The sequence below is a fragment of the Thermobia domestica genome, chromosome 1, assembly GCF_964235325.1.
Source record: "Thermobia domestica chromosome 1, izTheDome1.hap1.1, whole genome shotgun sequence".
NCBI lineage: Eukaryota > Metazoa > Arthropoda > Insecta > Zygentoma > Lepismatidae > Thermobia > Thermobia domestica.
In genome coordinates, this window is record NC_137454.1 from 125,393,875 (window position 1) to 125,527,929 (window position 134,055).

General features: G+C 36.6%; 1 protein-coding gene across 1 annotated transcript; it reads left to right on the plus strand.

Moving 5' to 3' along the window:
• Window positions 1–23,413: 23,413 nt before the first annotated feature.
• Window positions 23,414–105,950, plus strand: Tnks (tankyrase). Its single transcript, XM_081763138.1, has 19 exons — window positions 23,414–23,675; window positions 25,745–25,969; window positions 32,589–32,892; window positions 34,837–35,090; window positions 36,457–36,578; window positions 37,216–37,417; window positions 51,011–51,151; window positions 54,984–55,113; window positions 57,051–57,149; window positions 64,817–64,982; window positions 66,557–66,776; window positions 73,492–73,724; window positions 76,597–76,931; window positions 80,091–80,251; window positions 83,217–83,380; window positions 91,461–91,644; window positions 97,527–97,635; window positions 97,859–98,015; window positions 101,254–105,950. The coding sequence occupies exons 1-19, from the start codon at window positions 23,483–23,485 to the stop codon at window positions 101,329–101,331; spliced, it is 3,477 nt and encodes a 1,158-aa protein (XP_081619264.1). The 5' UTR covers window positions 23,414–23,482; the 3' UTR covers window positions 101,332–105,950.
• Window positions 105,951–134,055: the final 28,105 nt, after the last annotated feature.

Sequence of the window (134,055 nt, forward strand, 5' to 3'; positions counted from 1 at the left end):
CTCCTGTTGTCATCTCGATGACATGAAATGGCTTCTTTTTAAGCGCTGTCTTTATCAGAGTGACTTGTGCGAGGGTGTACACAAATTGTTTTCCTCTTCACTCTCTCAGTGATACCAAAATCGGCATCGCAGGGGAGGAATATATGACCAAGATTCAAAGCTATGTTCTATTGTCTGGAGGTCGGTGACACTTAACAAATACAGTCAGAGTCCCATAATGAACGAATATTTATTTTGTCCAACGCACGAATCACTGTACACTAGTACGTCTGTTGCGAATATCTCTGGTAGGTGCATCATTACTCGAAGAATACAGTTTGCAATTTCATCACTATCACGAGAAGCAACAGGTTCTAACCAGACACACATAACAGCAGAATCATCATGACAGAAATGGAACCCGAAACAATATGTCCACAGCTGCCGCAAATAGAAAACAGTTCGCGTACTTATCATCGGTGTTGGAAGTGCTTGATTCAGATCCATAGCAGCAACTATGGATCTGAATCCTACTTGCATTCCTACTTTGCATTTCTCAAAGATTGATAGGATGCTTCGGCTTTATGAATATGTATATGATATTCAGGTCGTCTAGGTTCTATGTCGAATCACAAGTTCTACAAGTGTCGGTGCTTAACATTTTAAATGTGATGTTAAATTCATTATTGAACACATATCGATATGTACGTAATTTCACTGGACCGACTTTCCTTTGTTCTCCATATAAATCGTACATTTGTTGTAAAGAATGCACCGAAACTACAGCATGTATATATGAGCGTTCAGGGTTTGCAGCTCTGCTGTCTTGGAAACGACCTAAAGTGATTCCTGACAATATCTAGTTTTTCTTCCGAAATAGCATGGCGGCGGTGTTGATATTTACCTGTACGGTCCTCTTTGGGAGAAAGCAACGGTTTCGCAGGTATAACTTTCGTATGTGTTCTCTAATCACCACGGGCGGTACGCAATCTACGTTCAGTGATACCATGGGTATTGCAGAATGCTTGTTTGGCATACATTAACTTCCATTCCAGATGACAAACGAAGAACAAATTAAAAAGTATTGGCGCACCCGAAGACATTAACATTTTTCCTGTCTTTAATGTACACACGTTCACATTCTGACCTCCTCGTTAGCCCAAATAGATTTTGTGTGTTGAAATCTTGCATGTTGTAAAACAAAATTAAAATATTATCTTTGGTTTCAGAATCGATATCCTTCAAATAGCCTATGTACACCGCTCAGTTTTACAATACCTAACATCACTTCGTATTTTATCCGGTACTTCCTTACCTATGGGACCAATGTAAATCTTCCCTGTGTTGCTATTAAGCTTACATTCATTGTCCTTCCATTTGTCTTCGTTTCTTGGTTTAACAGGCGAATTTCCCAGATTGGAATTACTTTCAACGTCCTGCTTAGCGGTCATTATTACTTTCAACAGCAATGTGTATCAGCGGTCACGCTTGGCCGATTTCTAGACTGATAGTTAATGCCAGATACTGTCACATCACCACAAACTCACAATATTATAGATGGAAGCGGGATACGTCATTTTTCCACTCAAGAGTTGCAGCTGAAAGGGGATACGTCATTTTTCCACTAACATTTTTGATACAAAATTTTCTTAATTTTCGTCCTACGCTTATGGGATCCATACTATACGGAGTTGAATCCTAACATTTCTGCTCAATATACAGGATAGTTCCCTGTATCCAAATTTGTAGATATCTCGATTTTCCAAATTTTGTGGGATACGCCCCTTTTCCACTAAGCCCCTCAATTAATAATTTATGGTAAAATAGTATGGAGAAATATTGCTTTTCCATACCGATCGAAAAATAGTATAGTGTCTCTTCCTTATACTGATCGAGAAATAGGATATTTTTGTGACAGGAGATTACACAATTTACTGCGATTTATATTTGACCGTTTGAAGACAAACGTTGTAACAAGGTACTAGAAATACAGCTATAAAACAAAGGTACTAAACTAATTTGTAAGTACAGTATATTTTTAAATGCCTTAATAAGTGTTTTAAAAGATATAGAGGATGAAAAATTTGGTGAGAAACAATGCTTTTATTCAATTTGGATTTCATTCGCTCTCTCTTTTATTTCTACTCAGTGTAATAAAATAATTATGTTTTTTAGTCACGAATAATAAATAAATATTTTTACAGGAAGCCGTAAAGAAATTAAGTGAAATTTCAAAAAAAATCAATCTTGTGTAGATAGGTTCTGTATACAAGGTCTTAAATTTAAATATAAAGGTAACCAAGAAAAGTTGTGTTGCTTTTTCACCCACCACCTTCTAACATCGATATGTCATCTAACCTGGAAGATCAAAAATAGTCCCCATCAGCATCGACGACCTTCTGAAAACGTTCTGGAAGGCCATGGAATCCATCGCGGTAGAACTTGGTGGGCCGTGAAACGAAGAAAGTATCAGGTGCATTTTGGACTTTTACTAGGGATTTGAACTGGCGTCCTCTAAGGTGAAGAGAAGAATGGAACAGGTGATAATCGGACGGTGAAATACCTGGGGAATATAGTGGTTGCAATATTGTTTCCCATCTAAGGCGAAAACTGGTGTCCTGAGTCATCCTAGCCACGTGGGACTTAGCGTTGTCCCGTAAACGAGGATCCATTTGCAATTCAGAAGTGATGGCTCTAGAGTTTTGAGTTTTTGTTGAGCACAGCTCAACTGCTGACACTACACAGTTGCATTGATACTCTGACCAGCTGGTAGCAGTTCCCGATGCACGATGCACGATGCACCAAACACACTGAAGGACCTTCTTCTGGTACAGTGCCGGTTTCGTCTGTTTTGAAATCGGTTCATGGGATGCTAACCAATGATGACGGCACCGTGGAGCTTCGTATAGGACACACTTTTTATCACATGTCAACGCCCTCTCCAGAAATGGCTCCAAAACAGTAAATAAACACAGGCGACTGCCGCGTTGCCTTCTGGCCCGGAGTCAAAAAATGAGAGACCCATCGACCCAGGGGTGCCCATCCCCCCAAAGCTGATGGCGCACTTCCCCCCAATAACTAATAATCTCTTCCCTCCTCAAAACTCAAGTCCTCTAAAAACAATTGCCCAGTGTAGCAGTAGTCTTTATAGTACTAGTAATTGTTATTTTTGTTGTTGTTTTTATTTCCTGTAGTAGTATTATGGAATGCTTGTAGCAGTAGTAGGGGCAGTAGTAATTATAAAAATGGCATTACTTTTATTAGTAGTCTTGGTAGTGTACAATACTAAATATGTTCTATAAGGATATTGAAGGGTATAAAAACTTCTACACACTGTGTATGGCACAGGTATTCTTTTTTTTTTTTTTTACAATTAGTAGTATTATTTTTTCTTTACAAAATATTGATATAATTCCCTTGTACATGAAAAGTAAGACGCAAGTTACAAGTTATCGAGTTTGATACCAAAAGAAAATGTTATCCTCGAAATTAGCCTACAAAAAGAAGTGATATCCAACAAAAAACATTCCTGTAAAAGAGACAAGTACGAGTGGCCTTAAAAAGAATTGAAATCACAAAAATAGGCGCCAAGTTCTGGTGGACAACAGTTACAAAGTCACTGGCTCACTTCAAATTTAGATTTGAAACTTAGCTGTTGTCTGTATGGTTACCACTAGCTCACAATTATGTCAAACTACTTTATAATTTTCAACAGACAACATAGGCAAGTTTCAAATCTAAATTTGAAAGTGATTCCTTGAGTGTTTGTGACTGTTGTTCACCAGAACTTGGCGCCATCCTTTCATATAGCAACTTGCGCGGTACTTCATTCATAGAGTTTCTAAGCAGGGGGTAGGGGGATTCATTCTCGAGATTTAAAAAAAATCGCATCGTGTGTTCCAATGCTATTCTGACGACAGGGACATTAAAGTAAAATTCTTTCCCAATTTTTTTATTCCCCCCCCCCAATTTTTTTCTCGATGGCATAACTTGCGCCATTCATCCCTCCTGTGGGCGGCCCTTCTCTCATAAAACGAACCAACCTTTCGTTTCATACGGCTACTTGCGCGGTACTTCATTCATCGAGTATCGAAACAGAGGGTACGGGGGTTCACCCCGGAAAATTTTTGAAAATTAGTTTCTCAAAATCGTGTTTTAATGCTATTCCGACAGTAAAATTGCTAGTTCGAAAGTAGAGTAAAATCCCCCCCAAAATTTTTCTCAATGGCGCAGCTTGCGCCATACATCCCCCCTGTGGGCGGCCCTGCATCGACCCAACTTGTCGTGCTTCACAAGTTGATAGATGTGCTGCCGAATGGTTTCTCCACACACTGAATTGTAGTCCCAGTTCCTCTTTGTACATGTGTTGGTCTTCTGGCACGTGAGGTTTTCGGGTGTTTCGTCATCGTCCTTAAACTTGTTAAACCATCGCTGCAATGTCCGCGTCGTCACGACACCCTCACCAAAAGCTTGGCATATCTTCTGTCCCGCTACATCGGCGTTTGACCTCCATTTGAACTCGTTCAGCATACATGCTCTTATGACGCTCTGTAGATGTCCCATGTTCCCTCTGTCTTTACGCAAGTTCATGGTGTCTGAATTGCCACAACCACGTAGTATGTTGGATATACCCACACCAACAACTGACGTTCGCCTTATCTCCATTCGCATTCAACTCTCGGTGTGAGGTCCAATTGAACACAGACCTCCACGAAAAGGGACAGAACTTTCTTGGTTACCTTTAGTGATGCACAAAAGTATAGCGTTTGGTCCTGGGTAGTAGTTCTTGATTAAGTATAATAAAAACTATCTTGAATATAATTTATGGATAATAATAATAATAATAATAATAATAATAATAATAATAATAATAATAATAATAATAATAATAAGAAGAAGAAGAAGAAGAAGAAGAAGAAGAAGCTAAAATAGCGTTTTTAGTTTTCCAGAAGGAAACCAAAATTTTCCTTTCTTTCAGGTCTCAAAAACACTAGCAGCAACACATTTTTTTTTTGGCTTTGTACATTGTAACTGGCCCCCCTCAAAAACGACGGGCCCCCCTACACAGACCTGCTGGCTACACCCCTGATTTTATTTCTAATTTCTGTTTCTATGCTAGTCTGAAGGAAACCTTCTTTGCACACAGATTTTAAATCTACCACTGTGGCAACGTTGGACAAAAATCTGTATTCAAGGCCAACAGAGATTTGTGCGCAATTCGGGATCTATAGTGTGCGCAATCCAGTTGCTCCCTGTCATTTTGTTTTCGCGAGTTGTCTGCTTTCTCCTCGGGGCTACAGAATTATATTGCAAAAGCCTTACTTTTTTCTAATGCATTCCTTTATTACCCTTTGTTCCCACATATCACTTCTCCATTCTACATTTTCAGCACATGTAGCTCCAATAGTGTACAACACTGTACCACTACACTTCACTGTTGTGTTTAGTGATAATAGTGCATTTTAAATCTGTGCACACTTGTATATGGTGCTATTTCTAACAAAATATTTTTATGCTGTATTGGCAACACTGCTTCACCTATGGCAGCACTGTGGTTTTCAGTAGGGCATTTTATTCCCATTATATTGTATAACATTTGATTAGATTGCTTTAACGGTTTTCAAGATATTTACTTTAAACGTACATTATTCCATGATATAATTCTTTGGATATTTAAATTTTGAAGTCCCGTAGCTCCTATCCTTCTGGTCCATAGCACCTTAAATTTTTCTTATTTTCATTTCTCATGATGCTCTATTAGATGTGTTATGTGGCAATCAGATTTTAGCGACAACTTCTGAGAACCTCCCGTGTAAGGTGTCCCCCTCTACAGATTTTGGTGGGAGGGAATGCAAGCATAAAATCTTTGGTGGGATAAATTCCCCCCTGGGAATTCGCACCCTGTTTTTACCTAATCTCCGAATCAGTTTGAATACCAAATTGCTGTAAACGGTATTGTGATCTTGATCTATTGAAAACCATCTATGCAACTGTAGGACGTACTTAATCTGAGAAGTGTCTCGAAATAAATGCTTTTGAAAACGGTTATTTTTTTAATTCCTTCTAACGTTGTTCGTATTAATTCGAAACCTGTCATAACTAACATATTATTAGATACGAAAGTACTTTGGATATATATATATATATACAATAAGTTGATACTGCATATGACAAAACAAAGACTGCTGTAAAAATAAAACGCGAGTGAACAAGCAGAGTATTAAGAAGCAAAGGCTGAAATATGAAGTGCGAGGTCGTAGACCAAGTAAAAGGGGGAGGGGGATGGTCTGGGAAATGTGTTCATTTTACCACCACTGTCAGGAAATTAAGAGTTTTGGACTGTAAATAAATGAAATGAAATTTTTAAGTTTTACGTCCCACGGTTATGCCGGCTAGGCTAAAGGAGACGGGGTTTTGGAATGTGTTCTTTTTTCAATTCACTCATCCAATTGTGCCAAATTATCGGTAAAAAGTATCAAAAATAGACTAGTTCCATTGTGGAACTTTTTCCAGTAAAATTAGTATGGTTTCCTAGATAACAAAAATACATCAGATTCTACATAAATTAAGAGAATTTATTTGTAAAATCATGGACAATAACAAATAGATAATAATAATATATTTAGGACTAGTCAAAGCACTTGACATTATATCATACAATACTTCGTTTTGGGTCCCGCTGGGAGGAAGTTCGAATCTCATGTTAAGCTGTGAGTCTACATAAAGGTGGTATTATGAGTCTCAATATCTTCTCACACAGACCGCTCAACCTTTAAACTGCTAGTTTAGTAACACCTTTTTGGCTCCAAAGAGTTTTTATTCAATTGTAGCTAATAGTTTGTGAGTGAATGTGTTGTTTTGGTTTTCTTGAACCGAAAAGGTTGAAAGTTAAGTGCTTTGCATTTAATTACAGTGCTGATTCATTTAAATTCATCTTGGTATATAATTGGAGCAGTTTAACATGTTTAAAAGACCACTTTTATGCAGACGTTACATCACTTTGTAAGTTCAAAATATACAATTATGAGTACTACAATTCAAATCTGGCGAGGGCTATAAAATGAGCCCCTAAACTGATTTGCATATGAGTCCCAATATTTTGTATGCTGAAGGAAAACAGAAAGAAGTCAAGATCAACTATAGGGGAATGAAAACCGAAGGATATAACAAAGATTATTAACAGCCCACTAAGAAAACACAAGCAAAAAAAAAAAAAAAAGTATATAGTGAAAAGGAAGCTTCTGGGAGATTCAGATGAAAAATAAGTGAATCAAATATCGATTCTCGGAGATTTGTCTTAGAAACACTAATTGGAGTGGAAAATCCTGATAATAAGGCAGCTTTTTTTGAGAGAGAATCTACTTTTGTAAGATAGCACAAGAGCACCGAAGGTCCAATGTGTTATCAGCAAAATGTAGGCACATAACAATTGCGTTGAATGAGGAAGAAATGTGGAAGCTATGCCTTTAGCTAATAGATATTACACACACACACACACAAAAAAAAAACTCATAAAATTTTAAAAATCGTTTTTAGCGATCATTTCAATTAATTTTTAATGGCTATTTCAAGTGAATTAAATTCTTTTAATGGTCTTGCAATGAATGAATGTTTTTTTCATTTCATAACCATCTTCTTAGGTTTTGTAATAAATAAAATGTTCCTATGAATAAAGTTGTCTATACTTTTATACACCAGTTATTTTATTTATTTTCCCTAGTGTCTCATTTTATCAACACAAAACATTTTTTTCCAGAAAATGAGCTGCTTTGATTTTCTTCTTGTCCTTAAAGTTGCGCAAAATATATGCCAACAGCAGTTTTATCAAATATTGAGTTTTCGCAGAAGGGTGAACCAAAAATAATAATTTAGAAAACTACTTAAAACTTAATTTTAAAATATAAAAACAAAATGGGACTCATAATACTATTGCCTCTATAATATCTGTACTGAAAGAAAGCTAAACCCCACCTCAAACCTCTGCTTTGCAAAATTGATAACTTCAGTATATGAGGTGAAACGTTGTCTTGGTATAGTTGCTATTCAAACAACAGAAAACTGACTATCCAAATGTTGAACTTATGAAGTAATTTTAGAACTATAAAGTATGGAATTGTCTTAAGGCTAGTAAAATTCTTAATATGTTCTAACAATCTATTGAACCTAAAAAATTAATAAGCATATACTCTATAACCTTTTGTTGATAATGCTTGGTTGCACTTAAGTTTAGCACTCCTTTGAGCAGTGATGTTATATTAGACGTGCACCTACACTTTAACGTGAGATCTAAACCTCATGAGCTTCCACCGGAAATCAGACCCTAGTCTTCCGTGCCGAATGCTGATGATCTCTCACTGTTGCAAGACAGGGGATAAGCATTCTTATAAGTTCAATTAGGAATTAGAGAAAAAAGATTAGGGCTCAATAATATCAGTGGTAAAAGCTGATAAAATTATAGTCCCTATGTATACAGTAGTAGTAAATTTCCAATATGTGTACTCTCGCTTCGTGATTTACGGATACATTTCGCCTCTTTTGTATACGATTCCTGATTGGTTGTTGACCACGTGTAGATGGTGAAGACGTGGGAATACTATGTCGAGGTAATGGAAGGGGTTAAGAATGACATGTAACATATCGGAGAACACTATGATTGTCACTTTAGTATTTATGAGGATATATATAAAAAAGGATTTTTTCACTTATTGGGTAAAATGTGGTCCAGTCCCGTGGGAAAAGTGAACGAAACAGTGGGAATCCCAATATTTGAAATATTTTGGAAGATAATTCATGCAACTGAGTTCATTGTTGTGTATGGATTTCACCCTGATTTTTTGTGTATGTGTCTGGCCTCTTGAGGGTGAGAAAAAAGGATTTTTTTCCCACTAATTGGGTAAAATGTTTGGCTAAGTTTCGTGGGAAAGTGAACGAACAGTGGAAATCCAATAATTTGGATCACCCATTATTTTTTTGTGTATGCGTGTGGCCTCTTCCGTAATAGTGTATAGACTGTATCTTAATGTTTAATCTCATATAACTAGGCTTCGGATTTTTAGGTCCCAAAAAATTCAAATGAGGATTTTAAAAAGTGCATTTTAGGATTTTATAGGTTTTAAAAAACACCGTTTAGGATTTTTAGCGTTATATTACTGGAAACGGAATATTACTACACTTTAAACACTTTGTTAGCTATTTCATACTTAAATGGTAACCTTAGTTTAGTAAGTTTTATGCTAACCAGTCTTCTGCGTAATAAAAATAATAAAACTCTTCTTACCTTGGACATTTTTTGATAGCTGAAATATAGTTTAACATATGTATGGCCTGTCGTACTATAGTAGCAGTAGTAGTAGTTTTCTGTCAGTTTTCTTATATTTGAAATTTTATACACCACAAATATCACTTCACTTTTCTAACGATACACTGAGGAAATACGAATGTTCAAATATTGTTTTTCCGGCACTTTTCATGTTTTCTATAGCGCAAAAAGTGGTCACTTCACTCTCTGTAATGGCACTGAACAACAAAATATTTGGTAAGATTTTCTGTTGTGAACTTTTTCCTGTCGTCTGACAAAATTCTCTTGAATGCAGAAAAACTGCGTTTCACATCACACGATGTAAGAGGCGCATATTTCATACTGGCTAATTCCTCGGGATTCCATAGCAAATTTTCTTGGACATTGTCTCCACGAAGAATTTGGCCCACTAGTTGTATCTGTGTGAAATCAGGACTGCGTTTCAAAACCGCCTCCAACTTGTCCGCAATTTTTGTTCCAACTTCCCCAGGTACTTTTTTCTCTTTCACTTCTTGAAGAATTTGAAAGCTTCTGTTAGTGGAAGAGACTTCTTCTCCAATTCAGTGATGGCTTGAGGCAGATGAGAAAAGTTGGCTTTAATGTAACTTAGTTGTTGTACAGCAAACTGTATTTCAGTGCTTTTTGGCAGACGTGATTGAAGCGGCTTCAATCTCGTCGAGCGAATCGATGACCTGAACAATGCTTTCAAAATTATCTGCATAGTACAGTGCTGCTGAGAGCCACGTTCCCCAACGGGACACAATTAGTGATGGGTAAATTCCCGGGAAGATATTTTTCGGGAATATTCCCAGGGAATATTCCCGGGAAGATTCCCAAAATGGGAATTTATCCGGGAATTTATGTTCAATCAGAAAGAAAATTGCATTCTATTACTATATTGTAAAACTTTGTGTAATTTCGTCTCATATAAGGAAGAGGTAGAGCAATTAATAAAAAGAGTGTCCGGAATCGACTCCCACTACCAGTTTTATTATAAAAATCCACTATAAGAGTATTTGTACAAAAATACTATACAATTTGTTCTCTACTTTAAAGGGTAAGTAAAAGGTAGTCTTTGACCGTAAGGTCGCAGACAGGATCTCCAACAGAGCCCCGAAGCAGGCAAAGTGGAGTGGAATTAGGTTCCCAAAGCTCCGAAGCAAGCAGTGGGTAGGTTAGATGGCCAACAGAGCCCCGAAGCAGGCAAAGTGGCTGAGGTTTGGATTCCCAGACAGAGCCCCGAAGCAGGCAAAGCCAGGAGAAAGGATAGGCGTAGTCCCGTAGCAGACTAGAGGCCCTGGGATAGGTTACTCCTAAAGTCCCGAAGCAGACAGTAGGAGGGTCACCAGAAAACTGGTACTGAGCTGGATTTTTCTGCCCAATTTATAGCGTCCCTTGGGTGGCGGTGGCGCTTCTGCTTCGATTTCGTCTTCTGCTCCGTAGGAGGGGCTAAACGTCATCTGCAGGTGATAGCAGGTCCCTCTGGTGGAAGATCCCCTTGCCGAACCATGCGGTGTTGTTTGTAAACATTGAAGCGTGGAACTGCTTGTTTACGACATCACATAGGATATTACAATATTATGATTTCAAAGGTGAATTAATTTTTATATCACAGCATATTATTACTGTTGTCCACAGAGTATTCTTTAAAATGTACACAGACACATATTTTGAACGGTGCTATGTTACTTTATTAACATTTTATTATATTTAGAGAGTACGCATAAATGTATATTTATTTACAATATATTCTATCAATCAATTATGTGTGAAAAAATTAATACTTTTAAACCACTAAACTATTTAAATTTATATGTAAGCGGATTTGCTCAACTTGACTTTATTACTGATATTATAAACACATTAAATTTATAAATGTTATAAACCAATTAGATTGGGTAAATGCTAGAAGATACATGTCTCATAAATTTATCAACATTTGCGCATACAGATTTATGTTCACAAAATTTTCAAGATACTTAGGCCTACTTATCTTTATATTTTAGCACATAACGTTGCCATACACGACCTTTCATTCTACCTATTTCTCGAAATTCTACACGTTAATTCACATGTAAAAGAAGTCCGAGTACCTCTTCAGAAATTCGAGTCAGAGAGAGGAGACAGACCGACGTCTATTACTAATGGTGGTTCAGGGTTTATTAATAGTACTTCATCTCTATTTCTACATAATTCTAAATTACTTTTCAAAATGGTTCATTTTCGTCATTTGTAAATAAGTACTTTGCTAATTTTGGCTGTTCTTTAGCATTGGGGCCCAGCTTTTGTACCTACTTTTATGCGATATTCTATTCCGATGCGGTTGTTTTATGGTTTCATACGTTAAATTACGTTATTACGTGACCAGCGAACGAGTGCGGGCGGCCGGTTTTGGAACTAAAATGCAAGCAGCAGTGTTTCTAACTGGATTACTAGTAATCAATCTATCACAGTTCTTTTTGTCTTGTTTGTGATAAACCACTTCACACATATGCTCAAGTCAGGGGAAAATCCAGGGGGGGCGATCGGGGCGATTGCCCCCCCCCCAGAATAGGATATTTTTTTATTTTAAAAATAATACCTAAGAATTTTCACCTTTGTATTATAAATGTAAAATAAAACCTAAAATAGGTAGGCCTACTTTTTTTGTTTTACGTTGCAGAAGTCAAATAATAGATTGCAAGAAATTACTTACATTGGCGTTCTTGCTCAAAAAAATGTCTACCTTCGAAATCGCAGGTGGCCATTTCTGTTCTTGAAATTGCAGACAATAGCTACTTCTCCTTTTCTAAATTTGTTTTATTTATTTATTTATTACTTTTTTTTTGCAATACACTCTTACCTTGATTTGACTTCGAACGACCATCCCCCAAACATTCAGCCTGGATCCGCCCTTGGCTCAAGTTAAACAGTTTCAAAAGTTATTGAAGTTATTTGCAGAACATCTTAAGTAACAAGGAAAAAACATCATCAATAAAAAATATAACTCCATATTAACTTGCGAACAAACTAACGAGAGCAGCGTTTTACAGGTTGCTCCTGTTTTATAATGACATCGAATAAAACTTAATCCATATTTATACAATCTGCTTAATACACGGTAGAAGTTCTCTGAATTGTCAATTGTGCTATGTTGTTCTTAAATTGGTAATTTCCATTCATATATCACTATTCACAATACATCTGCATTACTGCAGGAATGGTTCACTACAATCACATAACTTACGGCGTTCTTTATTAAGCGGAAAGAGATTAGGCTATGTATAATATCTAAACTGCAACTTTTAAAAACCGTTAGATACACTGCAGAGTGAAACTCTCCGCTCCCCTGTCTCACCGCGCTTGCCAAGAAACTGATGTAAACACAACAGCAGCGCCATCCTCCCAAAACCGCACTGCTATCCTGGTCAGGATATAGCTGTTAAAAACGAGCACGTTAACTACTACTTCTTTAAATATAAGAAACACAGTAGACAGTTACTTTCATCTGCGATTCATATAAAAGAATGCAAGTGTGGATTAAGTATAATAAAGAAAACTCAGACAGCTACTTCGCCGATTACAAAAAATAAATCTGACAAGGTGGTGGAGTAAAGATCGAGCTCTAAAGAGTATCTATGATGATTTTTCGACACCTTTGCAAGATCGGAAGAGGTTCATGACGCTGCTTCAATGTCTACTCACTATTGCAAGTATGAGTGATTTTCAAGCAGAAGTCACATTTAAAGCCAAGTGTTTGGTTCAGAACTGGTGTAAATTTGAAAACATTCTTCTGGCTTTTGTTTTCAGCCAACTTTTTCACCTATGTACACCTACTTCGCAGTATTTGCAAAAATCTGGTTTGGATTATCTAACGGCTACAAAAATGATTTAGACGTTACAACCAGACATAAAGCAAAAAACGAAACGTGTTTTGTTCTACTGAAACTAAAGCTATGGAGTTTGTAAAGGACTTGAAAAGACAATTGAAGGATGCAAGATACGATGTTGCAGTTGAAACTTCTCTCCTTGCAAAGAGAATACCAGTAGCAACTCTTCAAGCAGACGAGCTTTCCCATGATGAGGCAAGAATTTTAGATTCTCCATCAAAAGTGTTTCAGATAAACGTTTTCAATGTTATTTTCGATATTGCAATTGAGCAATTACATTCTCGGTTTATCTGCAATGACAGTCTCATGAAGAATATTGCATGGCTGGATCCTACCCGTTTCCATGAGATAAGTACTTTAGAAGAACTACCAGATTCAGCTCTCAATACTCTACCACATTATTGCAAAGTGGAAAGAGAACAAATTCAAGAGGAACTGCTCCAATTTGCTCGTCATTATAGGGACTATAATCCACCAAAGCAGGATATTTTAAGAAATGAGCATGGCAGCGAGCAATATGCTCATAGTAGTGAAAAAGAGAAAAATGAAGAAGAGGAAGATAATGAAACTGAGAGTGAGGAGGAAGATAAATGGAAATGCAAACCTGCAAGACAGTGTAAAGTGTGTCTAGTTTGTGCACTGCACCTGCTTCACGAATTAAATCTTTATGGTCCATTATATCCACCGTTGTATAAAGCGTATAAGTATGTTCTAACTCTATCGTGTACCCAAGTATCATGTGAAAGAATTTTCTCGATTATGAAAGTCATCAAAAATCGGTTGCGTTCATCGCTTGGACAAGATTTGTTGGAAGACTTTATTCTTTTATACATAGAAAGACCATATACGTTTGATTACGACAAAGTGATTGACGATCTTGTAGCTAGCTCCAAAGAATTAAGTAGATATTTGAAATTGTGAGTGTAACTGGGGCATAATGAAGATATTAATATTAGGATACATTTCTGGCATTCATATTAATATTATATTATATTAGGTTACAGTATGTAATTCAGTAGAAAATTTCAACCAATTTGATATTAGAACTGATTTATGAGGAAAGAAACTTACATTATTTCTGTCAGTGCTTTAATTATTTAGTGTTTCAAAGTTGACTTGAGATTAGTTTTTACTTATTGCACATGTATATATTTTGGGTTTTCTAAAACATGACACTCATTTGTTTAAATAAATGGTTATACAATAGCGCTATATAAATAACTGAAAGCATCAATTCCGGTATTGTGTGTGTTTACAATAAAAAATGTTAATGCCAATTACACACTGTATGAGTTACTATTAAAATGTTCCTACTTCAGATTTTTTGTAATTAATGTTTTGTTTTTGTAGGAATATATGGGATACTATTTATGGGTTCGAAGATAACTTTTATATGTAATACATATGAAGAATGCCCAGTACATTTTTTCATTTTTATACAGTGGGCCTTTATTTCAGTTTAGCAGGGTGGGCCCTATGGTTGCCAGTCCGCCCCTGCGCTCTAGCATAGAGAAACTCGGGTTTTGACGGACAGAGAAATTGGTGTCTCTGTTATACTAAGAGACAGTGTTAGCTACAAACATTTAAGCTCATGATATGAGCTATGTACTCAAACATTTTGTAAATATTTATACTATTAATCATACATATAGTCAATATTTATCTTAGTTCAGATATTCATCGTCAAATGTGTATATATAGTATTTCTTGTTCATAATCCTGCACGACGAACTTTGCAACTGTGTGCGCTTAGTACAGTACAGTGGTGTACGAACATTTTTTTAATGAGCAGGATATTATAATCTGCTAAGCGAACCCGATAGTGTCATCTTCCCTTTTTCTATAAGGGTGATGAAGTTAGCTAGTCGAGAAATAGCCACCTAACAGGCTGGATCGCGTTAGGTTAGGCAAAACAACCTGTGCCAAGATCCACTGCAGACACAAGATCCAGAGATTGTTAATTATTCTCTGAATATTCGACTGGAGACAAACCAGGAGGGAAGCAGAGTATCGTCATGGTTTAATGTGGAAGAGAAACATGACCTCCGTGGGACCTACGTTCTGCTAAATACGGAAGAGAGCAGAGCCATCGGGAGCAGCAAGAAGATGACCAGGAGGACATCCAGGAGAAGAGGAGAACCATTGAAGATGCGATAGAACGTGCACGAACATTTAATACAAGCAAATAAGATCTTAGTTTAAAAATCAAACATTTCGGCGAAACAATTTTGAAAATTTCAAAATTTTATTATATATTTTTTTTGTTTGTTTTTATCTCAGTGTATAGTGTTGATGCGTGTGTTATTACACCTAATTAAAAGCTTATCCAATGAATTTCGTGTGCACATCATTCTCCACAGGAAGTCTTACAAGGTATGTGATCAGTGTGATATTATCGTGTCTTTCCTTTCAGCTGCCCTGGAGTTGTCAATGTCCGGTAAAATGCGGTCTCCCAACAACCAAGTGTTGTTGTGAGAGTGAGAATTAGTATTGTCTCTAACCACCTGGGGAAACACGTAGACCAGTAATTTAGAGTCTCTCTTTTGGATTTGAAATGCTATACTAAATTACTTTCATTTTGTTCATTAAATTACTTTATCTTTTTCTCTAAAGACATTTTAAACTTAAAAGCTCTACCGACTTAGCTAGTTAATTACATATTTTTCAGAACACTAGCATTTCAAGATTAGCATATTCAAATTTATTTAAATTTTGATTTAATTTGCATAATAATTAATTTATTTTTCACGCTACGGCCCTTCCACTTTACAGTTGCTGGCAGTTTTATTGTTTATTCGTTTAACTACGGTTTTGTGCGTTAAGCAGCCACTTAAAGGGAATTTATTCCCTTAATTTTAAACTTAAAACGGCAATTAACGGAAATATTTTACTAAAAAAAAAAAAAAAAAAAAAAGAGCAGGAAGTGAAAATAGCGTAAAATAATTTTAATGTATTTTCATTGGTTGCTCAGAAAAAATAAAGGAGACGTTCAAAATGTGTTCAACGAATCATTTGTATCCTTTCCCCACCCCCTCACTAAAAAGTTTAAAAGCTCGTCTTTTTTTCCATCATAATTTTATGTATCGCTGTAGATTATTTATGTTTTTGTAGTTTTCCTCGTATTCTTGTCCTCTCATGGGATTGTTTCAACAGACAGAAAAAAAATAAGGTCTGTATGAAAATGAAGATGAAAATTAAGTATTTTTTCAAACTAAAGTCTTTAAAAGAAATGAGAACCCATAATACAAGATATGTAAAATGTCCATCGAAACATATTTGTCCCTTTTTCTTAATCTTTTCACCTGTAATATGTTTTTCTGATAGCAATATTTAAGATGTTTCCTCACTTTTTATTTTTATACAACAGCAGAGTACCTGTTTAATGTCTTTCAGGTGCCTGCGGACAAGCGATCTTACGTGCAACAACATCAGAAATCAGCCACCCATAAAGCAAATGTAGAAAGGAGAGAGAAGAGAGAACAGAGAAACAAGCAACCATTCCTCGGTTTCAAGTCCGGAGAAGACGAACCTAATTTTAAATTAGAACTTTGTAAAGCCCTCACTTCAGTCAAATTCCGTTTTCATCGCTTCAAAATCCAATTTTTAAAAAGTTTCTAGAAGATTTTTGCATGCAGAAAGTTCCCGATGAATCAACTCTTCGAAAAAATTATTTGCCCTTGCTGTATGAAAAGACAATTGAAGAAATTCGAGAGGACATTGGTGACAACCTCATATGGCTAAGTGTGGATGAAACAACGGATAGCTGCGGCAGATACATTGCAAGTGTAATCGTGGGAAAACTTGACTGTGAAGAGCCGGGACTCCCTCATGTTATTCTATGTAAGGAACTGCCCAAAACAAACCATTCGACGTTGTCCATCGCTGTTAAGGAAGCATTACAATTGCTTTGCCCAAATGAAGAAAAAGATAGACTGAGATTGTTGGTTACAGACAGTGCAGCGTATATGTTGAAAATGGGTGAATGCTTGAAGGCTTTCCATCCTCGCATGTTGCACGTCACCTGTTTAGTACACGGACTCCATCGTGTAGCAGAAATCATTCGAGAATTACACCCAATCGTCAACGACATAATTTCATCTGTAAAGAAGGTTTTCTTGAAAGCTCCTAACAGTGGCTACCTTCAAGGATATGCTTCCAAACACACCACAGCCCATTGTGTCTAGTGATGGGCAGTGGGAATATTCCCGGTGGGAAGGAATTTAAAAATGGGAATATTCCCGGGTTTTTTCCCTGCCCTATAAATTCCCGGGAAGGAATTTATTTCCATTTCTTTACTTTATCTTCCAAAATATAAGAACCATATGACTAATTACTTTATTTTAATATATTATTATTTACTTCAAGGTTTTAAAGAATTTGGAGGTTAAAAAATTTAAAATTATTTGACGGTACTTTATATAAATAATAATATGAGTTTTTAAGTTCCATTTAAATTTTCGCTAAAAGTAAGGTAATTGTTTAGTATTGGGAGGCCAAAACTAGCAAAAAGTAGGATGATTTACGGAAGAAATGAGTTGATAGTGATGTTTAGTCAAGGAAGTATCGAACACAACTTTTTTTTAGGGCAGTAGTTGATTTATACAAAACAGTAAGGTAAGTAGAAGTGATTTATGTGAGAAAAGAAAGTGAATTGATAATAACGAAGATAGAAAACAACGTACCATGCGGGGCTCTATCCCGCCTTCATTCACTAACGCTCGCTCTGCAATGCCGTCTGAATTTAATGTTGGTAAGCAGGGTGGGCCAGTCCGCCCCTGCTAGAGCGCGAAGAGTGGTCCCTCTCTTCCGATCACCAGACACGAATTGCCCCTTCTTCCCCCTGCCTCCTCGGTTTTGTCAAAACCACCTTCCACACAAAAGGCTGGGCTCGCCTCATAGCTTTTGCGAGTCTTATGACGGGGTGAAGTGGGGAAGAAAAGGGGTTGCCTACAGAGGTCATTGTCCCCTCTGACCTGAATTTACACTTTCACTTTTTCTAATGTACATCATTTAAAATTGTTAATAGATACTCGCAAACTGATATATCCACAGTATAGCTGAAATGTCTAGCTTTAAAATGATGCATAGTACTTCACTAATCATGTTCTTATTAACCATGTATTTTATGTTTTTCTCACAAAAATTGCTTAATTTTCGGCTGAGAGGACACGCTGCTCTCATCAGACCTGACAGTCCTGACACCTAGCGAGATTTCTCCGCAACCACTCACCTGTGTGAGGGGTTGCTATGTGAAGTTGTCATATCTTCATTGTTTTTGTTGAATTAAAGTGTTTGTCAACATAGCACACACGAGAATTAACACCTATATACAATAAGACAGCTTATTTGTAAGTATGACATGCTGTCATATCTTAAAAACATAGAAATTTTACATTTTCTCCCTTGTTGGTGCAGTTTTTCCCCTCAGGACGTCGCCTGCCAAGATACCGGAAGTTTATGCTCTTACATCTATCATGCATTCCTTCCATGAAGTACTGCCGGACTTGCCGTCCTGTACTGAAATAAGCCTTTTTTGATACGACACAAAAATAACACAATACAGCGACTAACCTAAGCTATATTCTACACTAACGAAATATCAAGAAAATCTTTACAATATTAAAAGAATTACTTGTGGAAGTAAAATTATCTACAGGGGTGAAGGATTCTACATGGAATGCTCCGTTCCTCGGTTTTTCTCCGGTGAGGTGAGGGGAGCTGCGAAATTCGAGGTTGGATTCTAGCTGGCCGAATTTCCGTTGGAAGGGACGCTTGCTGCTCAAAAAGTGTTACTTCTGGCCAACTTCTAAAATTATCACACCTCTTTGTAGTCGAAGTTTCGCATGTACTTACGAACTCCAGCAAGCAAACTTAAACAATGGCTGCTCCCGACTTGGAGTCTACAGGTACACATCGTCTCTGACCATGGTAATTTTCACATATGTATCTATCGCAGGTTTATGCACACTGAAGATTCATCCATATTCTCTTCTTTCTGAAAATTATAGATAGCAACCCTGGACCAGCTGCACTTAAGTCTTGGGTGTTCTTTTCCTTGAGACAAAGAATCTCCCAACTTTGTTTTTTTTTTTTTTTTCTCTGTGTGCTGGGTTCATGCGATATACTTCCTAAGATTTCCAAAGCATTGCTTTCTGTACATATTATTCTCAATTGAGGTGTTTAATTCAACTTCTATCTTGATTTAATCCTTACCCTTACATTTATATAACACACATAATAATAATAATAATAATAATAATAATAATAATAATAATAATAATAATAATAATAATAATAATAATAATAATAATAATAATAATAAACACAAAAATGAAATAAACTATACACAATTACTTCCACAACTAATCCTTTACTTATTCTATCTTAAATGCAAATTAATATACGGAAAGTGTATGTGAATATGTAAATTTTATGCAAAATTAATTATATGCATATCACGATTTTAATACATTTACATAAGCTAATGTATGTACGTTACACAACCCAGAATTTAATGTTAGAAGATTAAGAGGCTCTGTAGTCTATTGGTTAGAGCGTTGGACTCTTATTCGCGTGGTTCCGGGTTCGATTTCCATCCAGAGCATCCAGTTTCGGAGTCCACCCAGCGTCGTGGAGCAAAGAAATATAGACGATACGCTTGTTGGCGGGCAGTGCTTTGTAACAACTGCTCCGTTACAGAGGCGGATACGTAGTTCCAGCATTTGCTAACCGATGACACTGAGGTAGCAAGGTCTGTGACTTCATGGTTAAACAATTTTAAAAATGCTAGATTACTAAAGGGGTTGCATATCTCGAGCTGAATCGTGATTGAATAAATTTCACTTGCAGTAAATATAAACACAAAGAAAAGTAAAAAAAAGAAAAATAGATGGAGTTAAATTTTACATTTGGCAGTACCAATCCTACACATTTACGCAAAGAAAACTTTAAACCAGGACTTGAAGCACACAAACGACTATTTACTTTTTAAACTGAGGACAACATCTGCTATCCCTCAAGAGTCAATTACAACCTATTGTGAATTTTTATTGTAGTAAGGTGACACCAAAATAAGTTTACAACCAGCCCATAATTTGAGTTGAATCGTGGTCAGCACATCGTTAGTCTATGGGTCGTTAATGTTGCTAGTTTTCTTGACCAGAGTTTGCTATTTTTAATTCAAGTATCTGCACAATCGCAATCGCTTCATGATGATTGGTCCAAACCAAAAAATGAATGCCTAGACTGGGAATCGAATTAAATGTATTCTAAATTTAAACCGAAAATTCAGTACACATTTCAATAATTACAAGGCTTTGAGACAACACAGGCTAATGCTCTTTAATGTTCATGCTTTTAGTGGGCATGGTCCCGATTTCGACCCTCAATAAATGCACAATTTGAGGTAGCTATCGTGAAACAACTAAAGACAATAAACTTGCTTGAAAATTGAAATAAGAATAAAAACAACAACGAAATTTGGACTAAAGAGCCAGCAACAATAACAATAATTAATGGCGATGTGCCGTTTACCCACCATTTCCACAAAATTCCGTGCGCATAATTTTGTAGGAAGAAAGAATATGCTTAGATCAACTAAAATTAGGTGGTTAGTCGAATAACATCACATGAAGGAGGGAGCCATAACTCACTTGGTAGAGTGCTGCATTCACATTCATATGTACTCCGTTTGATCTCGTCCACAGTCACCAGACAAATACTGGAATGGTACCTTTAAGTAGGCCTCTTTAAACTCAAGAGAAGGTACCATTCCTTCATTTGCCTGGTATGACGGGGGGGAAAGGAAAACATAGATAGGATGGTCGGTGACGGAAACGCACGACTTCCCGAATGCCAAACCAACACTCTATCAACAAAAATAACTAGCCAAGGCCCATTTTTCTTAAATCTCTTTCCTTTGTTGTTTAAAATTCTCATTGTAAAATGGGCTTCCTAGCTATATATGAATAATCCTAATTGTTTAAAAACATAAAAAAATAAAATTCTTAAAAATAATTATTTATTAAACTCACCTGCTTGTCACATGCTTGGCAAAAGATGACTTTGCCATCAGTTGTGAAGTTGTTGTCCGATATTATCCATTCTCGAATTACAGCACTTTTGGATGGATGATTTTTATTTCGGCATGATCTTTCCTTTTCAATTCCAATCTTCAATGTTAAGAGGACTCGTACAAATTTGATGTGATCCAAATGCAATCCCAATAAACACACTTCCTTCTCCTTTCTTACAAGGTTAGAACACTGACACAATGTCCATTGCTGACAGGGAGAAGAGGTCAACGCCATCAGTTTGAACTTTCTATCGAATGACCGCGCACCTGTTGTTGCTAAAAATAAACTTGCTGCCCCGCTTATTCACAATCGCAGCCGCAAATTAGAAAGAAATATGCTGTGCGAAGGAAACCTTGTTATTGCATTGTTGAAAACTTTTTGACTACGTGTTTGAAAGTATTTTTCAAGTTAAAAATAACTATAAAGAATCATTTAGAACGTTATAGGCTCTAAAAGCTAATTTAGGATTTTTTAGGTCCTAACCCCCCAATTAGGACATTTTAGGTCCTATAAAACTAATATAGTTCTACTTACAGCAACTTGAAATGTAAAAACATGAATTTTTTGCATTCACTGTACAGGAATAAAATAGGTTCGAACCTAAGAATCCGGAGCCTACTTATTAGGCACTAGAAATAATTGCGCCCGGAAACATTGTCGAAAAAGTGCAACAGGTTTATCAGTCCAGCTATCCTGAGTGAGTTTTTCGTAAAATTTTCTCATTTACACAAGGCAAATGCCGGCAAGGTACCTACCATACAGATCCTAGGTCGCTTCCTTCCTTTCGTTTCTCAGATAGTGTACTAGTAAGGCCATAGTTGCAAATAATGCATAAAAATATGTATAAATAAATGAAATCGAGAGTTACATAATAGTAATAGTATTATTCATATCAATTGTTAATCCTATCTTATTGCTGCAGGAGTTTTTATAAACAAATTATTTAGGCAAATACTATTTCAGTGCAGGTTTATAGTAGACTTACAAAAATAGTAATTTTACGGTTGAAATGAATGAGTGCATGTGAAAAAGAACTGCTTACAGTTAGGATATTAATTTCCACTAGAGGATCATTTGTGCACAATGTAGGATACCAATATTTTATGTTTACAAGTGTCAAACCATTACAAATTTTACACTATGGTTAAAATGAATGAGTGTATGTGAAAGACAACCAAGTAACATTAATTTCTAGCGGCATAGTATTTATGCACAATGTAGAGATTCTAGGGAACGTGCATTTTGTTTACAATTATAGAATTACTAGTGTGACACCAATTGTATTGTAACCTATACAAGTGCGCTGTTTTATGCGATATAAAGTGTTTTTCTTAAAACCATTATCCTCGTTTATGCCACAAACCCTCTGTCACTGAATCGCCTGCTTCCTACGAACGCATTCCGCACGGCGCCTAGGACTCCTACCTGACTCAATTAGATGGCATTCTCAGTTTTAGTGTTCATCTAGCACAAGTTGGTTAGTTTGTTTTGCACTATGCTCGTGTATGTTAATAAATTCTGTTGCGGACGCGCCTGGTCAATACAGATGCATCCCTCTCGCGGGCACCCCTGCTGCGCATTTGCTCTGACTCTGTTGAATAGCATTTTTGCTTTTAATTGCAACATAGCCAAGTTGTTTAGTGTTTCTTGTACAGTCGTTTTTATGCCATACGTCTGGACGCATAATTATATCCGTAAGGGGACAGATCAGTGTTTCTTTCAGAAACAATGTTCCGGGGGGGGCACACTTAGTATTCCGGGGTGGCACTCTATTTATTATTATATTATACACGTACTGTTTTGATCTGCTTCGGGGGGGGCACTCTCAGAGCTCCGGGGGGCTGTGCCCCCCTCCAAAAAAACAGGTCTGGAAGAAACACTGGGACAGATCCGTTTGCATGCGTATTATCAATCTATCCAATTACTTGAACATGCGCTAAAAAAAATAGGGGCGTACAGTTCCTAGAGCTAAAAATGTGAAGTTGTTTTTGACGTTCTATTGTAAACTTACAAGACTCCTTCTATGCTAACTAGTAGATTTTATCAGGTTATTTTTTTGAATATTGATACGTAGATTTTTATTCTGCACATGTAATTTTCGCTCCGAAATTTCTTACCCCGAAATGACTCATTTACCCTGATAGTCTGACGTCACGCACCACAGGTTAAAGTCATTATAGACTATTTTGCAAGTCCATGTTCAAGGAATCGCGTTATCTCAAGGTTTCTCGTTGAGTGCGAGAGAACATGGTAGTCGTAAGATGGCGAATAGGAGATCCCTATTGTCTTCATCTTTAGAACCACTTCCTTCTTCAACAGTTGATCCATTGCGAGAGCTTTTTGAGGCTTGCAAGACGGGAGATATTGCCAGAGTAAAGAAACTAGTCACTCCTCAAACTGTTAATGCAAGGGATACAGCTGGAAGGAAGTCAACACCACTCCATTTTGCTGCTGGTAAGTTTTGGGGGAGGAATGTTTTGGTTAATGTTTTGTATCAACAATCAGCACCAACAATAGACACGTACACAAATATTATCAATATGTGCCGATAATTTGGAGGACCCGACGAGTCTGGGTGTGTTAAGCATTTTAGTAAGAAAATTTAGAATAATTTGTAATTATAGTGTTTATTTTTATGGGCTATCTGGTGGAAGCAATGGAGAAATCACGAGATATTGTTTGAATGAACCTGAAACTTTCTAGGAAGTTAATGAAACTCAGTTTCAAGTAGTGAACAACAGAAGCCTCATTACATTTGGATGATTATTTTGAAAATATACCTAAAAGAGAAACTTATTACGAAGCTTATTGAGGAATTTGAAATTTACATTTTTCTATATGGAGTGAAATATACGTAAAGCAGAACCATTTATTTATACATTTAATTCCATATATAGAACATTTTGTAGGTAATGTTCGTTCTCAGAGGCGAAAATATTAATAAATCTACCACAGAAATAGCTACATCTATGTTTACGCTTACGAATAGAATTTAATGCGAGAGTTTTCTGAGTTTTAATGGTTTATGTTTATTCTTCGAACATAATAATAACCTGTGTACTATATTCTCAATAATCATATTTTGATATTCTGTTTGTAAATTCCTAAACCATATATATCAAAACAAATCACCCATGGTTTAATTCACCTAGGTAATTTCCAATACGTCTAAATAAAAATTTAGGCACAAGTACATTATCGAACTAAAACGCTGTACAGTGATATATCCCTGATCTGTTATTCACGAAGTGTTCAATTTCAGATCGAGAGACCATGTAGAAACGAAAGTTAAATGAGAATGTTTACCTCTGGTGAAGCTATCTTAAGAGAAGTAATTACCATCAACCAAGACCCAAGTCTTGATATTTCATTGTTATTAAATAATATATAATAAGTAGAAAATGAAATAGGGCCTGTAAGTTTCGGAACTTAGCCAACAACTTACTCAGTGGCGTGGGTGAACAATTAAAAATTCTTGGAATTGGAAAGTAAGTTCGGATCTCGACTGGCTTCCCATATCAAGGTTATCAAGTGTTCTATATATTATATATAACAAGAAACGGATGACATTTAGTATCTCCCCCAACTCGTTTCATGTTTCCAGAACCGAGTACCTTGTTTTTGTCTAAATTGTGATAAAGGTAGAAGTACAAGGGCCCTGGGGACTTACTAACTCCCTTCGCTAGCTGTCCCTAGCTCAGCTATATTTTGTAAAGTAATACACTGTAAATCTTATATGGGCAAGATTGGGGAGATACTAAATATCAGCCCAATTAACTTCGGTCTATGTTTAGTTAAAGGGGTCCAGCCTAATTTTTTTTTTAAAAAAAATGAAATTTCGCTTATTTCTGTAATATTAGGTTAGGTTATATTTGGTTCGGTTAGGTTACGTTAGGGCTATTTGCATATTTATATTCATGTTCCCTTATGTGCGCTTCTGGTAAGTACATATCATTTCTACAACATTTTGCATTTCTGATTTCTATATGTAGTAGGATTCCATTCTTAAATGATAACATAAATCAATTACAATTCCGTTACGTCAGCCCTTTTTTACAAGTACTTCTGTACCCCTTTAACTAAACATAGTCCTCAGTTTCAGCAGGCGAATGGGAAGTATGAACGATTTCCGTCCAAAGTTACATCTCATGTTTTATATGTTGAGTAGAGGAAATAATCGATGTTTTCATATTACACCAGTTCCTCTATAAAAATGGAAATTGCAGAACTTGACTGGGAGGCCCGGGTTCGGTTCTTCGTCCAGTTGTGCATTTTTTTTTCTTTCTTTCTTCTTGTGTCTTCGTTTAGAGTGTAAACGGGTGTTAGCTATCTGGGAATTTTTTATTGAATAAAGAAATAGTAATAGTGATAAAATTGAAACCTTCAGTGTAGAAAAGAGTTAAATATATGTCTGTGTATTTAATGTGTTGTGACATAATAAAAACATTATCTTACACTATGTAAAAGAAAGTAAACTTATATAATATGGTAATGACATTGTATCATATGCAAATGTTTTTCAGGATACGGTCGGAAGGAAGTTGTGGAGTTTTTACTGTCAGCTGGTGCCTCGATCCAAGCACGAGATGACGGTGGACTGCATCCTCTCCACAATGCTTGTTCCTTTGGACATGCGGATGTAGTTCGCTTATTGTTACAAGCTGGAGCCAATCCAAATACGCGTGATAATTGGAACTATACACCATTGCATGAAGCTGCAGTAAAAGGGAAAGTGGACGTTTGCATAAGTAAGTAATTGATGTAGAAATTCGCATTTTGTTTTTTGTAAGGGAAATGGCGAATCATTTGGAAAAGTAAGGGATTCAATGAAATCAAACTGAAAAAGACTACTACTAAACTTTAGCTAATTTAATTTGAAGCTCGAATATAGCTTATTAAGAGGCACGAATATTATTTGCGCATTATTATCGTAGTTTTTCAATGGATCTGTGTAAGAATTACAACCTTTCGACACATGGATGATCATCTTCAACACTAGTGCTATAAGTTATTTCTAAGTCTTACTTTAATTTATTCCATAAGAAGTATTTTGCTACGTATAGTCTGATGATAAAAGGCTGTGAAATATATATATATTAAATGTATACAGTCAGTCCATTACAAGAGGACGGGATTCCAAGTCGTAAAATTGGTATAGCTTGTAAGCATATAAAAAGTTAGTAATACGTAGTGTTAAAGACTAAAAGTATTTCTGTTTATGGCTTTAATTTATCTTTCACTTGCCAATTTCTAAATAGAGTTAAAGAAAAGAGGAGGGTAATGTAAATTTAGGTTGAGTTAGGTTTCTCATCAAGTCGGCGCAGCGAAATGGTTTTTGTGTTGAAGTAAGAGATTTCCAAACGACCGCAACTCTCCTAACAACCCATAAACGATACGTGCGCGGTGTTTTGGTGACGCGTTGTAGCCACGACTTACGACTTTTAAAAATCTGGATATTTTACTGTTTATTTTTAAATGTGTGTATGTGAGTGAATGGATATTCTAGCTCCTTTGTCTAGCAGAAATTGATGGGAGGACCACTAGACCCGTTAAGCAGGGGTAGTGTCACCAGGTCTTTCTTCGAAATTTATGTATTAAAAGCAGTTAATCAGAAACAGGAACAAATTGATAAAGTGAATACGATTGAGGATTTGTATTAGGGAACATATACATATACGAGAACCCAGTGGATTCATTACCCACATGTTTACTTACACACACCAATTACTGTTCATCCGATATAACACACTCAAATATAGCCAAGAAGCCAGATCATAAAAAGGTGCTTCTGTTTGTGCCGCAACACAAATTAAAATTATAATTCTTCAGAAATGTAATTTTCTCTTTATTATTGTTATTAATATCATTTTTCGGTTTAATTCCAAAGTTAATTAAATTTTGTTTTTCCTATTCATCCGTTATATTCGTGAACACTCTATACAGCTTTTTTTTTTTTTTTTTTTTTTAAATCTTTGTTTTGTTTTTAGAATTTTGATTATTTTTCTCCGAGGCTCTGCCATGTTGAAAGAAAACAGAAATCATGCAGTGACAGGAGTCCGAACGTGATGGGGTTCAACACTTTTAAGTGTTAGTTCGTGGCTGAAAGTCATTTTTCAGATTTGAAAGTTCATGTGCAACATAATTACTAGTAGGGTCTGCGCCTTCCAGTTTCTGGGATAATATCTCAAGGCTGCTAATATATATATATATATATATATATACACTGTTTCAAAAAGAATATACGTATTTCGAATGCATGTATTTATTAAACTTTAAGACATACGAATATGAAATTTTACACACATATTTACGAACCTCTCAAGTTCAAATTACAGATGTTCAATATGTCCTCCATCAGCGACACGAACAATATCACATCGATACTCAAATTCCTCCCATACTCGGGCAAGCATGTTCTGCATCACAGATGTTATGGCAGTACGGATCCGGTTCTTCAACTCTTCCAGGTTCTGTGGGAGTGGTGTACATAAACGTTGTCTTTAACGAAACCCCACAGGAAGAAGTCATAGGGTGCCGGGAACCGTGGAGGCCAGCTGAGACATGCTAAGTTGCCAGCTCCTTGACGACCAATCCAGTGGTTCGGTAGAGTTTCATTCAGATATTCACGCACTTGGCGACTCCAGTGAGGGGTGCCCCGTCTTGTTGAAAAGTGAAGTTGTCTTCGTGCAACCTCGGAAACAACCAGTTTTATAACATAGCGAGATACTACTGACTGTTAACCGTGTTTCCATTAAAGAAGAATGGGCCGTAAACAGATGATCGGGATATCGCACGAAACACATTGACTTTGGGCGAATCTCGTACATGTTCAATAACCGCATGTGGGTTCTGTAGGCTCCAAATTCGAATATTTTGTTTGTTTACCTGACCACTAACACGGAAAATCGCTTCATCACTGAACACGATGCGTTGTGCAAAAGTGTTATCATTATCAATAGCATCCAAAATCTCGTTACAAAATACCACACGTTTGCGTTTGTCATCAGGACGCAGAGCTTGTAACAGCTGTGACTTGTACGGCTTCATAATCAACCAACGTCTCAAAACACGCCAAATTGTTGTTGTCGGCACTTGTAACTCCTGACTGGCACGACGAGTTGATTTTGAAGGACTGCGTTGGAAAGCAGTTTGAATTCGTGCAACATTTTCTTCAGGAACACGAGGGCGGCCAGGAGTCTTTCCTTTACATACATATCCTGTATCTACAAACTGTCGATACCATCTGCGAATGTCCACCCTTCGGAGGATCAAAATTTTGTACCTCAACCTGAAACGTCTTTACACTGTAATCACGGAATTACACTTCGCAAACTCGAGAACAGAAAATGATTTCTGCTGCGGAGTAGTCATTTTAAACATATGACGGTTACCAAGCAAAACAGAAGACAACTGACATCTAACGGCTATTAATATAAACTAGACTATGTATTCGTTTCTCCAATAGGCGAGCCGAGGCGCAGCGATCGATAGTTTGGACAAAATAATTCTTCGTAATACGTATATTCTTTCTGAAACAGGGTATATATATAATTCTTACCAACTATATGAGATAGGTCTAGACATAAACTAGATAAACTTAAATGATGAAAGTGAAAATGCCAAAGCAAGGGACTTGATTATAAAATGTGAAGAAGCAAGTGCTGTGTAGAATACACAGAGAAGAATATCGTCGCCTGAGATTCAACACCGCGTATCTCCAATTTTGGCGAATTTGTGTTTTTGATACCATTAGATTCATCATATGATGGCGCACAGTCTGGTTAAGTAGTACTGAAAGGACTTAGTTTACGACATCCCTCTCGTGTCTCATCGGAACAGTGGTCTTATCAATGCTATGTCGCTTCCTTTGACGCCGCCGGGGAATGTTTTGATCATACCAAGTATAATGGATGCTACATATAGAAATAAACCCATTATCTGTGTTCTAACGCACTCGGACGTTATAATATATTCTTACACATCTCTTAAAACTCAAAAATTTAAATTTTTCTTACACATTTCTTGAATTTGATGCTTTCGCGTAGTTCACTAGGTGATCATTTTAGAAACTTCTGTCAAGACATAATTCAAAGTTGTGTCGGCTGCTTCGTTTTAGCAGAAGAGAGGCGGATGATGAAATCAAGTGAATATCAATGAAACTCGTCAAAGAGCGCAAGAATAATATTTTCGATCATATGAAACTTTCCTAGTATTCCTTCTATGTGAGTTTGAGTTCCGTGGCTTCACAGACCTTGTTTAGTTTTGAGTGCACAGTTGAAATTGATTGTGATTTAAAGGGGACATCAGCAATCAAAATATTTATCCCTGTCACTATAAGGGCAATGGTTGACACATTACACTTTAAAAGTTCAAAACAAAATATATAGTGTAACTTATATTCTTACTTTTTTTTTTTTTTTTTTTAACTTACAGTGTAAATGGTGACCAAGGTGATTTTGTAAGGTGCATTGTATAATGAAGAAGCTGTTTATAAAAAAGAAATAATAAAATTGTACCTGGATGTTTAATTTCCTTTTTCCTGGCTGCATAGCAGCTGTGGAAATAAAATATTTAATATCCTGAAAAGTGAAACATTACTCATCTGAGTAATTTTATTATTATTTTTACATTGAAGGGGGCGCGGTGGTTTAGTGGTAGAGCGTTTTACCTCCAGTGCTTGGGGTCCCTGGTTCGATTCCAGCTCGCGCCGTGTGGACTTTGTAATGGACAAACACCGTGCTCGTGGGTTTTCTCGGGGTTCTCCCGTTTCCTCCCACTTTCTTCATTTCACTCATCGCTCATCACCACCTTCTCCTTTAGCCTAACCTGCATACACGTGGGACGTAAAACTTGAAGATTTTCTTTTTACATTGAAGTTTCGTAAAAATGGATTCATTAATTTATCATAGTTTGTTGAATCGGCATCATGCTTTCCATTGAACACATTTTTGTCTTTTTCGAGTTCACAAGGGGACTACAGTTCTGAATCATCAGCTATATGAGGGAGAAGAAAGTGTGTAATTAGCTTAACATCAAGGCTTAAGCAAGAAGAGTGATGATATATCTTGGGAATATATCATGGAGGATTTGCTATTGTTTTGATATATTTTAATCTATGAAATATTTAATGGAATAATGATGTAAAGGTATATAGTATCGTGGGAATAGTCACGTATAAAGTCTGCAGCCAAGTCCACATTGCTTCATCAAAGCCTGATTTTTAAAATAATAAGCGTAATATATCTCAACGGGAGGGCAGTTACGTCATTTACTAACAAGAGAACTGTTGGTTGAGAAGGGTTTTGCGTCCCGTGCCAGCACCGTAATGCGTTCAGAGTTCATGGTTCGAAACCCGGACTCATGTACCATGGCTTCAGGTGCTAGCCACTAAACCAGGGGAGAGGACTTGAGGTATTGGCGATACACTTTCCAACTAAATGGATGTCTCAACATAAACTGTAATTCTTTCCTTTTTAAGTGCTCAAAAATTGATGGAAGCACGGACATATTTCGTCGCGCCAATTCGGATGGAGGTACTTGATGAGTCATTCTTCTACATTTTCGAATTGGCTTCGAAGAAGTATGTCAGTGTCCTAATTATAAGAAGGAAACGTCTTCGTGTGTGCGTCCGCTAATTCCTAATAATAAATAGTCACGCTCCCGACCCAATAAAGGTTACTAGCATGCAAACAGTTCGCTGATTTAAAATACTATGACGATTTATTTACAACATAAACTATATTGTTCAATTCAATATTTCAAAACGGATAATAATAATACTGAACATGAGCGTACTTTAGTCAGGGTTGGCTGGTTTAAACCAGCTGGGTTTTTTCAAAAAAAACAACTGGTTTAAACCAAAAAACGAAAAATGTTCGTAAAAGTGTAAGTGTTTGTAAAATCTTGATGAACTCACATTTGTGGGTTATCACGTTTCACTTCCGTATATTATTCGTATTATATTCAGACCTAAATTCCCCCATTCATTACTCAAAAAGATTATACTACAAAAGCAACTTCTTTTTACGTTTATTTTGTGATTTTTTTGTAGTTGTTATTATTGTTATGTAATTGCAATCGAAGAAAAATTCTAAATATTGTTTCGTTTCAATGTTTACTATTGATAAAATACATCGAAAATGCCGTACTTTGTGTGTGTGGGGGGGGGGAAGGTCATACAGACCCCACGAGAGGCATTTAGTGAAATAAGTATCTTTGGTATCTATTTATGTATAAATGAGTTTGAGCCAAAGTGGACTCAAATAATTCGTATCTTTATTCACTTTTCTTATTGATATGCAGATTAAGTCGGTGTATTTCTTTAATTTGGACCAATAAAAGTCGTTGTTAACTAACTTGAACTAAATTAGTTCTTCTGTACTCCGTAGTACTTTGAAATTGTTCATATGTAATTCTGTGTAATGGTTTCACTTGTGCAACTGTTTATCTTTTTGTCCTTCTAAAATGACTCTTGACACTTATATTAAGAAGCATGTAAAGATCAGTACAACGTATATTTTTTTTTTATCAGGATTCCTTCGTGAGCGAGTTGGCAGACGTGTCGCATTTGTGGCCAATTAGCCCTGGTTCTGAGTTCAAATGGAGGACAGTTTTCTCGGATGTAGCTCGAGAAGCAGTTTTTATTCTGCTTTTAGCTTATGTGACCCCTTCCAGCATAACCCGGTTGTTGCATAATAACATCAAGGCGAAACAAACTTATTTCTGTCCATATATGATATGAATATATAGAGCAAATCATTTAAACCATAAAAACCTGGTTTAAACCAAAAAAATCGGTTTTTTTGGTTTTTTTAATAAAAACCATGGTTTTTACCAACCCTGACTTTAGTTATTATCAGGACAAGAGCCTTAACCACATTTAGCTTTGAGCATTAATATTCGTGTAACCGAATTTTGATTGATGGAGAGATAATAATAATAATAAAGGTTGATAATTAGATGCTTAAGTCAAGCACAATTTTAACCTTTAGAGTACAACGAGCGGTTCGAAAGCTCGACCGTAACAACTAGTTTCATCAATCAACTGTACAATTTGAATGTGTGTTTCCTGTGATCTGTGTCTAATTGTAATTGCAAGATTCAGAAGTTCACAAGAGTCGAAATAGTATTCGTTATGTTTTTAATTTGGTAGACGTAGTCGAATAGTCCGAGAAGATAATAGTGAGTTCGAGTCCCATCTGAATTATGAGTGTTTCTTTTCCATTATTTTATTTAGTAATTTATTGCATGATGTACACTCCAGGTAAACAAATTGCTTCATTTCAAATTATTCGCTTATCATTATGTTCTGCACTGACAGATTATTTTCTTAACCGTTTTCTGTTTCTGTTATTGTTGCATTTGTAGCTCTTCTGCAGCACGGAGCTGATGCGAACATTCATAATACGGAAGGCAAGACTGCATTAGACCTGGCGGATCCAGCTACTCGTCCCGTACTTACTGGGGACTATAGAAAGGAAGATTTGTTGGAAGCTGCAAGGTCAGGCAATGAAGAGAGATTACTAGCACTGCTCAATCCTTTAAATGTAAATTGTCATGCGAGTGATGGTCGCAGAAGCACCCCATTGCATCTGGCAGCCGGTTACAATCGTGGTCGAGTTGTACAGCTGCTCTTACAGCATGGAGCCGATGTTCATGCGAAAGATAAAGGGTAAGTATGAATGATGTTTCTCATTTTTTGCACATTTATAGCTTTATTGAGAATAGCATAAAATCATTCCAACGTTTATAGCCCATTGGGAGTATTGACCCTTTTGCGTCATCCTTTCGGAGGGTGGAATTTCCAATTATACGATATAATTAAGAAGAGCATGCAATTGTGAAATTCTTTTAGAACAAATATGTATATGATCCTAGATGATAATCAGTTTTATCGACATGATGCTTGTGTAGAGATATACGGGGTGGTGTCCTTCAAATGCCAATATATAGTATTTTCTTTGGCTAGCCATTTGAAGATGACTTAAGTACGCCCTGGGGAGCACTGTGTCTCAGTAGTAGAGCGCTCACCTCTGGTGCTAATGATCCGTGCGTTTTCCCGAGGTTGTTTCCTTCCACATTCTCATTCCACCAACTCTTTCAAAAACCTCCACTTTCACTCATCATTCGTCTCCTTCATCATAAAGGGTATAAGCTGGAACGTAAAGTAACCAACGTCACTCCAAAAAATACCATTCATACAAAATTTAAAGGGCTCCACAGATATTGATAGATGAAGCATTTGAAGAATGTTTTGCATAGCATGTATTAAGCCTCGTTGTGGGTCGTAAAAGGATACTCGTGTATGTATTCGAAATATCAGATACAATTGCAATCCAATTGAGATATAGATTTTACCTATATTCCAGTTAGAACTTGTATGAATGATTTTTTTTTTTTTTTTCCATTTTGTTAAATTTAATTTTCTACGTTTTCATTACACACTGTGTTTTATTCAGAAATTAGTAGAATATTTGTGTGTGTGTTTGGATCAGCCTACATACTAACATTGTTGTATATTATAAAACAATAAGAGGATCATACAATATATTGACAAAGGCAAATGTCCAAAAGTCCCAGTCCCAGTATTTTTATAATATTTTTAAAAGTATTACTGTTGAGATTCTCCTCCCCCCTTAAAAAAAAGTTAAGACCTTGATGCGTGTGTGTCTCTGAAGATGAATGTCCGGTTATAACAATCGAAATATTGGAACAAAAGAAGTTGTCCGAGGAACATTAGTAGGTGGGAAACTCTAAATATTATAATATGTTCCAGTTGCATAAACGTAATAAGTAATATGAATTTATATAATTGGAGGATCAATTTTTGTTTATATTATGAAGATAAAATATTTTTAGCATTTATACTTATCTTTTTTTTAAAATAAATATATGTTTGACTTCCAACGATCATTTTGGCTGAGAGCCAAATGTATCGATTTGGTCAAAAGTCCGGGCCATAGGCCAATTCCTTTCTGAGTAAAGATGCGAAAAAAAAAAAAAAAAAAAAATGGAAAAACAAAGGTTATTGGAAATCTGCGGGTGGAAATTTTGCAATCGCACCAGCCATTTGAGCTCCACACAGGTAAAGGCGTCCTATGCTAAATGAACAAGTAACGTTTCCAGCTCAGCAGGCTATTTGAACGGAACGTAAAGAGCATGCAAAAATAACATGGGGAATGTCCACATAGTTCTGTGAGGGAACCCAGAAGACTTCAAATCCGTTTCCCAACGATGCTGTGTTGTTAGTATTGTGGGGGTCCGAGAAACAGCTATTAAACTGGCAACTTTGCATTTTTATTTGACGTAGGGCGACTTACTAGTGTGGAGCCCAAACGACCGATGCAATTAAAAAAAAAAAAAAATCTTAGTTTGAAAACAGATTTTTTCCAACAACTTTCCTCTTTTCATATCTTTACTCAGAACGGCGTTGCCATACAGCCCCAGTCTTGATACACCTGGCATATTTATATAAGAAATTATGTTATAGAATTTTGTGAAGCAATTCTAGTTACATTTTAAGCGAAAAATTCTTATGAACAAAAATTGACGATTATTTAAATATATGCATAGCAGAAAATTGATATTTATATAATTACTAATCTTTTATTTTTAGTGGGCTAGTTCCTCTCCACAACGCTTGTTCCTATGGACACTTTGAAGTGACTGAGATGCTTATAAAACATGGTGCCAATGTAAATGCAATGGATTTGTGGCAGTTCACTCCACTACACGAAGCAGCTTCCAAATCTCGAGTGGAAGTTTGTTCTCTTCTGCTTAGCGAAGGAGCTGATCCAACATTATTGAATTGTCATTCCAAATCAGCAATAGATGTTGCACCAACACGTGAATTGCAAGAAAGACTTGCCTGTAAGTGTATTTTACTGCCCTGATTATGTGTGTTTTGTACGAAAGCAATGTCATACTTCTGACTTGCCAGAAATCCTTGTTTCAAGTCCATAGTTATTTGTGACTCGATTTCTCTAAAGTACATATTCGATATATTCCGAACAATTCGAAGTATCTTTTTTCCTAAATGGTTAACAAAATTACATCACAAGAGGAGTAAAAGTCTCTAATTCACAGTGAGCAGCGTGTAATATTAAACAGATGTTTGTGATTGTGCAATAGCAAACCACTAAAAACCTAAATTAGCGTCGATTGGTATCGTGGACATGTCAATACTAGTACACCTAGCAATTGAGTGTACGATGTGATGGCTTTAACAAAATCATAAACCATACTTTGAAATCAAAGAAATCATTAAATTCGAGAAGTTTGTTTTACACCTTCCAATTTCAAAATAGGTGTCAATCAGGTTTGGTGATGGTAACTTTCCTTTCCCCACTTCTACCAAAGAGTGCTAAACCATAGCAACATTTTAAAGACAACAAAGTGAGGCACACTAGATGTTGCCGCTACGATGATAACACTGTTTGTCATAAGGAACTGTGTTTTCTTTCCAAACAGTTTCATTTGATCAATCCCAGATTACAATTTACAATTCAACACGAAGACGATGGTTCTAGTTTATCTTGAATTTATGCTCTTATGGGACAAGCAAAAAATTTGGTACAAGAATTGATAGAAAAGTCGTCGCAAGTGAGAAACACATTCATGCTCCGTTGTTGCGTTGACAATGAAGGCCAGTGTTTGAATTTTTTTATATACACACTGAAATTATAAATACTTCCGTTAAATATTTCATCAGATAAGAAGAGTGTAATTTATTTTCCATTACGGCTTTTGAACTCTTTTGTTCGAAAGGACTTGTCGCACGATTCTTTGCAATAAAAATATTAGTGAATTACTGATATGTTGACTTATACAGCTTCCTTTTTTTTTAGTTCACAACTGTTGTAGTGCTTTAAGTTTATTTATTCCTATGTACTTCAAATACTTATCTGTTTAAACATTATGTATGAATGTAATATCTTCTGCTGTATTGGTTCAAAACTACTGTGCTGTGTATTATTGATAAAGTAGATAGTCTATATAAATGTACGTGCAAAACCTTCTAAGGGCCCCATCTTCTTAATTTGGTATTTATATATGGATTTCTGTAGATATACGTAGATTTGGAACGAAAGATGGCCAATTTAAACAGATTTCGCTATAATTTTTATTTCCAATCATCCGTTCTGTTTCAGTGAGGTAGTACAAGTATAAATTGTAAATAGCTTTTTAATAATTGTTTGTGAAAATTTTCCTACATTCTTATTATTTCAAATTTTAGATGAGTTTAAAGGACACTGCTTGTTGGAAGCTGTTCGCCAAGCTGATCCAGCAAAAGTAAAGAAGTATTTATCGCAAGATGTAGTCAACTTTAAGCATCCATACACCGGTGATACACCACTAGTAAGTACAAATTGTGAGACTTGAAGTGCGATTTAAAAAAGAGTACTTGATTGTGGAGCTCTTCCGCGGCTATATGGTTAGCGTACGCGCCTTAAGCGCAGAAGACTGAGGTTCGTTTCTCAGTGGGAAATCGTGGTTCGGATTCCACGTTGGGCTGTAGGTACACGTTTCATATAACCTCGATGGTGAAAGAGACGTTAAACTTCAAGACAGCCAACCAAAACATTGCCTAAAGTTACATCTGAAGTCGACGTAGAAACTTCGTTGATTTTAAATTTGGTATTTTCTTATTTATCTGACCTTTCTTTCTGTTGCTTTAAGATACTTAATCTCAAATCGTAAACGTAAACGTTAGAGAAAATATCTTTAAATATAACGATAATTTTCTGAAGCAGTGTTTCTTTTACATAGAAACTGGTTGTAGAAGCCGTAATTCAAACACTAGGTTGATACAGTAAAAGAAAGAAATAATAATCAGAACACATAGAGACAAAGAATGTGAGATTTAAGGGATTTTTGTTCCTTTTGTTATTTTAATAGATTTCAATTGTGATAGTATTTCTTAAGCATGTAGCAAAATTATTGAATTGCGAAATATTTTCTGTAATACGGAGATATTTTTATGTTGTGTTTCCAGCATTGTGCAGTGGCGTCTCCTTTCCCCAAAAGAAAGCAAGTAACGGAAACGTTAATTCGGAAAGGTGCTCAGTTAAACGAAAAGAACAAGGAATTTCTGACACCGCTTCATATTGCAGCTGATAATTCCCACTATGATGTATTGGATGCGCTTCTTCGACACGGAGCCAAAGTCAATGCTTTAGATGGATTGGGCCAAACAGGTATGATAGTGTCTGCATTATCGTGGAAATTTATTTTAAGATGTTTGTAATTTATTTTTGTAGTCATTTTCTTTTAAATTTATCAGAGAAGAATCGCAAATTTCATATAAAAGTTTGATCTCCATAAGCAATCAATTTAACATAAGCAGCTAGCTATGGAATGTAAATACTATAAAACACGATTATTCTTTCTTCATGTAGCGGAGTTATCTTCTCTTCCATGTAGTCGTAATTGTCACAAAAAGAATATATAAATAGAAAAGAAACCATATAAAAGTATATAAAGAATATAATGCAGAATATGAGTTATACCTCTTGAGGAAGTAAGACGTGTTTGTAGGTGCTCCAGGAATCGGTGAAGCGTGAAATCATGGGGGTGTCGCTTGAATATTGGAGAGTTAGTGTTGGACTCTTCAACGCGAGGTTGCGTGTGAAGTGTTGCCATCCCCATAGCATACATTTCCGAAGTAACGTTAATTTATTTTTTGTAGGAGTAGTTGTCTCAATTCTGCTAGTCATAGCTGGTTTAGAGACCAACCCTGGGCCCCGAACCCTGGAAGATGTGTTCGCAAAATTGGAGACAATGGAAAGGAAGATGAATGGCCTGTGCGAGAGTAATGCTGAATTTTGTAAACGGTTAGAAGGTGTGCTCAGTGAGTTAAGAGAGGTGAAAGAGGAGAATAAAAGACTTAGGGCAGAAATTGTAATGAATCGAAATACAATAGATAGGCTTGAGAATTTTTCGCGACGGAACAATCTAATTTTTACAAACTTACAAGGGAAGAACAATGAGACTTGGGAGGATTGTGAGAATGCAGTGAGACAGTTTGTTCAAGAACGCCTCGGAATTGAACTCTCGGAACACGATATTGAGCGAGCGCATAGACTAGGCAGAGGCAGGAACAGACCCATTATTGTGAAATTTCTCTCATATAAACGGAAGTTAGAGATTTTAAGAAGTGCGTATAAGGCAAAAGGGACTCCCACTATAATATTTGAGGACTTTTCCGCGCGTGTTCGTGAAGTGAGAAAGAAACTGACGGTGCACATGAAAAAAGCCAGAGAAGAAGGTAAACGCGCTTTCTTAAGATTTGATAAAGTGTACATTGATAATAAACCATTTGTGTTAGAAGAGCTCGAAAGTGTTAGTGATGTGTGTGATCAGGGTGAACTTTCTTCACAAGGTGGTTCAAGTGAGTTGGAAACAATGCAAATGGATCGCTGTTCAAGGACAGGTGATGATGCGTCATTTCCTCAACTATGCAGGAGAAACACAAGATTGACAACTACAAGAGGCCGAGGGGGGAAGGTGATGCCCTGACATAGAGAGGACTTAAGCAAAGGTAAGGAAGTGAAGCATGAAAAATCTGGTCACTTGCAAGAAGTGAAAGTTGAAAATACCAAGGGACAAAGAAAAGACACCAACACACTCCTAAATATCTTTTATCAAAATGCAAGGGGGGTGAGGACCAAAACGCACAATTTCTATTGTAATATCTTGTCATCAAACTATGATATAATTGGAATAAGTGAAACGTGGCTGAAAAGCGACAACTATGACACAGAACTCTTTGATGACAGATATTCAGTGTTTAGATGTGATAGAAATCTAAAAGAAACAGGGAAACAAAGGGGAGGGGGAGTGTTACTAGCTGTGCTGAAAAAATATAAAATATTTGCTATAGACTGCTCTGAAATAAGTACGGATTGTATATTAACAAAGATTACAACTGATAAAATGACCATATATGTTTGTATTGTATATTTTGTACCTAATTCAAAGGTAGAGCAGTATGAAGAGGTTTTTCAAGGTATAGAGTCAAAATGTCAGCCAGGTTGCACTATCCTCTTATTTGGTGATTTTAACTTACCAGAAATCACAGGCACAGATTTTAATTTTTTGAATACCTCATCCAAATATCAATGCTTACATAATTTTATGTCGCTGTACAATATAGCATCTTTTAATAATATTAGGAATAATCTTGGGAAAACTTTAGATTTAGTACTTTCGAACTTAGACAGCGTAACAGTCACTAGGGACATATTTCCTTTAGTTAAGGAGGATGTGTACCACCCAGCATTATCCATAACAGTAAAATTAAGCAAATTATTAGGTATAAACAAAAAAAGTAATATCAGCACATATAATTTTAGAAAAGCTAATTTTAGGCAACTCTATTCTGAACTTCAAAATATTGACTGGACATTCCTTAGCTGTTATTCTGAGGTTGATACGGCTACAGAATCATTTTATAATACAATATGTAATATTTTTGATAAGTGCATTCCTCTCAAAAAAGAGGTAAATAGAAAGTACCCGTTTTGGTTTACTAAGAATATAATTAGGAAAATAAAAACAAAAGCCCATCACCACAGGGCAATTAAGCAGAATAGCAGAAATATAGCTTATCACTTCCTAGAATTTAAGAAGTTACGAAATGAACTTAAAAAAGAAATTAGAACAGAATACAGTAACTTCGTTGCGAATACAGAAAACACGTTACAAACTGATCCTTCCCAGCTCTGGACTTTTGTTAAAACTAAGACCCAACACCTTAATTGTAACACGCTGACATACAATAGCCAAGAATTAGTTAGTAATGACGAGATTGCAAATTCATTTGCTACATATTTTCAGTCAGTCTATAATAACGAAGATATCATGGATAGCAGTAATAATAGTAACAGCTCATATGAGACACTGGACAAATTAAGGATTCTAAAAATTGAGATGACTGAAATTAAAAAAGCAATAAGAAAACTGAAGGGGAAAGGAACGATAGGACCTGATGGTATTCCAGATTATATAATAAAGGGATGTGAAGAACACTTTCTACTTCCACTCTATATTTTATTCAACCTAATTATTTCTACTTGTAAATTCCCCAGTAAATGGAAAATAACAAAAGTCTGTCCCATTCCTAAGTCTAATAATGGTAAAGATATTCAAAATTATAGGCCTGTATCAATATTGAGTACTTTTGCTAAAGTTTTTGAATCTATTATTTATAAACGGATTGAAAATCACATAAAACTATCAATTTCAGAATACCAGCATGGTTTCGTCCAGGGTAGATCGACAGTCACAAATCTCAGTGTTCTTAACAATTTTGTAGCAAGAACCCTAGATCAAGGTGGTCAAGTAGATATTATCTACACCGATTTTGCGAAAGCATTTGATAGAGTAAATCACAAGGTACTAATAGAGAAACTTCGTCAATTTAACTTCTCCGCAGAGTTAATTGGGCTGTTCGAATCGTATTTGAGAGACCGAAGGCAGTTCGTTGTATATAAGGGATACAAGTCAACCGAATACTTACAACTATCTGGTGTTCCACAAGGGTCAAATTTGGGTCCACTACTATTTGTAATATTTATAAATGATCTTCCTAGATGTATAACGTATTCCCACAAATTGTTGTATGCCGATGATCTCAAACTTTTTAGATGTATAAATTCCATAAATGACTGTAATCAACTTCAACAAGACATAAATTCAGTGGTGCAATGGTGTCAAAGTAATTTTTTGAATGTAAATATTAGTAAATGTAAAATCATGAGTATTACAAAACGTAAAATACCAGTGCAATTTAAATATTCAATTAGTGAAACTCAACTACCCGTTGTAAGTACTGTCAATGATTTAGGAGTAATGTATGATACGAAATTTACATTTGAACCTCATATTGATAACATAATAAATGAAGCGAACAGAAATCTTGGGTTTATTCTAAGAATTAGTAGGGAGTTTCGTAAACCTGCTACACTTCATAAATTGTATCAAACTTACGTTCGATCCAAACTGGAATACGCGACGCTTGTATGGAACCCAGATACAAAAATTAACTCACTAAAAATAGAAAAAATCCAGTCCAAATTTCTTAGATATCTTGTATATAAGGAAACAAACATTTTCCCAAGAACTGAAAACACTAATTCATTAAATAGGAATTTTAAAACTCTAACCCTCAAACAAAGAAGAACGTTATCTGACATGATATTTTTGTACAAGGTACTTAATAATAAGTTAGACTGCAACGAATTGCTTTCGAGCTTTCAAATAAGCGTTCCAGGCAGGAAAACACGTCCAGAAAACTATAACTTATTTTATTGTGCAAAAGCAAGGACTAATATCCTAAATAAGTCGCCAACATGGAGGATTAGTGCAACCTACAACAGACTCTTAAAAATTACAAATAATATAGATATTTACGCTGATTGCCTCACAAGGTTTAAAAGGGAAATTGTAAATATATTATTTCATGAAAGATGAACACTGTAATTGGGTATAATACCTGTTGTGTTCTGTTTCAATAAATAAATAAATAAATAAATAAATAATAATAAAACTAAGCTAAGGTGAGCCGAACTCGGAAGCTCCTTGCCAAGGCCGGCATCCAAATATAGCGATCTTTATCCCTCAGATGTTGAGCTACTTGCTCACCAAATTTAATTCAGATCCGGCCATTAGTTCCCGAGAAATAAAGTGCCACATGACAGTCGAGTCGAGCCGAGTCTGTCCCTGGCGTGTCTCGGTCATTAAATATAGCAACCTTTATTCCTTAGAGGGTGGACTACTTGCCGACCAAATTTTGGTTCAGATCAGGCCAGTGGTTTGCGGTAAAAACCATATAGTAACTGGATGTGTTAAAATCTAAAATAAGTAAGTGATTCGTGCAGAAGTCACAAAATACAATTATTCCTCAATTCTGGCAATTGTTATTCGTCTAGTCTCATCCACCTTCTAAAATGTATAAACTTATCTGTGTTTCATATTACAGAAATATAAATCCTTTTTGTATATGCATCAACAATCATCGTTACTTCTGAAATATCTATCTCGCTTCTACCACATTCGACATTATTTTCACGTTACAGCTGTTATTTTTACAAGTTTTTCTGTAGACTATGCTCCCACCTTGCTAGCGATTTTTCCTTTCCCTCGATAACTCACTCAGATATGCCGAACTCACACGGTTCTTTTGTCGTAAAGGTCTTCGTTATGCTCATCCCCCACCTCTTTTTGAATAATGAAAAACATTCAAAATTTAGAGTGTGCGCCAAATGAACTGAACACTCCCCGTATCGTGCAGAAATTTGAGTGCCCCAGAATTCGATGTCATAAGGTGTGCACCAAACTTCTGGCCTATAAATGAATGTCTCCAAACATTAATTTAATAGCGTTTTGGTGGTACTATATGGCTAACTTCCTAAATTTTACTTTCGAGCAACATCATCCCGCAACCTTCTCTGCATACAATTCAGAAACTAATGACTCTTGCCTATCTAACATCATCTCACCTGAAGCCGAGAAGGATTTCTAGACCCTCCCTAAAGTAGTTTTCCGAAGGCGTCCAATCTCCACATTGTCATTGCATGAATTGGTCACTTAAGATACCCCGCTTCTCCACTTAATTAATGATAAAAATCTAAATGTAAGGTTTACCTGTAGTAGATACCTGTTTGATTCCCAACACTCCTTCACCAAGATCATACATACTTTTCACCATTCGGTACTTCTAACCTCATTTACAACCTTAAATAGTCCAACCTTGTATATTGGCGAAACTCTTTAACTTCACTTTCGATAATCTATATGAACAATCACCGATAGTCCCACAGTGGCCGTATCCTTCCCTCCCAACCTTTACAACACACAGCACTTTACAACAGTCCGCATGATTCCTCTAAATTTTTAGAACGAGATGATATTACCTATCTACGAATTGCATCCTTGGTCTTAAACATCAACGAAATTTTACCACAATATTCGCTCTGTTTCCCAATATACCTATTTTTATCATTACCATTTTTTCTATCTCACATACTTTTCATTATTTCTTGCCTCCTACAAAGTTAACGTATTATTGTCAAATTCTTATTTAATTTATGTTTTTCCTTCATATATTATTTCTTCGCTGCCCTGCATTCTTAACCACTCACGTTCCTCTTTAGTTTTACGTTATCATCTGCTACTAAACTCTCTATTTTAGTTTGTCTACACTAACACCTGACTTTGCATTCCACAATCACGTCACCACCTGAAAGTATCACAGCATTTTTTGCTAATTATTCTTCCTATCTAATAAAACATTTAGCGAAATGAATTGTAGTGATTTTATTATTTTAGATTTTATTTTATATATACATTTAAGTGTTTGTGACCATGTTTTCTCTATTTTTGGTAAGCATTAATCTTCTGTTTCCGATTTGAGAGTTTGTTTTATATAAAATATATAGATACTCATCAATTTAATGGAAACACGTCAGGTGTCTGAGGTTTTTTTATGGTCAGGCGGGCTGATAGTGGTGGTATGGTAAGTCAAACTCTGTACTACGTGAGGAGCAGTAGAACAGCAGTTTGCAGTTAACAGAGCAAACGGTAATGGTATAAAATGGATGACTTCTGAATTTCGAAATACGGAATATTATTGACACTTTGGCTATGTAGTACGGGGCTGATGAAACTGACATTGTCATGGGTGGGTCGCGGGGAAATGTCCAAGGTGATGATTGCACAAAACTCATGGCGTCACCACATCGAGGAATAGGGACAGTAGTCAGTTGAAAATCTCCAGTTACAGGTTCCACCAAGCTTTAAAGCGAATTGTCACTCAGAACCATTGTGCTACTGCAGTTCAAGTGACGGAGGAACTCAGGGAGCAACCCCCACAGTTACAGTTCGCCGCGAGTTATATAACAGAGACATACAGGGTAGGGTTGCATGGGTAAAGCCGCTTATAAGGGACCATAACGATTTAACAGTAGTACCTTGAATATAAATTGACCGTTAATGACTGAAAATGTTTGAAATTTTTGAATGAGTTATCAATCACCTTATTTCAAACCGCAGACCATGCTTTTGTGTTGAAGCTTACCGGTAGCATCACTCTCCATGATTATGAGACCATTTTAGGAGACTTGTTCATCCTACGGTCCAGACATTGGTTCCAGTCAATGATATATTGCAAGTTGATAATGCCTCCATGCACACAGCTGGAGCTATTTCGGCGTGATTTGAGGAACATCAGTGAACACCTCCCCTGGCCCGCCCAACCTCTAGACCTGAACATAGTTGAACGTCTGTGATACGTTTTGGAGACACGAATCCAACGCAGATTTTCGCCTACATCATCTATCACGGAACTGAATGATGCAATGCACGCGGTATTGTGTATATGTCGCTTGTTATCATTCATGATTTCTATATTACTCCATTCCACATCGCATCAGACCTGTTCTGATGACGAAAGGGGTGCAACTCATTATTAATCTGGTAGTGTACGAACCAAGCAAAGGTATTTTGCTATGCACATATATTAAAATTAGAGGGTTCTATAACTGAATATATATATTTCCTTAACAACTGGATCAAACAATTAATTAACATTAAATTACATTAAATTCAAACTATGGAAGCTGTATTGTCCACTAAAACACTGTAGGCACGACGACGACCACAAGTTCACATCATAGGGACGCGCACACACAAAAGCAACTGGTCTAACGGCTCTTTTTAAAAACACACTTGTCCGCCCAAAAGAAAGAAATTCCGAGGGTTGGCAAAAGTGAACCCCGGAGCCCTCTGCAGGAGGGAAAAATTACTATTTAAATACCAGATTTTCAAGGAAGGGCGATCGGCCCGAACATAGCCCCCACCTTGAAATGCTCGCGTTTCAAGAACATGAATATTATAATGAGAAATGTAATGCGACAAAATAGAAAACAACACCAATATGTATATACAAAATAAACAAGTAAAGAAAATCGAGACACTAAATATGAGAGAAATAATATAAGCACAACATGAAAAAGAAAAAAAAATGAAAATCAAAACACGAAATATGAATAAGAGTATCATAAACACAATATGAAAAGTTGATGTTTGAATGCACGAGTTTATCTATCTATTTGCATCAAACGGTAAACGAGAGAGCTTCACAATGGGGCGCCTTAAATCCCCAGCGGCTGTTCTTACGGTGACAGTTCGCACAAGACCATCGCTACCACTATGGATGTCCTTGACACGACCTAGCCTCCACTGTAGAGGGGGGAGGTGAGGTTCCTTTAATAGCACCAAGTCTCCTTCTTTGAGATTATCACGTCGGGTCCACCACTTTGGCTTCTGCTGTAGACGGGATAAATACTCTTGAGACCAGCGCTGCCAAAAGTGTTGTACCATTTGCTGCACTAATTGCCATCTCTTCAGGTGGGACATTTTTGACAAGGTGAAATCTTGTGTCGGAACAGCAAGCATCGGTTCTCCTATAAGGAAATGTGCCGGTGTTAGCGCAGATAGGTCATTAGGTTCTTCAGATAAGGGGATAAGCGGACGTGAATTCAAAATCGCTTCAATCTGGGTCAGGATGGTGTTCATCTCCTCATAACTCAGAGTTGCATTACCCACAATTCTTTTAAGATGGTGTTTCACACTACGCACACCAGCCTCCCACAAACCACCAAAATGAGGGGAAGAGGGGGGATTGAAATGCCATCTTATGCCCTTTTCGCTCAGGTAGGACGAAGTCAGCTGGTTTCCCTTCGTATGCACACTGTGTTGGATCAGGTCTCTGAGTTCTTTATTCGCTCCTACGAAATTCTTGCCGCAGTCACTATACATATCACTAGGGAGCCCTCTTCGAGATACAAAGCGTTTTAACGCCGCTAAAAATGACGCACCGCTTGCGTCAGACACTAGCTCAAGGTGTATTGCTTTAGTAGCAAAACATACAAAAAGAGCGATGTATGCTTTGTATTTCATTCGGCTTCGCCCATGACTGTTTTTCAATAGCAATGGTCCCGCATAGTCTACACCTGTGTGAGAAAAGCATCTACTCGGGTTTACACGAGCCGGGGGCAACGGTCCCATGATTTGAGTTTCTGTTCTGGTCTCGAACCGATGACACCTTTCACATTTTCGGATAATGTTTCTTACTAAATTTCTCGTACCAACAACCCAGAATCTTTCGCGAAGAAGTGACAAAACTAGTTGAGGACCCCCGTGGAGCGTATTGAGGTGCTCCCTCTGAATTAAAAGCTCTGTGAGTTTGTGCTGTTTTGGTAATAAAACCGGATGTCTTTTGTCTATAGTGATTTTTGCATTTTGCAGTCTTCCTCCAACACGCAAAAGCCCATCACTATCAATGAAAGGAGTTAGACACAAAACACGACTTTTAGGTGGGAGGGGTTGGCCATTTTTCAAACATTCCAGTTCCTCAGGAAATGCTTGCTTTTGAACTTCTTTCACTAAACACCTTAAAGAACCTTCCAGCTCTTCTGCTGTTAATGGGCCTTGAAGCTTCTGTAGGGGGTTTCTGCAGTTGTAGACAAAGCGACGACACCAGGCTACAACGCGTTTCACTTTGAGCAGAGATGAAAAACGGCTAGTGATATTATCCACTGTAGTTACACACATAGCACTGACACACTTTTTTCTTTCTTCCGTCACCTTGTCAGATATGAGGGGTGGTCCTGCAGCCGTTGGCAACACTTCATCATACAACCAGTTGGGACCGTTCCACCACAATGAATGACACAATAATTCACTAGGGTTCACACCCCTGGAGGCACAATCAGCAGGGTTTAGCAAGCCGTCTACAAAACACCATTCCGCTGCACGAGCTGTTTCTTGGATTTCCGCGACACGATTCGCCACAAATGTTTTCCATTTGTCCGGGGAAGAAGTAATCCATGCCAACACAACCTGTGAATCGGTAAATGCTTTTACCTCTTGCACCTCAAACACAAGGGAATTTGAGATTGCGTTGAGCAACTTCGCCAGCAATAATGCAGCGCACAACTCCAATCGAGGGAGAGAAACAGTTTTAATTGGAGCCACCTTTGTTTTTGCAGCAATTAGCTGCACACTGACCGTTCCGTTTGAAAGCTCTGCCCGCAAATACGCCACTGCAGCATAAGCCCGCTCGCTGGCATCTGAAAAGCCAATTACTTGACATTTTCGAGTGTTGGGAGGTATGATGCACCGCGCAACCTTTGCTTCCTCTAATAGCGACAGTTCCTTGCAATATTCTTCCCACTCTGCGCACATTGAACTAGGTAGGTGTTCATCCCATCCCAAGTTTTCCTTCCACAACGACTGCAGAAGCACCTTCGCCTTGATGGTTACCGGTGAAAGGAAACCAAGTGGATCGAAGATTTTGGCGATCTCAGATAGTATCATGCGCTTGGTCCACACGTCACGCTGCAAGGGGGGAGAAACACTGAACCCAAACTCGTCACTGACTGGCGACCACTGCACTCCGAGGGTCTTGATGGTGTTGTCATCGTTGAACTTGAACGGCACAGACACTTCGCGCATATGAGACGGTACGGCCTCTAGCACTTCCGGTTCACTGGATGCCCATTTTCGCAACTCGAAGCCTGCTTTTTCCAGCAACTGACATAGCTGTTGTTGGAGTTCGATCGCTTTGCGCACAGTTTCACAGCCACCCAGAAAATCGTCCATGAAGAAGTCCCTCACTAGTACACTTGCTGCCAAGGGATAGTTTTCACCTTCGTCTGCTACTATCTGTTGGAGGCACCTAGTAGCTAAAAAACTAGCAGAGGCAGTTCCGTATGTCACCGTTAATAATCGGTAGTCTTCTACAGGAGAGTTCACGGAATTGCGCCACACAATTCTTTGAAAGTCAGCATCTTTTCTATTTACTATCACTGCCCGATACATTTTGGCAATGTCCGCGCATAAGGCCACTTGATGTCCACGAAATCGCACCAAAAGTGGGAAAACGTCGTCTTGTAGCTTCGGACCCACCATTAGCCGTTCATTTAGAGAAACCCCGGATGTTGTCTTCGCACTGCCGTCAAAGACCACTCGTAATTTTGTTGTTGAACTCGTGGGTTTTAGAACTGCGTGGTGGGGGAGGTAACAGCTTTTCTCAGGTGCCACGTTCTTCTCTTCTGGGGAAACAAGCTCCATGTGCCCCAACCTCAGATATTCTTCCATGAACGCACGATATTGTTCCTGAAGTTGAGGTTGTTTTGCTAACTTGCGTTCACAATGTAACAATCTTCTGACTGCAATGTCACGTGATTTTCCCAAGGGCGATGCATTCTCCTTGAATGGTAATCTCACTACATAACGGCCATATTCGTCACGGTAGTGAGTATCTGCAAAATGCTTTTCACAGTTCTTCTCTTCTTCGGACAAGTATTTTTTGGGAGTAACTTCTTCTAGCTCCCAAAACTTACGAAGAGTTGTGTCCACTTCACATGATGCACGATATGCCGCCACTGTTACGACTCCACTTGTGGGACCTACGTTACCAGAAAGCACCCAACCAAGAACAGTCTCTAGAGCTACGGGTGTACCCGGTGGTCCAACACGCTTTCCACTGAGCATTAATAATGGAAACACATCCGCTCCAAGAAGCACGTCAATGGGGCCCACTATATTGTAAGTGGGGTCCGCTAGCTTTAACCCTTTCAAATGTGGCCAATGTGAAGCACTGGCACAGGGTTGCTTTGGGAGATCAGATGTTACCTTCGTCACTACAATCGCTCTTGTTTCGAACGTTTCGTTCATCTGACCTAACGGCTGAAACTGCAAGTTCACCATCGCTTTTGCAGATCCTACCCCTGCTCCCGTTATGCCTGAGATCACCACACTGGATTTTATTTTTTGTAGTCCGAGCTTTTGCACGCACTTTTCGGTTACAAAACTAGTCTCTGACGCACAGTCAAGCAGAGCTCTGAAGGGATATGACACACTGTTTGTTCCCTTTATTTTGACAATCGCTGTACACAACAGAACATGCGGCACACTTGCTTCGGAAGCAAAATGTGACGTGACACTAGAATCATGCTCTGGTAACGCATCATCTCGTTCGAAATGTAACATTGTATTGTGCTTTTTGTCACACTTGCGGCAATTTCCGGATGAACAACTGTCCTTCCGACAAGACTTGCGCATACAATTAAAACACAAGTTCTTTTCTTTCACGAGCGCGATACGCTCCGCCACTGAACGTTTGACGAACTCGGAACACCTGTATAGTGCATGGTTTGAATTACATAGTTCACACAAACTTTGAGTCCGTTGTGCAGTTGTCACATGAGAAGATGCAAGCCTCTTTTCTCGGTTTTTCACTGTATCACTGCTTGCGGAGTGTCGAGTCTTCCCATTGGTCGAAACAGCCAGAGCGCGGGCTCTGTTGTCCAGAAATGCCGCCAGCTTGTCGAAAGATGGCTGTTCACTGGAATTTAACGAAAGTTCCCACTGTCTTCGAGTCTCACTGTCTAGTTTATCCGCGGTGTGATAAACTAAAACCGCGTCCCAATGCTCCACTGGTTGCTCAAGCACTTTCAGCGATCGAGTACACTCCATCGTTGTGTCAATTAATTTACGCAACGCCGTTGCCGATTCTTGTTGGATGGGTGGTTGCGTAATTAAGCGTTTGAGAATTGAGTTCACAATTTCACGTTTATTGTGATACCGCGCGTTCAGAATGTCCCATGCTTCTTTGTAATTACTGTTCGTAATTTGCATCGCCTGAAGGAGTTGGGCTGGCTCCCCCTTCAGGGATGTTTTTAGATATTGCAGTTTTTGAGCACCAGATAATTTATCGTTGCTGTGTACTGAGGCTACGAACAAATCGTGGAAGGAAAGCCACTCGAACAAATTACCTGTAAATGTGGGTAACTGTATTTTTGGCAATTTCACCTCACTACTTTGCTTTGTTTCTGAAGAAGAAACCGAACTGTTTTCCACAACTTGTAAATCCCTTAGCACCACACACATCTTCAGTAATCGATTGTCCATTTCCGCTAGCTCTTCTTCTTCTTTTTGAAACTGCTCATCATTTGAAATGGTTGCAATCTCATCCAGAAGCTTCGAACAATCCTGTTGAAGGTCACTGACCCTTCCCTGGTGAACCGCTATGAAGCTGGTTTCTGTTGCCGATAAAGCAGCGATCGCTTTCTCCTCCCGCGTAATTTTCGCTTTCAGAGTCCGTTTTTTGATTGCTAGAGCTTCCATAGTTATTTGTTCGCACGACACAAAATGTTTTAATTGAAATCACTCACACTCTGTCTGTAATGACTGTGTCCTACACTGATCCACGACCGGAGGACCATTTAATATGTACGAACCAAGCAAAGGTATTTTGCTATGCACATATATTAAAATTAGAGGGTTCTATAACTGAATATATATATTTCCTTAACAACTGGATCAAACAATTAATTAACATTAAATTACATTAAATTCAAACTATGGAAGCTGTATTGTCCACTAAAACACTGTAGGCACGACGACGACCACAAGTTCACATCATAGGGACGCGCACACACAAAAGCAACTGGTCTAACGGCTCTTTTTAAAAACACACTTGTCCGCCCAAAAGAAAGAAATTCCGAGGGTTGGCAAAAGTGAACCCCGGAGCCCTCTGCAGGAGGGAAAAATTACTATTTAAATACCAGATTTTCAAGGAAGGGCGATCGGCCCGAACAGGTAGGTTGCACTTTTCTCAGATGTTTCCATTAAATTAATAAGTATGTTTGTTTTGTTGGCATTTGTAGTACATTTTCATGAAATTTTGTGCTGTTATTTCTATTTCTATTTCTTTTTTGTAGCTCTCCATCGGTGCGCAAGAGAGGATAACATACAAGCGTGCCGCATTTTACTATCCTACAACATTGATTCCACAATAGTTTCCCTTCAGGGATATACAGCAGCACAAGTTGCCACGGAAAATGTACTGAAGATATTGCAAGGTAATTCATAGTTTCTTTGAACTGTTTCAAATTGTTACAGTAATTATGTGCATAAGAGGATATACTATGCGATATTTCTAAAGCTGCATTTATTCAAGATAATTTGCTGCTTGCGAGATAAAAATGTGAACCTTTTCAACGCTTCTGTTGAGATATGTTTGGACTATTGTTGAATTCAATACCACGAATTAGTCTGTCCATAATATTCGTCTGGAATCCCGCAAGATTATTGGGTTCGTTTTCCACCTCATTCGGAGTTGCTTAAGCATAAATTCATTAAAGCAGTATTCTTTTGTTACAAATTATGAAATTGATAAATTCAACAAATGACATCCAAAGTAAATAGCCAAAATGCTAAATGAGTATATACAATCCCTATACTTGATATAAAAAACGAAATATTTTCTATTATACGTCAATAATATATCAACATTACACTCCAGAAAGGAAAGCACGGTGGCTCAGTGGTAGAGTGCTTACCTCTGGTGCATAGGGTCCCTGGTTCGATCCCTGGCCAAGTAAGTTTGTAGTGGACAACATCCTGTCCGTGGAAAACGATTTTCTCATTTTCTCCCACCAGTTCTTCATCATCATTCACTTGCCTTAATCATCCGTCCTCCTTAGCCTAAATGGCATAGTCACGGGACGTTGAACTGAAAGATTTCATTTCAGTTCATTTACACGCCCAGAGGCTAGAATTTCATCTACATGTGAGTATAACTTACAAAACCCATTAATAGAATCCTGTAGCGAGAGAAATTGTCCTTGTCTTTGACCAAGCCTCACCTCTCTCCTTAATACTAAATATTTAATTCTCTGTTAACGAAATTCCATTTAAACAAGATTTTTATTAAGTTCTCTTGGGGCTTTCTTCGTATTTCCTCGAAAACAGCTCTAATGATTTTGTGTTTATTTCGTAAGGGAGTGGTCCTTCGTGGCTAAGTGGTTAGCGTACGCGCCTTTGGAGTGGGAGACCCAAGTTCAATTCCTGGCGGGAGCTCATGTGGTTCGGATTCCACATTAATCAGTAGGTCCCGTCTCATATAGCCTCGCTGCTGAAAAGGACGTTAAACTCAAAATCAAACTCAATATAGGCCGCACTACTAAATTTACAAAGAAGTTCAATTAGACATTACTTCTAGTTGCATCTCTCTCCTTCCTATTCTTCAACTCTCGCATAACTAATGGTGACTCATCACCAACAGGACAGGTTTTGCGTATTTAAAGGTCTGGTAACATGACTCATTTAAGTGAGTGTGTAAGGAAGTTCAAAGCTGATTTACTTGAGAAAAGTTGATCATTTGGTTTCTGAGTGACGATGGGAAAGAAGCGTACTAGTTACACAGCGAAACTTAAAACTTCAAGTTATCAGCTATTCAAAGGAACAATGAAAGCAGGAAACTGGGCGCAGATTTGATGTTGATGAAATAAACTTCGTCGGTGGTGTGCAAGTGAAGAGAAGCTCTTAAATAGTTTGGAAAGTTGGTGTTCATTTCCAGGGCAAAAGTGCAGATATCCAGGTGTGGAAAAAGATTTTCTTGATTTTATAGTTTAAAACAGGAAATGTGGATATGCCGTTACAACTGAAATTGTTCAAATTGAAGGCTACAAAATAATTCATGTACATATCAGGGTATCTATCGGTCACGAAAAAGTCACGAAATCAGAGATTGGTCATGAAAGTCACGAAATTTAGCTTTTGGGTCACGATTTTTTTTAACTGTTCAAATGTAAGTACACATCGGAAAATTTTGTTCTATAAAACGTCAAAGTTCACCACCAAAAATGTCTATGATCAGCTTTAGACGCTACCAAATCGCAAGCAAAGTACGTTTCTATTGCATGGATGAAAATTCGGCCTAATTTGCATCCAAATTCACTCTTGAAAATTTTAGGAAATTTTATGATTTGATGAAGAAAAGGTCACGAAATTTCACTTTGGGATTTTAGTAGACACCCTGCATATCATTTTGAAACTGACGATATTTATGATCTGAGGAGGCATATCTCGATTATAGGCCGCTTCACGATTTTTCAAGCCAAAATTTAGAAAAAAGAATGCGGCCTATATTCGTACAAATAGGTAATATGTATGGATCACTTTTCAGAAAATAATACAAAAAAAGTAGTTTACTCTTAAGGGGTAAGATGTTTCGGACAAAATTTTCTTTGAAATGGCTCAGGTGATTTAATTTATTTTCGTAAATATTTATTTATTTCTGTCAGCATTAACAACTGTACACATAGCATTACATTTTCCATGGAAGAACGCAGAGAAGTTTATAAATGGAGTGTTCGGTGAGTTCATTTTTGAACAGAAATAATATGAAGGACCTTACGATCTTGAAAATAAAAACGCAAGACTTACACGTTTCGTGACCTGTACATACAGGGCTCATAGCGAGTCACTTTTATATATATATATATATATATAACTACTTTTTTGGGAGGTAAAGTAACTTTTTCATGTAATTTATGTTTTGCATTGGCAGTTTTCTAAAAAAAAGATAAAAATAAATGGAAAAAGGCAGAAACTTGTTACTCATTACTCTTCTGAAAGCTTCAGTACTTGCTGCCACATGTGAAACAGTTAGCTTTATTCTCATTTCAGCTTTTATTCTTTCTAAAGCACAGTGGATGGTTGGTGGATGCTTAAGCTCACAAGGTGGGGTTGAGAACCCTTCTGTGTCTATTCTTCTATCATAATAGTCTTTTAGTTTTCTCTCGTAATAGTTAACGCTGCGCTCAACGTTGTGTGTGTGTGTGTGTGGGTGGGTGTGGGTGTGTGTTTCTGTGTTTGTGTGGTTCATGTTCGTCTTTTGTTATGCTTCTTGTATGTTCTTAAGAGTAGGTGATGATTTAAATATTTCATGGCTTTGAGAACTCTCAATGCTAAGTTAAATATAATGTCTGGAATGAAGAAATTCGGAAATAGGCCAGAACTGGTTCCACTTACTCAGAAGCTCCTTACATCTGCTAAGTCTGCTTACCATAACTACAAAGCATACTTAGAAAACCTAAGAAAGGGGGAAGCTCAAAAAGAAGAAGTAAAGAAGAAAAGTTGGAACAAAACAACAAAGAGAGAGGTGATGGAGAAATTGACAAAGGAAAAAAAGGGGTATGATGAGATTTTGGTTACTTTTTTGTGTGCTTTTGGTCACTTTTCAAACTATTTATAAGAGACCAGACCACTATGAGCCATGTACATACCTAAATAGTGATATTCGGATTACGTGCGTCGCATTATTCCAATGTACATAGACCTAGTGATCACACTATTCAGTATATCGAGATGATATTTTAAAACACTGCTTTGATAAGATTTTCCAGTGGATGTTTCACTTATTCCTCCAACACGAAAATATAAGGGTGATTTACTGGAAAAATGAAATCTTTCAGTTTAACGTCCCACGACTATGGCCTTTAAGCTAAGGGAGACGAATGATCAAGGCAAATAAACAAAGATGGAAGGATTGGTGGAAGAGAGTGTAGGAGGAAATTGAAGGACTCCAAGAAAATCCACGGACACGACGATGTCCAGCACAAACATGGCAGGGGATCGAACCAAAGACCTCACACAGTAGAGGCAAGCGCTGAGCTACTATACTTCCCCCCCCCCCCCATGTGGTTTACTTGGAAATGAAAATAGAAAACACCAACAACTATAAAAACTGCAGAGTTTATATTTAATTAATAAATATTTCATTAACAATCGTAACATATTGCATATATATATATATATATATATATATATTGATTGATTATTCACTGTTCTCTTGATTAGTTTTAAAACCAATAATCCTAAAGAACTCACGTGTTTTTCTGTTTGCAGACCCACCTTCTGGCAGTATTGATATCGAGTGTCAACTGTTAGAAGCAGCAAAGGCTGGAGATTTAGATCAAGTGAAACGAATCCTGACATCACATCCGCAAATAGTCAATTGTCGAGATCTGGACGGGAGGTACGTAGAGATGAAATAGTTAGTTAACATCCAATAATTTACTCTTATAGGCTATTGGAAATTTGTTTCCTTGCTGTGAATCAAACTTTTGACTATGTTCATCAAAGACTGCATATGTTGACAGTACTAAGTTCTCCAATTTCATGTGCTGTTTCAATGAGATGAACGAATTTTTTAAAGGATGCAAGAACTCGTTTGTGGATCGTTAGTTTTTGGTCTTTAAAGCATAAAGTCGAATTTTATCAGCAGCTTCAAGTTAGAATTCAATAAGAGTAGAAACGAAGTGCCTTAGATTTTGAAGTTAGTTTTATCGATAGTCTCAAAAGCCAATTATCTTGATGAAAAAAATGTGTTTTTATTTATTTATGTAAAGTACTGACTTAGAACTGAGCATTTTTTTTGCCGCTGGAGGCGTTGACTAGTACAGTGTCTCAAAATTAATTTTTAAGTAATTATTAAATGCTTCATGATTTTTAAATTCTAAAATTTCATGACATACCCTATGGAGCAGCCCAACAAACCAGTTGGAAACCACTGCTGTAATTCATTAAATAAAATTAACATAGTATAAGTATTGTGGGAATAAAGCACAGGGAACAAGGTCAAACTAGAAAGAATAGAACATAACAATCTGCAATACATTGTTCATATTTCGGTCAAAAATTGATGTTGAGTTTTCAGGGTAGAAGGTAACACGGGAAAAAATGTATAAGAGAAAGAAAATAAAAATACACAATAGGTTACGGGACTGAAGGGAAATGAATAAAACTTATTAAAAACGAAAATGACTGACTTATTGTGTGCTATCCACTATAAGTTTGAACTATCTGCGCGAAAAGTTTAGTTGGATTAGTTTAGCGTCCATCTCAGCATCGAGGCTAAATGAGACATTGACCTACAGCGTGATGGAGGATTTAAACTACATGAGCTCCCGCGGGGAAGGTCTCCCACGCTGAAGGCGCGTACGCTAGTGATATAGCCATGGGAGAGCTCCACGAAAGGATATATATCGTCGGCTTCAATATGACGTTTACAATGGGGTACGCCTATGGAATTGCTAAAGGAATAGCATTAGTTTTTTTCAGTGAACACACCAATGAGGATGTTGCACATACGAGTTTTCCCTTTTACTGTTTCATATAAACTTACTTATGTGTTTATTATTATTATTATTATTATTATTATTATTATTTTGGTTCCAGACCAGCCTCGTATAAAGCTCAAGTTTGACGTGGGACCGATATCCAGTAATTAAAGAAAAAGATTCTGATGGTTCTAGTGCAAATGCGGAATCGAATCCCCGAGAGCTTTACTTTTCGAAAGGATTTAACAACTTGAAGGAAAAAAAAAATTGTAATTGATTAGGTTATAGCTGAGAATTATACGTAAACTGTGACAAATTCACTGCTTTAAGTAGTGCTTTAATAATAGTAATCAACTATACAACAGAATAACACAAAAAATTGAACCGGGGGAGATTCAAACTTTTGTATGTTCCATTTCTCAAGAGATGACTCTACTGATTTTGAAAAGTATGTAAGAATAATAACTGAATCTATTCTACAATTAAACACCGAAATCTAAAATGATGTAAAATAATGTGCATTGGTGTGTTATGGTATAAATAATCTGAATATTCTAGTCTTGAATACCGCTAGCAATAGAAGTAAGTCGACCATTCTGTATTACATCTAATTAATCGGAATAGAGATAGTGTGAATTTTTATCTAAGTTTGATAGAGTATAATCCTGCCCAATCTTTCGAACTGCTATGTACAGCCCTTATGGTTACGACTCAGTTGTGGTAAAATTAAGTGCATACTGAAACACTTATTCAATCTTTAATTGATAGTTCTTTACTTTTTCAGTTGTATATCGTGGGAGATTTAATCTTAGGCATGATGTAGTTCTTTAATAACATTGGTTTTATTTCTTAGGCATTCGACGCCCCTCCATTTTGCTGCCGGATACAATCGAGTTGCTGTCGTTGAATTTCTTCTAGCGCACGGAGCAGATGTTCATGCCAAAGATAAAGGGTAAGCATAACATATGGTAAAAATAGACTACTTATTGAATTAACGTGTAAAACACAATTATTTACTTCGTCTAAATTGTATTATATTGTTTCTGCAAACATCGTCGACTTCATCGGTAACTTAAATGTAACTCTTTGTCTCCTCACAAAATGTAAACTATGACCGATTGAACAATGATGAGCTTAAAACTCTTGCTAATGTAAATCCTTTGTACTGAAACAACTCTTCTTCTTCTTGCATCTGTAAATACCTTTCAGTATACCATTTAAAACGACAAATGTAACGTTGAACTATTGTTTAATAACAACGAAAATATTGAACGCTTATGAAATACTTGAACAACTTTACCTTAAGCTTTTTTAGAACCATCAATCCGATATGAACGAACTATGTTGATTAATTAGTAACATTGTGAACACCTTTCCTGTGATCTGCAGATCAGGGTACAACTAAGTAAAAGGGATGAAAATAGGTGATCCATGGAAACCGTCTGTAATGTTGTTTTAGGTAAAGGACGTTTATGATAAGGTTAATTAGTTTCCTAGAATTATGTAACCATTGAAAAACACTCATCAGCTTATAAGATTACATAGTTTTTAACTTAACTTCGTAATTACAAGGTAATCAAAAAAGTTGACGTTCTAGGGCAGTGATAAACAAAGAACAATACATTCGAAGTAATCTCTGTCAGCATCTAGCACCTTTTGTCAACGTTCCTTCAGCTGCACAATACTCTGGTGATAATACTTAGCAGTCGTGGATGCAAAGAAGTCCGTGAGTGCGTTCCGCAGGTCTCTCATTTGCGAAGGATCTCCCACGGAGTTGGTTGTCGAGGGAATGAAACAGATGGTTTATGCAAGGTCCGGTAAATATGATGCATGGCACTGGCTCCCAGCCAAGTTGCTGAAGGGTCTCCCATGTCATCTTTGCTATATGTAGCTTGGCATTTTCGTGCAGGAACAGCATACACTTCCTGTTCACCAGTGTCGGCTCCTTCTAGCGCAATACACGGTGCACCCTTTGCAACTGCTAAGAGTAGAGATCAGCAGTGTTGGTCTGACCGGGTGGAAGGAGCTTGTAACGCAACCCCTTGCCCATAATTCCACTATACAGAGAACATAACCTTTCGTGGGTGCAGAGGTGGTCTTAAGGTGTGAGGAACAGGGATACATGGCGACAACCAATGTCTGGTACACTTGGGAGTGTCATAGAGGACCCACTTTTCGTCACTAGTGAGCAAGCGAACAAACATGGGTGTGTTCAGGTGCCGAGGGAGCAAGGACAAACAGGCTGTCAGTCGTTGTTCTTTGCTGGCAGCCAACAATGTGTGGGGTATCCACTTGCTCAACTTGTTTGACTTCTCTATCCCATGCAGGTGCAGTCTGACTGTTTCTGCGGAAATATGGAACTTTTCTGCAAGACACAAGTTAGATTATTATCCTCCTCGATGGCTGCTTTCAGGGCCTCGTCATCCAATACATGTGGTTGGCCACTGCGAGATTCACTCGAAAGACAGACATCTCCCAAACGGAATATCTGGAACCAATGCCTGGTGGTGCATTCGTTCACAACATTCTTCCTAAATGCCTGACATATTCGGCGACTTGATGTGACAGTTGACAGGCCCACTGTAAAGTCGTACAACAAACACACGCAAACAAGCTCCTTTGATTCCTCCATTTCTCTTCGACACTGGACGAGCTATAACTGTTGTGTGTGCTCAACATGCCTGTACTACTGAAGGTCGATGTCAGACTAACTCCCGATCGCTTAGCAGGTACGTGCATCCTCTCTTGGAGTTCATGATTGACGAGACGTCAAAAAGGGAAAAATTACATTTTGGTTACCTTGTACGTGAAATACTTGTTAAGGAACTTGCATACTATTATACAGTTTTGTATGTAATATAGAACCCAATTTTAAAATTGTACAGTTCGCCGCAAAAAGCCTGCAACATGAGCATGTAAGTTTATTGTGAAACTACGCCTAACAGCGCAGGGAAACAACGTAACTTCTAAGTGGCACGAATCACGCCAGGATAAACCTCGGCGTCTTCCCCAGCACACTTATTTTGAAACAGAGGACTTCGTCGTTTCACAATAAACTTACATGCTCATGTTGCAGGTTTTTTGCTGCGGACTGTACTAAACTTAAATTGTATTGTATCTGAAAAACATTAAAAAGATACTTCTGAGAACTTTAATTCAGTTTGGTATTTTTTTTACCAAACTGTAAATCATTTAATAACTTAACTACCTGATAAGCAATTGCATCAATTTCTGAAAATGAAGAAAAGAAAACAGGAAGCACAATTTAGATGCAATTATTATTATAATTATTATTCAAATTATACAAATAATCGTAAAGTATATCTTTAAATAAATAAATGAATTTTGTTGAAAGGGCATCAGCAACAGAATAAAACCTTTGGAAAATCACAATAAAACTTCCCTTTAACAACAACCATATTTTGGTTGCTAATACAACCATAAAAAAATGCTTGCCCCTACTAATACAACCATTCTTATAACACCAAATAGTGTAATTCGTAGTTTCAGTAGCTTTACGAAATTAGTTTTGAAAATGTTAAAAGAATGTATGTGCCTTAAAATTGGACTCGATTTAGGTAATTATTGTGGTATTATATCCTAATTGTTACTATATCTTTCTGTTGAACATATTATTGATAAACTTAGGACTTCGATGTGAACTTTGTGGTAAAACCATGGGAGCTAATTGTGAGATGAAATGAACCGTGTAGTAAATTCCAAGAAACGAATTCTGAAACCGTATATTGAGGCTGATTCATTTCCATCCAATTAACTTTCATACTGCAGCACCTGTTAACTTACGTGTCACTGAGCAACAAAACTGTTCGTACACACGTATTAATTTCCCTGCTGTTGTGTAGCAGATGAAGGTGTTTTTTCCAGTAGGCAAAATGACGCCAAAAGAAAGAAAGAAAAACAAAGAGACGTTTTTACTGATCTTTAAAATCAGGAAAGTTCAAGGAAATTAAAAATGTAGGCTTGTATATCCATTATTACTACTATCATCTTTTGTAGTCATAATCTCATGTTATTTTAAGTTGTAGTATAAATAAGTGATTCCATTCACTTCTAGCTAATTATCATCAGGATTTTTGGTTAGACTGGAGATAGGGTTTCCAATTGCTCATCGGCTAAAATCTGCCCCAAAAGGCGACATTTTATAAACTATATAAATGTATATAGTTAAACTACAAAGTGATCACAAAGTCCTGTTACCCTGTATCGCGTGTCCACATATTCATAGATGATTGGTATTAATGTAGGATCACGACAGAGCACAACTTTAAGGTATGTGACTATTTTTTACTACATATTCCAGTGTGTTCCTGTGAACATCATCGTTTTCATAACAGAGTATGATTCTCCTCTATATACGATGTGAAATTCTCCTCAACATTGCTGGCATGATGACAGTAAATACACGTCGAGTAGCATCCGTAACTTCGTCAACTGTCTCGTAACGTGCGGCAGCAACCTTTTGTTTTATGAGCCTCTATAAAGCATTGTCGCAAGATGATAGACCAGGACTTTGGGATGGCCACTCCGAAGGTGCAGGCAATTGGACAGAAACACGTCCAATCCATTTATCAGGAAATACCTCATTGAGATATTCTTTAACGGCATTAGCATAATGGACTGCTGCTCCATCCTGTTGGAACTATACAGGACCCGTGAGTCCCCGATCTTGCAGATATGGAATAAACCATCTTGTAAACATTGTGAGATACGCAATGTGATCCACAGCACCATCGAGGAAATATCGTGGTACGCCTGTGTTACTGAGGCTTACCTGGGCTCAAAGGCACAACATACACTAAACGCTCTTTTCCAATTGAGGTTTCAGTACCTACAAATCTAGAACGTATTTCCATACTTATGCTATTAAGAAGCTTATTCAGGTAAATAAAAGGTACATAAATTTCGTGGAGGAAATGTAAGTAAAAGGAAACATCTATTAATAGCAAAGGTAGTGTGTGAGGCTCAATGCGAGTACCTTTGTTTTTAAAATGAGTCTAATTTGAAATTTAGTATTTGGGAAAATTTTGATAAGTGTCGGACTGAAAACAACACTTAGCCTAAAAGCATTCAGGCGGGAGAGTAGAATTGGTAGGCATTTGTAAAAGAAACTGCAATAGACTCAGATTACTACTTACGGATATAAGTTTCTCCATTTCAGTTTGTAGTAATTTGCACAAACACTCCACTAATAACACAATTGGAAGAAGTTGTTTGGCGGGCACTTGGTTAGTCCACAAAGTAGCACGGAAACTCTTCTAATTTATTGGGCATCGCAATTGATTGAAGAACAGTTCTGGGCGATGACCAATGAGAGACCGGAACTCCGGCATCGTAGTCGGCTAACGAGTGCAGCTTCTCCTCTCCTGCGAGGGCGACGTGTTTTGGCGAAACTTCCCTTTTTTTGGAAGGCCACGAGGGCATCTTCTGAATTTTTTGAAGGAACCAACGATGTCTAAAATAGTCCTAGTTAGTCCTTTTACATGTTAGATGTCTTCTTCTGAATCTTAGTCTCATTTTCGATTATATAAAAAAACAAACAGAATGAGCGCTAACACGGAGCTGTTGCGGTGATGGGTTTTGGAGGCAAAAGCTTAATGTTACACGTTGTCAGTCCTATTTGTAACTTCGTATGGCGTTCTTCAAGAGGTGAAGCGTCCATATCTCAGCATAATGACAAATCGATTTCATAGCTATGGGAAAGCTCTTCTCGGTGCGTTTCTACCTTAGGTTTGCAGTTTCGTTAAATCTTTATATTTTCTGCTTTGCTTGCATGGCTGTTTCCTGACTAATGTTGAAGGCCGATTATATGAAGCAAGAAAAGTAATATTTTCTAAGCAATGAATTGTAATGACAATTAATTTGGAATAATCGCGTCCCCCCCCCCCCCCCGAATATTTCCTTTTTACTTGATCTTGTTTATTTTTGCTTTCTTTCTATATTTCTGCAAATTACAAATTAGATTAGTTTTACGATATTGACCTACTAAGCGGATTGCAGACATTGCAGCCTCAGATTATGATGATGTGGGTTGTATTAAAGCTCTTCATAAAAATTGGTTTCCTTTACTCCAGAAATAAATGTTTCTGGCTTTTGCATTGCGATATATTTCACACGTCTGAGGAAAACAGTTTCTCCCTTTAAAGAAGAGTTGTAAAGAGATGGAGCATTCGCCTACAAGTCTGCTCACGTTTTTGCATGGCACTATCACTCAATTCGTTTACAAACGAAGCTTTAAATGCCTTTAACTGCAAATCCTTCTTCATACGTTTTTGTAATTTCGAGTATGGAATACCCAGTTCCTGTGATCGCTTACAAATGGAGTCTTTGGCGAACGTTCGACAGACGCTGCAACCTCCACACACATTTCCAGTTGTGTTGGTGGTCGTCCTGATAGGGGCTTATCTTTTATGCAACCAGTTGCAAAGAGCTTTTTCTCCCACCGTAGAGTTTTGGTTTTGGAGGGGAAGGTTTCTGAAACCTTATAGTGAAATCATGGTGAACATCTTATTGATTTTCTTGTATGTATGAGCCTACATGCTCATTACAGCACATTTCTCCATGGTGTAAGTGGAATCATCAGCCATGTTCTAGATATTAATCAGCACCTGCAACAATAAGAAACAACAATTCATTAATATCTATGTAATACATAGGGAGTAATGGGTTTAGATGTATATCAGCACCTGCAACAATAGAAACAACGATTCATTAACATCTATGTAATAGGTAGGTGGTAACGGGATTTTGTGATCATTCTGTATATAAATAAAAAAAATGATTGTAGAAAATTTATGTGAACATAGTCTAGTTTCTCAAAGAACAGTGGAAAATGCAATGAGATTTCACGAAAGTGTTCAGAAAATTCTTATTACTCAATGTTAACAAGTCTAGGAACTACCCACACAAGATATGAAGAACACCTCAAAGAATCAAAACAAATTCAAAACGAAGATACAAATGGCTGAAGAAAGAAAATTATTTTCAGAAATATTGAAGCTTGAGGAGCGCCAATGTTAAAACTTCAAGCTTTGAAATTGATAATTAAAAAGATAGGTCAAATTGTGCTATGTTTACTTGTTTATTTTTATGAGTATTCCGAATGTCAAGATATTAAAAAGATTTTAGTGCATGATTATTGTTTAGTACTAGTGTTCCATTCCATTTCAAATGGAGGAAGTTCAATTCAGAAGTATTTACAGTAAGAAAGCAATCTTTAGCATATTTAAAAAGTAAAAAAAGAGAGTGTTACAGACGGTTATGGGGATGGTGAAGACCTGTTAAATTTTCTTCAAATTGCCCAGATCAATGTGCATGCGCTAACATTATGACATATCGCGAAGCGATTGAGCAAGTTCAGAAGGTTGTACGAGTGTACCTAGCTTATGACCTCTAGAAATTGTGACAATGGACGAAGCATAGATCTTCCTAAGTGTTAGTGGGAAAGGTCGGGCCATCACCGACAGAAATGTTCATGAGGAAGACCGATGTAACCTTGCGTCAATGCAAAGAAAGTTTCTCAAAAAATTTTATGGCTTCTGTTAAGAGGAAAGTCAAAGTTGGTTAGGTCGAAACAAATATGAAAACTAGTGCTGCTTGTACCAAGGACATTTCCTTTACCCAGTTTTTACAGACGAAGTACCAGGATTATATGGTGACGACTTCCATCGTGTGGAGTTGCACCAGGAGAAAACTTCAAAGCACACGGCCAAAACATCGCTGGCCTACCGACGCATTACAGCTGCAAGTGGTATTCTTATTAGTCATATGAATTATTGTGCTTTTGGTTTTAAATGGCGCCTTTCATCACGTCAAATTCATATGGTAAATGGCCTCTGGAAAGCCTTGAAACAAGAGTGAAACAATATATGCCCCTAGTACAATTAAAAAAAAAAAAAAAAAAGTCTGCTGCAGTAGAAACTGCGATATTGTGCAGTAATTCACTCCATGATCATCGTATCGAGCATAAATATTGGAGGTGGAGTGGAATATCTTGGTAAGCAACACCTTCAATTTGTTCGGATGGATACGAATTATCTTCTGTACTTCACCACTTTCCTTCAGATTAGATAGATATTTGGATAGCATGTAGCTATCAATGATGATGACAGCGACATTTTAACTGCTTTACAGTTAAGTATTTAGCATTTAAGTCTCTAAGATCAAAAATATTATTTCAGTTATGTTAATTGGTAGGTTGGTTGATGTAGAGTTCAGCTTTGTCACCAACGACGCTATAAAATACGTGAACTTATTACTTAACGTGAGACCCGAACCACTTGAGCTTCCATCGAGGGTTGAATCGGGGTTTTGCTAACTATCCAGGTACGAGGTGTTATGGTATAAATATTAATTCTGAGACATCTGATTGGTAATAATACGTGCAAATTACGAAACGATGTTGCCCAGACGATCGTAAATTGAGATGTTTTAAATATAGTAAATTGAGATGTTTTAAATATAGTAAATTGAGATGTTTAAAATATAGTTCGTAGTAGTCTCAGTGTATTTGAAGGAAACATACGTTACTTATTCATCTTTATTGTGTGTTCATATTTACCAAAGAGCAATATTTATTTTGTCATTGTTTATTTATTTTAGTGGTTTGGTTCCTTTGCATAATGCGTGTTCGTACGGTCACTATGAAGTGACAGAACTTCTTGTGAAACATGGTGCTAGTGTAAACGTTGCCGATCTATGGAAATTCACACCACTTCATGAAGCTGCAGCTAAAGGAAAATACGAAATTGTTAGACTTTTATTGAAGGTTCGTATAAAACAATATTTCGCCTCTAAGGAATTAAAAAAAAAAAAAAAAAAAAAAAAAAAAAAAAAAAAAAACACTTTATTTTATTTTACGTAGCGTAAGAATTTGTTTTGAGTGTGTAATGTAAAATGACCGTGGTGCTTGTTTTCATCAGTTTTCTTTTTTGTTTGTTTGTTTGTATAAAAAATGCATTCTCTCCGTTAATTATATTGACTATGTTGCAAATTTATTGAAAATCATCAAATCTCGACTCTTCGCTGCTGTCACTAGTATCTTTGTCAAGACAGGTACATACACACTCATACACAGCCCATTATAAGACGTTTAATTATACCTTCAGCTTAATGTTCTTAAAATTCCTTCCTTCGAGACTGTTCCATATTCGTCAGAAGGAGATGGGAGGACACATTATTATCCTATCCGCAAACTGCTGCTTTAGTTTATGTAAAGTACCCTATCCCAGTGCATTAAGTCCGTATATTCATATGTATCTTTTGCCAATCTGTTTTTTCGGGTTCGTTCTGTATTCTTTCCCAACAGGGTCAATACTGTTCTGATTATTCCTTTTTCTATCCGTTTTGTACGTTCAGTTAACACCTCTTTTCATTTGTTATTTCTTTTGTTTTTAATAATCTTACCAATAATTTCGCCCTATCAATGTTTTCCTTCACCACTATACACTATTTACAAAGTTTTAAAAGGCTACCGAATACTCCATAGAGACGCTGTATTGAATTAAACATGAAAAAAGAAGTAGATTATCGCAAATCCATATTGTATAGTCTTACACATGAGTTGCATTGAGATTATCTGCAGATTTAATGCGGTACATGTAAAACTAAATTCAGGAATTAAACAGGAAAAACATGTGTGTTCAAGTGCTACTTTCTCCGTTCATTCTGAAAAGTTTAGCCGGAAAGGCATGTGTGTTCAAGTACTTCTCATTCTGATCATTCTGGTAAGTTTCCAATTTTTATACCAGTACCGATTTTCAACAAAATTATCTAGCTTTCTGAATAGCATACATCAATAACTGAAATCTTAACATTCTGGAAACATGTGTTCATTTTAAAAATATCATTGTCATGTTCACTGTGTTCGTGATTTGGAGCGTTCCTAACAACCTTATTTCGGGCGGCACTATAGCCTTAATTTGTATACATTTACTGCGTGTAGTATTAAGTGTACCATTAGTTATACTGTTTCTATGTTTCCTAACATCTTCCAGCAGCTCGGACAATTCACCGGCAACCTATGTCACTTTTTAAGAATTTCCTATTGCACTGTTTTGTAAACAAGATAATGTAAATTCTTTGCACTAGAATTCTTTTCCTCTTAAATTGTTTATTGCTTTGAAAAACATAATACAGAAAATTTTTAACATAATGCAAAAAAAAATTGTAAGAAGTGAAATGGGTTGCCAGGAAGTTGTCCAATCTGCTGAGGAAGGTGTCAGGGAATAAAAGAGTACGTTTACAAATTATTATAAATTGCATCAATTCATATCCTTCAGTGATAGTTACTATAGCCCGTAACAATGTGTTTCAGTTTTGTTCTAATATTCTGTTTTTCAGCATGGTGCTGACCCTTGTAAGAAGAATCGAGATGGTGCAACTCCACTGGATCTTGTAAGGGATGGCGATCAGGATGTAGCTGACCTCCTTCGAGGAAACTCTGCTCTTTTAGATGCAGCCAAAAAGGGCAATCTAGCACGTGTACAAAGACTAGTGAACTCTGAAAATATTAACTGCCGAGACGCACAAGGAAGAAATTCTACACCATTGCATCTTGCCGGTAAGTGGCTTGCGCTCTCGACTTCTTTAAATATATTTAGTGGGCTACGGTGGCTCAGTAGTAGAGCCCTCCGCTCTGATTTGTGGGACCCTTGATCCCAGCTCACGCCAAGTGATCTTTGCAGTGAGTAAATACCGTGTATGTTTGTTTTCTCGGTTTTCCTATTTCCTCCCACATTCTTCACTCCCACCATTTCATTCATTTTCATCCATCACCGTCTCCATTACGACTGCCACACACTGGAAACATATTGTCGCGCAATTGTTTTGTCGCCATGGATACATGCATTGAGTATGGGAGCGCGCCCACTGCGGCGACCGAGATGGAAAAGTCGTTGAGGTGTCTCTAAGCAGGGAAACAACTCGGAAACGAAACAGTTCAAAATACATGCAGGCAAATGGCAGCCCGCACCCGGCAACGAAACATTTGCTCAGAAAGAAAGAAGTGTGTCGTGGAACCTACTTTGTCTTTAATTAGTGATGAAGACAGTGTAAAGCTAATTCAAGAAATAGAAAAACGTTTGATTTCAGAGATAAGATTCTGATGCCTTATCAATATCTGCTTTAAAGTGGAAAGATCTACAGGAAATCTCTACACTTCTACCCATACAACACTCCATGGTTCATCCTGCATCGGGAATGAATTAGGGATGATCAGAATCGGATCCTGAAATACCCGGGTCCTGAATAATAATGAATCCGATTACCGAATTATCAGTTCTGGAACCGAATAACTATTGTTCTGGAACGAATTACTCGATTGGTGTGGAAAGTCTAAGCTAAAAATCTGAGAGGAAAACGAAATACATGATTTTTGGAAGTAAATTATTAAGAGGCCCAATAATTAAAATAGACAACAGTAAGATCGAGAGGATATCAGTATTTAAATATTTAGGGATTATGATAGACGATAAACTGAATTTTGGAGAGCATATTAATTGCGTTACTTAAAAGGGTCATAAAGTAACTAATAAACTCATTTCATTGGCTCAAACAAATTATAGGCTACCGAGAAAATTAATTAGGGCTTATCAGGAGGTAATCCTAAGCGCCTCGATGAACTATGCTTCCAGCGTATGGGCACATTAATTATTAGAGAATAACTCGTTAAAAGCAAAAATAAGTAGCTCACAAAGAAACCTGTTAATTCAGCTCGGTGACGCTTTCATCACAACACCGAACAGCGCATTATGTATTTTGATGGGTTTCAAACCAATGTATTTAACAGTAATCCAGAGAGCGGCAACATATTGGTATAAAAAAGGAAATTAAAATAAGACAAAATAATTTTTAGGAACAAAAGCAGAAAAACTAGATGATATAGAACAAATTCAACAAAAATGGATATAGGACTGGCAAGTAGATAAAACATCAAGAAGATTATTCACATTTATTCCAGACGTTGAGACGCGACTCAAATAGAACTACTTCAATCCCAACAAAAGACTAACTCACTTTCTTACAGGACATGGTCCCTACCCAACCCATCTTTACAGAGTCAATAAGAATGAACATGATTGCTGTGAATGTGGAGAACAAGAGACACCTGAGCACAGTGTTCTGTAGTGCCCGTTGCTGGAAGAGTACTTGCGAATTCGTGACCAAATTAGACAGAAAGATATTAAAGCTATCTTGGAAGATGAAGAAGAATATAGAATCCTGGCAGATGAAGCAGAGGAATACTCAGAACTATGCAGAAAACCATTTCACAGAGAAAACACAAACTAAATGAACATAAAATATGGAAAATAGAATGAATGAGGAATCCTCCCTCCTGGACCGAAGTAAACTTCTGAAAGCGCTGAATTTCCGTGCCCCCAGAAAGGAGGTTGAGTGACGGTGTGTGAGTACCGAGAGCATTCTCGGTCTTCTGACTGGTAAGGAACTCCGGATGCTCTGGGAGTGTGTGTGTGATGCGATGATGATGGAATGAGTGTCAAATCTGGAGCCGTGGGAAAAAATATACATTAAAATGTAATAGAAACAATCACATAAAATAATACCCCAAATTGTGACACGAAGACTCGGAAATAGAGCATCATCTCGAAGCCGCTTCGCGATCCGGTTACGATAGCATGCGGCTTTCGGTCCGTGTGTACGCGGCGGCGGCGGGACAACTGATCACGGCCCGCACTAAGTGCTCCGAGTGGGTCGAGTGGGCCTCATGTCGATACTCATGGTCCGTTTCTGATGTGTAAGATGAACCGTGATCAATGAATAATACAGCTACATTAACTAATATAACCATAATCATAATTTTAAAAAATCAGTGAACCAGCTTTAACGATATGACACTTAAGTGCATTATAGAAAAGTGTAGTGTTTAGTGAAATTGATGTGTATATAGTGATTATTAATTACACAGGGGAAACCGTGACACAGGAGAGGAACACACACACAGGTGAAAATTATTTAGGTGAGAAACCAAGATTAGGTAAGAGAATCAGCAGTAAGGAGACACCAAAATTATTAGAGCATAACAGGAAAATTTTTCATGTTATTTTAATGAACCCATTAAAATCAATAAGACGAAAATAGAAAATGTAGGTTTTGGAGAAATATTAAACAATTGTTAATATACATGATAATTTGGGTAGTGGCTAGATAGTAATCAAAGTTTGTTAAATAATAAGATAATAAAATTAGGTAGGAATTAGATAGTAATTAAATTTTGTTAGTTAATATGTATGATTGATTAGGAGAGATTAGATAGCTCAAGTTCTTTTGTTTTCGTTTTTCTTTTTGTTTTTGAAATTTTTGTTTGTCATTGTTGTTGGATGTTGAGTGTCGTGGTCTCGTCCTTTTCACCCTTTTCCTTGTTCTCTTTCTTCCTTCCAACTATCGCAAATTAAGATGGTGAAAAAGGCTGAAGAAAAATAAAATGCGATGATAGCTCGTTTCGGTTAAAGTCTTAAGATGCCGAAACTGAAGAGACGGATTTGAGCATTAAAAAAAAAAAAAAAAAAAAAAAAAAAAAAAAAAAAAAAAATACACATTCTACCCTCATCTGAATGGGAGGTGAGCGGTGAGGGAAGGCTTGACCAAAAAATGAAAATTTAGAAAGTTTTCATAAACTTGTTTTCCCCGTCGAAGAAGTTGTATTTTAGCTAGCTACACAAAAATGAGAGTTGCGTTAATAAATCGGGAAATTCGCGAATTCTTGCGTATCTGGTGAAGTATGTGAGTAGAATATAATTATTGCATGTTAAAAAAGTCCTTTAATCGTAAAATCTTTTGTGAGAGAGCAAATTGGCAAACTGGAAGTGAGATTTAGGCCGTGTCCAAAAGCGCATAGTGCACACTTCGAAAATGCACACTCGAAGTCTACAAATGGAGTGCACACTAAATAGTGTACACTTCGTCAAATTAGCTTTTGATCCACACTTGTTTACAGCGCCTCATCGTGGTGGAATGTTGAACATTGATAACAAAAGAAGGGAGAATTCCGAGTACTAGAAAAAATTACCATGCTTTTTTTTTTTTTTTTTTTTTTTAGATGAATGACTTTCCAGTTATATTAGAGATAAATATATCACAGATTGACAATATGGGGTAAACATAAAATGACTTGAGAGTTTCTTTCATGTATGCCAAGAGCTTGTTTTGCAGTATCTGCAAATATTTATCAGCATAAAAACCACTAAACTATTGGCGATGTTCTATTTTATTAGGCATGCTTGCGCGAGGGAATATTTATTAATCCCCCGGAAGAAAAGCAGCACTGGTGGTTAGGGCGCTGATGACACTGTTGCGAAGTAGCTTAGGAATTTTATTGCAGGTGAAAGTAGGAATTTGCAAAAGCGTTAGGACACCGAAGGTACCGAGGAGAGCGTTATTTACAATAATGTGGCTCAAAACTACTTTGGGAGAGAGTTCATATTGAGTATAATTCCTTTGTGTACGGTAGATACAAAACAATGACACTATAATTGTCACCGTTCTACTGTATTGCTCAGTTACAGGCATACTGATTAGACTATCTCTACCATATTGTGCTAATGTTGAAGTTCCTTATATGTTACTCTTTCTTTGTGAATATATAGATTTTACCCGTATATCTTCAAAATAGTGCCTCCATGTTCTTAATCTACAACAAAAGTTAACTCTTACAAAGATGACAAGGAAAGAAGTGGTGAAGTTGAACAACATGAGGACCAAAATTAACAGGAAAAGGCTATTGTGTCACTATGAAATACCAATTTATAAGGATCAAGTGTACTCAAGGTGGATAACCCTAATTAAAATAATATGTTAAAAAATATAAGATTACTATCTTATAAGCCCGCTTAAATGAGTTCTGTACATTGTATACACTTCAACATCTGAGTGCACTTCACTATGCTTTCGGCGCCCTACATCTTTCTTGAAATATACCAGCTGTCTCTCCTACATGCTTCCCACTACGAAAATGGTTACTCAGTAACGAAACAAATCCCCTTGTCCAAATATAATCATAAAAAGCTACTATCAATCTAATAAGAATTTTATAAAAATTAAGAGACGGTTTTATGAAAAAATACAGTATGCAATGTAGTGGCTCTCATTGTTCAACTATACGGAAGGAATTATTTGTTCATAATCAATTCATAATGGGATTATATAAATTAAAAGGAAGGCAAGTCTTTATTTTGGCCATTTCATTCAATGAATCGTTCAATGAACCCATTCGTAACCAAGACTGAAAAGAACATCTCCTGCGAGCATCTAACCTGCCTTCACTCGCTGACGCTCGCTCGGCAATAATATGTGAATTAAATATTAAACTTTGGTATAGAAATGAACCTAGTTACTAACTACATATATGAGCTAACAGGCGAGTTCTCAAAAACGGAACCGAAAGATCAAATCGCTGAATCGAAGAATCAAGAAAAAAGAAAGAAAGAAAGAAAAGAAAAGAAAAAAATGGCCAAAGTAAAGACTTACCAAGAGGAATTTGTGAAATCTTTGATAAATGTGGAGAAAGAAACTTTTGATCTGTATTTCACTCTTTGGCAGCTGTCAAAAATGGCTAATGTGTGGTAATTGGTATATTACAGTCTCTTAAGTGCAAGGAAATATGGTAGATTTGAAAGTAATTTGTTTAGAATCAAAACTAGGCCTATCTACCTACGAATTAATATTTGCAGCTGCAACTGTAGCTGTAGGTATAGAGAAATGAATAATCTAGGTATTCATTATTCTATGATAGAACATTTTAATTCATACGCCATAAAAATTTTCATTTACGTGCAAATAGCTCCATTACCGATAGTATAATTATTTCAATTAAGCTACATAAACAACGTAATATTTAAACACAAATGCCTTTATAGCATTATTAAAGAAACTATTTGGTTGCTTTCCCTATACAATTTTAAATTCCATTGCATACTCAAAGAACACAACATAAATACGTTTGTTATTTGCGTTACATTTTTATATCCCACTTGTAAAATCACTAACTTGTATATTTATCAAGTAAACTATTATTAGATCAGCCCACAAATTTATTCACCCCAACAAAAATATTAAACATATGTCCTTTAAAATTTTATTAAGTCACTTTGACATTATTGTTGTTCCTACGACGAAGAACTCCCATCTTAAGTACGCAAGTGTGCTAACGTAGTGTACATCCTCGCACACTACGTACTATGCACTCGCAGACTTGTGAACTTGGACCTTTTGACGCACACTAGGTGACGTCATTTCCGGAAATAAGCGTACTTCGTATGCACACTTGTATCTTTTGGACACGGCCTTAATAAAGAAAAAAGTTTCCAACATTTCAGTTCTTCCCAAAACGCCCATTTAATAAAGTTATTCTTATCTCTGGCTCCTGACATTGATAATCCCAGTAGGACTATTTGCCTGGTGTATTTTGAGGGAAACTAAACGAATCTTCAGTCAAGTCGGCTGGCCCAGGGATTTGAATTCTGGGTGTAATAGAGGATGGGATTTCATTGCTGTTCTATATTATATAGAATTACCCACCTCTTTGTTACTCTACAAAATTGTCTACTTCCTTCTAGAAATCGAAATACAAGCGAGTGCCAGTGAGGCAAATCATGTCTTACGAAATGCGAATGGAAATTCACGGATTCCTTTTGTGCGACAACGGAATACCATAGTTCCATGTACACAATAGAACATGAATGCTTAAATTGTATTTTAAGTAGAAATGTAGCTTTAAATGTACGTACAAAATTTAATAAAACATAAGTTTGCCCAATAAAAGCCACTGGATGTTTTTATAACATGGGTTTTTCACATCCCTGATCTTAATACACACAATAGAAGAGTAAATTTGTTGATATTTAAGCATAATACAGCCCTTCCCAAGTGGTTTACATTAATAATATTGTTTGTTTTTAATTTTACTATTATTGTTGTGGAATTCTAAGGGTGCCCACCTAAATCACGAAGCCGTACATAAGCCGTGGATTTCGTATAACCTGAAAAAAAAAACGGGAATAAGCTGTGAATTTCGTTATCAGGTTTCGCATTTTTTTTTAAAAAAAAAAGAATTAAAAAAAGCCAAAAGAAAATAGAAGTCTTAAATCGCAGAACTCTGCTTTGGAACTGTAAAATTAAAAAAAAAATTCGACCGTAATTCGATTCGTAAATTTGGACCGTGGAAAAGCCGTAATTCGATTATTTGGTTTAAGTGGGAACCCTTTCTAGTTTTAAGCTAATACAGTAGACGTCTTCAATAATATACGTTCTTATATTTGTAGCTGGTTACAACAATCTCGAAGTGGCAGAATACTTGTTAGAGCATGGAGCGGATGTTAATGCCCAAGACAAAGGTGGACTGATTCCATTACACAATGCCTCGTCATATGGGCACTTGGACATTGCTGCATTGCTTATTAAGTTTAACACTGTAGTGAATGCAACGGATAAATGGGGTTTCACACCATTACATGAAGCGGCACAAAAAGGACGTACTCAGCTTTGTGCCTTACTTGTAAGTTAAATATACTGTTATATGTTAATTCCTATCTATGATACATTTAAAATATCTATATTTTTAAGACTGAAAGTGCGATATGTGATAGTTCCTAATGTTAAGAAAGATTATCTGTGAAAGTTTTCAATTTGGGCTGACAATTTTTCTTCCTTTAATTATGTAAGGCAAAATCTAGTATATTATACATTGCGACCAGTTGAATTATGCATTAATTCTCCCTGCTGGGTGTCCCTCCAAGGTACTTCACTAAAAGAAAATAGCTTTTAGTCGGTAATAAACTAGCTTAGAATTAAAAGTAAATTGACGGTAGCCAAAATTAACACATAGAAACAGGAAATAGAATATATTTTAAACTTTTAATATCCGATTCTGTGAATTGTTATAAATCAATTTAACACACTCAAATGTCGTTTTTAGTAATCCATAACCTAGTTATTAAAAGGATCATGTGTATGTTGGAAATATTTAACTAGGTTATTACTGAAAAAGACATCAAAGTACTGTGAAATAGTGTAATAGAAATTTGTTGAACCGGTACTACAGATAAGAAATTCTGTTTATTTATTCAGTATGTACCCAGTAGCATCTGCATCTATAAGTAAATTCACGAAAGAAAAGGCGAAACTTTCTGTCGTGACCCTACTTTGAAATTAGAAATTCTGACCTCATAATAAGAGCAAAATATGTGTACTGTTGTTTGTGAAAATTACAACTGAAACTCATACCACAGATCGATTAATGACTCTATAGAAATGATTATAATTTTAGAACTATTCCACCTCAAACGTTGATAAACCAGTGTCAAGAAGCTTCCACGTGATTGAGAAAGAATCCGAATCTCTGTACGTCATGGCATCGGATCAGACAGCCGTCAGTTGTTTCTGAGGAATCCCCTGCTACTCTGCCTGTATGCAGTTCCACAGGATTGTGACAATTGGTCATATCCGACACATGTACAATGGGCGTCTGTTCAAACGATCATCCATGCCCGAGAAGAAGCGGTACCCATCATTTCTCGAGGAAGGCATGCACATTTGTAGTTGTGGCCTTGCATTGTCCCACTGAAATATGGCATGCGCAATTGCCTGAAGGAAGGATCTTGCCCTCTAGAACTTCCTTGATATAGCGATAACTGGTAAGATTGCTTTGAATGCGTAGCAGCCGAGGTTACGTGTTTATCCAATATAGCATTTAACACTTACCATTGTGTTACTACGATGCTAGACAATGCACACTTGCAGATTGTACTTAGCACGATAAACGCCAGTAACTGTAGGACTGATTAAAATCGTGCTTGTCCAAAAGCACGACCGCCTGCCGAATAGCGCGCCAGCAATAGTGAATCAATAGAAAGAGGCAAGATGATATACATATTGCCAGCCAGCGTTGAGCAGACGTGTCAAACCGTCCACACAAGACGACTCAACACCCGTTGACATGTTTTACCATCAAGCTTACTCTGAACGACGGTGTACAGTTTGCTACGACTACAAGAGCAAGATTGTTATCTCGTTGTGTGGTCACATCGTGCGGTTCATTGCCCGATCGTCGCTCCCGACGATTCTCTTCTGTCTATTGCTTCTACACATGCATCACTGTTGTTACGAAAAACCTTTTTACTTTGACCGATTTTCCGGCACAAAAAAATATTCCCGTAGAAACCTTGGGGCCCATTTTGTACTAAGTCGTGTGTTTATATAGCACCATTGAATGTCGATAGATCATACTGCCCACACGTTTCCTATTCATTTGTCCACACTCAGTTACTTGGGTGCTACTTAAAACACCCTCCGGTGGTACCATTACATGCACCAAGCCGAGTGTTCTACTAAGCTCACGGTTGCGCCTTTCCGCTGAAATTATAGTCGTTCGTAGGTAGTCCTACATATTGTATGAGTTTGGATGTATTCTCGTCATTCGTCCTTGGTTTTGTACTTTTCACAAATAGCAGTGTACTCACATGATAGTTATAAACACAAGCAGTAAATAGTTATTAGCTCTCAAAACTGTAGTATTGTCATCAGAGGTGAGAAAAGAGACAAAATAAGAAGGTCATGTATCACAATCAACTATTAGAAAGCCAAAGTATAAGTAGATATCAAGAAAAAATACTGGAAGGAAAGAGAAAGAAAGGAAAAAGGGAGATGGAACACTACGTATATGAAAGGATAGTAAAGAAATGTGTAGTTTACAACACCTGTAATTTAATACAGACAGTTCTTGACTTAGGTAAATAGATCGTTTTAGGGCTCTTTGCGTAAGGCAAAATTATTGTAAGTCAGGTGAAAAAACTCAATTACAATATACTTTTTAAATAGGATACAGAACTTTATATTCCTACAACGCCAATGATTGAAAGAAAAATAATTAAAAACAGTTCAACGATTGTTAATAAATTAATTTGTTCATGCCTCACTTACTAAGGGGCTCTCAAAATAAAATTTGGAAATATCTTACGTAAGTGTAAATTTACTAATTTAAGAAATGTGAAGCGACTGAGATTCGAACAAGAATGTGAATGAAGAAGTGGTAAAGAAGGTGGAGACAGTGTAAGTGAAGATAGTTAGGAATAAAAGTGAGAGAAAAGATACAATAGTAATAAGTAACATGGAAAGAAAAAGTATGGTAATGACCTTTCCGACTTCCGCCGCTATTACAGGATGGAAAAGAGAAAAGACGTGGAGAAAAAACAATGAGAAAGATGGTTATAGACGGTTTAGTCGAAGCTCAGTTTGACAGAATGGAAACATATATGTTTTTATCTGTTTGTGAGGGAAGAAGAGTTTGCATGGGTAATTTTTGGAGCAATTTACTGATTAGGTAGGTAGTATTTCTTGTACACTTTAAGTACATACATTGTTCTTTCTAGCTTGCTCACGGGGCTGACCCGTTTTTAAAGAACCAAGAAGGTCAAGCGCCGGTAGATCTTGCGTCGGCAGAAGACGTTCGTTGTCTGTTGCAGGATGCAATGGCGTCACAGCAAGGTGTGCCTACAGCTCCTCGTCCACCGTCGGTTGTTTCGCCTATGTCCCCACCACCAGCGCTCACGGAAACTGTGATCATGCCGTCCGGTGCTCCAATGAACTTAGGAGTACCTGGACGATTATCTCCCTTACCTGTGGATGGCTGTGTGGATCCAGGGAAACCAGAGAATGGAGCTAATGATATAGCCAGTGTAACAAATATTGCTGGATTCTTAAGTAGGTAAGTTGTGGTCTAATGCAAACCCGTTTTCTTGTATATTTATGTTGTGTATCCCAGAAAGAAAAGGAAAAATGTACATCTGCTCCCGATATATTGGTGAGCTTATTTGAGATTGGTGTTCACATTCCATACCATTTTAGTTAATTTTGTTGATATAGTTGGTGGATCACTGTGATTTAGTATGACAAGCCTGACGGAAAATAACTCTTTAGTTTTCGTGTCCCCTAAAATACAAAAATTAGCTCCTAAGGGTTTTCTTTGCGTGTTACATGCCATTATTTCTCCTAGAGTTACATTTCGATGTTATCCTCATTATTTTCAACACATTTCCCCAGATCGACGGGAAAATTTTGTATGGCCTTAGGAAATGACAGCCACACTACATTTGGCAAACCTGATTATGCTTTCAAAAAAAGTTCATTAAGAGAGTGAGGTTTATTCAGATACATGTGTTTGTTTACCCACCCCATGAAATGTAATCACAACGGGTGAAGACTTAAGTTTCATGCATGCCATTCTGTGGGCCCTCAACGGTCTATATTGTAATGATTTGTAGGTAGAGACTAAATAACGGTCCGGGCGAGATTTATCCCTTCACCAATTTTATTACAAAATTGTCTTCTGTGTCTACAAAAGTTTTAATAACAAAGTTTCTCTATAATGACCAAGGTTTGCAGGTTATATTGTTCTGTACGGGTAAATCTTAGCTTCATAGCAGCCTCCAGGGTTCTTAAGGATTCGGTTCTAGGAAACCTCAGCTCATAGCAGCCTTCACGAGGTATGGTGCTGTTTAAGGTGAACCCCTTAGCTTCATAGCAGCCTCCAGGGTTTAGGATAGATTGCGATCAGTTGGTCGACTGATGCCAGGTCCCTCCGTGCTTGCGCTTTTATTTGTCCTTTTCGGGTCCTTTCGTGAGGTCCGTCTCCTTTCGACTTCCCTCGGTGTCTTCCGTGTTAAGTTCTCGTCTGCTTCATTGTTTGTAATCGATAACACGTGTTACATTATCATGTGCTTCTGTTATGATGTGGGAATCCTTACAATATTCATCGTTTTAGAAAAAAAGCGCATTGAACAAGTTCCTAACATACAATGCAAAATAGAGTTTAAACTGTTTTACAAAATATCACTTGCGCACCTATATTCATCAGAAATTTTTGGCCCTACAAATATAGTATTTTTAAACTTCAAACTAGCGTTCACCTTTGTAATATTTCCCAGCAGGACCCACAAATACAAGAAGTTCACGCGCATCAAACTGTCACTTTCGGCTTCTGTTTTATACTGTCTTATACTAAACAATTCTTGGAAGCTTCTGTTTTATACTTTCCATTTAGAACAACATGCACAGCATTACAAGTTAACCACTCTCTGTTCTTAATTTTGACAAGGCTTCGATCTAACACCCCTTGAGTATCGTATTTTTTCCTGAGATCATGCCTGCTACACTATTGATAGTTATTAATTTTCTATTGAAGTTTCGCTTGTTTTTACAATTACAAAGAAGATTCTGTCCACCATGTTGACTCCACCACAGTTGCACCTCGAGAACAGATTACCATACCTCTTATCCGCAGCAATCTTATCTTCAGTGATCAGTTTACTACCCATCTCTCATCTTTTGTCTTTTATTTGATATAAGAAGTTCAAAGCTAGAATGAGTGGCATTTACAAATTTGGTGTTGGAGGACTTGCTGTGGATCTAGAGCTATAACCTGAACATATTCTGGATTAACACTGACTACTGCTTTTTGCTTTTTTAATGAGTTTGTAACACTCAACTGTGAGGAGATGTAACTTACGAATGTCTTCTAACTTCTGTTTTGCTTCTAAATTTTCTTCGGCGGCGATTTTGATAATTATTTCGATACAGAAATTGCACATATGAATAGCGGATTCTTTAAATCCAATGTTATAGCTACCACAAAACACTTTGGTACTTGTCAGCGCTTACTGAATTTCTAGAGTTTTCTGCACTTATTGTAACATACGAGTTTTATATTTTATTGCACATTGAAGTTAGATCCTAAGTACTTTCTTTGTCTCACCACTGCCCCTTGAACAATGAGAGTGATACGAAGGGTGGAATTTCATATGCTGCTTTACAAAAGCGATATCATTGTCAGATACCGTGTTTATTCTTTTTCTTTTGGGGGGGAAAGGGGTTCAGTGTTGTTTCTTTACTGAGTTTCAACTTCTGTAAATTTTCCACTCTTGCGATGCTTTTGTAATCCTACGATATTTAAAAATGCATGCTTACACACGATCTCCATCAGAATCTTTCAGAGTGTAAATTACAGATGTTTTCCTTTTGGATTTCTTCTTTTTACGTACACTCTGTTAATAGAAATAAGCTAATAAGCTACATACAGCTTCTTTCTGCGCTCGGCATTCAACTTGTTGAAAAACTTTTTGAAAAACTTTTTGGTACATTTAGAGTCTTCATCAGGAACAAGGGATCGATCTTCTCTTGTAGTTGATGTGTATTCCAAACTCAAGTTACGTAGACGTTTCCGTTTGTTCCTGACTCACTTGCCACTCTTACACTTCATATGAGAGTTGCTATTTTCACACTGGCTCATTTGTTGTTGTGATTTTCTGTTTGTGTAGTCTTGAAGACATACCATAGACCACCATATGAGGACATGGAAACAATCTGACCAATGGCTCCGATCGTGGTACACACTTTCCTCTAATGTCAACCATCCTGCCTTATGAATTGCCACAGTCTTGCTCCCAAAGTGTGTAGATGGTTTTCTGTAAGCCCTTGAAAAATCACAGATGGCACTGTTATCAGCCAAATCTGACAATATTGGATGAAAATGTCTACCATGTAGGTTTATTAAACACGCATAACTCAGTTTTCATTAAAATGTGGATTTCCATTACCTTGCAGCAAGAGAAACACAATACAGGAAAATTAAGTTGTTCAGCATTTCTTCTTCCCATGTAACTTCTTAATAGGAAGGAATGATTCCACGTAAATTTAAATGTTCAATGTGCAATTTAATATTAAACAGCATGTGTACTTTCAATAACATCTAACAAGTATATTTTATGCTGACCTTTAATGTGAAAACGTCACTTTTAAGTAAATAATTCATTGTAAATTATTCTTCACTTTCGGAACTATTTTTATTTTATTTATTTGTTTTTATTAGTTTGGGCCTGGATCATCTTCTAGAACTATTTGAAAGAGAACAGATAACCCTCGATATTCTAGCAGAAATGGGCCATGAAGATCTCAAGCAGGTCGGAGTTCATGCATATGGTTACAGGCACAAGCTTATTAAGGGCGTTGAAAAGCTATATAGTAGTGCAGGTAAGTTGCATTATAACCAATGTGAATGATTTTTTGCATTATGTATGATGAATCAATTTTGTATGTTTTCAGTTATCTGTAAAATCTGTACTGAAATATTAAAATAGGATGTTGGAAAATTCTTGGTCCGATCCAGATAAAATACAATGAAGAGTGTGTACTCACTTGTGTGGTCCTCAAATTTCTGCGCGGACACTTAACAAAAAGAAAGAAAAAATTAAATTGTTCTCAGATAGCATTATGTGGCACTAATCAACTTTTGAGCTGATGCATAAAGGCATACTTGAAGTGTTTTTTGAGGAGGGGAAACATAGTAATCTGACGAGGCTAGAGAGCTTCGTGGCTAAGCGGTTAGTGTATGCGCCTTTGGCGTGGGAGACCCGGGTTCGATTCCCGGCGGGAGCTCATGTGGTTCGGATTTTACGTTAATCAGTAGGTCCCGTATCATGTAGTCCCGCTGCTGAAAGGGACGTTAAACTCACAATCAATTGAACTGATGGGGCTAGATTGGAGGAATAGAGAGGGATATGATCAGACATTGAAAGCGTAAATTATGCAATTTTAGTTGCGTTTGCATTCTCGATGAGAAATCTTTTCCTTAGCGTTACTACTTCCAGTTCTTCTTCAGACGGGTGAGTAATGATGGGGTATGCTCTACATTCTTGTAAGGCCCGTGGGTAAAATTGCAGTCCCTGTATTTGTAAGTAATACATTCCTCTTACCCCAGGAAAATAGTCACAGACCTTTTTAGTAGATATTTGGGAGTCTTTGTGTATAGTGATAACTGTCCTTTGTATTATAATGTGTCTGATGTAGCTAAAGATTAATTTAGTTGGCGAAACTGTTACACATCGATATTTTAATAAAAGCATTATGCTTTGTTTAAATGCTGTTTGCCATTATTACTATTATTGTGAACCTAGCTCCAACTTATTCTGCAGTGATGGTCACATACGCGTTAGACGTTAACGTGGTGAGTATAATCTGTCCGCCTACATTATTTAACGTTGTAGCGGTCGCAACATACTTATGATGTGGGGTACTGTTGAATACACCACACGATCTCGGCTGCTACGCATTGAAAGCAACCTCATTAGTGACAGCTCTACCAGGAAAGTTCTAAAGTCTATTCGCTTTTTTCAAATAACTCCAGATACTATATTTCAGCTGAACAGTGGTCGATCACGTGTGCTCTGAAATATCTACGTATTCGAGGAATGTCGAGTATCGCCGCTTCCCTGTCCCACACGTGACTGAACGTGTATGGAATGTAATTGGTCTCGGTTCTTCACTAGACAATATGTATGCCTTCTGGACTTACATATAAGCAGCGTGACAGGTGATTTCTTAGGAATACATCAAGTGCCTGTTTAATTCCGTGCCACAACATGTAATGGTTCTGATTGCACCACATGGATGCTCCCACTATATTGATTTTTCAAGGTTAGAAGTGTTGTACAGTTTCGGAATCTTAACCAGTTCTCTATAGTCATATTTTAACTTCCCAATTTTGATTCGTGACCGACTGTCCTGATTGAGGTTTCCTCAGTTCAACCAGTCGAATATTAGGATGGTACCTTTAAATATAGACCATGACTCTTTTCTTCCACTTCCACTCATATGGCTACAGTTTGTCAATGCTCCTAGCGTAAAATACGCGGACAAACTGTATTTGGAAGTTACTTAAATAAATGGAATGAGGTATTGAGATACCAAAATGTATGTCCTGTCATGATTTCGATGGCTTTCTATCATACTCCGAAGGGTGAGGAGAATAGTATTATCATCAGTTATTCCTTCTAAGCAGCTGAATGGAAGGGCATTAATAGAATCTAGTGGAGAAAGTATGTTTCTGCTGTGATAAACCTTCGAGTTCCTTAAGCCGTAGAGTTTATTCGTTTTATCTTATCCAGTTCTTGAAAATTCAACCCAAAGTTTCTCTGAAATTTTTACTAGTATTACATGTTCCTTTTGACCCTCTGAACATTTGACCCACATATCGTTATATATATATGGCGGAGAGTCTTCAAAATTTATGAATATATTATTTACTTGCACATATTTGGTATTGGTGACACTCACTGAGAAAGTAAGCTCCTCTCAGGGAAAAAATAGAATAGGTAGCAGCATAGTTATATATAATTAGTGGATGTTTATATTTGCAAACACTTGAATAAAATAACATTCTTGATGAAATAAAGTGTATTATGGAAACAACTTACCTCTATTAAATCGAGTAAGTATTACCCGATTCCCCATAATTCTTACCTTGCCGCAGCAGCGCAGCAAGTGGTAGCACATTCCCACATTTTACACATCTGTTTATTAACTATTTGCGAAGCAGCAGTAAGGTCGTTCGGACCGGAATTTCACTCATTGTGTCGCTACTGTCGATAGATAGCAAGAAAAAGATTATTTACGATTTTTTTTAAAACCATTGTTAGTTTCATATTTATATTTAAGTAAGTGAATGATTTGAAAGAAAAATATTAACAATATTAAATTAAACACACTTCATGAAGAAGCTTTCTATTATAATTAAGTTAGAAATGAGTGGATATTTGAACTGCGGGATTTGTAGCTTTGCATTCGGTGAAGGATTAGATTGTAGAGTCGGTAGTTATTAATGTGAATCGCTAGAAGGCGACAATAACTTCGAAATTGAGCGCTAGAGCTTTGTACTTATTTTTTTTTTATTATTATTATTTATTTTTTAAAGAAGTTATGTTATCTAATAGAAGTTATGCCACTGTATGAATTTGTGCAGTCTGCCTGTACATTCACATTAACGTACATTTTTAGATATTGTAATGAAATGCTAAAGTAGCGCAATCTGTTTTTACTGGCAGTGTTGTATCGAAGTATAACTTTAAAACTAGCAGGTAGAATATCATCATTGTAAGAATTTACATTCTATACTGATAGGTTTTATTTCGTATGAAAATAATCATTGGTATTATTGCAGCGTCGTTATGGTCACCACCACCAACACCTGGAACCCTTCTTGTTGATCTTCTAAGTGAAGATAAGGAGTATGTGACGGTGGAGGAAGAGATGCAATCAACTATACGAGAACATCGAGACAATGGACATTCAGGAGGAGTATTCTCTCGCTACAACATCATAAGGGTATATTTTCTCTTTATTTGTGCGTTCAAAAATTGATTCTAATAAAATTCCTTTCTGCAATAACTTCCAAAAGGATAAGCCAATTTTGGTGCAGTTTTATAAGTAAATATGAAGGTAGTGTGAATAATGTTATACAATACGATAATGTAAACAGTTAATTCATTCGCAAGTTTCATATGAAAAGAATTTCATTAAAAGGACTTTACTTCCGAACTTGACTCTAAGAAGAAGCATAACTCACTTTTGGCACTTTTTCATATTATTATTATTACCGAAGATCTATGTCTTTTCAAGATGGTTTGGGATGAAGAAAACTGCTGACTAGTTGGCCCAATAATCTGCAAATTGTATATTCGAGTTACAGTTAATTTTAATTTGTGCGAGATGTCGTCACTGATCCTTTCAGTTGGGTTATTGAAATGATAAAAGCTAGTTTGCGTAATGTGTTTTGTGTTGTAATGAATATTATGCTTCAACGTTCAGTAATTCTAAAATTAGAATAAAGTGTTGGTAGTGACTACGCAGGGTGGAGGTTTATAAAAATAAGTGATTAAAAGAAACGCTGAAATTTGTGTGGTGCAAATTATCGACAGGGGGATATTGTTTGACATACTTTACAGTGCCACTAGATTAACAGTGTTGCTAACCCAACATAGTTACATATTTAAAAAAATAGCACTGCGTCAGTTTACTACATATTTCAAATCTACATATTAAACGAAGACGTATCGTATCAAATCTGCATATTAAACAGTATCAGATTTATTATTCATTGTTACAAATTAACAACGTACAGTATCAGAAACATCCACAGAGATCAAAATTTGGAGGCCTCTACAATAGTAATAATCCAAGTGACACGGGCGGGGCAATGCATACCCAAAGATCTTAGTGTCTACTATGATCATGGTATGACATATTTCGAATAAGTAGATACAGTTACTTAAAAGATTGAAAATTGAACTTTTTACGAAAAATTTTTGTCGAAAATGTGCTGATATAAGTATCATATCCAGTTACATAGTAGGTTTCCAATAATCGTAAATATCATAATGCCGTCTACAGCAATTTGACATTTCAATCGTTTCTATGATATAAACGTTGGCGGTTTGATATATTGCTTAAAACCATGTAATTACCGGTACCTACGTCTTTGTATCTCCGGAAGGGTTTGATATATCAAATTGCTATAAACGACACTATGATCTTCATATTTATTGAAACTATTTGCGTAATTAAATGTGATACATATCTAGGCACGTGTCTTTCGAAGAAAATCAAATTTTGAATTCCTTGTAACTTTGTTCGTATTCTTAGCATAGTCGTAGTATTTGATACTAAAGTGTTCTGAATGGACATTATCCTGTCCGCTTTCTTCTGTTATTACTGTTGTAGATGTCTTTAAAATATTGTGTTTGTGGCATTGTAGCGTCCTTAGTTTGCAATACTGAATAATAGATGTGATTCTGTAAGTTTTCATTTAATATGTAGATTTGAAATATGTAATACTGTTGTAGTGCCATTTAAAAATTATAACTACATTGCTTTGGCAACTCTGTTGATCTGATGGTATTGCGGAATATATCAAAACATGTCCCCGTATCGATGGTTGCATCGTACATTTTTTTTTTCAATTAGTTTGAAGTTACAAGGCCATACGAAGATAAATGGCCCATTTTATATATATATATATATATATATACAGGTGCGGATCCAAGGGAGCTATAGCCTTCCCCCTTGACGCTCAGGTATATACTGGATAAAATGGGCTTCAATCCTGCTTTATTGGATAAAGCAGCAAACTATGGTTTAGCCCCTTCCTTGATCATATCCTGGATTCGTCACTAGATATATATTAGGGTGGTCCAGCATAGAATGGTAAAGAAAAAAAGATCTCTGATCTAAACGCATAGTTGCCAATTTTGATCCATGTAGTCTAAATATACTGAACAAAAAATTTCATCGCAGTAAAAAAAAAAAAAAAAGAGGTCCCATACCTGTTATTTGAAATATTGAACGTATTCACATTTAAGCGGTGATGAACCTTTTCGTTGTTTTGTGCAATGCTTGTGAATTTCATCCAAAAACAACATTTAAAATAGCCAGAATTTCGTAATAGGGTTAGAAGGGGTCCGTGACATGAAATAACCCCGTTACAATATCCATTTTTAACTTACCCCCCCCCCTCCCCGTTTCCTCCACACAAAGCTGCTCATAAGAAAGAGTAACCAAACGCTTGCTGTGGCTTTCTATTTTTAACGCTGATTCTTCTTTTACTCGTTTCTTTTTGTTTAATCCTTCCTTAATTTTTCCATTTTTTGGTTTCGAAGGGGGTCCATACCCCTTCCCCCTTGGCTACGTGCCTGAAATGACGTTTTAGTGTAGACATAAATATAAGACATAAGTCCACGACTGGAAGAGAAACGGAGTTATATTTGTGATTGGTATACGGATAAATGTCATCTAATTAATTATGCATCTCCCACAATTTTGGAGAACATACTAGAGGTCCTAATATTCCACTGTTTCAACGTTTCTAAGAGTTTTGACCAAACCCTAAATTTTAAGGCGCTGGAAGACGAACGCCTTTCCATGCCATATGTACGAACACTGAAAAATGAAGTTATGTTTCTACAAAATTGTCTTGTACATAAGGAAGATAATAACTATGTTTCCCGTGATGACTATAAAGAAATGATAGAGCTTTGCCTGTTGAGACTTGGTGAATTTCCAAAGGAGTACCGTTTCAAGTCACCAGGTTGCTTACCATATGGCTCGTTGGATGGGAAAGGTAATATGCTGCTTCAAGATATAAATTTTCCACGAAATGTTTAAGCTTACATTCAAAGAGGAAAAAAATCTGCGGGAAGTGTGTTTATTTGCAAGTCTCATATACGTGAAAGCGTGGATTTCGTGTCCCAAGGCATGTGATGCCCCCGTCAACAACTTACTTCTGTTCAAGCAGATCAAACAATACGCCATAGTGAATAAATCTCGTGTCTGAATTTGCAATGAACAAGTTTCAAACTCACTTGTGGTATCTTGAAGCAGAGTTAGTTCCACTCTTACTGTTCTCTGAGAAGTTATCTTTCAAGGGCAAGCGGAATACTATAAATCGTCTTAAGGCTTGTAAAGAAAATTGGAGTTCAAGAGGCATAAAACACACAGACTGCCACGGCTTAGAAACAAAGAATCTTCATGATTTGATTAATTCAGCCTCTCTTTGCGCCTTACGTTCTCTTCGAGTTGACATTAATTTCATGTTCCAATGTGATCCCGAGCACTGGAGTAACTTGGATTAATTCCAAAAGGAGAAACGAATCGTCGAGTCACTAAAGGTTGTTAACGATGCTGCTGAACGTTCAGTGGCCCTTATTTCAATGAGTCAATCACAAAAAAAGAAAGTGAAATGCAGGGCCTCATTCAGGTTGTTGAGGGCCCCAGAAAGCGTGTTTCAGACGCTCGAAAGAGCACTTTGAAAAATTGCCAACTGCGTTAATAACCTTATTTTTGCTGTTTAAAATGAACAGCAACTGCATATTTAGAGGTATCTCACTTATTTTGGAATCAATAAATGGTAATTTTGATAATAGCTATTTGCAAGTTTAGTAATAATAATAAATAATTCATTTTGTGGGGCAAAAAGTACAATTTACTGTACAAGGATTGAATTTTTAAACCTCCAATATGTCTCGTATACGACATAATTGTATGCATCCTATGGCACAACTTTGTGTTGCTTGAGTGACCCCTAAATATTATCCAATTGAGTTGATTATTTTTGCAGTGAAATGTACTTGTAGGAAAGGAACAATATTAGCAACTATGCGCAATTAAATTCGCAAAAAAAAATTTTTGCACCACTCTTATATATAAAATATATGATAATCAACATTTTTAACGGGATATTGCATCGCAAAATGCGGTACATTTAGCGATTCATAATATATTACTGAAGTGAAGTACTGCAACAAGAAACAGTATTCGGTGTTAAGGTAAAAGGTCGTAACCCTCAAAAAATTGAAAATGTGGAATTTTATCTTATTCAGCTCAGTATAGGTCAGGCCATAAGTGAGAAAAATATTGTAAGCTTGTGTGTATTATTAAGGCAAATAAATCACTTTTTATACTTGTGTCTTGCAAGGATGTAAATGGAAGTTACGGGTTGTTTTTCTGCTGTTCTGACAAAAGTTGGAAATGAGGCTTACGACGTTTTACCTTAACACCATCGATATCATTATCTTTAATTAAGACAGATCTTTTGTTTTCCGGTATCACTTATACTAGTTTTATACTAGTAAACGATCAATGATAAATATTCCCACGTTCGAAAACCTAATTTTCACTCTTTAAGGTTCTCAGTAATACACCTGTACAAACTAATCCAATCCACACAACGTAAAGTATTACTGAAGGCTGATCATAGAATTGACAACAACGATACCTTCTGTGCGTCGACACTATATTGTATCTGGAAAAAGAGGGACTTAATGAGATTTCGAGGTACAAGACCCCATCTTAGGTTTCAGAGCAAGAACACGCGACATAAGCAGTATCCTCTTTTCTGTCCTGTCTTTTCATGGTTATTTCAAGCTCTGGTAAGGAGCTCCTAAATGACGCTTATGAGTATTAAATAGCATTAACCTTTTCATAACGAACGGCTCAAGGGTTGAGCCAGCAGTTTAAATCACCATAGCTCGGCTCCTAATTAACCTAGAGAGATTATTTAGGTGTCTATCTTTTCATGAAGGATGGAACTTTCCAACGGTGTGCATTTCATTTACATTGGGGGTCCTGCAGCGGAAGGGTACGGGGGAATTTTGATGTTTTTAGTTCTCCCTCCCCTCAGAATTTGGGGGGGGGGATTTGTCGCTAATGGTCACAGAGACATGTCATACCTCGCTAGAAAGTTTATGGAACACAGATTCCAATGAGGTAACTTTTGGGGCTTTCGTGCCCAGCCCCTAAAAGAAGAAATTCAAAAAAAGTCAGGAAAAATACTTTTTCGAAGTTTTTGGGTCTATGGCAACACCGTTATTTGTCATACGCAAGGAAGGCACAAAAGTTCCCTTGTTGGAATCTAGGTTCCTTGAGCTTTGCAGTGAGGTATGGCTCATATCTCTGTGAGAATTAGGGGCGTCGCAAGAGTTGCCATCGTCAAGGTAAACGACAGTACAACAAAAATCATAGAGGATGGTTCACGTAGGTACGATGTTCCGAATCTTTTGCTTCGTTGTTATACGCCCTTCATTTTTTTGTACAATGGTCACCAATGTCTGGCGTATATGTGAGAACTTTTGTTCTTGGGTACGACAAATAATAGTGTTGCTCGTCCCACAAACTTCGAAAAAATGTATTTTTAATTAATTTTTTTTTAGTATTATTATTATTTTCTTCTACTTTCACGAGTTCGGCACGACTTCGCCACGGGGCCACAAAAGTTACATCGTTGGAATCTGTGTCCCATAAGCTTTCCGACGAGGTGTGGCTCATATCTCTGAAAACTAGGGGCGTCGTTAGGACTGCCAACGTCATCATCATCATCATAGGTATTCTGCCTTTATTGGCAGGTCATTTGCCGCAGCTGAGAAGCTTCCATGCTCCACGATCCTCCGCTAACCTTTTCGTCTTCGCGTATGATCTTTCTGTTTTAATATCATCCATTAATTGTAGTCTCTTTCGCCCCCTCCCTCTCTTTCCCGCCACCATACCCTCTAAGACGTCCCTCATGATACAATCTCTTCTTAGGTAATGTCCCAACCAGTTTCTCTTCCTCTTCCTAATAATATCTAAAAGTGTTCTTTTCTCACCCACCATTTCTAACACTCTCTCATTCGTTTTCCGCTCGACCCAACTAACTCTTTCCATTCTTCTGCACACCCACATTTCGAAGGCTTCCAGTCGATTTTCGTCACCCTTACGCAATGTCCACGTTTCCGCCCCATACAGCACAACACTCTACACGAAGCATTTTATGAGTCTTTTTCTCAACTCTTTGTTCAAGGTCCCACAAAACAGACTTTTCTTTCTTTTAAAGGCTTCTTTCACCATTCCTATCCTTGCTTTTATTTCACGTTCGCATTTCATGTCATTACTAAGAACACTACCCAGGATATCGGAAGCTATTCACTTGTTCTATTTTCTCCCCTCCTACTTTTATATTTGACACAGACCCCTTCGTTCCAATCACCATGGCTTTTGTCTTTCTAACATTTATTTTCATCCCATATTCTTCAAAGCCCCTTCTCATTTTTTCTAACATTTTATTGATTTTCTTTTCAGATTCTGCAACAAGGGCCATATCGTCTGCAAATCTTATGCATCTAATCATTCTACCTCCTACCGAAATGCCATCATCATCATGTAGGCTCTTTTTCACTATCTCTTCTAGATAGACATTAAATAGTGTTGGCGAGAGGCAGCATCCTTGTCGAACTCCCCTTCCAATTGCACTCTCTTCCGTCAGTTCTTCCCCTATTCTAACACTTACTTGTTGGTTCATGTATAAGTTTTTTATGAGTCTTCTATCTTTCCATTCCAACCCTATCTTTGTTAGAACTCCCAACAACAATTCCCAATTCACGCGGTCAAAAGCCTTTTCTAGATCAATAAATACAACATACACCTCTTTCCCTTTTTCTATAAATCTTTCACCGATCACCCGTAATAATCCAATAGCATCTCTTGTGCCCTTGCCTCTTCTGAACCCGAACTGCTCTTCCTCAACATCTTTATTTGTTCTTCCATATAACCTTCTGTTCAGTATTCGGAGCAGAATTTTAGCTGCATGAGATATGAGACTAATAGTTCTATAATCCTCACATCTCTTTGGGTTCGATTTCTTAGCCATCGGTATCATGATCGTTTTCAGAAAGTCTCCTGGCCATTCTCCTGTTTCATATATTTCATTGCATAGTTGCCACAATTCTTTCTTTCCCTTGTCTCCTATATTTTTAATGAATTCAATTGGTATGTTATCTATTCCTGTTGCCTTTCCATTCCTAATCTCAGATATAGCCTTTTCAAACTCATCCCGAAGAATACTAAATCCTTTATCATCCCAACGTCAGGGTAGGCCAAAATATATTTCGAATAATTTGTACAGAGTAATTCCCGTAAGAAACACGTTCGGAACTTGGTATTGAACTTTCGCCATTCATTTTTTACATGATTGTGCCCAATCTCTGGCGTACTCGTGAAAATATTTTTTCTGCGTACGACAAGTAACAGTGTTGCCAGCCTCACAAATTTCCAAAAACAAAAAAAAAAATCTCATTTTTTAAAAATCTTTTTTTCTTCTTCTATGGGTGCAACAAAAGTTAGCTCATTAGAATCGGTGTTCCATTGACTTTACAACAAGGTATAGTTCTTGTCCCTGTGACAATTAGAAAGGGTACTATGGCCGCCAACGTAAATTTCTACAATTTTCTTGAAATCCCTATCCGTCCTGAAAAGGTCAATCCAGAAATATTCTTTTTGCTAAGCCCTCTTGCTTGCCGTTGAAAGTGGAGGAAAAAAAGTAGTGTTTGGTTTGGAACTTCTAAAAGTGGAAAAATGAACCAGATTCGAGTAGTGTGTGGCTACAGTGTCAGTTAGGAAATTAACGTATTGTGTCTTTCGTAAAAATGAATTCGATATGGATTCAGTACCCAACAGAAAATCCGATATGAACGCATTCAAAACAATCTCTCTTTATTTTCTTAAAATATAACTGACATTTTTTTCTTTATTGTTATTGTTTGTGATATAAAGAAGCATTGTTTTTTATTTCTTATTTACATAAAACAGTTAAATAATAATATTTTCTTACACTGCGGAAATTGCTATATAAAACTTACAAATTACTATGCAAATTTAGTTTTTTTTATTTAAATAGCAATTTGCGACGTAAAAATAACATCCACTCTTAATATAATATATAAAGGCAAAAAGAGAATGAGAGTAGAAGATAAAATGGACGACTTGCCTGGTCTTAGTAGTGAAATGTCCAAAACTATGTATGAATCGTAAGCTAGTCTATGATGAATGAAGAAAGAACTTTAGTCTCTTATCTCGTCTAAAACATATGTCTATTTTTCAGATACAAAAAGTTCAAAATCGGAAACTCTGGGAACGCTATTCTCATCGTCGACAGGAGGTGGCAGAAGAGAATAATAATCAACCTAACGAACGTATGCTCTTCCATGGATCACCTTTTATCAATGCTATTGTACAAAAGGGTTTTGATGAGCGACATGCTTACATCGGTGGAATGTTTGGTGCAGGTAAGGGCTCGTTAAGTCAGTCATTGATATATTCTATTCATGTAACTTCTTACATTTTTCGTTAAATTGAGATAGCATATAATAAGTTCGCAGTTCATAACATACAGTCTATCATAACTAGAGTCCGGATTTTTATGTAATATCAACCCCCTAAATATGTACATAAATATGTAACAAAAATCGCTTAAAAATGTAAGAAATATGTAATATTATATAAGAATATGCAATATTTAAACGAATTATGAAAATAAAAAGGAAAATCTACTACGCTTTATTCTGCTTAATGCAAGTCCCCCAATGAAGTGAAATGCTTGAACAGCTGAGACATCCATACGTCACTGACGTGACTAATTGCAGGATAATAAAAATCAGACGCGAATGAAGGAAGATGTGAATCGGCTAGAGAGAAACAGGAAAGCCCCGAGGAAAGCAATGCATACGGCATTTGTACGTGAGAAATCTCATGTGGTGTGTGGTCCCGTTTCAACTCTAGAACCTTTTACATTAAATGCACATCCGTCACCACGGCCCATCTTGAAATGAATTATACGCAAGATACAGATTTAAATACTAAAAGCAACTTAAGACGAAATGTATTGTTTTATACATATTTATTTCATGCAGGGAAAAGCAGTCCTATATTTTTTAAACAATACCAGCTGAACTAAGATTGAAGAATATTTCTGTTAATGAACATTTTTAATTTGAAATAAAGTACTCACAAAAGGTGTGCCTGCACTTCAACTGTGTGTTGTTGCACAATGGGTTACAGGGTACATTTCCAAATGATCAGAAGTAAAATTTTGTCGGCGATTGGATAAAATATTCTTGTATGCAGAGAATGATGTCTCCACATCACATGAGGTAACAGGAGCTTATTTCAACAGGGGGATATATTTGGTCTAGGAATTAATTCGTGCGGGTGGACAAGAGATGGCGCAACGAACGGAGCGTCCCACAGTTCCGTGTATCCACACATGTGTTGCAAACCCCTGTCATCGCGTATCGTTCGTAGTATAGGGCAGTGGATTAAAGCGTCAACAACACCAGTTTGTAGTTAAGTGAACATGGCGCAATTTGTGCCTGATAAAGTGTTTTTGCGGGGTGTCCTGCTGCATTACTTTAACATGCAGAAAAGTGCGACTGAAAGTCATCGTGTTTTGGTGGAAGTGTATGGTGACCATGCTCTAGCTGAGCGAACGTGTCAGAAGTGGTTTGCACGGTTTAGAAGTGGTGATTTCGGCTTGGCAGACCAAGAGCGAGCTGGACAGCCAAAAAAAAATTCAAGACGAAGAATTGACAGCATTGCTCGAGCAGGATTCGTGTCAAACGCAGGAACAACTTGCAGCAGCATTAGGCGTTGATCAAACAACAGTCTCCAAACGCTTGAAAGCCATGGGAATGATTCAAAAGATGTCACATTGGGTTCCACATGAATTGAAAGACAGAGACGTTGAAAGACGAAAAACCATTTGCGAATTGCTGCTTCAACAACAGAGCAGAAAGGGGTTTCTGCATCGAATTATTACGGGTGATGAGAAGTGGATCCATTACGAGAACCCTAAACGAAAAAAGACCTGGGTGAAACCAGGTGAACCAGGTCCATCACAACCAAAACGAGATATTCACTGTGCAAAGGTTATGCTGTGCATATGGTGGGATATGAAAGGTGTGGTGTACTATGAGCTGCTGCAACCGGGTGAAACTATGAATGGAGAACGTTATCGACGACAATTAATGCGTTTGAAGCAAGCTCTGGCCAGAACACGATCAGAATGGGAGAACAGACATGATAAACTTATTGTTCAACATGATAACGCTCGCCCACATGTCGCAAAACCGGTCAAAACCTATTTAGAAAATGTCGGATGGGAAGTTTTACCCCACCCGCCGTATTCACCAAACGTTGCTCCTTCGGACTACTACTTGTTCGATTGCATGAACAACGATTTGATTGGACAGCGGTTTACTTCTTCAGAAGATATCGAAACATGGGTCTCTGACTGGATCGCTTCCAAGGATGAGGACTTCTTTCGCCACGGAATCCGTACATTGCCTGACAGATGGGCGAAAGTGGTGGCTAGCGATGGACAATATTTTTCTTAAGGTATTTATGTATTTTGTGTTTGTACTACAGCTTCAATGTGTGCGTACCAACCGCACGAATTAATTCCTAGACCAAATAGTTGGAGGAAATATCTTCATCACTGAGAATCTCACACACTGCCAATAGGCTGTCGTAACCCGGGTTTCTTTCCAGCACTGATTTAGTTTCTTTCGAACTTTTTCTCCTACATCTCCAACACACACCTTGCAGCAGTCTCTTTGCATCCTCCATGATTTCCATGGATTCCGAAAGAGGCCGCCCAACAGTCTAGCTTTTTAATGCTTGTAGGTAGCCAACCAAAATTGCTGTCTATGTATGCGATATCACACGCTACTTTTGAGTCATTAAACAGTTTCTGAGCAATGCCAACTGACACAGCAGACTCCAATGGAAATGAATGAACAACAGGCTTAATTTTTTGAAAATGTTCATTGTGGAAATGTACTGCCTGTATCCAAGTGCCCCATCGCGTTAGCACAGGCTCCGGAGGAATTGGTATGTCTGGCAGTTGATCTCTGTAAACTTGAACACGTTGTGGCGCCTCAACAAACAATTTTTTTTTTCGTGGAAGAAACTAGTTGATTTACTTCGCAAAAGTTGTCTCTCACCTCTTCAGCAACACGCTGAAGAGCATGGGCCATACAGGTGAAATGAATTAAGTGAGAGTAAAAAACTGTAAGTGCTCTAGCCGCTTTTAACATGTACGCTGCACTGTCTGTATAGAGAGTAAGGACCTTTTCTTCCTGAACCCTTCCCGGCGTCTGAACACTTATAAGACATCATTTACAAAGCGAGCAATCGTGGAATGATTCGTGCGTTCCAGCAATTTACTCGCAATAAGATAGGATTTAGATGGAGCATCTTCACGTAACTTTCCAATCACTAAATTTGCTACATAACGTCTCAAAACGTCTGTTGTTTCGTCCACAGAAGCACAGTACACTAGTATACAGTTTTAACTTGAATTGCAAGATTTGCTTTCATTTTTTTTTTCCGTCCGACCTCCGATAACAATCAAATAGACTTCATTTTAGGAATTTCCTGGCCAGTCGCCTGTTAGGCACGTGATCTGTCTTCCTCCAGAGTTGAGAATAAAGAGCGCTGCTAATGTACCCCGGAGGGAGGATCTTTACTTGTTTCTTCTAATATTTCTTTTGTTATCGGCGAAAATTCTGCGAAACATGGTTTGACAAATAATAATAATAAAAAGATTTCTCTTTCGGTAAAGAAACTAAAAGATAGACATGACAAAATTGAATCTAGATGCAAGCCTTGCACAGTTGGAGAGTTTATTTTTTTATTTTAAATTAAAATTTCAGTAAATGCAAAATTTTAAGACAGTTTTATGTAAAAAAAAAAAAAAAAAAAAAAAAAAATATGTAGAAACCATAGAAATATATAATATTGATCAAAATATGTAATATGAAACTTGAATTGAAGCACCCTACAGGTGTGAATCACAAACATTTAAGGATTTGACGAACCTACATATGAAGGAAAAATATGTAATTACATACAAATCCGGACATTAATCATAATAGTATATTTGACCATACTTAACATGTAAGTACCGTCAGTAAATTCTTCCTCCAAAATATTCCATATTCATCAGAAAAAGATGGTAAGATATTTACATTACCACCTTATCTCATCTTCTCGGGTCGTAACCGTCTGTAATATCCAAGTCATTGTTCTCAGTCCAGTCCTATTTTTGTCTTTATTACTTTTTTTTTTCGTTATATTTCCTACATTTTATATTGTTGTTTTCATTATTTTTTTAATTAGTAGTTCATATGATCATATTTCAGGTAACAGCGGCGCGAGCTCAGGTATCCAAAGGTGTAAATTGTGTCCTTCATATATTGTATGGTGTGCACATTATGAACACCGAAAGTTTGAAGTGTCATTGTTACAGATTCTCTTACTGTTGCATGTAATCTGATGCTTTTTTTTTTTTAACGATATTTGGGAAACAGTTCAAGAAACATTGCAGAGAACTAGAACAGACGGCACCCAGACATTCAGTATTGCACAACATGGTGAGATAGTGTACGACCAAAGATTGCCACCAATGAGGAGACGATAATGACAGTTCTATCGTCGTTTGTGAAGAGTCCCGAACACAATACTCGTCGATTTTCACTGGAAAGTGATATCAGTCATCCATTGTCCGGATATTGTATACTAGTCGCTGGCATCCTTAGAAGCTGCACATGCAGCATAAATTAGATGAGGATGACCCAAATCGACAAGTAGATTTGTGCATGTGACGTACAGCCAACACGAACTAGATTCCTCGTGTACACGTGGCATACTGTTCAGCGATGAGGCCTATTTCTGTTTGAATGGGAGATCAGTCTGTATAAATTTGGTACTGGTGTGACAGTAATACGAATGGATTGACCCGACTAAGGAGCATAGTCTCGCAAAGTTAATGGTTTGGTGTGACATATGGGACACACATCATCGGTCTATTTTTCATCGACACCAGCTTAACGGCTCAACAGTACCTGACGCTCCTGTAGTAACAGGTTTCCTTCCCTTCCGAATTCAAACGGCAACTTTCCTTCTTACGTATTTTCGCCACGATGGGTTCCCTCTCTATTATGGCGTTGGTGTATGTCAGTGGTTCAATGCACAACTTCCAGGAAAGAGTATTGGTTGCCGTGGCCCCGTGGAATGGTTACCCAGATTACCTGACTTCACACTTCTGTATTTCTGTCTGCGGGGCAGTTTGAAGCAGATGCTGGGTGCTGAGAAACCGTGATATAGGCACCTATACGAACGAAATCATCACACGTTGTATCCACATTTCATCGGACTTCCTCCTGCATCGGAGTGCGTACGCCGACTGCCACTATATCGCATACCATTAATAAGTGATAACCTGCAAATCATATAAGATATGAAAGAAACAATTACACCTTCAGATTCCTAAACTCACGCCAGCATCACTTGATATGCACCATGATCTTCATGTAGCCTACAGGTTGATGTGCTTTTCTCTACTGTCATTTCTCATTAACAGATTCCACATTTTTCTCTCAGATTTTTCAAAATAAAAGTATCAAAAAGTCTTTTGACTTACCTTGTATATATGTAAATTTCTTTTATTGTTTATACCTTCCCCTCTTGTGTTTTTACAGTTCAATCATTTCCATTAGATGTTCTACGTAAATTTTCTCCACTTTTAACCTCCGCAACATTTTTATGTGAGTTTACATTCCAATGTAGCGCTCTGGTGGACTGTTTGCAACTATTGTACTGTTCTTGGATGTTTCTTTTATTCCTACTTCTTTCCTTCCTTATAGTAGAATGCTTATGGTCTTTCTGTTTTAGTATAAACATTGAAATTATCTTTGTCTTCCTAGTGAGGAGTTTAAGTAAGAATAGAAATCATGGTTGTAACAAACGTACAATGATCTGTACAGTTATGAGTTTATCATTGTAAATTGAATCCTTACTTTACGTCAGGATGAGAAACAGCAAGGAAAAGATCCTGTGTTTCATACTAGCAGGAATTAATGAATAATGTATGAAGATCGTTTGTACAATGCAGAACTTTCCTAATAATATGTTACTGGGTTATAATAAAATTTGTTTTATTACCTTATGGCATGCTTTAGTAGATACACGTGAAATAAATTGATAATGTAAGATATGAAAGAGTCATGTTGTATCTATATCTACAGAAGATATGGTGTAAAATTTTCCGGTTGTTTCTTCATTTTCTATACTTATGTAGTACTGTTCTTATTACGATTCTTTGTTTCAGGTATCTATTTTGCGGAGCACTCTTCTAAGAGTAATCAATATGTGTACGGGATCGGAGGAGGAACGGGCTGTCCAGTACACAAGGATAGATCTTGTTATATATGTCATAGGTATGTGAACTGATAAGAGAACAAACGTATCACTATATTTCGTACTCAGATTTTAAATTAACAGTCTCTGTTTTAATTTTGGTAGAATTCTATTTCATGCGTACAAACATATTGCAGAATAGTTGTTCATGAAGTCAAATATATATATATGTAAGAACACAGTTGTTGAGTAATGTCGTTTCCTCAATTAATGTAGTTTTCATGTTTTCAATCCTTTTTCTAGGCATTTACTATTGTGCAGAGTTACTTTAGGAAAATCGTTTCTACAGTTTAGTGCAATGAAAATGGCTCATGCGCCTCCTGGACACCATTCAGTAATGGGTAGACCCAGCGCCGGTGGATTGAATTTTCCTGAGTATGTTGTTTATCGTGGAGAACAGGTAAACTTCTAGTTACTTTGTCCTTTGTAAAAATATATATTTGGTATCCACATGCAGATTATATGGTACTTTCTGATTTTATTAATATTTGTGCTTGGCCCGGAAACACCAGTTTTACTCCGATCAGCGAAATGTTTCTTTAAAGGGCACTGAGAAAGGTATGACTGCTCCTAAAAGTGTCATTTTAGGTATAGATTTAAGGTAGGAAGTATTTTCCCTTTTGCGTTAAAGTTAACAGAGGACTACTGAAATGTCCTCCGATGTGATTTGTTAACGTATAGTATTCATTTATCTCGCATAATATATGTAATATTAAAATCTACGTACAAATTAATAAAGTATAGTTAAGCAACCGTATAGAAATTAGCAAAATCATACCACTAATCTTCATTCATTTCAAATAAGAAGGAAAATAAATAACCAGTCATATAATCATAACTGCGTAACTGCGAAACACAAGAAATGCGTCTTCCTACCTCCCTAATGAATCAAGACTTCTTGCACCCTAAGCACCACTGGTTTCAATAGCGATTAAAATGAAAACAAAACTTTCATAAAGGTGGTTGTATTTTCTTTGCTTTTCAGTTTCTCTGCTATTAGCAACAGCTCCAGCGTTCATTAGTGACAGCGGGAAACTTGAATGAGCGTATGTATCAGCGCATGTGAAGTCCCACAACAAACATTTACCTCTCATCCGTGGAACCAGTGTCATCCCATCCGGTCGCTTTCAATCAGAACGACAAAAACCAGAAGGTTTCCGTATTGAAGGAATTCCAGCTGTGATAGGAACTCGCAGTATTACATCATTAACTGAGGAGTGTCGGGCGAATCTACCAGCGCTCTTCATGCATGAAAAGCCATGCAGACCACGTTGGTTAACCTCATCTCCACAAGCTGGACAGCGATGAGGCTCACAAACAGCTAAACCTAAACGTAAGGCAACAGCAATTCGGAAGCTTTCATTTGACAAATGAGGGCCTAAAGGCGGAGAAGGTATCGCCATCAACCATGTACCCGCTTGGGGAGGTGAGGCAGCAAGGAGCCTGGCTTTATCTTCCGGAACCACAACAGATTGTAACAGATGATTATGTAATTGAGATGCAATTGGTGTATACCAAGATGGCTGATAACACTTTTTGCTAATTTCTGGGAGGTTTGTATCTGCTAAGCTTGCCCACTTATTAGAGCCTTCCTGAACTGAACCATCTGGGTGCAAACAATAACCCTGTGGAAGGAGAGCTTCGATTAAACGCAGAGACCCATGGTATGACGCTAAGAATGTAGGAATCGCCATATCCACAGCTCGTCGAATACCAAGACCGCCCAAGCCAACATGCTTGCATCCAAGAGTCGTCATTTAAGGAGCAGTTCAAAATTGATTCAATGCCAGTTTTCAGGACAGTATAATATTTTTCCAGCAAAGAACTCTCATGCCAAGATGGAAAGCATCGTAAAAAAATTGGTTAAACGAGGAATTGCTTAAGATGCCCGTAAAAGAAAAAAGGATGAATGGGCTGAAATTGAGGAAAATCGAGACAAGAATAATTCTAAATTAGATATTTTATTCAATAGCACTTTCATGAGTACTTCCGACGTGAGAGCAGCACCTAGAAGACAAGCATTCTGAATTGTTAGAGGACGTATGCCTGGTGCAGCCTCATTAAATCTTCTAAAGATTTCGTCGAATGTGGTTTCATCTGTTCCAAGACAACCCATCTCGCATTTAGAAAAGTGAAGATGCAAGCCAAGAAGCTATGCCTTCTTATTTATTTCTATTAAGGATGAAAGAACCACCTCGGGTTCACCACCAGTTGTTCCATCATCTAAGTACCAAATGTTTAATTCGGTATTCAGTGATTTAACTAAAGAGTGTATAATTAAAGCAAAAAGTGGTGGGCCCAGAGGATCACCTTGTTGTACACCTCTCTGAGAAGAAACAGTGTTTCCGTTGAAAAACAGGTCACTTGGTTGAGCATAACATTGATAAATACGGATAAATTGAAGGAAAATCATTCATCACTGCGGCAAGCATAGTATCCCGGCGAAGCTCATTAAATGCGTTACGAAAATGCAACTTTACAACCGCCTTAGTAGCGCTGTGAGTAGAAGAGAAATAAACTCGGGTTGCGTGAACAGTTGCCTCGGCTTCATTAGGAACACAAACACCAAGCTGATGGGGAGATAAAAAGTTCTTAACTGGCTCGCATATTCTAAAGCAAATTATTTTTGACGATATTCTGCGCCAAACATTCCCAGCTGCTATGGGCCGAATGCCACCTTTTTTTTTTTTTTTTTTCTCAGAGCTGTAAGTTTGGTACCAAAAAACAGCGGGCGAACTTCTATTGGTACTTTCCTAGAAATGATTAAATTAAGTAGATCACAAAAGGTTTGAATATTGTTATATCATTCCCTTCGTGAAACTCTCGTCACGCTGAAGAATTCTGATAACTTCTAGACGAAATTAAATCAAGTGAATTTCGTTATATAATGTGAAACTACGCAAGACTTCCAAACTATCCGAATACAATATTCAAACTTCGAAGCAGTAGGCTACGTCTACAACTACTGGTGGTAATAGAGGAATAAGATAGAAGATAGAACCTGTTCCTCGGACGCTGATCTATACCAAAAAGCCATTACTCGCTATCCCTTACTCTTTTTGTTCTATGACGATAAAGGTTGAAACAAAAAATTATTTAATTTGAACCACTTCCAGTTTGAATAGAGAGTTAAGGAAGTATATAAAGTCTATTTTCGGGAGACGCTAAATCGATTAAAAACAAAAAAAAAAAAAAAAATCGCTTCTCAATATCTTTTACAGTTTTTGCTCTATGAAAATCAGTATTGAAAGCAGAAGTACTAGTAAATTCAGCGGCTTCCGATTTCGATAGAATGTTGCGGGTTGTCATTATTTATATCTTGAGACTTTGTATCGATTGAAAAAAAGATGCTGAGTTTATTCTGTATTGAGCACTTAACATAAATTTGTCAACTGTACCTATTTCAATTAAATGAAAATTTTCGTACTGATAACAGTCCAACAACGACAGGATTGAGTGAATTCTTCTCATGGTTATGTGTGTGTGTGTGTAGAAGTTTAAGGTGGAGTTCGTTCAATTAAACTAATTTTTACGAAATAACTCTAAAGGTAATTAATGCGTTTGAATGTTTTTTGAGAAGTATGATTGCGAAACCAAAAGAAATGTATACAATTTTCTTATATATATTTTTTCTGCAGGCGTATCCGGAGTATCTAATCACGTACCAGATCGTGAAACCTGAAGAGACAGGCACCGTAGAAACTGAGAGTAGATGATTGATAGAAGAATGATTGAGGAACCGAGGAATAGACAGTTGTTGCTTTCTGGACTTCATCTTTGTGATTGGCTTGCATTGGTTATGGAACTGGTGGCAATCGTTACGTTGCCGTTGCACTCAGCAATTGGAATGTGTGTGCATTTACTCGGCAGATGCCTCCAGTCAGAACAAACGTGATTCCTCGTCACTTTGTAAAATGACTTGTTCGTAGGTACATTTTAAAAAAAGAAAACAGTTAATTCGACAATATTGATAATAATGTTGGTGTGTTTGAAGAACAATAAATTCCTGATTCAAGCATTGTGTTATGTAGATATAAAGAGACAGAATTGGTGAATATAAAATGAAATTCGTAAATGTGCTGGCCTCTCTCATACTTGTGAAAGTCACGCCATGCATTTATGCGTTCGTGAGGTATGTTAATGCTTCCATTATGTGTATTTGTATATATATACGTACACAACATATTGTTCGCTCAATAAGTGCATTTTATTTTTCCTTGCTGTTGGAATCATCTTTAAGTTCACCGTAGTGACGATTTTAAGAAACCGATTTTCAACAATGAAAAGTAAATTGTAAGGTATTCTATACGACTACTTATTTATATAAATACGTGTACATATATACCTGTCCAGTTTTCACGTAATCGTCTTTTTAAATCGTCGACATAGAATTGACAGTATTTAGAAGAGACTGTCTAAACAAAATGCGATTAAAAAATATGTTTAATTTTTTTCTTATTTTTAACAGTGATTATGATTTGCAGCTTTTTAATGGACTATTGAAGTCAAACGTCACTCCCATTGTGCTATTATGATAGTCACACAATATTTTCCGTGCTTTTAATATTAATCTTGTAGACAATAAAACACTTTCAGGCTCTGTAAAAAGCACTACGTTTCTTAATAGTGCCTTTGTGTCGAATGAGACACAATAACAAAATCCACTATACTTATTCGACTAGCACAAAGGTAAATAGCATTGAATAGCCCATTAGCACAAACCAACTGAATCATAAAATCAGGTTTGAACGAGTATGTTCCACAGATGATGCCTGATATACTAACCGAAGCTGCAATAAAGAACTTAATTCTTTTATGCTTGGTTTGACCAAAAATTGAGTAAATTGTAGGAAATGTTTGTTACAGCGTAGTATTTCTTTACGAGAGGTTTCGTAGAAAAGTATTGTTAACTTAATTTACTGAACTTAATCAAGAGCTTGGAACGTAAAAGATCCAATCATTTGACTTCGTTTGTTTACGAATTTTCTTTCTTCACGAAACTTCTGTTGTATGAGCATGATCCACTTGTTCAGAAGAGTTAAAGAAATCACATTTATAGATAAAGAATGTTTGTCCCGAGGGAGAAGAAACCAACTGTTTTGTAGGGCCTTCTACAATACCAGTTGCCTGTGTAACGTTATGGCTTAAGTAGTCCATTAATTATTCATAGAAAATTGTTAAATTACTTGTAACAGCGTCTCGATATATCTGCAACATATTATAATTCTTTCAATTGATTGTGATGTACTCTTATATTAACAAGTATTTCACTTTTAATGTATAACTTAAGACTGATGTTTTACTAAAGAGAAAATACTCAAATGTTTTTGCAGGCTTGCGCAGTATGTTGCAAGTTGTCCACTCTTTCTTCCGAAAGGTAATATTTTTCATTAATTTTATCGTTTCTTGTGAGACAATGCATATTGTCTCCGTCAAAAGTAAGTGAAAGATTTCCCCCTTGAAATCCATTAGTGGAGATTCATCTATCTGGTAGTTACTTCTGCCCATTACTTGGTACTCGGTAAGCTTCTGGTAAGTCCTTGTCAAGCAGTTAAAGATAAAGAAGAATACAGTCAGTTCGAATAGTCGAATACTTAACACAATTTTGATTTACTTTTCAAATATCCATAATGTTCATATTTTTGTTGATTTGGGAAGTTTTAGGTTGAATGTAGTTCAGTAAAGGTCTGAGAGATTCACACACAGAAAGTATATATTAAGTCCAAATCATGCTTAATAATACGGTAGTCTTATTCTCCACCTTGTATTCCTACGGCTGAAAGAACGTAATTTGAAGTCATATATAATACTTGAGACATACGAAGAAGACACACCTTGAGAAATTTGTAATTACATTCTGAAGTGACTGAACAGGTAGTCATTTTGTGATTTCTGTAGTCGATTAAAGAAAAACAAAGGTAAATGTGTTTGATAAAACTTCATTCTGCGTATGTAAATTGTAATTTTCGTCCATATTTATGTTTTACATACTTGCGAAGTCTAAAATGAAGTAAGCAGCTTCGCTTTACATATTTCTTTCCCGAGCAAGTAAACAGGGATCATAAATTGTTTAATATATGAGTGTGAATCTGTTTTGTCTGTTTTACTTTCCAGTACCATTTATACACACATGGTGGAAAGGAATCCCAGCGTAAGTATAGGAAGATCAAAAAATAAAAGTCAGTGACATAGTGACTAAATAAATGCAATCCTCCTCGCTAGGCTAGTGGCTAGCGTTCGCACCTTTGGTGCTGGGGTTTCCAGTTTTGATTCCCAGTGGGAAAACATTAAAATTTGAAAGAATTACGGTGGTTGGGAATCCACCTTAAATTGTGTGTTCATGTCTCAGATGGCCTCGGTGCTAAAAAGAGACGTTAACTATAACAACCAACTACATAAATGCACTTAAAAGTTCGAGACTGAAGTCTCAGAAAATAATTGAAAAAGAATTCTGGGTAAAAAGTACGGTCATTTGTTGCAGCCAATCATTTTGAGCATTGACGTAACATTGAACCTTGAAAGCATAGTACATTTGTTCATAACTATCATGTAGGTACTTCATATAATCTATTATCTATAATAACTCTATAATATATAACATCCACTCTTGTTGATTTAGAAATTAACCAATAGAGTTCATCTTCAGGTCGAACAGCGACTTAAGAAAAGCATTAGTAACTTAACACGGATAATTTTTGTGTTGTTTTCTTCGCCCACTCTCAACAAAATTCGTTTCAAAATCAAACTGCATTGTTCAGCATGATGCCATTATGGCATCCATGTCTTGAAGGTCTATTTAAAAATAGATGGACAAACTGACTTTTTTTAAGCGATAGGGACAGAGAAAATCTCTTAATTTCATGACAGTGCAATATTTGATGCAATGCATTCAATAGCAATAAAACTCATATATTGAAAGATTATGTTTTTTTTTTTTTTTTAAATTATTTATTTGTAGAAGAAACTGTTTAAATAGTATCCGTTTAACTATTTAAAATTAAAAAAATACTAAAGTGTGTTTGGTACAGTAATAACAAAATACGCAGAAGAAGAGGAAGGCATGAAAGAAAGATTTGAAAAATTGGGAAAACACTTTATGTAGAATTACATATTTGCTTGTGTTGAAGGATAGATACATACTATAAGTAATTTCCATGAGGAAATAATTACCCTGTTGTGAAGGTTAGTGACTGCTTGCTTATTTTGAAATATTGTACTTTTCTGTGATATTCTATTTTCATTTTTTCATTTTAGTAAGTGCTGTGATGTAAAACCTCAAATACGTTAGCTTAATTCTCAATTTCCTGTCTAGTTCATCAGCTTTTAATTGCGATTTTTATTCATTGAATGCAAATAGCAACAGCATTCAGTCCCTTACTATAAAATTTGTTATTCTGATGGCCAAAGGCATTTTCACGGATTGTGGTCAGTCCAAAATACTGACTGCTTACTGTTGTTTCAAATAATCCTCTTACGCTTATAAGTAGGAGTTTTGGGATCTAAATTTGAAGTAAGCATGGAAGAGAAACATGTTGTCTTGATGTAACTTAGATTACTGTATGAAATAGCAAAGTTGTTTTTTTTTTAACGAAGAACAGTGTTCACTTTTGAGCACATTACTCTCTCTCTTAGTTTATAAATAATGGATGCTGTAATTTCAACCCAAAATAATTAAGTAAACCGTAGTTAATGTGAAGAAGATTCATGTATATTCAGAGACTTACGGGTTTTCACCGTGAATCTTATAATGTCATAAGAGCTAAATAATAACTTTCGATGAACGAACAAGTATTTTATAATTTAACACTTCATAAGCATCTTGTTTCATTTCATGAATTAATTCCATGAAACTAAAGTTTGAAAAGTTATACTTAATTATGTCTTTTATAAACTTCGTAAGCACTTGTGATTTTAAGTGATGGTCTGGGACTCTTTTTTGCAAGTTCTTCGTTCAGAAATTGTCTCCATGTATGCGTGTGAATGTATGTGTGTATGTATAATGAAGTCTCCATTAAGCATATTAGGTGTGAGTTTACTTGAATGTATGTAAGTAATTTTATGTGATTATTTGTACTTAAAATCAATTCTGTGAAAGTTGGAATTCCCAAGATAAATTGTATTTATATTGATAGATACGATATTGAGGGTGAATCTAGCTGGTTTATTGTCGAATGAGTGATTTCTTTTGTGCAATCATGGTCAAAAGTAATTAGAGAATAATATTGCTATATTTATATATGGATCATCCATATGTCACTTTTGATCATGAATGTATGTTTGAAGATGTGTAATTGTCTGTTGCGTTGAAAATTAAAAATAATTATAAATGCTAATATCATTGTTTATTATTACTTTCCTTCTTTGTGACCGTTTTATTTATGGTAAGAATTAATGTGGGTAGCTCTGCTACTAGTAAATTTCATCTTCCCAGTAAAACGCAGGATAGTAAATTGCAGATTATAATGGGTACAGTATATAAACCAAGCAATTCAAATCTGATTAATGATTAATCAAGATTGTACGTATTTGTTAGCTGTATTCATACCTTGTAGAGGTAATTCCAGAGGCACTCTAGGGCGTCTATAAATTTATTACTTGGCGTTAAAAGCAAGTATAGTCATTTGTTGAACAATTGCACGAAACTTCGCCAAAGATAGTTCCATAATATCCAACAGGAGGTAATCTACAGTTAACGATGGTTTATATTTTAATATACTTTCATCCATGTTTTGGTCTTGGCTAGAGAATTGTTAGTAAGTTACTATATAACTGTTCTTGAAACTTTTTGCATTCCTATAGTATTTCTAAATTCCTGAAATTACCTCAATAAAGATTATTGTTCAAGATCAGAGATGGTCAATTCATCTTGCGAGAAATGTTGGTGACGCCCATCTCCGATCTTCAATAACCGTAGTCTCAGTTGTAATTATTACTGTGCAAATATTTGCTATGATTGTTCCACCCATTTACTGGAAATTTCCTGTTAACCCTACGAAAGCTTCGAACGATACCTGTATCTCAGTAGAATTAACACTTCTGTGGAGATGAGTCAACAGGTCTCTATATTTCCTGTTTGTATTGCATAGAAAAAAAATTACGAAAAACTACCAGTAAATTCCAGCTTAAATTTTTTATGAAATTCATATCTCAATTTACTTAGCCAAGAATAATGCTTGAATTTAGTTGTGCTTCCGTTTCACGTTACGCAGAAGTTATGACCTAGAAGCAGGGTTGGACCCACCTGAAAAAAACCCATCTTAAACCCACCTGAGTTTTTGACTTTTTTGTTATTGTATTATTGGTACAACTAAGGTGATCACGTTGAAAGTTATTTTTATCAGATTTTAAACTTTCTTTGGGCGAATTATATGCTTTCATGTTAAGGTAGACAACAATATTCATCATAAGACCTTTATAAAGCTCTAAATGCACTGAATGAATGAATGAATAAATAAATAAATAAAAAACCTCACCTTAGCTTGAGATAATTGTAGAACAAATTAATGTGCGGATTATGCTTATAGCCTATTTGAAGTAAAGTAAGCGATTAAATATTTTAGAAAATACTTTCCGTGAATAGTGTGTTTCCTGACTCGGCGCCGCCGAGGGACGTTATCCCTCATACGTTGACGGGTTTAAGGTCATAGGTGCCGGTACTAACAGTAGATATGTAAATACATTAGTAAAACTATTAGTATTGTTTCTTACCTTTGATGGTAACAAAAGTATTCAGTAAAATTTGGTTTTCCAACAACAGTTAAGTTCACTCATTTGTTGCTAGCCTTCAAATAAGCATTATGTAGAATCAACACTAGCAATAACGTAAAAATTCTTGTCAAAATTAAGAAGCTTAATGCTCGGAGCTCCGAAGACTACGTAACGCTTACTATTTCAAGTGCTGCATTCAAACTTCAGTATTAATGGAAGTTTCGGTGTACAGTAAAGCAAGCTGCATTTTCAGGGAAAACCCGTCGTGAAAGAAGTGTTCGGGAAATTCCCGCAATTGAACCCACAAAGCATCGAAAGTGAATACTTCAACAATAAATTTATTTATTTTACGCTGGAGGATATTTCATTTCATTTTAGACATTTTGAAACATTTACTTTATAAAATATGAATTATAGGCCTATCTTTGTTAATTGTTTTAAATTAATTTTCGGAAAAGAACGGTCTTGCAACAAGTGCTCGGGTAATTCCCGTAATTGAATGCACGAAGCATCGAAAGACCATTTATTTTACGTTGAAAAATATTTAAGACATTTTGATGAATTATGTCTTTGTTTTAAATTAATATAGCTATTTGGTATTCATATTTGGCCAACGTCACTGAGGCTCCTAGGATGACTCGATCTACATTTGTTAGTTTGTCTGCCTTTACCACACAGTGTTCAACTTTCGGTCTTTTAAAGTTTCAGGATACAAACCAGAGACACTCTAAATTTTCTGTTTTGATTTTGGCAGCATACCAACGTAAAATTACAAAATGGCGCTCTTTTTTTAAAAAAATAGCTGATATCCACTGGCGAAAATCCCGAAGGATGATGAGGACAATCTTGGAACTGTCCCCCCTCAATAATCCGATTGGAAATGTGTCTTTTAGGAAGAAATGTGATGATTTGTGTCCAACCGTCACAAAGGAAAGTGAGATGAAATTGATACCTCCCAGAATAAGCCTCAAATCTGACCGCCTCCCAATGTTGAAGACAACTCTGCTCCCCTACCCGTGTTGTCCCGGAGTCCCACATAGGGGACATAAAATATGACGATATTATTATTGCTTTACAACTTTAAAATCAGACTGGCAACATTGAGAATTGTTTATAGGGAATGATCATATTTGGATCATCCCTTGTGAACAGTTTTCAATGTTGCTAGTCGGATTTTAAAGTTGTAAAGCAATAATAATGTCATATTTTATGTCCCCTGTAGAGGACGCCGGGACCGACATGGGTAATCCTCCCCAGCATTGTTTTTCGCCCCCATAAATATTTTGTACATCGCATATATATATATATACAGGGTGAGTCAAAATAAGTGTTACAAGCCAATATCTCGCGAACTATACATCATATAAGAAAAATATTAAGAGAGAATATACAATACAGAGGGGCCTCAGAAATGAGTCAAACATTCGGTTCCCACCGCACCCCATTTTGGGGGGAGGGGGGTGAACGTGAAATTTTCAAAGGGGAACATAGGTCGAGTGATGCCTCGTTCGAAAGAACTTGAAAAATTGAACAATTTTTGTAGGAAACAATTTTTGATATGGGGCACTGTTTTCAAGATGGGCCCAAAAAATGGTCCTGTATCCGATAAAATTTCCAGTACTTATAAATAAGTGTTACAAGCCAATGTATCGCGAACTATACATCATATAAGAAAAATATTAAGAGACAATGTACAATACAGAGGGGCCTCAGAAATGAGTCAAACATTCGGTTCCCCCAGCCCACCATTTTGGGGGAGGGGGGGTGAACGTAAAATTTTCAAATCGGAACATAGGTTGAGTGATACCTCGTTCGAAAGAGCTTGAAAAATTGAACAATTTTTGTAGGAAACAATTTTTGATATGGGGCACCGTTTTCAAGATGGGCCCCAAAAATGGTCCTGTATCCGATAAAATTTCCAGTACTTATAAATGTTACAAGCCAATGTATCGCGAACTATACATCATATAAGAAAAATATTAAGAGACAATGTACAATACAGAGGGGCCTCAGAAATGAGTCAAACATTCGGTTCCCCCAGCCCACCATTTTGGGGGAGGGGGGTGAACGTAAAATTTTCAAATTGGAACATAGGTTGAGTGATACCTCGTTCGAAAGAGCTTGAAAAATTGAACAATTTTTGTAGGAAACAATTTTTGATATGGGGCACCGTTTTCAAGATGGGCCCAAAAAATGGTCCTGTATCCGATAAAATTTCCAGTTACAAGCCAATGTATCGCGAACTATACATCATATAAGAAAAATATTAAGAGACAATGTACAATACAGAGGGGCCTCAGAAATGAGTCAAACATTCGGTTCCCCCAGCCCACCATTTTGGGGGAGGGGGGTTAAACGTGAAATTTTCAAATTGGAACATAGGTTGAGTGATACCTCGTTCGAAAGAGCTTGAAAAATTGAACAATTTTTGTAGGAAACAATTTTTGATATGGGGCACCGTTTTCAAGATGGGCCCAAAAAATGGTCCTGTATCCGATAAAATTTTCAGTACTTATAAATAAGTGTTAAAAGCCAATGTATCGCGAACTATACATCATATAAGAAAAATATTAAGAGACAATGTACAATACAGAGGGGCCTCAGAAATGAGTCAAACATTCGGTTCCCCCAGCCCACCATTTTGGGGGAGGGGGGTGAACGTGAAATTTTCAAATTGGAACATAGGTTGAGTGATACCTCGTTCGAAAGAACTTGAAAAATTGAACAATTTTTGTAGGAAACAATTTTTGATATGGGGCACCGTTTTCAAGATGGGCCCAAAAAATGGTACTGTATCCGATAAAATTTCCAGTAATTATAAATAAGTGTTACAAGCCAATGTATCGCGAACTATACATCATATAAGAAAAATATTAAGAGAGAATGTACAATACAGAGGGGCCTCAGAAATGAGTCAAACATTAGGTTCCCCCATCCCACCATTTTGGGGGAGGGGGAGTGAACGTGAAATTTTCAAATTGGAACATAGGTTGAGTGATACCTCGTTCGAAAGAGCTTGAAAAATTGAACAATTTTTGTAGGAAACAATTTTTGATATGGGGCACCGTTTTCAAGATGGGCCCCAAAAATGGTCGTGTATCCGATAAAATTTTCAGTACTTATAAATAAGTGTTACAAGCCAATATATCGCGAACTATACATCATATAAGAAAAATATTAAGAGACAATGTACAATACAGAGAGGCCTCAGAAATGAGTCAAACATTAGGTTTCCCCCGTTCCCAATTTTGGGGGGAGGGGAGTGAACGTGAAATTTTCAAATGGGAACATAGGTCGAGTGATACCTCGTTCGAAAGATCTTAAAAAATTGTACAATTTTTGTAGGAAACAATTTTTGATATGGGGCACCGTTTTCAAGATAGACTTCAAAATTGGTCCTGTGTCAGATAAAATTTCCAGTACTTATAAATCGGAAACGTATGAGTAGGAAACGATTAAACAAAAAATGAAAAACGAAAACATCATAGGCAATGTGGAATGATGTTGTCGTGGTGTCCCCAAGGCCCTAATCATGGGGCCCCGGGACCAATTTCAAAATTTCAAATGGGAATATACCTGTAGGTTGAGTGATATCTTGTTTGATAGATCGTGGAAAGCCAAACAGCTTCGTACAAAATTTGTTTTCATTTTGGGCAAGCCTGTTTCAAAATGGCCGCCAAAAATGGTTCCATATTCAGATAGAAAGTGCAGTGTTCAAATTGAGTATTACATGCCAATATCAAGCGAACTACGCATCAAATAAGAAAAGTGTTAAGAGTAAATGTACAATACAGAAAGCCTGAAATTTGTGTTAAAGTTCCCTCGCTCCGCTTTTGTATGGAGGGGTGTACATGGAATTTTCAAATCGCAACATAGGGCGAGTGATACCTCTTTGATAGATCGTGAAATACCAAACAGCTTACTACAAAAGTTGTTTTGATTTCAGGCAAGCCTGTCACAACAGCATTACCACAACCTAATATCCTGTAAAGTAGTAGAATAACGTTTAGTAATTCTACGGGTATGTGCGATGTTAAAAATTGTAATTTCAATCGCTGTAAAGCAAATAATTTCAACACTTACCATGTTACAGATGATGCTCGATATGTCCTCCATCCTGCTCCACATATCTCCGTAAGCGGCGGCATAGGGATGTTCGTACATCATGTAGCATCTCTGGAGTGATAGATGCACACACACCTTGGATACGCGCCTTCATACCATCAGTAGTTGTTGGTACTTTGGACATTACCAGATTCTTAACATAACCCCAGAGGAAAAAATCAAGTGGGGTTAGATCAGAAGATCGTGGAGGACAGTGAATAGGACCTCGACGCCCAATCCATTTATTTGCCATACGGTGATCCAATAAGGCTCTGACCTGGCGTGCGTTGTGTGCTAGAGCACCATCATATTGATACCACATTCTTATACGTTCAGCGAAAGGAATATTCTCTAACAACTCCGGGTATAGTACATCACTGATAAATGCGGCATAGGTATAGTCGAGACGTTCTATTCGTCCCCAATCGGCTTCCTTTGTACTCAAGCAGAAAATTTGCCCTAACCGCCCTCATAAATAACACTCCAAATAAGCCATAAACGGCACGTGTTCGGTGTCGAAGTAATACGTTGTTGCCATCGTTAAACTTTTATTATCGATGGATATAATAATAATAATAATAATAATAATAATTAAAGGAATTCAGTATAATAGTATGGACAGGGGCGGTCAAGGACGGATTTCTGGGAGCGGCAAAGAAAGATTGTATTTTATTTTCTCATCAGGCTTTTGCGACACTGCCTTGCGGGGGGAGGACAGGGGCGAACTACTTAACATGTTTGGTTCGTACAAGCGTTATCGTTATGGAAGTTACATAATATTAACAATATGCTATATTTAAGAGTAATATAAGCACATATCATGAAACTAATGATTGATTTCTTTTTTCTTTTCATTACAACGAATTCAAATTAAATTAAATATTTCAGTTTAACGCCCCAGAATTATGCCCTCCAAGCTAAAGGAGACGGAAGGAGGATGCAATGAAAACAAAAGTAACGAAAAAACAACTAGATAAATCTGACTTTCTGCGAAGACTACTGAAGAACAGTAAGCAAGAGGGTGAAAATTGCAACATCGCTTTCTTTTTCAGCAGGTCAACTGGCAGGCCACCCTCAACTGGAAGGACATGTTGAATTATCCCTCCCATGTAACAAAGAAACACGCGGTTTCCTTCAATTGTGTTCCGCTTCCTTTGTAGCCGCGTGGGGATGGTTCGAGCGATTTTACTATATCACCAGTAAGACGTCCATCAAAAAAATATGGCCCAATGATATGGTTACCAAGGATGCCACACCATACATTAAGAGACCACCGATGCTGATGAGGAACTTGTCTCTGCCATAGTGGATTTTCCCTTGCCCAATAATGCATATTATGTCGGTTTACGTGTCCTGTGTTTGTAAATGTAGCTTCATCGCTAAACAAGATGGTGGATATGAAGTTGCGCTGTCTGTTTTCCATACCTTCCAACCAGAGACAAAATTGCAATCTGGCATGAAAATCATTGCCAGATAGTTCCTGATGTAAGATAATATGATACGGATGAAACATGTTCTCGTGCAAAATACGCACTACAGATCTTTGGCCTGGCCTGAGCAAGGTGTCTCGTGGTAACATGTGGGTCTACATGCACTGCTGCCAATATTCCTGTTGCACGTTCTTCATTGGTTGCAGAGCGGTAACGACCCCTACCTCGTCCCCGGACAAGACTACCATGTTGCCGCAAACGTCTCTCCAATCGCAGAAATGCCATGTGAGATGTTTGTTGGCGTTGGGGATAGCGCATTGCATACATTAGTGCCGCGTTACGATAGTTTCTTCTACATTCGCCCAACACCAGCAACATATCTACACAATGATCAAACACCGCCATTGCTCTATTCAAACGCTACCCAAACTAATAATATTAATGCGATAGTGTTCGTTTCCTTGTACGGAAAACTTATCACCAAAGTTGATATCCCGTTTTTTCTACGCTTTTGAACCGTTCAACAAACAACTACAGCCCCTACCTACAATATCCACACTGCCACTTCCCTTTAAATCACTAACACTCTCACTAACAGCTTGGCAATGTAACATCAATGATGATTTTACGTTGAACACTACTACTCAACAAGAAAAAAATAATACCATACTATTCACACTGCATGAACAAACAACACACAGGTACAGTCAAATGATCTCAGTAGAACAATGAAAATCATATTCCCCGTCCCCTGTGTGATCGGCTCTATTGACACTTGTGTATACCAGCCATTATTAAGGAGGCAGAGTACTAGCTATTGCTACGTTTCTAATGTCTATTTTCGGGTTCCCGGCACCAATTTATAATACGTTAAAATGTCTATTTTCTGGAGTTGAGACACCACTAATTTTACTACATTTATTTCTACGTAGTATCTAGATTGTATCCCGTTTCTTAAACTACGTGACAAACACAATTTACAATTTTCTTAAATTGGTTTTAATACTTAATCTTGAGAAGCGTTTATATTCCACATTAACATATTTAACAAGATGTCTGCACACTTACACTTACATTTATTACGTTTCCATAGCGATTACATTAATAGTTGACGATCAAAAATAATCTAAAGAAATTTCTTTGCAAATTTCTTTTCTTTGTATAAAACGGCTCAAATAATTCGCCTTTGATCCTTTTTTTTTATAAGATGGCACAGATTGTTAATGCAATATACAACGTTATCGTTGTACTATGTTCCGAAGGCCATCGGTTCCATTCCCCAGGCAATGACGTTGACGGGCTTTCCTTACTCTAACTGGGCACATGTTGAGATGTTGCCTACAAGTAGGGCCTAATAGGTACCTTCCTATCGCTTTCTCATAGGATTGTAGTGATTGAGAAACGACGTCTCTTTGCGCATACGTATTAGTATTATTCATTGTCTTATTATTTTCATTCATATTATTATTATTATTACTAGTTTTATTATTATTTTTCGTAGTAGTATCCTCCTTCTCCTCCTCCTCCTCGTTCTTATTATTAATATTATTATTACGTTAACCCTTAATGGTCGATTTTGCCCCCGAACATTTTACTTGTTATTCACTTACAGTATGATGATGGAACCTCGTGTTCGACATATTTTTAGGCCTGTTTGTATTAGACATTGACTCTTAACACTTTTTATTTGATGCAATAATTCGCGGGATATTGGCTTCTAACACTCAGTTTGAACACTGCACTTTCTATCTGAATGTGGAACCATTTCCGGCGGCCATTTTGAAATAGGCTTGCCCGAAATCAAAATATTTTTTTTTATAAGCTGTTTGGTTTTCCATAATCTACCAAACAAGGTATCACTTGAAAACGGTGCCCCATATCAAAAATTGCTTCCAACAAAAATTGTTCAATTTTTCAAGCTCTTTCGAACGAGGTATCACTCGACCTATGTTCCCATTTGAAAATTTCACGTTCACCCCGCCTCCCCCTGAAATGGGGGGCAGGGGGAAATATATGTTTGACTCATTTCTGAGGCCTCTCCGTATTGTACATTGTCTCTTAATATTTTTCTTATATGATGTATAGTTCGTGATATATTGGCTTGTAACACTTATTTATAAGTAGTGGAAATTTTATCGGATACAGGACCATTTTTGGGGCCCATTTTGAAAACGGTGCCCTATATCATAAATGGTTCAATTTTTCAAGCTCTTTTAAACGAGGTATCACTCAACCTATGTTCTCATTTGAAAATTTCACGTTCACTCCCCTCCCCCCAAAATAAGGGGGCGGGGGAAACCTAATGTTTGACTCATTTCTGAGGCGCTTCTGTATTGTACATTGTCTCTTAATATTTTCTTATATGATGTATAGTTCGCGATATATTGGCTTGTAACACTTATTTATAAGTAGTGGAAATTTTATCGGATACAGGACCATTTTTTGGGCCCATCTTGAAAACGGTGCCCCATATCAAAAATTGTTTCCTACAAAAATTGTTCAATTTTTTAAACTCTTTCGAACGAGGTATCACTCGACCTATGTTTTCATTTGAAAATTTCACGCTCACCCCCCTCCCACCAAAACGGGGGACGAGGGAAACCTAACGTTTGACTCATTTCTGAGGCGCCTCTGTATTGTACATTGTCTCTTAATATTTTTCTTATATGATGTATAGTTCGCGATATATTGGCTTGTAACACTTATTTATAAGTACTGGAAATTTTAAAGGATACAGGACCATTTTTGGGGCCCATCTTGAAAACGGTGCCCCATATCAAAAATTGTTTCCTACAAAAATTGTTCAATTTTTCAAGCTCTTTCGAACGAGGTATCACTCGACCTATGTTCCAATTTGAAAATTTTACGTTCACCCCCCCTCCCCCAAAATGGTGGGCTGGGGGAACCGAATGTTTGACTCATTTCTGAGGCCCCTCTGTATTGTACATTGTCTCTTAATATTTTTCTTATATGATGTATAGTTCGCGATACATTGGCTTGTAACACTTATTTATAAGTACTGGAAATTTTATCGGATACAGGACTATTTTTGGGGCCCATCTTGAAAACGGTGCCCCATATCAAAAATTGTTTCCTACAAAAATTTTTCAATTTTTCAAGTTCTTTCGAACGAGGTATCACTCGACCAATGTTCCCATTTGAAAATTTCACGTTCACTCCCCTCCCCCCAAAATGGGAGGCCGGGGAAACCTTAAGTTTGACTCATTTCTGAGGCCCGTCTGTATTGTACATTGCCTCTTAATATTTTTCTTATATGATGTATAGTTCGCGAGATATTGGCTTGTAACACTTATTTTGACTCACCCTGTATATAGATAGATAGATAGATAGATAGATAGATAGATAGATAGATAGATAGTATATACACCGTATTACCCGTCCCCCCAATGTTGAAGACAAATTTGCGCCGCTGGTGATATCCACGCTACAAAGCGCAATTTTAGGTCTTTCAAGTTGAAATTTTCAAAGTAGAAGCACGAGAGACTAAATTAGCTGTATATATTTTGGCGGCATAAAATTTCGAAATGGCGTCCATTTTTCAAAATAGCGGTTATCCATGCTACAAGGTGGAATTTTCGGACTTTTTAAGTTGATATTTTGAGGGTAGAAGCACAAGACATTCTAAATTTGATGTATAGATTTTTTCGGCGATCCAATATAAAATTTCAAAATGGCGGCATTTTTTCAAAACAGCATTGAATAGAAAGTTGTGACAATGACTCTTGAAATGTAAATCATATTTTAAATTTTTTACCCCAAAGAGATTGAAATATTTCGAAAAAAAAGCAATAAAACCCGAAAAAACCCACATGGCCCAGGTGGGTTGGGTTTTTTCAAACCCTGCCTAGAAGTTATAACAAGTTCATGAAGAGCCTGTATGAAAAACAGTGAGATCAATTCTTTCTGACACGACTGTATGTCACAGCGCATGCACTCCAGGCGGTTCAATGGAGGGAGAAGTAAGCTTCAAAACGCACCTAGCGTCAGTCTCCTACGAGTTTCCGTGCGGTTCGTATCGTGACTTAGTGAACCTTTGTCTATGGCTCGGTTGAAGCTTAAAATGCAACGCTCTATCGAACAGCACTATGCCATTAAATTCTGTATGAGGCTCAGAAAATCGGCTATGATTTAGCAAGTGTTCGGGAGTGAAAGCCTATCAAAAATAGCTGCTTTGAAATGGCACTGTTGCTTCAAAGACGGTCGAGAGGGTATGCAGGGCGCCCGTCCACGAGCAGAAACGAGAACAGTGTGTCTGATGTGTTGAACTCAGACTGGAGGTTAAGTGTTCGAATGATCGCAGGCTGCGACAGATCTAGAGGTTACAGTATCATAAAGTCACTATGCTCAGTAAGTTGGCGAAACTTTAAACATTTAGTATTTTCAAATAAACGTTGCTTTATTCAGTGATTTCTATTTCTAGTTCAAGAATACTTCATTTTTCTTTATATAGTCGAAATTTTTGAAGGTTTCGAATGGTGGAAATTATTCAGAGGTGTGTTTCCAATATTTTTGTTCAATCTATATATTAAAATGCTAATTTTATGTTTGTAGTCAAGAAAATTATATGTTTGTGGCCAATTTTTTGACAATGATAGCTCGGAAATCACAAACTCTAGAAAGATGCCGTTTTCACTGATCGATTGCAAATTTTGTCTAGATTGTTCAGTTCTAATTGAATACTACTTAAGAAACATGATCTTTATTTCTTTATTGCATTTTTAGGGTTTAAATTTTAAGAGTAAAGCACCATATCCTACGAGTTATACACCCACACCACAGTTGCATGCGGGGATAGTATATCTCTCAGGCGTTTGTTTCATGGCCAAATGATAATGAAAAACTAAGGATAACCATTTCTTCAGTCTACGATGAGTGTTTATTGTTTGCAATGAACACCATATGTCATCGACATTAAAACTGTGTGTAATGTATGTGCTTATTACATACTGCATGTAAGAAAGAAAACCAACCGGAAGTAGGCTCAAATCTTGCAAACGGGGCGAGATATTGAAAAAATTATTGTAAAAATCTCTCCTTTATGGTACTCCTTACCGATTTTTATGAAGACGTCTTTCACTTGTGTCTGTAAAGGGGCATGTACATATTTTGTGAGGAATGACAAGGGGATTCATGCTCATATGTGAATGATGCTCTATGTAGAGAGCGCAGGTTCAGCTAGTAATATAATAAATTAATTAAATTAGAAGCAACACTTGGACGACGACAACACGTAGGGTAAAGTTAAATATGGGATAGCTTCCTTCCACTGCTGTGAAAAAGTTGACAATGCACTCTCCAATCGAAAATGAAATGGCCAGTGAAAAGAAACCGAAATAGCGATTAGCGAATCAAGATGTCTGAAACAATTCCAGATACCTCCAAAATGTTATTACTCATATAACTTCCAGTTACTTTGGTAAACACTGTTGAATTTTCTGTTGAAATAACAGTATTTTTAATGGATTTAGAACTACACACAAAATATTTTTTTAAAGGATTTGGTCAAATCTTGTCCAGTCTCTTGGTGTCGTGAAATAATTATAAATGCTACCTGCAGTGTCCCAATATTTATATCTAAAATCGCTTTACATAAATAAAGCAAACAGGAAAATCTTTGTATCGAAATACGCGAACAACAAACTTCTCTCTCATATAAATCAGCAAGTAAAAAAATAGCCTTCGGTAAAGTGATTGGAAGTGTGAAATCGATAAAACCAAGGATCGAATCCGCACATTTCATTCTCTCAGATGAAATTGACACAGTGATGTCATACACTCCTAGAAACACTGTGCTTCATGATGTGAATAGCATAGTTTAGACAAAACACCTGTCAGCGTTTACCAACAATTAAAAACAGGCAATCCTAGTTAAAGACGTCCATATCGATTAATGCGTTTCTTATTCCCTAAAATTTTCGTTTCTTAATCGGTGTTCATTAGTCGTAAAAGAATTCGATTGGAAGTGTAAGATTTTGAAGCAAGTCGACATAAATTGAATGAAATTTTAATTTAACGTCTTACAGTTATACAGTTTAGGCTAAAGAAAATGGACAATTAATAGAATGGTTGTAAAATTAAATTTTGCATTCTCCCACCAGAAATCGAACCCGAGACCATGTGAACCAAACAGTACAGGACTAACTGCCAAACCAGCGAGAGAGCACAAATCAACACAGTTTGAAAGCTTTGTCTATAAATAGATGTACCTTATGTGTAGTGTTGATTGTTTTCTAACATTGTAATTATTTGAAGTTATTCACGATTTAAAGATATCGATGGATCATCACCACAGAAACAGAGGCTTCTGAGTGAATTTTACATAAATACAATCTATTTTAGGACGATAATATGTTCTATCATAAGATATCTATCTGTCTCTCTATTTCTTGGTAAATCAAAAGTCTGTCTCCAAGATTTCTCAGCTAGAACTACACATATCATTCCCATACGAATGATCCGGCAATATACATCTCAATCCAGAAACTACTATATGTACAGCCACGTGAAGTAATTTGAAATTACCCTATTACAAATAACCATGTCAAATTTATTGACATTTATAAGGATGCGCACGAAACGAGTCTTCAAGCCATCTCATTCCCAACATATATGATTTTCTTGTCTTAAATTTCTACACGAGAAAAAATAACACGAGTTAAGCTACATAGTAAAATCTTGGAAATGTTTAAATTTGAAACATTCTTATTTATATACAGCAAGAAGTTATGATGGCACCAACTGGCAATCGGTCAAACCAGGCAGTATTAAGGATAAAATTAGTACAGCAACGGAGGCTCTGAATTACGAAATAGATTGCATCAAGTAGTTGACAAAAAAAAAAAAAAAAAAAATGGCATGCAGACGTTCGTTACGTTTATCTTATGTTAGTTATGAATCTAATTATAGATTGCAGAATCTATCCTATAGCTAGTGAGAACAGAGCATATCTTAATAGACCAGTGTGTAAATAATCGAAATATTTTGCGTTCTTACTTGTGAAATGTGTATCTACATAGAAATACTTTTAATAAAAGTTAATCTGTTAAGCACGGATTCGTCTATAAGCTAGTCATTAACCTTAGTATATAAAGTCAGGTGAAGTATCTAAAGGGAATCTGTGAATAGTCGGCAATATGGCGGAAGGTGTAGTTGTTCCATGTGTAGCTCTTGAAAAAAGGTAGAGTAATGATGTTAAACTATGTAGAAAATGTCAAGTATTTGTGCAGCATGTAATATGAAAATTCAGAACAAAAATACGATAATAACAAGGTGAAGAGCGAAAACTACGAATACAAGTGCTACAAAAACAAATGAAGATCAAAGTATGTTAAAATGAAATAACAAGGTCAAGAGCGAAAAATACGAATACAAGTGCTACAAAAACAAATGAAGATCAAAGTATGTTGAAATCAAACAATCATATTGAAGTTGAAAATATTGAAGCGTGTTTAAAATTGGTAATAAAAGATTTTAGTGAACTAAAAAATTAGATGGACTAACTTAGACTTGAACAAATTGAACTTACAACTCAACTTCTAAAGTTGACTGAAGTAATGTGCAAGGTACAAATCTCTTGAAGGATGCAAATCAAACACAAGGAAATGATTACACACAGCAACGTTCCCACTGTAATAATAAAACATACAGTGATATTTTAAAAGTCAGTAAAACGTGTACAAACAGTAGGCCTACTACTGGGAACAATTATGGTGTGAAAGATATCAGTGTAAGTGGTAAACATAAGATACACAATACGCAAGTACAAGTGCAAGGAAAACTGGTAAATTTTGAGAAGTCTCACAATAAAGTAATTAGTACGGAGCTGACCCCTCCGCAAAGTAAGCACAACTTAACCAATGAGCAAGGTGATAAGTGGACTGTAGTGAAGAAAAATATAAATAAGTGTAGTTCGAAGAAAATCACGACCGGATTTGATGTCCTTAGTGAGGAAAATGATAAGTACAAAGAAAATGACAAAATAACCAACGCAGTTTGTGATAGTAATAGTGTAAAGAAAAAGGGTCAGCGTTAGACGTACAGTAAAAGGAAACAGACAAGAAAAATAGGGTCGTATGCGGACAGTCATGGAAGAAGTGTAGCGGTACATCTCAACAACTCCAGTAACTGCGAAGTGATAAGCACTGTAAAACTTGGTGCAACTTTTGATAAGGTTATGAAGGGATTATTTCGGAATTGGTAGAAATGACCCATAATGATGATGTGGTCTTTTTAGCGGGTATTAATAACAAAAAATCAAGCAAGTGCATTTTTACAATGCCTAAAACAGAGACTACAGGCCTTATTACATACAAAGATTATAGTGTTTACAGTGCCGCGTAGATATGATTTGCCCAGGTGGTCATATGTGAATAAAGAAATGGAACGTGTGAACAAAAAAGTATATAAACTAGCAAAACACTTCAAAAACGTTTTTGTGTTGTGGACATAAGTTTGCTAGATAGGAAATTATACAATTCACACGGACTACACCTAAATAGATTTGGTAAGAAATACGTTTGTGCTGAAATAATAAAGGCTGTGCATGAGATAGGGTGTAGTAAAGATAACATTGCAATACCGTTGTACTGAGATACATTGGTGCACACGAAGGAAACTAAAATAGGAAACGAACACTTTTTAGCGTTGAACACAGGGATAACCTTGGAAACATAAAACCCGGTAGAGAGAAAACCCAGTAGTAAAAAACTGTAAACTAAATCCGCTTAAGGTATTTCATGACAATATGCAGGGTCTTGGCAATAAGCTGGATTTTATAGATGTGTTACTTGAGATAATGTTATCAACTGCACATGTTATTTGCATCACGTAGCATTGGTTAAGCTGTACTAATATCAAATCTGTAAAATTAAAAGGTTTAAATTTGGTAAGTCATTATTCAAGAGTTAACTTGATTCATGGAAGAGTTTGTATATTCGTTCATAAGTTAAATGCTGATGAAATTGATGTATCGGTGTTTAATCTAAAACTTCACTTTGAAGTAGTTGCAATAAGTCTCACTAATAAAGTGTGTATATGTAGTAGCCTATTTATAGGTCTAATTCGGATAACTTACGGGTATGTTTTAGAAATCTTGAACTTCTTCTTGACCATCTGTGCAAAAGATACAGTATTATCATTTTGTGTGGTGACATAAATTGGATGGTTAACACTAATGTTAAGACTGATTTACAAAACCTATTAACTTCATTTAATCTCAAAGCTATTGTTAATACGCCTACCCGATTTGGAAAATCAGCACTTGATCAAGTAATAGTAACCAGAGAGTGTAACTATGAACTTGAAATATTCAACCCAGGATATTTTGATCATGATGCGCAATTAGATAGCTTTTCACTTCCATCAACTAACTTACCGGTGTTGCAAAATACTACCAGAATTGTGAAAAGATTATTTTCACTGAGTAGCATTAGTTACTTTTGTTATTTGTTAGCTCTTGAGCCATGGGATGGAATCTATTCAGCTTCCACTATGGACGAGAAATTTAACTCCTTCTTAGATGCATACTTGCACTGTTTTAATGTAGCTTTTCCTCATGCCAATTAGTAAATGTAATAAAATTAAGAAAAGTTGGATTACTACTGGTATTCGTAACTCCAAACGAAATTTAATTAAGTATGCTAAATTGCTTAATGATACAAATGTTTCTGATGTATTCAGAAATTACTTTAAAAAGTATAAGCAAACATATAAAAAATTAAATAAGACAGTATAACGATATCGTTATATATACTTTTTAACCAACCCTCATATTTCCAATCCCAATTCTAGGAACTAACGCCTAGCCAGCCGATATTCGCAAAAGAGCGAAACAGTAAAATTTTCTATTGCCACATCATTGCAATTTCAAAAGGTATCTTAGTGCTGATAAAATATAAAGTGCCACAATATGTGAAAAGTTTAATATATATATATATATATATATATATATATATATATATATATATATAGTGGCGGCGATTGGACGTTAAAAGTGGAGGGGCAAGACATGATCTGAATATTTGTGTATCATAGTTTTCCTGGTTGTTTCTAACACTTTGTTTGAAGAAATGTTGCATAATTAGTAGGATACTATCTTTTTCAGTTGAAATACTGTATATTGTATTTCATGTTTTATTAACCCTTAAAATGATAAGCCTTTTTTGTAACACAAAATGATGAGGTGAGTTCTTTGGACTCAACTTGTTTTTCTTCACTATTTTGAATTTTAGGCATATTTTTTTACCTAATAAATCTTTCACATGCATCAGGGCTGCTGGTTTATTCGTCGATGATAGTAAACAAAGGGATCATATATTGAAGGCGGCATCTATAATGCTTTATAGTAAACTACTGAAATTGATTTATTTTCCGAGATGAGTCCAATGGACTCACCATATCATTTTAAGGGAGAGCACCAGAAGTAGGTATTAGCTCTTCGTACTCAAACAACGAAGTGTAAGAATAAATTTGATTCCTTGCTCATGGACATCTTAAAACTTTGTCTGGAAAATTAACAAATTTGCAAAACAAATAAATAGAAAGGATAATATTAATCATAGTAATGAATAATGAGGCTTGTTTTGTAGAAATTACATTGAAACTGGGATTAATGAACAACTTAATTTTTAATTCCACACATGTGAATACTACAAGCATATGCTACATTTAAAAAAATATTTACTTTTGCAGATTCCCGAAACATGTTCGTTGCCATTAGTAGCAGTTTTCACTTTTTGGGACTACATCAAAGCACAATACTTAGAATCACTCCACACTATAGTTATACAAAATAATCCTAAAACCTAGAATTATGTTGAATTCACTAAATTAATTGTATATATACATGCACTCGTACACACCTAAACACACTACTTTACTCGTATATTATACTGCAAAACAATGGAAAAGGTAGAAGTTGTTTCATATTACTCGTTTTTTAATCAATATTCCTTACTATTAGAAAGAAGAAAAGACATTTTAGGAACTGTCAATTTTTGTGTAATTAAAGAATAACTTGCAAAAAATTTTTTTGCGAAATGTTCTCTTAATTAGTTTCAAAGAAACTGACTAACATATCGAGCCTTTGTAAGAAGTGAAAGTATGCTGGAATTGTTGTGCTCCAATAGGTTAATTTTTGGGTTATTTTCGGTGGCAATTAAAATCCAATTCCTGTATAGCTTTCTCAATTCCATGGGAAGACAACTCATACGTACTCACGCAACAGTAAATATTATATGGCATCATTTTTTTTATGAACCAGTAATACATGCAAAAACTACATTTCCAAATGAAACTATATACCTTAATGGGTTACTTCAAAAAAGTGGGGGGGGGCAACTGCCCCCCTAATCGCCGCCCATGTATATATATATATATATATATAATATTTTTGTGTGAATTAATTAACATACAAGTGACGTAAAAAGTGCATGCTATATAATAATATTTTGTGTTAGAGGATAAGTATTGTGCATATATATTTTATTTATTACGTTTGCACTTTCAGCAGTGCAACAGGTTGGTATTGCTTTCCATGGAATACAGGGAAAAGAAATATATATCGCACCCAACGTTCCCCGAACACTGACCGTATACTGGGTAACCACGAATGAAGCAACCAGCCATTCCAGCTGAGGTGAACGCAGGGAGTAATCACGAACACGGTATATATCAAAATTCCATGGTTCGAATCCTAAGTTTCACCAGTTTAGTTCTTAGTTGGTTAATGTTTACTTGTGGGTTGGTATTTTGTAGTCCAAAAGTCTGTTTTCTTTCATGAATCAGTATAAGGACGTTTAAGGATCAAACCCGATATCATTAAACCTGTTTACTCAAACGATAGCCCATAGAATCGAACCCCGATATAATCATATATATATATATATATATAGTCATAACAGCAAAGCTAATGCATAATTCGAAAATGATTAATATTTCTAGAAATAAAACTATGTGGAATATTATTCACCAGTCGGTACATACAAATAAAGGTGATATTGCTAATTTGAATCACATCATTTCACAATAAAAGAATTACAAAGCCTACTGAAATTGCAAATAAATAATTATTTTATAACTTCTCAGGTAGCTCTTGGTACTCTATCTCACCAAGCTGGTATAAGTGGTTCTTCAAAGATACCTTCTTGTCCAAAATGTATTTTTGTTACCCCTGTAACTATTGATGAAATATTAGCTATTATAAGAAAGATGAGAAATAGCAGTACATGATGAAGTACCGTCCACTATTATAAAACAATCTGCTTTGATAATTGCTCCCAACCTGACTCATGTAATAAATTTTCCCCTTGAATCAGGCATTTTCCCACAGCGGTTAAAAGTTTCTAAAGTGATTCCCTTGTTCAAAAAAGGTAGTCGTTACAATATTAAGAATTATCGCCCTATCTCAGTTTTGTCTGTATTTAAAAAAAATGAGATGGTAATGTCAAATAGGATAAGAAATTACTTACATTCCAATAATCTAATATCATTATCACAACATGGGCTTTTAACTGGCAGATCTACTGATTCTGCAATTTTCGATTTTTTAGTAGTGTTATTCATGCGATTAATATTAAAAAATGAGCAATTGGACTCTTTGTTGATCTTACTAAAGCATTTGACACTGTAAATAATGATCTCTTACTGAAAATATTATGCTTTTATGATATAAGAGGAACTGCCAATAAATGGATCGAGTCTTACTTGAAGGATAGGTAACGAAAAAATGCATAAGTTTAGTAGTTATAAAGGTACAATACTAACTGGTGTACCTCAAGGATCAGTGCTTGGTCCATTGCTCTTTTTTATATACATTAATGATTTGACACATCAAATGTAGCCTAATAAATGTGTTTTATTTGCTAATGACACAATTGATATTATTACACGTACTGTAACTCACGACATGACTTTGAATATAATATAAACATTGCATTTTCACAATTAAGTAACTGGTTAAATTGCAATAAATTAGTTTTAAACAATGATAAATCTTTCTTGCTAAATTTTTATTATCGTCTTTAAAATAAATTTATTCCCTACATAATGGTAAATAACAAAAAAGTCGACTTTTCTATTTCAACTAAATTGCTTGGTGTCACCATTAGTTCGAAACTAACTTGGTATGAGAATATTTCTCAACTCAACAAAAAATTAAGTAGTATTTGTTTCGGCCTCCGTAGACTAAGAGGTAATGTCACAAGATAGGCTTTAGTTTCAGTGTACTATGCAAAATTCCATTCTTTAATAACATGGTATTTTTGGGGGTTATTCTACTGAAAAGAAAGCACTAAGGGTTGTGTTTGGATTGTCACCAAAGTCTTTGTGCAAGCCCATCTTTCGAGGACAAAAAATATTACCATTAACTTGTGTGTATTTATATAAAATTATCTTGTTTACTGTAAGTAACAATCACTTATTTATTGAAAACACTAACGTCCATAAATAGAATACTCGATTAGTTAATAATTTGCATGTTATCCCCCAAAATTTTTCGTTTTTTCAAAAATACGTATATATTAACTGTATAAAAATTTTCAATAAATTACTTGACTTTCTAAAGCAAAAGAAATCATATTCTAGGTTTAAATCTGATCTTCACAAGTTCTTAATAGATAAATGTTACTACTTGGTAAATGAGTTTTTTTAAGACAATGCATAAATGTTTTTTTGTTAATTATGTTATGAATGTGTAAGCTTATAAAAGCCATGCTTATGTATGTATTACTCTATTTGTCACTTTTTATAGCATATATGTAATTATTTTGTAATTTTTGACAACTGTATGCGTACTCGAGAATCCTCTCATTTGTATGCAAAACAGGCAAATAAATAAATAATTCATGATACACAAGCATATAAGTGGCAGAGAGCATATTTGTAAAATTTACGTAAGTAATGTGTCATGTTATTTTTGAGCACCACTGTGTAAGCAATAAAATATATTGAATGTTACCTCCAAGGTTCATAACTTATAAATACATAATCCAACACATAAGGTAAATGGTTTTATGCCATGTACGTGTTTTGCGCTATCGTTTATGTGGCTCCATTGCTAATACACTGCACCAAGGATGTTATAAAATAGAGGGTCTGCCCATACAAGAAAATCGTGAAGCCATACGTCACAGCTTCGCCACACCTACTCTGCCCACCCCGCGCCACTAAGATCGCAATGTTTCGAGCCAACAATCATGGCAGAAACGAGAGCAGCGAATCAGACGTGCCGTTGCAGACGATACTCAGTTGTTTTTTTGGCTTCATTGAGTTCATATTATGAAGATACGTATGGGCAGATCCTCTATTATATAACATCCTTGCACTGCACCCTACGGACACACCACTGCGCCACCACGCGGGCCTCCTGCTGCTCAGATAAATTCGTGCCTTTTAGTGCCAACCTAGCACATGTTGGTTAGTGTTTTTCGCACAATAGTTTTTATGGCATACATACACTGAAGCACCTGAAAAGCGAGTTTGATGAATACAGGTTCGTACCCCAAAATTGTTTAAGGCAGTGTTCCGCAATCTTTTTCTATTCGTGACACAGGTTATCCATGACCCAACACTGCACACCAAAACGTTATTCTCTCAAAAAGTATATAATGACACTATTGATACAAATGTGTACAATAATAATAATAATAAACTTTATTTTTACGTCCTGAGAACAGCTAAAATACAGCACTTTGCCTTATTCTCCATTATTTTAGCACTATAATATGATTACCTAAATTACGATTAACTCTTTAACATAAATTATTAATAATAAAAACAGTGTGGCGTATGTCAATTATTAAAAGAAAGAAATGTCAAAAATTAAGAGTAAAAATAAAAACTACTGTACTAAGTTATATTAAAAATTCATATGCATTCATTATAGTTTGTTAAAATCCTAGAGATTAAAATATGTTTTCTATTATGCTGTTACAATAAAAAAAATTATCCTTGTACCATATGTTGGGACTTTAAAATCTACATTTTTAAAAATATAGTCCGAGGTACATTGCTTGTAAAGTCACTTCTCTGCAAATACAGATAAAATCAATTTTCTCCTGTCAGCCAGTCGTTCCAATTTAAAGTACGATGTTATCAAATATTATTACGTGCTAGAGCAGTGTTCGAAGTGGAAAGCAGCGGCGATATGTTTTATTACGATTTTGACTCGACATACCGGCTATCTAAATGTTGATATGCAGTGAGGGGATGTTGCCTAAAAGATTGCATTTCTATTCACATAATGACTGAAAGCCATTGGAGAGCTTCTCTGTAGTTACAACGAGAGGAGCGAGGAGAGACTTTGCACCCGCCAACAATTTTCTGAAACATGTCCCCTTACGTTGTACTAGAGAGACTTATTCACGAAATTCTCAAAAACCGACATTTTATCTTAACAATTTCCTACGGGAAAACTCGTGAACATCCCCGCTCTACTAAGGGATATTCTAAACCCTCGGAAAATCCGTCCTTACAGCAGATAACTCCTAAATCTGCCCATGCTCAAAACACGGCATTTATACGTATCAAGGCAAGAAGGTACAACGGGGGACACTTCTAAATGGTACACCTTAGCCGTAAATCTCCATATGGCTGTACCATTTAGAAGTGTCCCCCGCTGTACATACATACATAAGAAAGAAACAATTCAATAAGTCACATAAGAAATGAACTAGATGAACTTCTTTGAAGACACCTCATTTTAACCCTTTATTTGGCAGTGTTGCTTACAAGCACATCGCATTCTGTTGTGTTATCCACGCGAATTATAACTTCAGTGATCATTTAATTGGCGTTATTGCTTTCACACAATATTCATATACATGATTTGCGGGGCGCATGTGTAGCTATTTCTAATCTTCGTCAGCAGGGAACAGTCAAATTTAGTATTGTAGAAGCTTTATCCCCTACGTTCCGAAAAAGTTCTTTTTTATTTTTTCTTTACTTGTTGTTTTTTGCTCTATAGGAAGATATTTTAACGTGACTGCTGTTAATTACTGAAAATTTTCGTATGACATTTGACCATAATAGGGCAATGCTGGTTTGAAATAATCCTGTATTTCGTAACCAAAGTACAAAAATACTTAAAACTTACTAAACTAGGAATGCAATGGATGTACCCGATTGCAATGAAATGAGCTGAGCGAGCTTAAACTACGTAATCATTCCTGGCCATTATGCAATAATAAATGCCATTTTTAATTATTGACAAAAAAATCGCGTGAAAACTTTTCCCCATGTTAAGTCTATGCAAGCGTTTTTCGGTGATTATTCCTCGATGGTACATCGGATTTTTGATTTCGACCTATGTTGTCACTCAGCACGACACACTCTATCAGCGTGCTAAGTTTGGTTGAGATCGGCCAAACGGTCTAGGAGGAAGCGTTTTTCGGTGATTATTCCTCGATGGTACATCGGATTTTTGATTTCGACCTATGTTGTCACTCAGCACAACATACTCTATCAGCGTGCTAAGTTTGGTTGAGATCGGCCAAACGGTCTAGGAGGAAGCGTTTTTCGGTCATTATTCCTCGATGGTACATCGGATTTTTGATTTCGACCTATGTTGTCACTCAGCACGACATACTTTACCAGCGTGCTAAGTTTGGTTGAGATCGGCCAAACGGTCTAGGAGGAGTTCGCGGACAACCAAACGCTAACCCGAGTATAAGAGCTTCGCTTCGCTGAGCTCAATTATAATCACGAAAACATGGTTCAACCATAAAAACAAATTAAATATTTTAATGATAATGCTATCAATATTTGCCAATTAAAGAGTTAAAAGCAAAAGGTAGAAAAAAGTTGATAAATATGACGGTGTTGTCAACTCAGAATTTATTTCTACATAAAAATACATATTTTCACATGCAAAGCTATTCGTCAGTTACTGTGTATAAAAATTGATTTGGTAAAGGTATTTAGTATCTACTCTCCACAGACGGTATTGCTTGATCACTGAAAAACCAGAGGCGATATGGCATACCACCGCATAATGTCTCACTTCGACCACTGTGCTAGACTAATAGTCCTAACTTAAAACAAAGTATTCTAATAAAACACTTTTGGATCATTTCAAGTTTCTTCATGACAATATTTGTCAGGCTGTTCCAACAGGAAGAAAGGTTTATAAACTGAACCAAATGGAACTGATTGTTAATCACGCCAATATCCGTTTTGTGCGAGAAGACAGAAGGGAGGAAGGGTTTATGGCCTTTTGCTTACTTTATTTGTTATGGCCAGTCATTCATGGAATTTTAGGGTGAAGTGAGGAAAGTATATAATACACACTCACACACACACATTCAAATATATATTTATCTCAGGGCCGTATGCATAGTCATTCTGCGGGTTACTTAGGGGCTACGTACGGGACACGTGATAATTTGCGTTGCAGAGTTCTCCCGCAGGGTCAAACAAGCCCGCAACCTTCCCGTAAGTCAAGGGGATGGCTAGGTGTGCTTCAACGTACCCTTTGCTAGCCCGTAGCAGTTTCTGTTGTTGTATAAAATGCATATGCTCCATGCTGACAAAATATTTGAGTATGTTAATGAGTTTACCGACTTCGTTGAGTTGATTAAGCGATAATAAATGACATATTTTGATGGCAACCAATTTTAAAAATATATACCAATTCCTGAAAGAAGATTGCAGGATATTTTGCTTCCGCTCGTACAAATATTGAATACAAGATCAAAGAGTGGACTAACAACTTCTACCTGAAATAAAATAAGCGAGAGATACTTGTTGTTACAATAGTGGTACCGAAGTAGATTTTAGGTTAGATTGTAGATTAGCTTAAGAATTGATTTTAGTTGACCAGTGGTGATTTCAAGGATCGATCGGGGGAGTGGGTGAAATTTCTCCCCGAGAACCATGATATTCCCTCAGGACCACATAACCTATCGTGCGCAATGTGAATTCTCAGTATTTTCGTTACTAATACATTTCACCCGCAGTATGTTAAAATCGCCACCACCAAAAAAAAAAAAAAAAAAAAAAAAAAAAAAAAAAAAATCACTGATGGGAAAAATTGATTCAACAGTTATACATATTTCATCGTGAAAATGTTATTCTAATGTGTTTTACATCCTTCTCCCTGTTGGTGTTTGCCTACATTTCTCAGTTAGCATAGGTAAAGTTGAGGAGCGCTAACATCCCTTTTTTTCCGCTTATGATCTAACGTCTTCTGCATTCTTGGCTTCTTACATGACCACCAGCTGCGTACACATTTATAATATGCTTGCAAACTTATATATTATAAATAAATAAGTGCTAAAAACCATGCCCAACACAAGCTAAGTTTGCATTTATTCCGATTCCAAGCTGGGCATAATTTGAGAGATCACGCGTGATTTTGTCCGCGGAAGCAGGCACATTAGCGATGGTGGTATGCGTATAAGGAAAGACAAGTGGAAATCATCGACCTCCTGTTTAGCGCTGTAATTGCTCAAAGTATGCATCGGTTCACATGTATCTGCGATTATGGAAATAGAGTTAAGAAGCATGGCTCATAATTATGCAATTATAATGCAAAACTAGGTTCTAGTGACCACCTACTACAGATTGATGCATATCTTTTATACTAATTTGATCATTATTCGAGCAAACAGTTCTACCAAATTTTGAAGCATTTCTTACATTTTCAGGTTAGGTTAGAGCTTTGTATTTCTTTTAGCAAAGTATGCATATATGAAGAGCTCCATTACTACTTGCCGATTAACTTCAGGAGGGCTCAGTATAAATACAGTATGGGCGTATAACATAAAAACTACAGTACATAAGATACGAATCAATTTGTGCTATGTGGCTAAAAGCACGAATGCTACCTAACTGAGTTTTTGGTAGGAGCGCATCAGGGGGCCCCGAGTGATAGCGAGCGGGTGCGTCCATAGGGAGCAGGCGCGTCAGCGATAGGGGTATACGTATATACGAGGATAGTGGAAGAGCACACTTACACATAAAATACTTTCATTATCACTTAAAATTCATTTCAATATGCTGCCATTGATGGTAATTACTTATATTTACTCTCTCATTCCTTCACGAAAAATGTAGGAGTTCACACGTATTTTACCTATTAATTTTCTATTTCGTAGAAGTGTCTGCTCGAGTGAACTCCTAATTCGTTTACACGAATAACCACCATCGCAAACTCGCCCGTTCCCTACGGACGTACCTCGACTATAGCCCTCCAGCTTCACCTTGGCATATAGATATAAAAATTGCTTGTAATAAGCAACTTGCAAAGTTTGGTGCGTGGTTTTAAGACGTCTGGCTCTCACTATATGTATGTATGTCTTATCAATTGTACGCAATTAGATGATAACACTAGGAATAAGTAGATAAGAAGTTTTACGCTATTTGCATGGAATTCCCCCTTCAAAAAACACTGTATTTATAGACATAACTTTTATGCCCCCCTAAGGTTAACTTTTACTGGCAAATTGTTTAGAAAATACATTTTCAAAAATACTAAGGGCTGATTTTGTCACAAAAAAAAAAAGTACAGTGTATATGTAATTTATTTCTAGTGGGATCTCTATTGTAAAGGTACAGCCTCACACGTTTTCTAGCTACATATCCTTATTTCTTTTTGCAAGTTAACAGACTTTACCTGAAAATTAAAAAGAAATATACCGTATTGCTAATCTACACCGATATTTTTCCGCTTTTCTATATCACTTTATAACTATTTGCAAGTTAACAGACTTTATCTGAAAATTAAAAAAAGAACTGTATTCCTAATCTACACCGTTATTTTTCCACCTTTGCAAGAACAAAGTTCAGAACATTTATTTCATTTTTTTTGATATAGCATACGTTGTTTCCATACAGTTGCTGCTTCGATGTTAATTCTTTCTTTCTTTCTTCTTCACCTTAATTGGTGTTTTAAAAATTTCACTGCACCAACATCTATGGTTTTATGTGCAACAAATGTAAACTTATTGACTTACTTATGTAAAATTGTTGTGTGTTTAAAATTGTATGTTTACTTAAAAAAAATTTACAAATGGCTAACACCGCCATTTGCAATGATTGGCCGACTTAAGAGTCGAAGTGCCTGTCATGTAGTATAGTAGTTAATTGATAGAAGTTATAAGAAAATTAAATTCAATGTGAGCTGTTCATGTAAGTTAAGAAGCATAAAGTCAAAATCGGGAAAAATATAAGATTGTCATAATCAGTAAGTATTGTAGTCTAAATCGAGAAGGGGGTCCAACGGGACGAAGAGGGCCAGCTACCCAGATTGTCAGGGTGTGATGTGTTGGTATAAAGTGAAAATACGTAAATTTTTGATGAGTAGGATTATTGTGGGTGAGTGTAAATGTGTTTATGAATAACTGTAATTATGTGAATTGTATATATAATGAGCACTTTTCACTTTAACCACTTCCTCTTCTTGATCACACTTCGGGAGATGTTATCCCTGCCAAGGTCACCCCATGTTAATTCTTTATCATAGTAGAATTGAGCTTCGGAGTTCTACCTTCAACTTTTTTTGACAAAATTTTAGCCTCGCTCGAGGTGTGACTAGACCAATCAGCCCTCAGTGTTAACCGTAACTGAGGGATCACTTTGGAAGCTTTATGCATTGCACAGTCAAGGGGAAGGTTGAGGAAGCCCACAGGTACGGTTCGTCTAGGGGACCCCTACGTGGTCGACTATGCATATGGCCCTATAGGCTACCAAATAAGCTACAGATAGAAAATAGAAGGATGGTCCTATAATAGATTTCACTCCCCACAGAAAAGATGTACTTCTGATTGATTGTTCAGAGTTAATTGATTTTAATTTGAAGATATTAATATAATGATTAATTAATTAACGATTAATTAATTAATTAATTAATGACTGATATTCTTTCTTGACGGAAAATTTTGCAAGCGATCGGGAAATTTCAGGGTTGAGCGGGAAATTTGTTATTCTGAATCTGACAACATTGCGCTGCTCAGGGAGCGAAGCTATTATCACTGGGGATTGTACGCATTCTTAGGAAGGTGCGAAGGCATTTTTCAATGTTAATATGTTATAAAATGGTTTCCTTAACACAGAATAAGGGTTAAATTCCAAAGTTGGGCGTCCGTTTCCAGCGAAATTTTTAAAATTTACAGGAAATATTTGGATAATTTGATCGTTTGTGTGCTTGATAATATATAAGAGTCTCGAAAACTCTGTTTATTT

Bases quoted from the DNA above. Each gene is read 5' to 3' on its own strand.
- Tnks (XM_081763138.1), top strand. From the start codon at position 23,483: ATGGCGAATAGGAGATCCCTATTGTCTTCATCTTTAGAACCACTTCCT. The intron at 35,091-36,456 runs GTAAGTGTATTT...TTCAAATTTTAG, and splicing joins ATTGCAAGAAAGACTTGCCT to ATGAGTTTAAAGGACACTGC. The intron at 36,579-37,215 runs GTAAGTACAAAT...TTGTGTTTCCAG, and splicing joins ACACCGGTGATACACCACTA to CATTGTGCAGTGGCGTCTCC.